Source organism: Narcine bancroftii, chromosome 7 (genome assembly GCF_036971445.1).
Source record: "Narcine bancroftii isolate sNarBan1 chromosome 7, sNarBan1.hap1, whole genome shotgun sequence".
In the NCBI taxonomy this organism is placed as follows: Eukaryota; Metazoa; Chordata; class Chondrichthyes; order Torpediniformes; family Narcinidae; genus Narcine; species Narcine bancroftii.
The window spans coordinates 180,271,966-180,396,026 of record NC_091475.1 but is presented as its reverse complement, the minus strand read 5'-3'; the positions used below and the strand labels follow the sequence as shown (position 1 = coordinate 180,396,026).

Below are 124,061 nucleotides of genomic sequence, written 5' to 3'. Positions count from 1 at the left end.
ACATGTCTGTCCATTGTCTTATGCACTGCCAGACTGAGATCACCTGTAAATTGGAGAAACAACACCTAATCTTCTGTCTGGGCACCCTCCAACCAGATGGCATTAATATCGAGTTCTTTGGCTTTCCTCAGCTCGTTCTCTCTCCCTTTTCCCTCTGCCTTCTTTTGCACAGCCAAAATCAATTCTCCCCTCTCCCCTTATCATATCCAATTACACTATTTGTTGGTCTGAACTCCTCCCCAGCCAGCACTGTCTCTATTGTGAAATTTCCTGTTTTTTGTTCATTTAGATTTCAGATTTATGGTCAGAGTACATACATGCTATCACATACAACCATGAGATTCCTTTTACCTGTTGGCGGGGCAGAATTACCACTAATTGATAGTGCAAAAATAAACTGTGCACAATGTACATGTAAACAAACAAAGAACTATAAACAGATAACAAATGTAAACAAACCGACAGTGCAATACAGAGAAAATAAATGAAAATCAATAAAGTGCACAAGTAAGAGTCCTTAAATGAATCTCTGATTGAATTTGTTGTTGAGGAGTAGCAGCTGTTCCTGAACTTGGGTGTGCGAGTGTTTTGGCACTTATACCTCTTTCCCAATAGCAGCAATGAGAACATAGATTGTGCTGGGTGGTGTAGGTCTTTGATGATTCTTTGCTTATTCCTTGAAGAAAGACTCAGGCCCAAAATATCAGAAATATATCTTTATCACCTATGGACGCTGCAAGACCACTGAGTTCCTCCAGTGTGTTTTTACTAGTTTAAAGATGGTGCACAAAGCAACCATGGTGTGCCATTGCAGAAGGACATAATGCTTAGGAAGGTAGGTAAATGTGGATTAATTTTAGTTTGAGGCACAAAACTAGTGTAGGAACAGATGTTTTCTACCCTACAGCAGAATAATGTTAGGACTTAAAACTTCTCTGCCTGGGCGAACATCACCCCACCAAGAAGCAAATGCCTGGAAGAGAACCTTATAGAGAAGGAAACTATAGTAGCATACCTGCGAGGGACTCAGCAGCTGGCCTCAAGCCAGGCCATGGACTGATGGAGACTGGTTTCCAGGAACCAGGCTAATAGCACTGAGATTTGTGAGGGTGCTGATTGTGAGCATGGTTCCTAAAGAACCTTGGATACTGACATGTTTGCATTATCTGTTTGGAACCAGAGTCCAAAGAAGGTGACTTGTATATTTTGAGCTAGGGTTTACCTCTGGATGGAACAGGTGGCCATGAGATGCAATCAGAAAGAAGGCTCACTGGTGGAGAGCCTTCTGGCTGGTTGCATCGCTGCCAGGTATGAAGGTGCCAACTCTCAGGACAAGATTAAACTCCAGAGGGTTGTTACTCAGCCTGCGACATCACAGGCACCAGACCTCACCCCATCGAGGACATCTAGATGAGGCAGTGCCTTAAAAAAACCAGCCTCTATCCTCAAAGACCCGCAGCACCCAGGCCACGTCCTCTTCACTATTCTACCATCACGAAAAAAGGTACAGGAGCCTAAAGACGAGCACTCAGTGGCACAAGGACAGCTTCTTCCCTGTTGCCATCAGATTCCTGAATAATCAATGAACCCAAGGCACTGCCTTCCTTTTCCTGCTCTATTGTTATTATTTTATTTTTTATAGCGATCCCATAAGATGGGTAATAATATGTATATTTACACTATGATGGTGTGAGAAAACATCGTATTTCATAACTTGTACATGACAATAAATCCTGATTCTGATCCTGATTCTGGAGATTATGGGAGCATTATTATAGGAATGTATACACTGACAATTTGAGTGTGGTGATTTTTCTCAGCAAACCATTTATATTAATGATTTAGAAGAGGGTGTGGTTAACTGGGTAAGCAAATATGTGGATGATACGAAAATAGAGGGAGTGGTGGATAGTGAGGTAGGTTTTCTTGGATTACAGAAGGATTTGGTTTGTTTGGAAGAGTGGGCTGAAAGATGGCAAATGGAATTCAATGTAGACAAGTGTGAGGTGCTGCATTTCGGTAAAAATAACCAGAATAGGACATATGCAGTTAAGGGGAGGGCATTGAGGCACACAGAGGAGCAGAGGGACCTGGGGGTTACTGAAGGTAGATTCCCATGTAGACAGGGTGGTTAAGAAGGCATATGGTATGCTGGCCTTCATAAATCATAGTATAGAGTGTAGGAGCTGGGAAGTGATGCTGCGGCTGTTTAAGGCATTGGTGAGGCCTGGTTTGGAGTACTGTGCTCAGTTCTGGTCTCCAAATTATAGAAAGGATATAGATAGGTGGAGGGGGTGCAGAGAAGGTTTACAAGAATGTTGTCTGGCTTACAGCATCTGGATTACAGGGAGAGATTAAGGAGACTGGGACTTTATTCATTGGAACGTAGATGACTGAGGGGGGACTTGATAGAGATATTTAAAATTATGAAAGGAATAGATAGACTAGACATAAACAGACTCTTTCCCGAGGGCAGGGGAGGTTGGAACAAGAGGGCATGAGTTAAGGGTAAGGGGGAAAAACTTTAGGAGAAATATTAGAGGATGCTTTTTCACTCAGCGAATGGTGGCAGAATGGAATGATCTAACAAAAGAGATAGTTGCGGCAGGGTCCCTTCTGTCATTTAAGAGAAGGTTGGATGAGTACATGGAGGTGAGGGGGGTTGGAGGGTTATGGTCGAGAGCAGCAGGGTTGAGCTAGTGAAGTTGTTCTAGTGAACCGGTGTGGACTCGAAGGGCCAACATGGCCTGTTTCCGTGCCTTAAATGGTTATATATTTCTGGTGCTAAACCATTTCAGAGGGGATGACGATCCATAGTCCCGTTTATAGTTAAAATTAGCGATCTGCAAAGTCAGGTTTCCTCTGCCTTTAAGACACTCCACTTAACTGCATCAAAGGTCCAAAGGTGGATTAGTTGGTCCAACGAGTTCCAGGTTTCCTCTGCCTCGGGTGGTAGTGTCAGAGATGGAGCAAAGTTGCTCCACCTTCTGTGTAAAAGGATTTCTGCTGAAAATGTCTCCAAACAGGAAGGCAAGATAATTGACACATGCCGATTGCCCTGTTGCCCCGCTCCACTGTAACAGAGCGGCTGGTGGAGCTGTCAGTCTGCGCTCCCTCACGCTGCCATGCTCCCTCACGCCGCCTGCTCCCTCACGCCCCCCGCTCCCTCACGCCCCCCGCTCCCTCACGCCCCCCGCTCCCTCACGACCCCCGCTCCCTCACTCTGCCATGCTCCCTCACGCCGCCCGCTCCCTCACGCCGCCCGTTCCCTCACGCCGCCCGCTCCCTCACGCTGCCCGTTCCCTCACGCCGCCCGCTCCCTCACGCTGCCATGCTCCCTCACGCCGCCCGCTCCCTCACGCCCCCCGCTCCCTCGCCCCCCGCTCCCTCACGCCGCCCGCTCCCTCACGCCGCCCGCACCCAGGGTGGTGGGACTGCTGTGTTACCCTTGGAAGCCGGCAGAAAAAGACTGTGCTATCCGCCTTTTCTGTCCTCTGCATAAAAGATAAATTCGCCTTTTTTTTAAAAAGAAACTCGAGCAGGCGAAAACGCGGGTTTTTTGTGCATAAAATCCCTCGTCTCTGAAGGGACTCTCTTTTGCTTTCATGTATTTTTTCTTCTTTGGCTTGGCTTCGCGGACGAAGATTTATGGAGGGGGTAAAAAGTCCACGTCAGCTGCAGGCTCGTTTGTGGCTGACAAGTCCGATGCGGGACAGGCAGACACGATTGCAGCGGTTGCAGGGGAAAATTGGTTGGTTGGGGTTGGGTGTTGGGTTTTTCCTCCTTTGCCTTTTGTCAGTGAGGTAGGCTCTGCGGTCTTCTTCAAGGGAGGTTGCTGCCCGCCAAACTGTGAGGCGCCAAGATGCACGGTTTGAGGCGTTATCAGCCCACTGGCGGTGGTCAATGTGGCAGGCACCAAGAGATTTCTTTAGGCAGTCCTTGTACCTTTTCTTTGGTGCACCTCTGTCACGGTGGCCAGTGGAGAGCTCGCCATATAACAGGATCTTGGGAAGGCGATGGTCCTTCATTCTGGAGACGTGACCCATCCAGCGCAGCTGGATCTTCAGCAGCGTGGACTCGATGCTGTTGACCTCTGCCATCTCGAGTACTTCGACGTTAGGGATGAAAGCGCTCCAATGGATGTTGAGGATGGAGCGGAGACAACGCTGGTGGAAGCGTTCTAGGAGCCGTAGGTGGTGCCGGTAGAGGACCCATGATTCGGAGCCGAACAGGAGTATTTTTTATAGGGCGAATAAAGGAAAAACGTATTGAGTTAATGTTGTGTAAATTCCATCTTCCATGTCCAGGAATGTCTAATACAATTCATGAAGCTACTTTGTGAAGGCCGATACATTGATCTCCCATATGGTCTAGCGGTTAGGATTCCTGGTTTTCACCCAGGCGGCCCGGGTTCGACTCCCGGTATGGGAATTATAACTTTTTTTTTGTTCTTTCCCCCCTCCCCACAGTAGACGTGATAGCAGTCCTTTATTTAATAGACATAAATGCCGGAGAAACAGCAGCGCCCAGTAGTGTTTTTTTGCCGACAGTCACAGCGTCCTCGCTTGACGGCAGCCCTGACTTGCAGTGAAATGTCAATCAACGTTGCGGTCGGCTCATGTTACCAGTGCTCCAGCGTTGAGCTGGGAAGCCGCGTCCACACGATGGTGTTTGCTCATTCTGTGGACTGTGCTCACGTTGGGTTTCCAGTGGAACGGGCCCTGACGTGTATTCGTTTGCTTTATTTGTTGATTCCTTTCTTGTGATTGTGGAGTCTCACTAGACTGGACCTCGTGGGGTCACGGAAAATGTGAGACTGGGATAGATTTCTGGACTTGAGGGTTTTGGGGATGGTGCTGGAATATGGATCTGAACATTAGAACATAATAAATAGGAGAGAGAGCAAGGGGCGGATAGCTTTCTCCAGCTTTTAATTCACGTGTGTTGCTTGTGAGCTGCTAACCAGGGCTGGATTAAGGGCAACTGATGCCCTATCACAGCCCTACAATAGTGTCGTGTTTCCCCTCCCCCCCACCCCCAGACCCTTCCACTGACTAACAATAAGTGCTGAATGTGAAATAATAGATCATATTCCAGCCTTAAATTTAACAGCATGAACATTCACTTTTTATGTAAGCACTCCACCCCCACCAACACCCATCTGACTCCACTATTTATGGATTCCAGTACTCAATGTTTTCTCTATTTCTACCTGTCTCTTCACCTCATGTCTTCTGACCAATCACCTCTAGATCCATCCCTCAGTTTCCCCCCTTCATTTGTGTAATTTTACCTTTGATCTTAGTCTTGATAAAGAGTTCCGATTGAAAGGTTGACTGACCATTTCTACCCATGGATGCTGTCTGACCTGTTGAGTTCCTCCAGTAATTCTTTGCCTGCTCAAGTTTCCATCTGCAGCTTTTGTGTTGCTCGAAGGCTACCATGGATGCTGTCTGACCTGTTGAGTTCCTCCAGCAATTCTCTTTGCCTGCTCAAGTTTCCATCTGCAGCTTTTGTGTTGCTCGAAGGTATAGAGCCCTAAAAGAGAGTCTTCTGTCTTTCACCCAAATGATTGCAAGCTGTCTCTACCTTCCCTGCTGGATACTAAATTGAGTGGAAAGAATTGTGCACAGGATACAGAGTCTGTCCAGAGAGGTGAAGGGGGTGGGCAGATGGAGGACAATATTAGTAAATGTGTGGTGACATGGAAGATCAGATGATTTAAATGGAAAGTGATTGCGGCAGAAGGACTTGGGAGTGTTTGTGCAAGAATTGCAAAAGGTTTGTATTCACTGGAATTTAGAAGAACGAGAGGGGATCTTACAGAAACAAATTTAGGAAAGACAGATAATATGCCTTATATAATAGGTAATATGTTTCCATTGGTGGGGATGACTAGAACTAGGGGACATAGCCTCAAGATTCAGGGTAGTAGATTTAGGACAGCGATGAGGAGGACCTACTTTTCTCAGAGGATGGTGAATCTCTAGAATTTGCTCCCCATTGAAGCAGTGTGGGTGACCTCAGTCAATAGCGGTTAGTGCAACTCCTCTACAGTGCCAGTGATCAGGACTGGATCAGGATTCAAGTCCTGCACTGTGTGTGTAAGGAGTTTGTACGTTCTTCCCGAGTCTGTGTGGGTTTTCTCCGGACTTGTCAGCCACAAACGAGCCTGCAGCTGACGTGGACATTTACCCCCTCCATAAATCTTCGTCCGTGAAGCCAAGCCAAAGAAAGATTTAAGACAAGGTTAGAAATAAATCTTCGTCCGCGAAGCCAAGCCAAAGAAGAAGAAATAAGGGATACAGGGAAAAGGGAGGTGGAGTTGAACCTATCATCAGATTAGTCATGATCTCATTGAATGGCGGATCAGGCTCAAAGGGCCGCATGGCCGACGCCTACTCCTCATTCAGTCCTTTCCCAGCTGAGTGTTGGACCTCGTTTACCCCACAGGGCGAGTTCGAGATGTCATTTATTGCATCGGGAAATAGAAAAGCTGCAGATGCTGGGATTCCGAGAGAACAAAGTAACAGCGCCCGTGCAGAGAAATGGCCAGTCGATTCCCCTTCCAGAGCCAGGTTATTGCATGGATTGGAGGACCATCTTATTGCACCCATGGAAGGTGCCGGTTAGTGTTGTGGAGTGGAGACCAGAATATCAAGCTGCGCAACCAGGGCGTTGACCAATCACAACGTTCTGTTCTAGTCAGTGCTGCCCCAGCCTGCCAATCACTTTTGTCTCTGTGGCGCAATCGGTTAGCGCGTTCGGCTGTTAACCGAAAGGTTGGTGGTTCGAGCCCACCCAGGGACGAAAGAAATTTTTTTTCTTTTCCCCTCCCCCCTCCCAATTAAATTTAAGGTTGGTGCTTCGAGCCCACCCAGGGACGAGAGGAATTCCCCCCCCCCCCCATTGAACTTAGTGCGTGCTGAATTTGGAAGAAAGGTTCATAAATCTTCGACGGTGCAGTGCAGAATATGGCTGTTCTCGTGAGTGTGCGTGACTCTAGAGCAGAGGTGGGTTACAACAACCAAGGGCAGAAAAGATCAGTCAACTTTCCGGGTCGAGGCTCTCTAAAGGTCCCTACCCGAGCAACCTGCTGAAATCCTCCAGCATCTCCATATGTGGTGTTTCTTCGTTACTACATTTGAGATCAGTTGTATCCAAAACAACAATTACTAAGCAATTAATGATCTTTTGATTGACATATTAGGATGAGTCGGGAAAAGCGTTGGACAGCTTCGTTTCCGTAGTGTAGTGGTTATCACGTTCGCCTAACACGCGAAAGGTCCCCGGTTCGAAACCGGGCGGAAACAATTTTCTTTATTAATTCTTTTTTTTTAAATTGACTTTTTGGACCACAACCTTTTTGTAAAGTTATATGCAAACAAGATTCCCCCACCCCCCCTATAAAACAAAGATCAAATTATCTGGAGGGAGTAGAGTACTATTCAAAGATTTGGGAATGGGGTAGCTATATTATACTCTACCAATGACACACATTTCTTGAAATTATAAATCATGCTTTTTAACACTAAATGACCCCTTAAAGCAAGATATTAGACTGCTGGAAATGCTGAAAATGTTGGAACATACTGAGCACATCAGTCAGCATCTGTTGAAAGAGGAAGAGAATTAACATTCTAGGTTCCAACATCCAGTTTCATTTGCTTTCTTTGCCCATCTATTTAATTTTTCACATCCCCTGTAATCAGCTCCATTATTTCTAATATTTATAACCTGTTCAAAGAATAGTAAAAGATCAGGATTAAGCATAGACTTTATGAGGGACCAAAGGGACAATCTGTTCATGGACCAGAGGTCTTAAATAGTTATGACTCATCCATAGTCAATAGGCACTTTCAGGTGGCCAATTGCCCCGCATGTAAAGCCGCATGTTTAGGCAATATGCGGCTGTCTTGAGGCCACCTGAATGTGCAGGAGGTGCTCTGGAGTCAAGCTACGTAACCCCCCTCCCAGAGGGATAATCAGCTCAGCTCAGTGACTCCAGTTTACATTCAAGCTATCCTGCACAAGGACTCCCAGGTCCCAATGCATTTGGGTATTTTAAATTTTATTCCCATTTTAAAAATTCTGCCCTTTTATTTTTTTATACCAAAGTGCATGACCACACACATTCCAACATGATATTGCATTTGCCACTTCTCTGTACATTTTCCTAATTCCTTCTAAGTCCTTCTGCAGCCTCCGTGGTTCCTCTACACTACCTGCTCCTCACCTCCTCCACCCACCTTTGTATCATCTGCAAACGTGGCCACAAAGCCATTCATTCCATAATCCAAATCATTAGGGTGTACATAATAAGAAGCGGCCCCAATGCCAATCTCTGTGGAACATCACCAGCAATTGGCAGCCCATCAAATATGACTCCCTGCTTCCTGCCAATGAGTCAATGGTCTACTCATACTAGTATGCTTCCTGTTGTACCATGGGCTCGTATTCAGCATATGCAGCACCTTGTCAAATGCCTACTGAAAATCAAAGCACACTACATCCACTGCATTTCCCTTGTCATTCCTCAAAGAATTCCAAGAGATGGGTCATGATAGATTTTCCCTTAGGGAAATCACGCTGGTTTTGGCCTTTTCTGTCACATGCCTCCATGTACTCCATAACCTCATCCTTGACAATCGACTCCAACATTTTCCCAACCACTGACATCAGGCTAACCTGTCTATAATTTCCTTTCAGATGCCTTCCTCCCTTCTTTAATAGAGGGGTGACATTTATAATTTTCCATCCTGCGGGACCATACCAGAATCTATTGATTCCTGAAAGTTCATTACCATTGCCACCACAATCTCTACTTCTTTCGGAATCTAAGGGTGTAATCCATCTGTTCGAGAGACATATCCACAAGAGGGACAGGATCAACAGCTCAATTTCCCTGTGTTTCAATGCTTTAGACCAGGGGTGGCCAACCTTTTAATTTTACATTTTTAATTTAGACATACAGCACAGTCACAGGCCATTTCGGCCTATGTGTCTGTGGCACCCAATTAACCTACACTCCTGGTACGTGGCCTGAAACCATGCTGTATGTCTAAATTAAAGATTAAAAGTTAAAAGGTTGGCTACCCCTGCTTTAGACTGAAAACCTGGCTTCATGGTATACCAACAATGTCACAAGACCAAGGAGCTGATTGTAGACTTTTGCAAAGGAAAACTAGAGGTTCAGTGATCATTGGGGGACCTTAGTTTCCTCATTTATTACTGAATGTTTATTTTCTATATTTGCACAGTTTGTTTACATTTCTTTCTTTTGTTCACTTTTGTCTTTTGTATAATTTATTTCATGGGTACAGTTTACAGTTACTGTTAAGTAAAAATTCTGCCTGGCTCGAAGGAAAAAGAATCTCAGGGTTGTATGTGATGTCATGTATGTACTCTGACAATAAATTTAAAATCTGAAAAAGAACTGAACTTTGGAATTGAGAAGGAGATAAAAGATACAGAAGACATCTTATCAGAGCAAGTCACAACTGCACTCAGAGAACCTAATGCAGGGTCTTTAGCGCCTGGGCTAAGCTGACAAGAGACAACAGCCTATGAGTCAGTGAAACCAGCAAGTCTGCTTATTCAAAACAAGCGTGCTGACTTTTTAAGGAAATCCTCCCATTTCCAGACACTGCTGAGTCACTGAGACCTGGCCTGGTGCCCGACAAGAAGGGACAGGTCCCCCCTACTGGCTAAGGATTGTAAGTGCGGGCTTCTCCTTCGCACAAACAGGGGCTCAGTACCACTTTCGGCGATTTGGCCCACTTTATTGTGCAGATGGGTCCGCCACACCCCACCCCCCCCCACAAGAATAGTCAGCACCCCAGGATAGCAGAGACCAAGTGGCCAGCCCCTCGGTTGAACTGCAACCTCCACAGGTTTTAAACAGTCTACAGTGTATGTCCTTCCTACCACCAATGTCCATCGTGAAAACCACACCCTCATGATACAAGACCCTGAAAGGCCCTTCGTAGGGGCACTGTAATGGTAAGGAGTTTCGTGGGTACATGTTCAGGAGGTGAACCGCGCTGTCCAGGTTGTGGCAGTTTCTTGCAGTTAGCAAGTATACGGTTGAGAACATTGAGAGGGTCTGCCCGAGTGTTGGGTGAGTAGAAAAGCATGTCTCCAGGCACAGCCAGTGGGACGCCATACAGGATCTCAGTGGACAAGGCTGGGAAGTCCTCCTTTGGTGCTGTTCGAATCCTTGAATCCCCAACATGACCCAAGATAGTTCATCCATCCAATTTGGTCCTTGCAGCCTGGCCGACTTTAGGTGATGGTAGAAACATTCTACTAATTCATTGGTCCGTGGGTGATAAACAGTCATATGGTGCAATTGGCTGCCACAAAACTCACCCAAGGTCGACCACAGCGATGAGGTGAGCTCTGTACCCCTATCTGAGGTGATGTGTTTGGGCACTCCAAATCGAGACCTAAGTGTTGAGGAAGGCTTAGCACAAGTCTCTGTGTCGCAAACTGGGATGGGAATTGCCTCGGGCTAACGGGAGAGGCGGTCAATAGCTGTCAGCAGGTATTTCATTCCTTGACTGACAGGTAGGGGGCCCATAATATCAACATGAACATGCTCAAACTGCCTCTGTGCAGGGGGAAATGATTGCAGTGGAGCTTTGACATGCCCATGGACTTGGCCTGGTGCCCAATAAGAAGGGACAGGTTCTCTTCCCCCTGGCTAAGGACTGTAAGCATGGGCTTCTCCTTTGCACAAACAGGGGCCCAGTGCCATGTTGTGCCCCTCAGTACTTTTGGCAATTCGTCCCGCTTCGTCGTGCGGAGAGATCCGCCACAGGTCAATTGGTGAGGCAGTGTAGATGGAAATTAGAACCAAGAAGAGTGGAAGGAAATTACATCAGTAGTAGGAAATTATTGGAATGGATACATAGGGACGGGATTTTTGCACATTTGCAAGGTTGAGGTCAGATTGCCAATTCAAGTTTTATTTTGAAGAGGTGACAAAGATGGTCAATGAGGGTTGACCAGAGGATATTGTGTACATGGATCTTAGTAAGATGTTTGACAAGGTCCCTCATGGTAGACTTATTCACAAGGTGCAGACTTATGAGACCCATGGAGATTTGATAGTTTGGATTCAAAATTTGCTGGGCCATACAAGAAAGTGTGGTGGTGCAAGTGAAAACACACAAACCTGGAGAAACTCAGCAGGTCAAGCAGTGTCCTTTATATAACAAAGGTAAAAAGACATCACCCATGTTTCAGGCTTGAGCCCTTCATCAAGATGTGGAAAAATGTCGACAGGCACCATAACAAAAGAATGGGGGGGGGGGGGGAAGGAAGGGTGGTTACAAAGGCCAGGTGGAGAAGGGAGGGGACAGCAGCAATCAAGGGGAGGAGGGATGGCTGGGTGAAGGGAGGAGAACTGGAAAGGGGAAGGAGGGACAGGGAAGAAAAGCTGGTTAGCAGAAACAGGAAAAGTCGATGTTAATGCCAACTGGCTGGAGAGGGCCCAGATAGAAAATCAGGTGTTGTTCTTCCAATTTGCGTGTGTTCTTGGTGGGACAGTACACAAGGCCATGGACAGACATGTGAGCATAGGAGTGTGAGACAGAATTGAAATGGTTGGCTACTGGGAGGTCTCTGTCACTGGCACAGACAGAGCAAAGGTGCACAGCAAAGCGATCACCCAATCTCTCTGATGTACAGGCCACAAAGGGAGCACTGGATGTAGTAAATCAGTCCTGTGGATACGCAAGTGAAGTGTTGCTTCACTTGAAAGGCCTAGTTGGGGCCCCAGACCATAGTGATGGAAGAGGTGTGGGTGCAGGGGAAGGAACCAGGGGAGAAATTGGTGGGGAGGGTATGAGTGCATGAGGCAGTCACTGAGGGAGCAGTCCCTATGGAAGGCAGAGAGGGGAAGATGTGTCTGGTAGAGGTGCAAAGTTGTTATTCAGGCTGGAAGGCTGTAACCAGTGGTATTCCACAGGGATTGGTATTGGGACCCTTGTTGTTTGTGATAGGTCTATACAACTTAGATGAAAAAAAATTGGTGCAATAGACCAGGGGTTGGGGAAAAGAGAAAACTAGTAGCAAGTTTGCAGATAATAGATTGGGGTTGTGAAAAGTGTGGAGCGGGGTGGGCAACCTATGGCCTGCAGGTCGGGATGATCCAAATTTATTCAGCCTGCAACCCAATGTGTTCACCCGATCACCATTACTCCAACATACACCGTTCATAAACATAAACCATCAGCCTTTTGTCATCAGTGGCCCCAGGGACTGTGCGTGTAGATTAAACATCCCGCAGCAAAGAAAATACTTTGTGGTTCTACAAATGCCACCCATCTTTCAGGGTCATGAACCAGGCAGCAAAATGACTGCGTGGAATGTTCACTTAAGTCTCTCCACATCATAAGCAGGAATTGATCATCAATCTCATCACTTTCTGCCCCTGGAAAAATAACTCACCCTGACGCTCACAGGAACATAGTTCGCCCGCAAGATGGACTTGAGATAAGCTGTTCACCAGTGACCAACTGTCCCACTCAGTCCCAGGCCACTCACTCACCAGTGAATGTGGAGCTGGGTGAGCAACAGGGTAAACCTTTCAGAACAAACCCAAAGCACCCCCTTCGCTGAGCCGCCCCCCTCCCTGATCTGCTCAAAAAGGCTCAAAGCCAGATGTCCGTGTGTGGGATGCTGCGATGTTCCCTCATCAGACTCCAGCTGCAAGCAAAACTCATTTAGTACAAAGCAAATTTCGTTCACTTGGAAATGGGAATTACCTCCCATACTCATAGTTCAAAACACACCTTAGAGTGGTGAGAAATTAAAGCGGGAGATCTGGATCAAAGGCAGAAGTTGAGAGGAATACACAAGAGCTTCTGCTGAGAAAGATTCAAGATGCAACATTTGACAAATTTATTTATGTCTGCAGTTTCTTTTTATTTAGACATACACCATGGTAACAGGCCATTCTGGCCCACAAGTCTGTGCCACCCGATTTACCCCAATTAACTGACACACCCAGTACGTTTGGACAGTGAAGGAAACTGAAGCCCAGGGAGAAAACCCATGCAGACATGGGGAGAAAGTACAAATTCCTTACAGACAGTGCAGGATTCGAACCCCTGTCCATTCCCAATCACTTGTGCCATAAAGGTGTTTCGCTAACCGCTATGCCAACCATGCAGCAGAAATAATTGTTACTGATTATTTTAAAACTCTTGAACTATTTGAAGAATTATTTAAAAGCAACCAAGTTTAAATGATAGTTTGCAGCACTCAAAATGCCTGTCTGAAATATTTATATCCAGCATTGGATGATTTTATCCCTCCTGCTAAGCAGTTCATTCTACTGGTGGTTAAGATTGATAGCACAACTCTTTGAGATAATGTCTTGCTATTGACATCAACAGTTATGTCACCCAATATCGAAATGCTTTCAAACAACAAACAAGTTGTTTCCCACTGATTCAGCTACTGTTTTGGGGTTAGTTATTTTGTTTTCATTGTGACCAATTCTTCTCCTTTATGACTTTTATGCTTTTTTATGGTGTAATTTTAATGACTAATTCTTGATGTTTGGTTAATTTCCAGATTTGAAGATGTCTTCCCCGACCTGAAAGGCATCGTCGTAGTTTTTTTTGTAAGGAATATGGCTGATCTCGTTGATTGATCTTTTTCTATGGATTGTTTTTTGATAAATTGTCATCACTTATGTTCATACATTCAAGCAGAGACAATCAAGAATTTAAATTACATAAAATCTGTGCTTTAGTATTTATTTCATTTAAGGCACCATCAAGTAGCCCTCTGTTCAACCACTGACACACCTTCTAGACCATGTAGAGGGTATAAAAAAAATACAACATGTTTTAGATCATATGGAATTTAATACTAGTAAGTGTGAGACAATTAATAGTAGGATCCAAGAATGCCTTGAGGAACAGGAGGATCTTAATGCACAAGGTCCCAAAAGGCAGTAGCACAGGAAGATAAGATGGTGAATGGGATATTCACCCTCATTATCCAGCACAGAGAACAGGGAAATTACAATGGAACTTTATAAAACATTGCTGGGAGTTCAAGTTTCCAGAGTAGGAAGAATATGATTGCACTTGAGACTGCAAAAGAGAATGCTCAAGATGTTGCCTGGGATGGAGTAGTTTGGTTATGGTGAGACTATGTTATTAGGTTTGCCTCCCTTTGAGCACAAGAGGATCTGAGTGGCATAGGTAGGATAGGATAGTAGGAAATATTTACCCATTACAGAGTTCCCTAAATCTAGGGGGCAAAGATTTAAGGCAAGATATGTTGGGAGGATTTTTTCCCCCAATTTAAGAATGTAATTGCAATCTGGAACGCACTACATAACAGGGAGATCGTGACATTATGGAAACAAAATTAATATAGATGGTCGGTGTAGGTGGAGGGAATGGAGGGACTGCTTCTGTGTTAGCCACAGCCTTTGTTTCACCTCATTCTTCTGTGCTCTGCTAGTTTTTCCTGTCAACGTTTGGTTCAAGTTCACATTGGCCAGATCCAAACTCAGCCCTTTAAAATTGGCCTTGCTCTTATTTAAAAAAAAACCCTTCCCTATCTATGTTATGATCATCTCCCAAGAGACTACATCAAAACTTTATGCCACCTATTTCCCTAGAAGCAAATGTTATGAAGTCTACCTTGTTGAACTAGAAAAATGTATTACTCTAGAAAACTATCTTGAACATTTTTTTGAAAATTTGTTAATTTCTGCCCTTGAAGCTTAAAGTCTTAAAGTTCCTTCATGAGAAATTAGCAGAAATGAATCAGAGAGAGAGATGACCAAGTCAAACAATAACTTAAAAAAAAAAATGTATTGTTTCCGGTCCTCTAGCCCCTTCAGCCAGCTGACATTCAATAACCGTATATAACAATTATAGTATGGAAACAGGTCATATTGGCCCTTCTAGTCTGAACCAATTTAAGTGAACTCCATTAGTACCACCTACCTGTTCCCTGCCCATAACCCTCCAACCCTCTCACATCCAAGTACTCATCCAACCTTCTCTTAAATGACAAAATTGACCCTGCTGCAACCACCTCTTCCAGGTCATTCCACTCAACCACCACTCTCTGAGGGAAGAAGCTTCCTCTTAAGTTTTGTCCCCTACCCCTTAACTTATGATCCCTCATTCCGATCCTTCCCTCAAGGGGAAGAGCCTATTCACATCTACTCTATCTATTCCCCTCATAATTTTATATACTTCTAGCAGATCCCCCTCAACCTTCTACACACCAATGAATAAAGACCCAGTCTACTCAATCTTTCTCTGTATTCTAGATACTGCAATCCAGGCAACATTTTAGTAAATCTTCTCTGCACCCTCTCTGCCTTATTGATATCCTTCCTATAATTTGGAGACCTGAATTTCACACAATATTCCAAACTTGTCCTCACCAATGTCTTGAACAGTCTCAACATCACCTCCCAGCTCCTATATTCTATGCTATAATTTATAAAGGCCAGCATACTGAAAGCTTTCTTCACCACCCTATCTACACGAGAATCCACTTTCAAAGAACAATGAACCATTATTCCAAGATCTCTCTGTTCTTCTGCATTCCTCAATGCCCTCTCCTTTCACTACATAGGTCTTATTTTGATTATTCTTCCCAAAATGAAGCACTTCACACTTATCTACATTAAACTCCATCTGCCACCTTTCAGCCCCTCTTCTAAGCAGTCCAAATCCATCTGCAGTCCCATAAAACCATCCTCACTATCCACAACTCCCCCTATTTTTGTATCGTCCGCATATTTACTCACCCAATTTACCACTCCATCATCCAAATCATTAATGTAAATGACAAACAACAAGGGACCCAACATCAATCCCTGAGGGACACCGCTAGTCACTGGCCTCCATCCTGACAGACAAATGTCTGCCATGACTCACTGGTGCCCATCTTCTAGCCACTGTTGAACCCATCTGACTATCTCAACATTAATACCTAGCACCTGAACCTTCCTTACCAACCTTCAATGTGGAACTTTATCAAAGGCCTTACTGAAATCCATATAGACTACATGTACTGCTCTACCCTCATCAACCTTCCCAGTCACTTTCTCAAAAAATTCAACAAGATTTGTCAAACATGACCTTCCCCTCACAAACCCATGTTGGGTGTCCCTGATCAATCCATCCTTCAATACTTATACATATTATCTCTAAGAATACTTTCGATTTACCCACCACTGAGGTCAAACTTACTGGCTGATAATTGCTGGGCCTACACCTGGAGCCCTTTTTAAAAAGGGGAACCACATTTGTAACACGCCAATCCCTCAGCACCACACCTTCCTCCAGTGACTATTGAAAAATCACTGTCAGAGCCTCCACTATTTCCTCCCTGACTTCTCTCAAGGTCCTTGGGAAAATCCTGTCAGGACCTGGAGACTTATCCACCTTTATATTACCTCAGAAGTTCATTCTCCTCATTCCTAATCCCTGTTTTCCATAATTACCCCTTTTGCCACAATTATCCTACACAATTTAGTATTCTTTTCCTTAGTGAATACCGATGAGAATTTATTCAATATCTCCCCCATCTCATTTGTCTCCTCACACATTGGTCCGCTCCGATTGTCTAGTGGACCAAACCTATCCTTCACTCTCTTGCTATTCACATATTTATAAAAACCCTTCGGATTTACTTTCACCCTATTCACTATAGCTACCTCGTACCTTTTCACATTCTTAATTTCCTTAAGCTTCTTCCTACAATCTATGTAACTTTCAAGCATCTTGTCCATACCTTGCTTCCTGTATTTAATGTAGGCCTCCCTTTTATCTCGAACCAACTTCCTAATCTTTCTTGAAAACCACGGCTCTCATGAACATCTGGCCCTGCCTTTTATCCTAACAGGAACATAAAGATTCTGCACCCTCAAAATCTCACCTTTAAATGTACTCCAATTCTCCTCTACCTCCTTCCCAAAAAACAAATCAGCCCAAACTACTCCCTGCAAATCCCTTCTCAAATCTGGCTTTCCCCCACTCAAAAACCTTCATTGGCGGACCAGATCAATCCCTTTCCAAAATTACGTTGGAACTAATGGATCCATGATCACTGGATCTGAAGTGCTCCCCAACACACACCTCCGTCATCTGCCCTATTTCATTCCCCAAAAGTAGGTCCAACACTGCCCCCTCTCTAGTGGGTACCTCTACATATGGCTGCAAAAAAGCTATCCTGAACACATTTTACAAATTCTAAGCCATCCAGCCCTTTCACTGACTGCATCTCCCAATCTATATTAGAAAAATTAAAATCCCCAATTAACACAACTCAGTGCTTATTGCACAACTCAGCTATTTCTTTACATATTTGTTCCTCTAGTTCTCGCTCCCCACTAGGTGGTCTCTAATACACCCCTATAATTGTAACCTCACCCTTTATTTTTTAATTCCACCCATACCACCTCCAATCTATCATGCCTCAGCACTGCTGTAATATTTTTCCTGACAAGTAATGCCACACCACACCCCTCCCCCACCCCTCCAATTCTATCACACCTAAAGCAGCAAAATCTCAGAATATTTAACCACCAGCCACTTCCCTCCTGCAACCACGTCTCACTAATTGCCATCATATCATACTGCCAAGTGCCTATCTACACCTTCAGCTCGTCCACCTTCCTTACAATACTCCTAGCATTGAAGTAAATGCATTTCAGAGACTTCCCACATCTTACCTTCTGCCTATCCCCCTCTTTACTGTCCACACTATGATTTGTTTCCATCATTCCCTCTCCATAATAGCACCAATCCCTTTCCTCCTCATCAACAGCCTTTCCACCCCCAAATTTTGTCTACAAGCCTTTTCTCTTTGCCAACAAAACCTCTCTCTGTTGTCCTCCCTCACATGGACCCCTTCCCCCAACCATATTAGTTTAAAGCCCCCTTAGTAGCCCTAGCAAACATCCCCTCTAGGATCCTGGTCCCTCTGGGATTCAGATGCAACCCATCTGTTTGGTACAGGTTCCACCTACCCCAGAATAGGTCCCAGTAATCCAAGAACTCAAATCTCAGCCCCCTTCTCCACCCCTTTAGCCACACATTCAACCTCCACCTGATTCTATTCTTGCCCTCATTATCACATGGCACAGGAAGTAATCCAGAGATTACTTTGAGGTCGTCCTTCTCAGCTCCCTATATTTTTTAGGACCACTTCCTCCTTCCTCCCAATGTCATTGGTACCAACGTGTACTGCAACCTGTTTCATTACCCTCCCCTTTCAGGATGTCCTGGACATGCAAAGTTACATCCTGGACCCTGGCACCAGGAAGACAAACCACCATCTGGTTTCCTTTGTCCTGTCCACAAAATCCTCTATCAGTCCTCCTGACCATCGAATCCCCTGTAACTATCACCCTCCTCTTCCTTTCCCTACCCTTCTAGGCTACAGAGGCTGACCCTGTGCCAGAGGTACAGCCACCACTGCCTTACCCAGCCTGACTGCCCCCCCCCCCCCCCCCCCATCAGTACTCAAGGAGTACCGATTGTTGAGGACTACAGGCTCAGGAGCTCTCTCTTGAACTTGATCCTTACCCCTCCTAACTGTAATCCACTGACTCTCCTCCCGTGGCCCTTCTGAAACCACCTGACTATAACTCCCATCTATGACAGCCTCACTCTCCCTGACCAGAGTGAGGTCATCGAGTTGCAGCTCTGTTCCCTAACGCAGACCCTGAGATGCTGCAGCTTAGCCCACCAAGTGCAGACATGGATGTCCAGGAGGCTAGAAGACTCCAGGGCCTTCCACATCTGACAGAGAGCAGCAAACTGCTCTCACATTCATACCTTCTCTCTCCCCCTCACCTTACAAAGAGGAAAAAAAATAGTTTGTGATAAATATATCGTTTTACCTTAATCCAGATACGCTCGATCTCAGCCTCTGCTCACCGAAGCCTCTTGAGCCAAAGCCTTGAAGCCCTACTCTTCACTAAGCCATTCACTCACTGGGCTGCTCCTCTCCTTTTCCATACCCTCCTTTTATTGGCCCTTGACCAATTAACCCCATCACTCCCGACTCGCTCCTCCTCTCAATGCTGCCCGAGCTCCAGTCGCTGCCTCCTCCGACCCACCACCCGAACCAGATAGGCCCGAGCCCCGGTAAGCCCTGGAATTTATAGGCTTACCTTAAAGTGTACCAAGTAAATAAGAAGCAGGGTGAACACGATTATGGTCTGAGACTTTATACATGTTGAATAAAGTTTATAGTGCCAGATAGCCCAAAAAAACTGCAATTATCTGAAACATTAGAAATGTTAAGTTAACACAATACACAAAGATATTTAATCTTCATTATTTCACCCCATAACATTCCTTTTGTTCCATTCTTTAGAAATTAATATCAATCCCCTTTGTTTGCAACTCAGAGGCAGATTTACAATTCTAACTGGAAATATACACTTTTGAATAAAGTAAATCCTGAATGACTAATTTTCTTTATTATACACAACAAATTCATTGCTTTATCTGCAGCATGAAGAGCACACCTATAATTCCATAAGATCTTAAACAATCTGCTTATGTAACACAATTTATTTGGAATAATCCAGCGTAAAACTAGTTCTCAAGATGGCAGTGTGCAGAATTGGTGAAGTCCAGAGAGACAGTACATAATCAGACCTGCTAGAAGAATTTAACCATTCAAACAGAATCCATGAAAGGAAAAACAAAACCCTGATGAAAGTGCTTCTAGCATTTGTGTTTTCCAGTTTTAGGTTTTTGAATATGGATCTCACCTAGCCTCACTCCATTTCACATGTGTCAAAGTTCGAATTAATTCACATCTTAACATAACAATTTACAGCACGGAAACAGGCCATTAGGCCCTTCTAGTCCGCACCGAACCAAACACCCCTCTCTAGTCCCACCTCCCTGCACAATGCCCATAACCCTCCATCTTCTTCTCATCCATATACCTGTCCAACCTTTTCTTAAATAATACAATTGACTCCGCCGCCACTATTTCTCCTGGAAGCTCATTCCACACGTCTACCACTCTCTGAGTAAAGAAGCTCCCCCTCATGTTACCTCTAAACCTCTGCCCCTTAATTCTTAACTCATGTCCTCTTGTTTTAATCTTTCCTCCTCTTAACGGAAATAGTCTATCCACATCCACTCTGTCTATCCCTTTCATAATCTTAAATACTTCTATCAAATCCCCTCTCAACCTTCTTCGCTCCAAAGAATAAAGACCTAATCTGTCCAATCTCTCCCTATACTCTAGATGCTTAAACCCAGGTAACATTCTGGTAAACCTTCTCTGCACTCTCTCCACTCTGTTTATATCCTTCCTATAATTAGGCGACCAGAACTGCACACAGAACTCCAAATTAGGCCGCACCAACGTCTTATACAGTCTCAACATCACCTCCCAACTCCTATATTCCATGCAATGATTGATAAAGGCCAGCATACTAAAAGCCTTCTTCACCACCCTATTCACGTGAGTTTCTACCTTCAAGGAACGATGTACCGTTACTCCTAAATCTTTCTGCTCTTCTGTATTCATCAATGCTCTCCCATTTACCACGTATGTCCTGTTCTGATTCTTCTTACCAAAATGAAGCACCTCACACTTATCAGCATTAAATTCCATCTGCCATTTTTCAGCCCACTTTTCTAAGCAGCCCAAATCCCTCTGCAATCCTTGAAAACCTTCTTCATTATCCACTATTCCACCTATCTTAGTATCATCTGCATATTTACTAATCCAATTTACCACCCCATCATCTAGATCATTAATGTATATAACGAACAACAATGGGCCCAATACAGATCCTTGAGGCACACCACTGGTCACCGGCCTCCAACCTGACAGACAATTATCCACTACCACTCTCTGGCCTCTCCCTTTCAGCCAATGTTCAATCCATTTGACTATCTCAAAATTTATACCTAAAGACTGCACCTTCTTAACTAACCTTCCATGTGGTACCTTATCGAAGGCCTTACTGAAGTCCATATAGACAACATCCACCGCGCTACCCACATCCACATTCCTAGTCACCTCTTCAAAAAATTCAATCAGATTGGTCAAACATGACCTTCCTCCCACAAATCCATGTTGAGTGCTCCTGATCAGACCCTGTCTATCCAGATGTTTATAAGTACTATCTCTAAGAATTTTCTCCATTAATTTACCTACCACAGACGTCAAACTTACAGGCCGATAGTTGCCAGGCTTCCTCCTTAAACCCTTTTTAAATAACGGAACCACATGCGCAATGCGCCAATCCTCCGGCATTATCCCCATATCTAATGACATTTGGAAAAATTACCGCCAGAGCCTCTGCTATTTCCTCCTTCACTTCTCTCAATGTCCTGGGGAAGATCCCGTCTGGTCCCGGAGACTTATCCACCTTTATATTCTTCAAAAGCCCTAAAACTACATCTTTTGTCATCTCTATATTCCCCATATTTACCCAATTTGCTTTTTTTTTTAATCTCACATCTCCCAATATCCTTCTCCTTAGTGAATACCGAAGAAAAGAAATTGTTCAATATCTCCCCCATTTCTCTAGGCTCCACACACAGTTTTCCGCTCTGATTCTCTACTTTCTAACATGGTTTCACAGATGGATTCTACACTTTACCTTTGCCACTTTGGGAAGTGGCAATAATTATTTACTGTTATTGGTCTTCTCATGTCCATAATTAATGGGTAATTCTGAAGATAATTTTAAGAGTTTAGAACAGTACATTACAGCAATATGGTTTCTGGCTCACCATGTCTGTAACAAACAATGCCAAATTAAACCAAATCTCTTTTGCCTGCATGATCCATAACCTTTACCTTCCTGCATATTCACATGACTATTTAAAGATCATTTTAAATTCTACTCTAGTATCTGCTTCCATCAGTACCCCTGACAGTGTGTTCCAGACACCTACCACGGTGCAAAACTTTCTCCCGTCTCACCTTAAATGTATTTGTATTTTTTTTTTAAAATGTTGGGATAAAAGACTTTAACCCTATCTATACTCCTTAGTCTTTCACCTTCAATGTCCTAAATTTAAAAGGTTAACTTTGAATACACATTGTTTCATTCTTTTCTACTATTTTAAAATGAAAGGCTTTCAAAAAGCATTGTCATGCAAGTCAGACAAATAATATTAGATTATATTTCAAGAGTTAAAGCAATGGGGATGAGAAGTTTGCTTGGCAGTTTAATTTGGTCACTGTATTTTTTAATAAGGTTAAAACTGTTATGTCTGACTGCCAGAAAAAACTATCAAAAGCAATTTTGGTGGTACTTTGACCTATTTTGAACAAGAACATACAAATATTTTCTGAACCTTAATGTTTGGAGGCCCAGTTAAAGTTGCAATTTCAGCACAAATACAGGTATACACGTTTTAAACGTTTGAACATTAATGTGAGATTTTATTTCAAATATTAAATTTGTTGCCAAATAAAATCTGCAAAGTTAATCAAAATGTACATTCAATTCAAAGAAATTTTTTGCTGATTTTCTACATTGAATCTTCAGAAACTTCCAGCATAAATAAAAAGAAAGCAATGAAAATGGAGATCAGGAACATGAAATGTTGGATAACATAATGCTCAAATTACTCAGCATTTATTCCACAATACTTGGGCAGAACTCTGAAGAAAGATGGTAACCATTTTCATTATATATGCCAACTAAGGAGTTTTCAGCATTTACTGCTTCATTTTTAAAAAAATAAGAAAACTGATTATAATAGAGGCAAGAAAACAACCCATCTTCTTTTTCAATGACATTTCAATTTACATGTCAGTCTAAATTGCATCTAGTTTCTTTCTTTTGATATTTAACAGTTGCCTTATTTTTGACTGGAATAATTTGCTTTTTCGATCAATTCATAAACAATTTTGCAGAGACAGACATTTTCCCCATTATAGCTAAACAGATGAATTTACACAAAATATATGTTTATATTTTAAACTTGAAACCATGTTATACAGTCCTTTCAATGGATTAATACATTAGTACAAGCTGAATGGTTCAAATATACTAAGAACTTAAAAAGGGTATATTGATTTTTTAATTAATCAAGAATATCTGCAGATGTTGGGTTTGAGTGCAATACACAAACATGCTGGAGAAACTCAGCAGGACATGGCAGCATCCATTGGAAGGGTTACAAGCCCAAAATGTTGGCTACTCTTTACTTTCTGTGAATGTTGAGTGACCTGCAAAGTTTCTCCTATGGATATGTATTGCATATTGTTTTAGGTATGGCATGAACTCGGAGGTATTACTCAAAATTTATTGTACCTACTATTGCAAACATAAACATTTGAAAACTATAATCAAGATATATCATTAAAAATAATTTGTTCAGAAATAAAATTGATAAATTGCACTTAAATATTCAAAAAATAAATTTATTCATGTAAATAATAATGAACAGTGTGTCAAAACAGAATGTTTGCTAAAGTATTTTCTTAATTAGTAGTTCAAGTCGATGTCCACACATGTATTGCATTTACAAGCATTAGATGCTGCAAAGTACAGTGAAACGATCATGAAATAGCAGTGCCCGAGAAAGTAAACATACACACATCAAAATTTCCAAAGGATGAAACAACCTTTTTCCCAAGCATGACTGGGCATATATCACTTACGTTACAAAAGCAGCAATAATCTCATTTAAACCACATTTTCTTTCTTAGCAGTTTTCAAAAAGATTTTCATCAAAGTTGGGCAATTCATGTTCTGATAAAGAGTTAAGAGTTGAAATGGACAATAAATCTACCAAAACATCATCATTCTTAATAGGACTCTCAAAAGATGAAGCATGGATATTAGTTAAGCTGATGAATTCATTTTTAGGAGCCTGCTGAATATTGAAAACTGATGTAGGTGATGCAAGGTCATTCTTAGCAGTCACTGAAGATATGCAGTCATCTTTAGTCAGTTTACCATTTGCTACGCTTCCATTTGTTGGCATTTTATAAAGTTTCAAATCATCGTGCTTCATAGAGTCAAATGTAGCGGCTGTGGTTTGAGTGAACAGTTCTGCAAGTAATTCTTCATGGCTTGGGTTACTGTTCAATGAAGTACCAGAGCTGGTACAAACAGATTCATTCTCTTCAACTCCAGACTGACACAAAAGTTCATTCAAAATATCATCGTATACCATGCCTCCATTATTATTTACAAGATTTAATGATTGATCAGGACTGATAGATTCACCACATTGATTAGTCTTCATTAGCTGGTCAAGTGACGCCAATTGATTTTTTTTTGTTTGAAGTTTTTTGAGTAACTTAAGGCGGAGCTTTTGAGCTTTGTAATCGATATTATTCAGTTCTGTTCTATCAACTGGGACTGAACTCAGATGGTTTATATTACAAGTCCCTGTCTCACTCAACAAGGGATTACCAACATTTGATGAATTGGGGAGATATGTTTTATTAAAAGAATAGGAATGCAAAGATACTTTCTTGGATAACAATTCTTTGCCGTTTTCCTTTATATTACTGCGCTGTTGAAGATGGTTATTCTGCACACAGGTGACATTTGGATCCGGAGATACAGACAGATTTTTGATCGTCTTTTGTGCAGATTTTGAAAAGTTTTTGCTTTTGAACCCATCAAAATGCTCCTTTACAGGATGCTTTGACTTCGTCATTCTCAACAAACCACTCCTTTGAGGAATCCCAACTTCATTTATAGTTGTTCTAGGTTCATTGGTGGTCAATATTGAAAGATGACGATTTAACAGATTCTTTCCCCACCCTACAGCGAAGCTTCGTTTAGCAACTGAAGATCGATTAATATCAGCCGATGACTTATTTGCAGCAGGTGTTTTCAAAATCGGAGATGCTGAGATTTTATTGCCATCTCCCTTTTGTATTTGATCAGATTTTGGAGGGGTTTCTGAACATTCAGTTGAGATATTCATTTCTTCGACTTGACATGTAGTCATATTCACTGTTAAATTTTTTACAGTGGATTCCTTTTGTAATATTTTTGACTGATTATCAGGTACACCAATGTCTTTAAGGTGCAAGGATCTGGATGAACTCGATGGCATTTCAGACTGTAACATATGCTTTTGAGCCATATCAGATTTTACGACTGACTGAGGAATTTGATGCCATTGTCCATTGGCATCAGTACACGGATAGACAGAGATATTATGGTCAATAGTCATCTGTGGTGAATTTTGTAACTGCTGAGTATCCGGTATGAGCTCAATATTTTGCAATGGGTTCCCTTCATTGTCCACTTTAATCTCAACAAGATTCAGCGTCATAATTGCATCATCGGGTTCTGAACGTAAATTATCATTCAAGGTTCCCTTTATATTGTTTTCCTTTACACGCTCTACATTTGGTGTGGGAATTTCTTTAATTAAACTGAGTATTGGTTTCTCCCCTGTACTAAACTGAATAGAATTGGACAACAAAGTTCCACTGAGAGGTTGTACATCAGAAGAAGTGCACTCACTATTTATGGATGGAGCATTAGGACAAGTTTCAGATGAAGAATGATCATGTAGAATGACATCCTTGTTCCAAATTGCTTCTTCAAAATTGCTGTTTTCCCATATGATAATATGAGCTTCGTGTGCAGGAACTTCTAATGTTGAATGTCTAACACAACTGGAACCATGCAAATCATCACACTGAAGCCATGAACCTGAAGGATCAGATCGAAATAAAACTTTAAATGCCAAACTAATCTTAGTTTAAAAAATGATTCAACTTCACCAGACCATTGGAAATTAATTGACTAAAATGATTAATACTACCTTTGAAAATGCAATAAATATTAAACCAGACAATATTACTCCACACCTTGAGATAATTTCCATTTATAGGCACTAAAATACAGTTTGCCATCAGGCAAATTTGTGGGAAAATGATCTATATTATGGGAAGACAAAAGAAATTGATGAAGGTAGGGTAGTGGATGTGGTGGATATGGTTATAACAAGTCCCCCTGGTAGGTTCATTCTGGAAGTCAAAGGCATGGGATTCATGGAACTTTGCCTGCTTGGATTTGGAATTGATTTTCCTGCAGGCAGGTATATTCTACCTGAAAATCAGTGACTAGTGGCATTCTACAGGATCGGTTTTGGGACACCTGCTCTTTGTGATTTTTATAAATGATTTGAGCAAGAAGATGGGGGGGGGGGTGTGGTCACTAAGTTTGCAGAGGACACCATGGTTAGAGGAAAATGGTTAATATCGAAGGATGTCAGATTACAATAGGATAAAGACAGAGTGAAGTGATGTGCTGTGCAAGGTCAAGTTTGAAGATAAAGTATGTGGTTAATAATAGCAAGATTCTTAATACCTTCGAGGAACAGGAAATCTTGGAATCTAAGCCCATACACCCCTCAATGTGGCTGTGCAAGTTGACAGTGTTTAACAAGCCTTCATTAGCTTGGAAATTGAGTTCAAAAGCAGTGAGGTAATGTTGTAGCTCTCTAAGACTCCAGTTCGACCACACAGAGAATCTGCGCTCAGTTCTGGTCACCTCATTACAGGAAGGATGCAGATGCTTTAGAGAAGATTAAATTTTTTTAAATTTAGACATACAGCACGGTAACAGGCTATTTTGACCCATGAGTCCTTGCGACCCAATTTACACCCCATTAACCTATACCCCTGGTACATTTTGAATGGTGGGAGAAAACCGGAGTCCCCAGAGAAAACCCACGCAGACATGGGAGAACTTAGACTCCTTACAGGCAGCATGGGATTCGACCCTGGTCCCGACTGCTGGTGCTGTAAAGGCGTTGCACTAACAGTTATGCCAACCGTGCTGAGATTTACCAGGATGCTGCCTGGATTGAAGAACGTATCACATGAAGCAAGGTTGACAAAGCTAGGACTTTCCTTTAGGAGTGACAAAGTATGAGAGGTGACAGATATGTAAACAAGATTATGAGAGGCATCGATAGGGTGGACAACTAGCATCTTTTTCCTGAAGCAACAATAGTAAATATCAGAGGATATCTGTTTTAGATGAATGGAAGAATATTTAGGGGAAATATCAAAGGCAGGGTTTTTTTTTCTCAACATAGAGTGGTGAGTGCCTGGAATGTGTTGCTAAGGTAGAGCAGAGCAGCCGTGTCAAGATGGCACTACTGGAAGCGTCTTTTCCGTCGGTTGGGTCCACATGCGCAAAGAGCTGCGGCATGACATTACCTCCGGTGCGCGGGTGGGACTTAATGGCAGCCTTAAAAAGTTTAAAAAAAACTGGAGTGCAGACACACCAACGGAGTGCTGGTCTCGTTCTTTCAACTCCAAGTAGCTGCCGCTACATTTGGTGACCCCGACGAGTCCAGAAGACTCTGGACTCAACACCATGAACGCTGTAGCAGTCAGTGCAGTCGCCCTCAAACTTCCAACTTTCTGGACGTTTCACCCAAGCACCTGGTTATGGCAAGCTAAAGCACAGTTCCAGATAAAACAAATTACCTCAGACTCCACCAAGTACTACCATGTTGTCAACTCCCTGGACCAAGAAACCACACCAGAGTGGACGACCTCATGCAAAACCCACCATAGGAATGTAAACACGCCGCGTTAAAGGCGCTGTTGATTAGCACCTATGGCCTCTCCAGATGCCAGAGAGCAGCCAGGCTAATGCACCTGGATGGCCTGGGGGACAGAACACCATCCGCCCTGATGGATGAAATACCACAAGCCTTGCCTCATGTTTGAGCGGGCGTTCTGAGAGCGGATGCCAGACGACATCCAGCTGCTGTTAGCGGATGTGGATTTCAGAGATCCCCGCAAGGTCACAGTGGGAGCAGACATTCTATGGTGCACTTAACAAGAAAACAAAACCACCATACATCAGTTGATGCGTCCCCAGACAGAGCAGCAGACCAAACCCCAAATGAGCAGGGAGCAGTTACGGCCCCGCAGACCAACTGAGGCACCCGAGGCGGGCAGAAGCACACAAATGCAAACAGCCCCACGTATTTCTGGGAAATGCCCAGGCCAGCTGCCACTAATGGCTACAGTGGCTGGCCACACCAACAGAATACTGCACGTCACGGACAAAATCACAGGCAGGCGGTTCCTTGTTGACACAGGAGACAAACTAAGCATCAACCTGCCAATACCTTTGGAGACCTGAACGCGCTCCCGCGGACCAACTCTCCGAGCGGCTAACTACACCGCCATTAGGACCTTTGGCAAGCGGTGTGTACCGTTATGCCTTTCAATGGAACTTCACACTTGCCACAGTGGAGAAACCACTCCTCAGCGCAGATTTCCTCCGAGCTCACAGCCTGCTGATAGACCTGAAAGCAAAACGCCTGATGCACACTTAAACGTCCAAATCGTCCAGCTCACAGCAGCCAGTGCGCTGACCCAAAGTGTGGCCACTGTCACCGCCCCCACAGAAAGTACAGGATGAATTCCTGTTCATCCTCAGGCCTCAGTTCTCATCCATCATGCCACGCACGAGGAGCAGCAGTATAGCAAGGGCCGCCCCTCCATGCCAAGGCCAGCAGGCTTCCCCAGACAAGCTGCAACTAGCCAAAGAATTCAAATGGATGGAAAAGCTGGGAATAGTCCAAAGGTCAGACAGCCCATGGGCCTCCCCGCAACACATGGTGCCAAAGGCTTTTTCAGCTGGCATTTGTGCACCCTCGAGCTAAAGTACAGTGCATTCCACTGAAAACTCCTAGCCCTTTACCTCGCTGTCAGACATTTTTGGTATTTCCTGGAGGGCAGGACCTTCAAGTATTTATGGACCACAAGCCCCTCACTTATGCATTTTCCAAGGTCTCCGATCCCCGGTCAGCACACAACAGCACCACTTAGCATACATCTCGGAACTCACCACCACCATTCACCACCTCTCCGATAAGGACAACGTCATTGCAGATGCCCTCTCCAGGCCCACAATTTAGGCATTGTCCACACAGGTTTGAACTACTCTGAGCTGGTGCAAGCGCTTAAGGACAATGATGAGAACCAGGCTTTCAGAACATCAGTCTGCCAGACTGCGACAACACCCTAATGTGTGACACGTCCATCGGCTCACCATGCCTGGTCATCCCATAACACTGGAGTGTTCGCTACTGTTAAGGACACTCCCCTTGGGTATAACGGTGTATGCACCTATTATCTTTCATTATTGTACCATGATTTTCTGCTAATAAAAGCCATGATTATTGTTTGACCTCATCGTCTTTGTCTACTTCATTAACTGGCACTTCAATCCTATACTCAATATTTTGATTTATGAAGGCCAAAATGCCAAAAGCGCTCTTTAAAAACCCATCTACCTTGACATCACTTACAGGGAATTATGTATCTGTATTCCCAGATATGTTAGTGCCCTACCATTTACCATCCATGTCTGCCCTTCCTTGGTTTGTCTTTCCAAAATGCAACACCTTACATTTGTCTTTATTAAATTCCATTTGCCTTTTTTTTTAAAGACCATTTTCCAGTTGGTCTAGACACCTCTGCAAGGTTTGAAAGCCTTTCTCATGTCCACACCACCTCCAATATTTGTGTCATCTGAAAACTTGCCGAATCAAAATATCATCTAAAATTCTAGATCATTCAATGTAGATGACAAACAATGGATTCAACATTGATCCCCAAGGAACACCACTAGTCATAGGCCTCCAACTGCAATGTGGGAGCAATTTTTATATATAGCTTTTGAGATCATTCAACATCTAGACTTAAAAGATGATCAGGTTAACTTTTGATATACAAGAATGTTGCTCAGAATAAAAGCTTACCACAAAAGTGACCCTTTCACCTCAAATTTTCTCTTATTTCACTGAATACAAGCACAAAGAAGGAGAAAATTATATGCTACGAGTATTGCTTACTTTTAAAATTGCCCCTGATATCAATTTAAAAAGCAATTTTAATATTGGGATATATTAAGTGATTAGTCCAGAAGAAACCATACAATTTAAAACTAGATGTTACCTTTAGAATAAAGTTGGGAAAAAGTGGTTGAGGAGGGTTTGCAGGGTATGGGTGAAGGGAGAGGTTTGTGATGAAAGTTAACTCCAGTTTAAATGTTCAGAGCAGTGATTCCACCACAAATATTGAAGTCTGTAGCTACAAACAACCTGCGGAAGGAACTCAGCGAGGATGAGCAGCAATGGGTGACAAAGAATGGTCAATATTTCACATTAGAACCCTTCAAAACTGAAGCCACAAGGCAAGAGAAGTGAGAATGGGCCACAGAAGTCTCATCAAAGAGAATATGATGACACCTTGCTGGAGTTGTCAATCAGGAGAGTGCAGATGCTAGAATCTTGAGCAACAAACCATCTGCTGGATGAACAAGTGAGAGAAAGAGCATGGTCAATGTTGCAAGCCAGAGGGTTCCAACCAAAAATATTAACCCGCTGAGTTCTCTAGATTCCAGCATTAAATCTACACCCATTTTGCACATCAGATGTGTACTTCTCTTTTCTGGGAAGGAGAGTCAGATGTTCATGACTCTTGGGCACTTGCAAAACTTGAGTGAGAAGTCAAATAGTAATCAATAGAATTTTATTGCATTTTTTCATAAATTGCTAATAAATTAGCACTTGCTTGTCAGTCTGCTCATTTCAAAACAAAGATCATCATCAATGATTCTCCAGAAAGCCAATATTCAAAACATTGAAGCCAAACCAGAAAATAAAACATACCATCAGAATTCTGAATCCAAGTGACAAAGTGCTTCATTTTCTCCAAATACTGGATTATGGTGCAAATTTTGTACAAGTTGCCTTGAAAGTCAAATTTGAAGGCATCCAAGTCTAAAGATGGTAGACCATCCACAAAATGTAGCATGTATATTGAAGAAATCCTAGGAGAACAAGTTATAATTAGGTTTCAAAAATGTAAATGCAATATATTTATGAACAAGAGTACCTACCGTTCAAAAAGCATTCTCCTCCTTTGATCTTTATCTTGACATTTGTTGCAGGGTGATTTATGAACAGCATTCAGAGGATGCCAATCTGAACATACTTTTGTAAATGTAGTCAGGGTATTTGAACACCTATGAAGGAAAACCCACCATAAACAAAACATTATAACTTCTATTCAGTACAAATATCTAGTCTCTGTCACCTGAGATTATCCTACTAAGAGACCAATGCTAGAATATGGAGCAAAATACAAGCTGCTGGAAGAACTCACCAGTCAAAGCAGAATCCGTGGAGATTGAGATGGTTAATATTTTGAGTCAAGTTCTTCCAGCAGTTCATCTTTTTAATAAATTCTACAATTTAAAATAAGTCATGTTCCAAAAAGGAAATATTTATACTGTACAATATTGTACAGTATAACCAGTGGTTTTCAAACTTTTTCTTTCCACTCACATCCCATCTTATGTAATCCCTATGTCATTGGTACTCTTAGATTAGTAAGGGATCACTTAAAGTGGGATGTGAGTGGAAAGAAAAAATTTAAAAACCTATTTTAATCATACAAAATTGACTCGTTATGTGTACGGTTTCATAACTCCAAAGGAAATGGGCCAATGACAATTTTTCTCAAGCAAAATATTTCCGTAGCAATATGTAGTCCTTTACTAATCACAGAGCACCTATGGCATAGGGATTGCTTAAAGTGGTGAGTGGAAAGAAAAAGTTCAAAAACCACTAGACTAAACCCTCCCTATCCCGTAATGCTCTATTTTTCTTCCATTCATGTGCCTGTCTCAGAGTCTCTTAAATGCCCTGGGCTGCAAATATTCACTTTGTTCAGATCAGAGGGCATTTTTGCTCAACACATTCTTCCAATCATTACTTTCGTCTTCTATATCTCTACATTAATATTTAATCCATGCCTGTCACTTTGTAAAATACAGAACGTGAATACCAGATTCAAAATTCAATGTCAAGTGGAATACAACAAATTGGATTGGCATGGCAGGTCTTAAACCAAAATAGTCAGTCCTCAGAGGGTATTTGCTATTTTGTTACTGTGCTAGGGGCATTGGCACATTATACTCAATCATTCTATTCTCCCAGTTTTTAGTACTGCCACATCTGTTCTGGCAGAGACTTGCCACACAAATGTCTGAGAACTCCTTCTTAATTGTAACTTTTGCTCTACCATAGCTGACTGAAGTATTGATGTGTCTATCTGCTTCCTACACTTGTATTTTCATCCCTTCACCCAGAGCAAGGCGCTCTTTTTTCACTTCACTAGGCTTCATGCTCAAAAGCTTATCACAAAGAGGCACATCTTCTCTCCTTTCATCATTCTAAAGAGATGATTTTCACCTCAACTTCCCTGTCCTCTCTTTCATCTTTACCTACAGCCACTTTGCTTTCAACAGTATTTTTGAAAATAATCGCAGGAATGACAAGTCTATTCTAATCTCCATTTCCTTTCTGCCTTTCACAAACCTAAATAGTCCTTCCAGGTGAAGCAATGATTCACTGGCATTTCTTTCAATTGAGAATGTTCAATACTCGGTTTTCAACACTTACATTTTTGGATTGATTATGATATTGTTCATTTCATCACAATCCAAAAATGGGACTGCTTCCCAGAACACGAAAAGATGAGATATCGTTCTGATATACAAATAACTAATGTAAACAAAGTCCAATATTTGGTGTTATCTTGCCCCTGTCATTCTGAGGACATTGCTTCTGTCAGAATGTATTAACAGGTATACCCTGCTTTATGAAACTAGAATGTTCCTACGAAACCTTTCATAAGCCAAAATGGCATAAAGTGAAGACCCATTGAAGGTTATTTTCGTAAAAGCGAAAACCCATTCAAATCCTCTCATAAAAGTGAATACAGCTTTCTTCATAAAAGCTAATTTTTGTAATTCAGGTATTCGTAAAGCAGGGTATACCTCCAGTAATTATCTTTTTTGCAATATAATATTGCACAAACAGTAACACAGAAATTGATTATAAACATTTAAAAAATACTTACCTTTTATCGTATTTGTAGCCACACTTATTACATTCAAAACTCCAAATATATGACTGCATGAAGAACTTCTCAATATTGCAGTCCTGCTTTAGAAGAAGTGGAAAAGCAAAGACTGGGCTATCAGGTTTACCTGAAAAAGACATTAAAACAATGTCTTTTTTTGCTCCTCACATGCTATTTCATGAAGTAGCTGTATATTAGGAAAAACAGTTTTAATGTCTTATTTATTTGGAACAGATCAGAAATAGTGCACAGGAGGAAAGAAAAATAATGAAGTTGTCAGACTGATCTTGCAAGTGGTTCAGTATTTAACTATAGACCTGTACAAAATGATGTCCAGAACAAGGCAACAACTGAATAATTAGTCTGCATTATTACAATAGCTAAAATCAGTATGAACATGATTATTAAAAGATGAGATAGAACATTTTCAATTTACTAACAACAGGATTGCTCAGTTAATTTCCACAACAAATGGTCAACAGTTAGATCCAAAATAGAGTAATAGTATTTTTAAAACATCCACTGGACCTTGGTCTCCATACATTTTATAATCAATATCCAGAAATAGTAAATAGTGAAGACTTTTTGCTGGTTACAACAGGAATTCCGTAAAAGTATGAATATCAATAACTAAACAGAAAGAACTTTATCGATGTGACAAAATTAAATCTATGGTCATTTCTTTATCTACATCACTTCTGTAAAAATGAATTTGGGTAAAGGAAAAGAAATGGCTAAATAACGAGAACAAGACACAAATACTTTGAGGTTTTTATACTTGCAACTACATACCCAGGCAGACATTTCTAATTATCCCACTTTAGGTTGCAGGCCTGGATTGAGTTATCTAACTTTGGTCAAAGGAATAATGGGAGCACTGGTAGCATCAGTATTACCACAGCTGAAGTGGACGAAATGACTGGAGTAATTAATTACGAGAAGGTAAACAAGTCTGCAGATGCTGGTGAACTAGTGCAGTGCACAAAAATGCCAGAGGAATGCAGCAAGCCATGCAGTAACCACCAAAAGCATGGGCAGTGGATATTTCAGGCCTGAGCCCTTCAAGTATGCCAAAAATAAGGCAGATGCCCAAATAAGATGGGGGGGGGGAAACAGAATAGCAGGTGAGGGGGGAATAAAAAGAGTTGAGGTGATGGGGAAGGGGGCAGAGGGTGGAGAAAGATGCTCTCTGATAAGAGAAAGGAAGGGAAGGGGCTGGGGAGCTAGAGGAAGGAATTCAAAGGAACAAGTGAAAATGAGAATGGGGAGAGGGCTACTAGAAATTGGAGAAGTCGATATTGATGCCGCTTGGTTGGAAACCACTGAGAGAATACAAGGTATTGTTCCTCCAATTTACAAGTGGACACAAACTAACAGTACACAAGGCTATGGACAGACGTGTCAGGGTGGCAAGTGGTTGGCCACTGGGAGATCCTTACTGTTGCAGCAGAGAGAGTGAAGGTGTGCAATGAAGCAATCCCCCCATCTGTGTCCACTTTCCCCGATGTCAAGGCTGGTGCACTAAGAGTATCAGATACAATAAATGACCCTGACAAAAATCCTTGGGTGCAGCAGTGCTCCGCTTGGAAGGACTGTTTGGGGCCCCCGGAAAGGAGGTAAGGAATGAGCTTAAGGTAGAACATTAAAGCACAGCACAAGCCCTTCAGTCTATAATGTTGCGCTGATCCATGTAAACCAAATCCACAACAATCTAATTAATCTTTCTCAACCTCAGACATCTAGCCCTCTATTTTTCTTACACTCAGGTGCCTCCCTAAGCCTTTTAAATGTCTGTATTGTACCAGTCTCCAGCAAAACCATCAGCAGTGTAGTCCAGGCATGCACTACTGTAAAAACCTACTTCTGTCATCTCTCCCAAATTTTCCTCCACTCACCTCAAACAGACTTTCTCACTCCAAGAAAAAGTGCTGGGTGTCCATCCTATCTATGCCTCTCATTATCTTGTATCTCAATTAAGTCACTGCTCATTCTTCCTTCCTCCAGAGAAAAACCCTAGCTCTGTCAACCTTTCTTCATAAGGCATTCCCCAATAGCACTTCTTGTAGTCATAAATTCCAGGGGGTGATTAGTGGGAAGGGGTAGCAGATGCGGGAGTCATGGAGGGACTATTTCCCACGGAAAGTGGAGAGGGGCCGAGAAGATGGGATAAGATTGCATTGTTGACGGCAGAAAATTATATGTTGGATCCAGCGACTGGTGGGGTGGTCGGTGAAGATGAGGAGAGCCCTTATCTTGTTACATCTGTGGGGGAGGAGGAGCCAGGGCAGAAATACAAGAAATAGAGATTAAGGCAAGGGATGCATTGATAGGAAAAGGGAAGCAATGTTTACATGTCCATTTTGTTAAAGACTGATTTCATTTTTTAACCAAGACACCCACCCTCTGCCCATCTGCCTATCTATTCAGTAGGATACGTTATCCTTGAATGTTTAACTTCCAGCTGTGATCTTCCAGTTCTCAGTTGTGTCCACGTTATCTGCAAATTTCTGAGCTTTAAGCTCATCTACCTTGTTTAGTATACTGAAAGCAACACCTTCAGTCCTGTATTCACCATCCTTCTTTGTCATATTTGACTCAATATTACCAGAGGTTAAATTGTTATCCTTTTCTGAACAGTATTTTTATTCTGGAGACTTCTCCTGTGCTCTCCTTTCTTCATACGTTTTCAATTTATTGAATCCACCAGCTATTTAGGTTAAAGCATCACCCACAGCCCTTGATGCAAGACTCACTAAGATCTTATCCCAGGATGGTTCAGGTGCTGTTCATTGAAACAGCTCCCTCCTTGCCAAGTACTGGTTCCAATGTCCGATCAATTCAAACCCTTATCTCCCACACCATTTTTAGCCATGCATTAAATTTTCTAATCTTATTGACCCTGTGCTAATTTACACATGGGATGCTGCTCCACCCATTTCCAATGTTCCTTTCTCGGCAAGTAGCCTACAAAGTTGAAATTCTCACCAGAGAAACCACTCCACAACATTAAAATGGGATAGTATTAAATTGGGAAAAGACAGAAAGGGAAGACAATCCCAGACAAATATTAGTCTGGCTTGGCTTGGCTGCAGCAACAGTTTCTACTCCTTTGCATGTTTTACATAGTAAAAGGATATTATCCCTGCTACTCAAATTATTTCCAGTGCAGCACCATTTGTAAGCCATCATGTAACAGACTTTCAAAAAAAAACAGAAGGAACTTTTATTAAATTAAATCATAAGAAATAGGAGCACAAGTAAGCTATCTGGCCGATTGAACCTAGATTATTTATTTACCCAATTCACATCGGAGCTTTGGTTGAAGCAACTTGAAGAAGTTCTCCCGGACATTGTTCAGTATTAATTCTATCTGAGCAAGCAACTGAGGAGGGATCTTCTTCAAATCACCATCTGCAAATTTAAAAAATAATGAATTTAAGAAAGAATACACAAATTGATTGATGTCAATTGATCCACCTAAAATTAATAAAATCCATTGTTGAACTAAAAACAAAATAAGCACAATTTCATGGAGTAAAACAAGAAAATCTGAATTTCTTCAGTACTTTAAATAAAAAAAATCCACTCCAATCTATCAAAAGCCTTTTTCACATCCAAGGCAACAGCCACACTTAAATCACCTATTTTCTGGGCCAAATAAATTGTACTAAGCAATCTTGTTACATTGTCTGGTTATTGGCTTTTCATAACAAATCCTGTTTGATCCTTATTTATCAATTTTGACAAAAATTTTGCCAATCGGTTTGCCAAATCTTTGGCAAGGAAATTGGCCTATATGATGACTGTTTCAATGGATCCCTATCTTTTTTGGGACTAATTGTTATTATTGCTGTTGAGAAAGAATCCGGCTAAGATATGTGATCCAACCGTTTGACTCAATACCTCCATAAAGAGAGGCATTAACAAATCCTTAAATTCTTTATAAAATTTCCTGTGGAAAACCATCCTTACCAGGAGATCTATTAACATGTATTAACATGCAATGAATTCAATGTTTTCTCTATCTCTAATTGAGTAAAAGACGTATTTAGTTCCATCTGCTCAACTAAATCCAAATTTGGAGAAACCAATTGGGACAAGTAATCATTTTATTAATATTTCTTTGAGATTGTCAAAATTTTATAAAATGGATTTGAGCCCTATATAATGAACCTAAGTCCAGAGTTGTACCTCCCACATTCCCACTGTCCAGATCTAGCAGACAAGGATGTCCATTATCTCTTCTTTTTGTATTAGCTATAGAACCTTTGGCAGAAATTATTTGACAGGATCCAGGCATAAAATGGTTCAGGGTTGACCAAAATGAATGAGATTAGTTTGTTTGCAGACAATGCATTAATATATCTGACAGAATTGGAAATTTCTTTGTAAAGGTTGCAGTTATAACTGGAAGATTATGGGAGGGTTTTTCGGTATAAAATAAATTGAGATAAGAGTGAGATTATGCCATTAATTGATGGGGATTATACAAATTGTCAAAGAAATATGCAATTTAGATGGCCAAAGAATGGGAGTAAGTATTTGGGGATCAAAACAAATAATGACTTAAAAAATGTATGAAATGAATCACCTCCCCTTGCTTAAAAAAATCGAGGAAGATTTAAATAAATGGATAACTTTTTCAATAACTTTGATCAGGAGTTAACTATTAAAATTAATACAGAATATTTCTGCATATACATCTTTCAGACTCTTCCAATACCATTAACCACAGAAGTTTTTCCAAAATTTGAATAAGTTAGTTAGGAAGTTTCATTGGAAAGGCAAGTTAACCAGAGGCTCCATGGAAAAATTAAATTGGAAATACCATGTTGGGGAGGGGGGCTTTGCAACTCCCAAATTTTAAATATTACTATTGGGCAGCCCAGATGAAATTTGTCACTTCCTTCTTTGACAGAAGAGACAAGCCTTCTTGAGTGGAAATTGAACTGCACAAAGTTGGACAGAGTAGCAGAAGATCTCAATGGAATACTTAATCCATTCCTGGTGGAAAGGAAGCACTTTTAACAAAGTATATTTTGAATATTTGGTACAAATTGTGTAATTTAATGGGATCAAAAGGAAAAATATCTTCAAAAATGCCCATGACTCAGAATAGATTAATTTCTTTAACAATGGTTAATAAAATTCTACATATATGATCCCGTAAAGGAATCAGGTATGTGGAGGATTGTTATCTGCATGGGTAACTAATGTCAATTAAACAGTTAAAAAATAAATATAATATTCTTAATAATACAATCTTCTGCAACTTTCAATGAAGAGCTTTTATCAGAGATGATTTAGGGCCGACCATGATGTGACCAGAGTGCAGTGAAATGGAGATTCTGATTCAAAAAGGGAAGACAAGGAAGTTTACATCTGCAATGTATTCCTTACTTCAATTGGGCCCTCCAAAGATAGAGTTATATAAATCAAAACAAAGATGGGAATCAGACTTAAATATTAGTATTGGTAATGAGAACTGGTCTGATTTATGTCAGGACTGCATGACCAATACAATTAATGCAAGATATAGACTGGTGCAATATAAATCTCCATCCTTTTCCCACTCTGGCATCTATATTTGAGATTCACCATCTTTAGCCCCTTACTATTTCAACAAAAACTAGTGCAAGTTTGAAGATTTCATTATTCCAAATAATATTACAGCCCTTAATTTGAACAAATTCAGTTAGTGACTCTTTTCAATCTGCATCATGTATGGCCAGTTCTGAAATGGTCCTTTAGTATTAACACATCTTTCCCTTAGATGCTACTCTATCTTCTGACAATTTCAGGATTCAAACTTAATCTTTCCAGCAATTGCAATTTTAATCCCTGCAGTTCCAGCAAGGTGTTCCTCGTGACCCAAATCCAAGCCAACAATCTCTTTCCAACAGGCACCAGCACATATTATTCTGCCTCATTGTCCCCATACAATCTCAAATATTCCTTCCATTTTCTCCACAATTCTCATTTGTTCAGAAATTTTCCAAGTTTTGATCAAAGGTAATTGACCAGAAAAAATTATCCTGTTCCTTTCTGCAGATGATGTCTGAATTGCAGAGTATTTCAGCATTTTTAATTTCTTATTTCCTAGTTCTCCTGTCCAAAGGAAAGAAAAATTACAGCAAATTAAACTTAGCTGATTGAGAACCAGAGGAAGACATCTCCGAAGTAATGACATAGAAAATTTTTTAAATCAGAACTGAGCCAGGTAGAACCCAAATAAACTAAGCATGGAATGCAGTAATATCAAGTAGGGTGAAATGAAATATGGTCAACACCAGACTTGTGGTAATTATTGGTTGCTAACCTATTCAGTGAGTTGCAGATAGAGTAGATGAGAAAAAGAGCCATCAGGATGATCCACACAAATTTAGTGAGACCAAATTTGGCAAAGGAAAAAAAATCTATTACAGGCTTGGGACAGGTATGCTGTGTGTGCATTCCCATTGGTACATATTTGAAAATAAAAATTAACTTAAAATCTTCAACATGAGAACTTCAGCAAGGTGAAGGCAGATGGTGCTAAAGGCAGGCGAGAATAGACTCTGTTCAATAAAACCAAAACTCCAAAGCTACAAAAGAGTTGGAACTGAACTCTAGAGACAAAGATTAGATATCCCTGATGAATGAATTGGTTGGGACCAGAGATGTTGAGGGGAAATGGGTTCATAGGAAAACAAACTTTGACATCCTCCTCCACTTTGGCAATGAACAGCACTCAGTCTGGATTGTGATGTTTCCTATGCATGGATTTTCCTTTTTTTGGCTAGATGTTATTGGTTTGGATTTGGTTGGATAAGAACAGTTAAAAAATTTACAAAACCACAAAATTTAGAATCATAGTGTTCACTGAAAAAGCACTGTCAAAGAAAGGTTGCTGAAATGAATAGATACAGGTAGCAAAATCAAAACACATTAACGCATGAAGTGATATGCTGGTCGTAAGATTAAGGAAAAGCAATGTAGTATTCTATTCTAAAATAGGTACATTTACATGTGCGCGTAAATCTTCAAATATGGTAGGATGGTTTGAGAAAACAGTGGCAAAAAGCATATGGAAGTCTCTGATTCCTAAATGGAGTAAGTATCCAGTACTAGTTGCTGCACCTGAGAATAGATATAATGATCTACAGAGATTAACCAAAATTGCTCCAGGAATGAGTACCTGAACCCCCTGTTCCACTGGCATCTTGTCCCAGGAATAAACTGGTTAACGATCCTGTGGAAAAACAAGTAGCACACCAGTGACAAATCACACCGGGGATTGACAGCCTCAATCCCTACTCATATTCCCAGCGTCAGCTGATGCCGGCATGCTGATTAAACCAGTAGAAAAAGAACTTCGATTCATTCCAGTCGAAGGTAGATTCTCCGATCCCTGGGGATGATTGCGTTCAGTGGAAATAGCATAAACAGCTTCCCATCCTGGGATACTGCATGGCCAATTAACTGGGATGTTAGTGGAAAAGGGGCTTGAGGAAAGTGTGGAGAAGCTGAGACTATTTCCTTTGGACTTGAAAGATTAAACTGCAATGTGATGGAATAATGAGCAGCCTAGATCAAACAAGTAGAGAAACTGTTCTCTTTTGGTTCGAAGTTCAGAAACCAAAGAATATAGATTAAAAATAATTGTCAAAAGGGCTTAAAAATTAAAATATTCTGCAAGTTTTTGTCTTGACACAAGGCCATTAAATTTTGTCAAGATCATCTATGGTTTGGCAAATAATTGCTGAAAATCATGTACCAATGTAAGCTTTACTCTACAACATTCTAACTTGAGTTTTTCTGAATTTCTAATACTTCAAAGTGCATTTCATTGGATAGATTTAACATTCTATTGTAGTTCAGGCTTTCGCTTACTATTAATAAATCAAGTATATTCAAAACTTTATTGAAAATTTCTCAACTTCCCAAAAAAGTTTGTTCTAAAGACTTAGGCTTTCTTTGGTATGAGAGGGACAGGTTTTCCTTGGTTATGATTGGTGTTTCAAAGCAAATGGTGAACAAAATACAAGTGGAAATGATTGTGGACTACAGCAGAACACTGAAGTTCATTATCAGTTTTTACCTGTTTTGTAACATTGGCTGTTATAAAGTAGTGCACAAGCCTGATCATATCCAGTGCATAATTTCTTAAAAGGAGATTCCACTTCTGTTTCTAGATTGGTTATGGCATTTCGAATAACTTTCAAGTGGACCAAAACTGTTAATATGCAGTCTAGCCAGCAGAGAGCAGACGCGTTCTTCCACTGAAGAATTTGTTCCATGCACCATTCCTCTTTAGGAACTTCCAATTCAGTATATTCAGCTTCAGTGGATGGCTCCTTCCTTTTGCCACATAATTGACCATTAGCCTCAGAAATTGGTTCTTTTGTGACAACGATATTCCTTGCATCAGTAGAATCAACTGCCTCATGACTGCTTCCATTTTTTGAACAAGAAACAAAATGATCAATTCTCTTTAAGCTAGTATTCTCAATTGCAGCCTCCTTGGATAGATCACTGAAACAATCCCAAGTACCTTTGGTATTACAGTTTAAAATTTTTTGACGTTTTATATTCGGTTTGCATGGTTGAACCAGCAAATTCGATTCAAATATGTTCTTTGATCCATAAATCAACGATAGAGGTTTTGGTGAAATAGACGAAATTATGATTTCATTCAATGGCTTACATCCCAAAGGAAAGAAACACTATGAAGAAAAAAAAACAACTTCATTGCAACAAAAAATGTTAGATCAGTTAATATTGTTATATAGATGTAAAATAATTACTCTATTGATCTACAATTGTAAATAAATGTAATCATAGAAAGGAATTGCAAATGTAGATGCAATTACCAGTACTAAATAATAAATCCGACTTTAATTTGATGGCAAATTAACTTGATATGCAAGATTAATAGCATCTTAACAATATGCAAAAATTTCTAGCTCAACTCCCCACAAAAAATGAAATACAATGATATACAATACCCGTGGATTTTCACAAAGGAAAATAGACTCTTCAAAGCTTATACAATATTTGCATAGAGTTTGTTTTTTCCCTTTTGCTGCACAAACTGGACAATATTCCTGAAGATTGAGTGAAGCACTTTGAGAAAACTGCACATGGAAACAAAAAGTAGTGTCAAGAGAAACTATATTGTTTACAATCAAGTTTTTTGTAGAAAAACTAAAAGTGAAATCTGTCTTATGCCATCAATTCATAACCAAATAGAAACCAATCCATTAAGTATGATATTTTTCATCTTAGGCACACCAACATGAAGCATACAATTGCAATTTTAAGATGTGCAGACAAAAAAAAAATTGGTAATTGCAAGTTTATTTTCATGGTCTGGTTCTCATTGAAAGCAAAACTTAGATGTGCTCTCGAACATTTTTCAATAATTACTCAGAGGATTATTTCCTTTTACCATGTTTTCACATCAGAAAAATCTTTCGCCATAGCACTCTGTGCAAGATTTCCGTGTCACTGAGTTTAGAATGTTCCACTTTTGATCTTTTCCAGAAATAATAAGATTAAAAATAATTTGAAATGGAATAAAATTTAGAACTTTGCACAGTCTAGAGAGGAATAAACAGTTTTACTGACTTTTCCCAAATACCCCACCGTATGGATGGAAGACACAGTTATATCAGTGCCTGGACCACTCAGTGGCAAACCAGTCTTGGTCTTCTGTTTATCCATCATTCTGGGCCAAAGGCTAACCTTTACCATCTCACCGGTGATTTGAAGTACATAATCAGGAACTTCTTAGATAAAGCTGTCAAAATACAAGTCAAAGATATCGTTAGAGTATATTAAAAATTATTTAAATATTTTGACAAATGTAAATGGAACAAACTTAATATATTTTAAAAATGCAAACAGCTGCAACACTGAACACACCGAGTACAAATTAAAAATGAGTAATTTGGTTTGACAATACATTGATTGTAGTAGATGATAGTAATAAATAATCTTTATTCCTGTAATAGTCCTTTAATATTAACCTTCCTTAATTTGTCACTTGATATACAGCATGCCCCCATCTGAACATCATACTTACCATCAATACCAGCCATGAAAAGTTAGGAAAATTAGGAACCCAGATAAATTTGAGAGGCGGCCCATAAATTTTGTAGTGAAAAAACTAGCACCATGTTGAGTAACTAGAGGTCAAGACTTAAACAGTACCAAGAGAGGTTAGGAGCAGAACTACCATACTTTTGCACCATTGCCAAGATCTAGAGTGGGGTGGGCAACCTTTTTTTAAAATCACATTCCACCTTTAGTATTCCCTATGCCATAAGTGCCTCACAACTAGTAATGGATTGCTTAAGGTAGTATGTGAGTGGAAAGAAAAAGTTTGAAAACCACCGTTTTAATCGTACCTCATTGACTCATTATGTGCACGGTTTTATAACTCCAAAGGAAATGGGCTAATGACAAATTTTCTCAACCAAATATTTAGTAACAATTGGGTCAAGAGCAGTGGCTCTCAACCTTCTCTTCCCACACACATACAGTACAACTCTGATTATCTGGAATGGTATAGACCAGGCCTAGTTCAGATAAACTTGTTTTGGAGAATTGGTCATTTTTTTTGTTTTAAAAACAGCCCAGTAGCAACAGTAAATCACTTGTAACAGTGTTTAAACAACAATAAACAACAAGGTAAGGCTTTTTAAGCATTAAGATACTATTTAAATATCACCAAAAAAATGCTGGCCACCCCCAATCACCAACATCTCCCCACTGAAGCCCTGATCGTGCTGGGAGTCTGAGGTCCCCACTGCCACTGGATGCCCAGCGTCCCGGTCAGTTCAGCTCCAAAAATATTTCAGGTAAATGCAGATTTTGGAGAATCCGATTTCAGATAATCAGACTTGTATGGTACCACTAAAAGTAATGCCTTACCAATCACAGATCACTTATGGCATAGGGAATACTTAAGGTGGGGGAAAGATTGCTTACCCTAGATCTAGAGTTCCTCCTAAAAAGCCAATAGAAGTAGATTCCCTGAACAATTTTGAAAAGTTAATTGAGCCAAGGTCAGGACAACAGACAAATTGGTCATCACCTAAACTACAACATGGTATAATTATATGGTTTTCTACAATTTTCATGAAATGAAAATAAATTTCCATTGAACACATTAGACTTAAATTTAAAAATCCAAAATGTTTCTACATTATTTGACAAGTAGAATTTGACACTGAATCATGCAAAAGAAAAAGGGCAACATTATGCAAGGGGGTGCAGATCCAGAATCAAAATTGAGAAAAATTAGAGTTCAATGAAATGTAAAAATATATCCAAATTGAACTCAATGGCACAAATTTCACAAAAAAAATTAGACAAAGTTCTTCAATCCACAGAAATTAGAAATGAAAAAAATAATATGGAGAGTGCAACACCATAAAGAGTCACTTAAAACCTTGCTAAACAAATGGGTAACATTGAATTGTTGATAGAGGAGACTGCAGATGTTGGAATCTGAATCCAAACGCAATCTACTGGAAGAACTCAGCAGGTCAGGCAGCATCAGAGAGAAAACCCCTAATCGTAACTCTCATGAGTTTCAAGATGAAATTCTATCAGAAGTGAGGAAATGAAGTACAGAGGCCTCTGCCTATCATGTTTCACCTATACCTGATCAACTCATTTCTTATGGGGCTCCTGTTCCACCCGTCCTATTTACATTGGCTTCTGCACTTCCTCAATCTTTATAAAGTTTTGGTTCAAAACATTGACTATTCTTTTTTTCCTTAGACAGTCTACTGTTTGAACCACTGAGTTCCTCCAGTAAATTGTGTTTGTATTGTGAACACTGAATTGCTGTTCCTTTAGCCAGTTTGACAACATCAGGCCAAACTTCTTTATCTTAACTAATTTGAAGTACATTGACCTGCTGAGTTTCTCCAGTATTGTGATTCCACGTTAAACCAAAAATGACTTTTTGTAAATTTAGTAAGGCATAACACTTTTTAAAACAGAACAAAATCCCAAATTATGAATAAATCCTCATTTCCTGCAGTCTTAACTAGGATTTTGACTCAAATTGAAATCAGTTGTTCTATCTCAAGCATACTAAATTTTGCAAGTATTTCACTAAAATAATTAAACAATTGCAATTAACATCTTCAAAACTGTTTTAAAAATCACTCACCGCAAGAAATTCAATAATCTGTCATCTGCATCCTAATTTCATTCATCTGCAGTCGTAGTGGTAAATAATGCTCCTACAGTTAGACCAGGTATCAAGTAACAACTAAACAACTCAACTTTAAAAAATAATTGTATGCACTTTGAGAAACAAAAAAAGGTTACATGATACAGAAATACCCAGACAATACTCTAAAAAAATTATATTGCAGGATTTTGCATTCTCAAGCATCCATCTTTTGAAATTCACTCCCTCCCTCACAATTTGCTGCAAAGTATGCCATAAATGAACATATTATTGGAAATTGTACATTGTCATTTTTGTTGATTTTCTTTATAACTTCAATTACTTTTATTTCTAATTAAGTAGAGGGACAAACCATTGAGCCATCTCAAAGAGTTGGCACATTGAATTTTACCCCCAAGGGCCAATAATTTTGAAATTTAAAAAAAACATGCAGGGCTTTTGAACACCCTTACACTAGAAATACAAACTTAATCAATAAAAAAAAAGAAGTTTCTTCAAAGTTCCTTTTAACTGAATTTCCAGAATGAGGTTAACCTTTCCCATTTATTTCAGAGCAAAAATTAGTTGATTGACATGGCTGACAGAATATTTGTCTACTTTACACTTCTAAGGAAATAAACTAACTGAAAACAAGGAATTTCATCCAATTAAACAGGCCATGAGAAAGTAATTATATTTTGTAATTGTATATAATGTTGATATCTTTATAGAATAACCAAAGAAAATCCCTAACAAAATCAACATCAATAACAAAATCCAGAAGTCAGTGATTTTCAAAATACAAGTGATGAAGCTGTGAGTCATGTGAAATTTAACTGAATCTAGACAGAAATTAAACTTTTTAAAATGAAATTTTAAATGCACCTTGCAAATCTATTAGCATTTTGAAATCTGGAGAATTAACCTTTCTGAATGAAAGCCATAGACAGCAAAATCCCCATTAACTGGAATTCAATCAACTGGAAACTAAAACAATTGGCAAAAGAAAAGGAAATAAACAAAAGAGGAAACAATTAAGGCTGGACAGGAGCATTGAGACTTCGTTGGACACGCGCAGGTTTGCCCCGCTGAATGAGCAATGTCCCTCCATCCGCATACATTCTTTTCACTGTTGCCACTTGTGTGGAGGTGAGACGGGCTGTCAGCGTGAGGAAGGTGAGCCGAGAGCTGACTGGGTCACATACGTGGAAGTGAAATGAGTCGTCAGCTTGAGGAAGGCGTGCAGAGTGCCTCTCCGGGCCACTTGCGCGCAAGTGAGTTGGGTTGTCAGTGTGAAGAAGGTGAGCCAAGGGCCTGATTGGGTCACTTGTGTGGAGGTAAGTTGTGTTGCTCTCGTGAATATGGGAGCAAACATTCAACCATCAAAGCACCCGAGTTGTACCTCGCTCGCAGAAGCTGTTTGAATAAAGTTACGTAGGAATGAAAGGGCAGCACCCAGGATGAAGAGCTGACCAATGCTGCTCGCCACAGAGGTGACTCTCCCAAAATGTCTCCCTATCTCAACCTAGTAAGAGTCTTTATTTTTAATAGTATCAAGTATATTAGTAATGGGGAGTGGGAGTTAATTATGACAGCAGCACAATAAGCGCAGCAGCTAGCACAATACTGTATGGTGCCAGAGACCAGGATTTGAATTTAAAATTTGTAAGTTATAGTAATTACTTGATTAAAGTGAACTTAATATAATTAAAGATTACAATATTTAATTTTTCCAAATTACATGTTGCATTGTCTTTTAAACAGTGTATTAGTTATGCATTGGAAGAGTGAATCTCGAACGGAAAATTTACATATTCTGCAATCTCTGTCGGTGCCTGATAATCGAAACTTTACTGTAATTTGTTTTCATTTTTTAAAAGAGTTTCCAAGAATATATCACTTTTAGTCATTGTACTGAGTTTACCAACAACAGGTGAGGTAAAAATAGAAAAACATAGGCCATCCCCAAGAACTCCAGAGCCACTTTGGACATTAAAAGTCTTTATTTCTAAATCTTTCCAACAGAACACATGTAAGCACAGAGAAAGGTTACAGGAGGGAATTCTGGTTTCCCATGCCTGTATGAGTGAATGAATCACCAGTTTCAGATCTCGAGTTTAGAAAGAATCCATAGTTAATTTTTATTTGAAATAAAAACAAGTGATTTAAAAAAACTCACAGGATCTCTCAATTACTGAGGATCCTGAACAGAATTATTCAAAAGCCATAAATAGAAAGTTAAAACCCATTGCACACTACCAAGCAGAAACCTAGCCCAAATACACTTTTGTACTACAAACACTGATGCAGTCATTTGAATGAGGGTTTAATCAAAGGTTTGTGACAAAGCGAGGTTCCCCAGAATAGGTGACAACTCAAAATGTCAACTTACCTGAAGTGTCTGTCTCAAGGCATCTGGAATTAAAGGGACTACCTATGAAAGCCAAGCAACACATTCTAAACTACCAGCCCCACACGGACGTGAATTCAAACACACATTGCATGAAAGTCTGCAGACACCTGATTGCAGTAAAACCACACCAAAATTCTGGAGGAACTCAGCCGGTCTTTTCAACGTCCATAGAAGGCAAAGATATTTCAGACCGGAGCCGTTCTTCAAGGAATATGCCAGAAGCAGGAAATCTCAAAGTCTCAGAATTCAGACAATGCTGGCTGGGAATCTTGACCAACAAAATGTGTTAATTGGATATGATAAGGGATAAGAGATGGGGTAAGAATTTGTGCGAAAGGAGACGGAAGGGAGAGACAGAGCTGGGGGAAGGTGAAGGGGATAGAGGTTGAGGGGGAGAAGATGAGTTTAACCAAAGCCAGGTAAGTGTATTAATGCCATTTGGTTGGAGAATACTCAGTCAGAAGATGAGGTGTTTTACCTCCAATTTGTGGGTGGTCTCAGTCTGGCAGCGCGTGAAACCACGGACAGACACGTCAGCAAGAGAAATGGGATGGGGAATTGAAATGGGTAGGCACTGGGAGATTCATGTCATTGCGACGAACAGAGCCAAGGTTCTCAACAAAGCGATCTCCCAGTCTGTGTCCAGTCTCTCCGCTGTAGAGGAGACCACATCAGGAGCACTAATGGATGACCCCCTGCACTTTAACAACTGAAATGTTGTTTCACTTGGATGGATTGTTTGGGCCCCTGAATGGTGGTGAGGTGCAAGTGGAGAATCTCTTGCAGTCACAGGGAATTGGGTTTTGGAGGGGGGGGGGGGGGGTGGTTGGAAGGAGTGGACAAGGGAGTCATGGAGGGAGCAGTCTCTGTGAAAGACACCCAAGGTGACAATTGGGATCAATTCCTCCGTCTCTATAAGGATTCCATTCTCTCAATTCCTCCAACCCATTCACACCCAAGATCAGAGATGTCCTCCTTCTTCAAACATGGCTTTCCCTTTGTGAAAGACACCCAAGGTGACAATTGGGATCAATTCCTCCGTCTCTATAAGGATTCCATTCTCTCAATTCCTCCAACCCATTCATACCCAAGATCAGAGATGTCCTCCTTCTTCAAACATGGCTTTCCCTTTACAACCATCAACGGAGCTCAACCTGCATATCCTCCATTACTGACATATCTGCACTGGCTCTATCCACCCCCACGTGCAACAAGGACAGGATTCCTCTTGTCTTCACCTACCACCCCACCATCCTCCACATCCAACACACCCTCCTCCGCCACTTACAACTTGATCCCACCACTAGTCATATTCCTCTCTCTCCCCCACTGTCCCCTCAGTGACTTCCTTGTCCACTCCTACCTCCCCACCAACTGACCCCTTGGGACCTACCCCTATGACTGCAGGAGATGATCAACTTGTGCCCACACCACCCCTCTCAGCATTTCGGGGGCAGTCATTTCAAATGAAGCAACATTTCACTTGCAAATCTGCAGGGGTCATCTACTGCATCCGGTGCTCTCATTGTGATCTCCTCTACATCAGAGGAACTGGACACAGACTGGTAGATCACTTTGTTGAGCACCTCAGCTCTGTCCGTTGCAATGGCATTGATCTCCCAGTGGCCATTCATTTCAATTAACTTTAACTTGAATCATTTCCACCAAATGAAAGGAGTAGTCATGGGTACCCACATGGGTTCCAGCTAAACCTGCTTGCTTGAGGGCCTTGTGGAGCAATCCATGCTGCAAGTCTACACAAACAAGATGCCTCAACTCTTACTACAGTATATAGACGACTACATCAGGGCTGTCTAATGTACCTGCGATGAGCTTGTCAACTTCATCCACCCCAATCTCAAACTCACCTAGTCAATCTCTGACAACACTCTCCCCTTCCTGGATCTCTGTCTCCATCTCGGGGGGACAGGCTATCTACTGACATATTATAAACCCACCTACTCCCACAACTACCTTGACTATACTTCCTCAAACCCTGTCCTCTGCAAGGATTCTATCCTCTTCTCTTAATTTCTCCATCTCTGCCTCACCTGTTTCAAAAGATGAGGTCTTCCAGTCTAGATCTTCCAAAACGACTGCCTTCTTCCACCATCACCTCAACTGCATTTCTCGCTCATCTGCCATGGCCCCACTGCCCCCAGATGCAAAACATAATCCCGTGCTGTCGGTAAGGAGTTTGTACATTCTCCCTGTGCCTGCATGGGTTTTCCCACAGGGGCTCCAGTTTCCTCCCACTGTTTGAAACATACCGGGGGTTGTAGGTTAATTGGGCGTCAAGGACTCGTGGGCCAAATGGTCTGTTACCACGCTGTACCTACCATCCCACCAGCCTCCATATCCAAGACATTATGCTCCAGAATTTCTGGCACTTACAACAGGATCCCACTACCCCTCTCTGCCTGCCATAAGGACCACTCCCTTTGTGATGGTCTCATGCCCTTATCCCTCCCCACCAATTGCCCTTCCCCTGTGCCTGCAGGATGTGCCACACCTCCTCCCTCACCACAGTCCGGGGGCCCCAAACAGGCCTTTCAAGTGAAGCAACACTTCACTTGTGTATCCACAGGATTGATTTACTGCATCCGGTGCTCCCTTTGTGGCCTTCTCGACACCGGAGAGGCTGGGCACAGATTGGGAGATCGCTTCTCTGAGCACCTTCCCTCCATCCGCACCAGTGACAAAGACCTCCCAGGAACCAACCATTTAAGTTCTGTGTGACACTCCCATATCTGTCCACAGCCTTAAATACTATCTCACCAAGACCACCTGCAAATTGGAGGAACACCCAATTTTCCATCTGGGCACTCTCCTGCCGGATGGCATTCACGCCAACTTTTCCAGTTTCTGCTCACCTGTTCTTCTCTTCCCTCTTTCCAGTTTTCCTCCCTCTTCCCACTCTATTCACCTCGCCATCCCTCCTCTCCCTGATCATTTGTCCCGTCCCTCCCTTCTCCACCCATCACCTCCAGCCTTGGCGACCACACCTCACCCTCTACTCTTTTGTTCAGACGCCCGCTGACATTTCCCCATTCCTTGACGGAGGGCCCAAGCCTGTAACATCAGTTATGTATTTTTGAGGACACTGTTTGGCCTGCTGAGTTTCTCCAGCATGGTGTTTTCACTTCAACCACAGTGCCTATAGATTTTCATGTTCAACTTTTGCCACCCATTTCGAGTCCCCATCCCCTTGCTGACATGCCTGCCCCTGGTCTCATGCACGGTCAGACTGAGACCACCCTCAATTAGGAGGAACAACGCTTCATCTTCCAATGAGGTCCCCTTCAACCGGGTGGCATTAATAGACGTGTCTGGCTTTCATTAACCTCCCTTCCCCCCGCTGCCTCTCCCTCGAAAGGGCGAATGTGCCTCGTTTAATCCAACATCTTTAAATTTCTGCGATGTCCTGCTTCTGGGTCACTCTGAAGAAACGGCGGCAATCCATCTCCGACGCTAAAAAAGCCCGGCGGACCTCCTCCAGCACGTCGCCCTGTTCAAACACAGATTGCGGCGTCCGCGGCTCGCACTCACCCAGAGTCGGGGCGCCGCCGCCGAGGGAGGGGAGCCGCCGCCGCGGACCTCGTGCCCGATGGTTCACGTGCAACCGGCCATGACCTTCCCCCTGCCGCGAGACGCTGCCGTTATCGCTCACGCGGCTCCAAGCTCACATCCATCACCGCACCGCACGCTTCCGAACCGGCTTCTCGCAGCTTCCACCGCGCCTCAGCCCCGAACTTCCGGTGACTGCATTGCACATCCGGCCTGATCGCGGCACGTGGGAGGGACGTCAGGTTTCCGTCTGCGGGTTGTTGTTGTTGAGGACGACCGTCCGCAAAAGGAACAAAACCCAACCCCCCCAGGGGTCAGGTGAAGGAAGTTGTCGGCTCTCTGTCTCCGAACTCGGAGGAAGCGTTAGGGTCTTTGAGAATCGTTGGAGCCTCCTTTCCATTCGGGAAACTGTGTGAAACGGTGGGAGGACAATGAGCAGGGCAAAATATTCCCAAAATATCTGGGAAGGAAGAGTAAATAGACTCTAGTTTTATCATCACAGTTTTCTGAGTTTGGTAATTTAGATATCCCCTTGGAAAATATCCAGTGAGTAAACTTTCAAATGTGTGCAGCGTGGGTGGGGTGGAAGAGATCATTGCAAAAAAACACACACACATGCTGGAGGAACTCAGCTGGTCTAAACAGCTTCTATAGGAGTCCAAGATATATTGATGATGTTTCAGGTGTGAGCCCTTCTTCAAGGAAAAAATCAGAACTCAAACAATGGGGGGAGGAATCCAGACCAACAAAAGGTATTCATTGGCAATGATTAGGGACGAGGTAGAATCGATCAAGTGTGTGCAAAAGGAGCCAGGGAATGAAGAGATGACGGGAAGAAGAGAGTGGGATTTAACAAAAGCCAGAGGTCGATATCAATGCCATCCGGTTGGAGGGTGCCCGTTTGGAAGATGAGGTGTTGCGCCTCAGCCTTCCCGAACCAAACTTCAGGTTGAGTGGTCCGAAAGGACAGGCAATTTGTTCACATTGAGTCCAAAAGAGGGCATAGTTTAGGAATACAGGGTAGGCCCTTTAGGACGGAGATGAGAAAACATTTTTTTTTACCCAGAGAAGTGTGAATCTGTGGAATGCTCTGCCACAGAGGGTGGTAGAGGCAGATTTGCTGATTATGTTCAAAAGAGAGTTAGATAAGACTCTAGTGGGCAAAGGAGTTAAGGGTTATGGGGATAAGGCTGGAAAGGGGTACTGATAGTAGTGATCAGCCATGATCTGTAAAATGGTGGTGCTGGCTCGACGGGCCGAAGGGCCTACTCCAGCTCCTATTGTCTATTGTCTAAAATATGTTTGGGCCCATTGGGGTCACCAGTGTAGCAACTGTGTCGCAGTGCGAAGTGAAGAATGACAAAATGATCAGACGTAGTCGAGTCGAAGTTCAGTAAAAGTCGTTTACTCAGTCACACACAGCTTTTTATAATCCCATGCGTTCCAAATGATGTCATCGCATTGTGACGTTATGATGCCACTCGGAACCTTCCAAGATGGTTTGATTAAACCTGGTGAGCCACGACAATTTCATATTTTCAGTGGCACAGTTTTGCTTTTTGATTACTTTGTATGATGTGAATTTTTAAAAAAACACAGAAAGAGTGTCTTTTTTTTCCTCTTTTCCTCCAGCATTAAAACTTATTGTGCTTGCGAGATAGATTGGGGGTGTTGATCTTGCATTTTTAGTATCTGCTTACTGTTGGTTTTGGTGAATGTTGTACCTTTTTCTACATTTGTCTCTGGCTAAGAGAATGGCCCATATCCTATTCTTAGACATGTGCTTACACCTTCATCTATTTGGTGTTCATTTGTATACAACTTTTATTTTCTCATTTCATCATGTGCCATTATCAATAATAGCTCAAATATAAGAAAACACTGATCAAAAATAGTTGATTTTCCCCATTGTATGCCTAATGTATGAGCCCAGAGGACCCTAAAACCCAGCAGCAATAGAAATTCACCAAGACAAAATAATTACTTAAACAAAAGTTGCTTTTAATTATCTTTAAGCATGAAAACAGGATCAAACTTTATCTTATTACTATTAACTCAACTTAACCCCCTTCTAATTCTAAGTGCACGTGTATGTAATGTGTATGTAGTTTTAGAAAAGTTCTTTGATTCACAGTCCAATCTCACTTCTCAAGCCTCCAAGTTCATCGGTGTGCAATTCTTGCACACTGCTCAGAATTTAACATTTATGAATTTCACCAGGCTTTGGTGCTTGAAAAGTAAATGGTTACTACTCAGCAAGGTTCTTGTCAGTTTTCAGAGAGAGTGGATAAAAATTCATCAATCTTAGTCAGGTCTTCTGGCAATTCAGATGTATATAAATTTGTATACAACTGTTTAAATGTGTCATTAATTTCTTTTGAATTATATGAGATTGAACTCATTTCAGTTTGAATTGTGTTAATTGTCCTTGAACTTTTTTTCTGTTCTCAGTTGCCAGAACAAGACTTTGTGTGTCTTCTCTTCCAGTTCATAATATCTTTGTTTAGTTCTTAAAATGGATTTTTAAGTGCGTAATGTATTTGAGCTTTTTGTTTAAAAGCAATTGACATAATTCCTTGGAACCAGACTGTTGGAATTTATTTTCCAAATTCAAAATTTCTGTTTCCAGTTCTTCTATTTCTGCCATGTATTTCTTCTTAGTACCTTTTGTATATGAGACTATTTGTTCCCTTAATAAGCTTTTGGCATGTCCCATTATATAAAACTATTGGGAGAGGAGGTACAGTTTGTCTCACAAAATAACTTTATCTGGTCCCCAAGAAACACACAAAACTCTGGTTTTTGAAGAAGGGTGGGGTTCAAATGTCATTTATATGAATTAGTTGGTTTTTCTGGCATCAAGATAGACAGGGTCAAAGGTAAATGATCCAACAGGGTTCTAGATAAGTATTCAGATTCTAATGTTTTATGAATTAACTGTGTTGACAACAGAAAAAGGACAATCCTAGTATGAGAGTTATGGGGCAGGAATAGAAAAACTAGTCCCTGGTTTGCATTTGCCTCCACACATCTGTCAAATTTAAATCTTTCATTAAAACTAAGATTGTTTTGGCTGCTTTTATTTTGGATTCTTTCGAGGCTGACTTATCCAGAACAGGATCCAAGCAAAAATTAAAGTTGCCCCCAACAAGTATGTTTTGTCGTTCCCCTGATACCTTGAGAAAAATATCCTGAATAATGGATTAATCGTCATAGTGAGGTGCATATAAATTTAAAAGTGTCCATGGTTCTGAGTAAATCTGACAATTAACTAATACATATCAGCTTGATGGATCAATAATAGTTTCTCCATCATCACCGGAGTGTTTTTATTTATCAAAATAGCCACACCACACACATCTCCCCCCACCCCCCACCCCCATCTTTGGAATTAAAGGATGATGATACGCATTCTCTTCTCAGTTTCTTATTCTCCTTTGTGGTAAGATGGATTTATTGTATAAAAACAATATTAATTTGCAGTTTTTTCAAGTGTGTCAAGACTCTTTTCCTTTTAACCATTTTGTTTATCCCATTCACATTAAAGCTGACAAATTTCACAATCCTTTTCATCAACAATAAATGTATACATATATCAAAGTATTATGAACTCTTTGTGGAATTTCGTGCAAGAGAAAATGTCTTTTGTAATAAAATAACAAAACCTAAGATAAAGCACTGACATAGTTAACTTCCCCCACCCCCACCAGTGCTGACCATTGAATGTTCAGCACCATCTACCTTATGTGAACTTTGCACTTGTCAGATATACATCTTGCCCAGACTGGGGCTCTATCTGAAAACTTGAATTACCATCCAAAAATGTCTAATTTTAAATGAAACAATGAATTTTGAAAACACTCATTTCAAAAATTGTTACTGCAGAAATTGATTTAAGCTGAAACCTGTCTACCAAATGTAAGCTGAGAATATTGTCATCACTTACGTTATCGAGAACATCTTTAATATAACAAGAGTGACAACAGTTTTAAGCTTATAGCCATGGCAGCTCATAAAAACTATGTCTGGTTTTTATCCACCTGTTTTCATCCATCATAGGTCACATGGTGCAGCGAAGCTAGGAAGATGCTGGCCTGGGGTTCTCCAAACAAATTCATTTTAAAGCTTTTAAAAACACACAAATCCACTTTTAATTTGGTCAGACAGCTGCAGTATGGACTAGAGACAAAAGAATAAACAAGTAGATTCAGCTAGTTCTGAGCAAATTCCGACATCTGCAGAGAAAACTATTCCTGGGGCTGGCTGCCAAGAAGCTCATACAATGGTGGTGACACAGGAACATCTGAGTGGAGGAGGCTCACTTATCCTTCAAGATATAAGAAAAGGTAATCAAACCCTTTACAGTAAACTTGACTTTAAAACTGCAGAAATGAATTAGTCTATTTCTAGATTGAAAACTATGCTCGATAAGATGAGATCCTGTGTAGCCGAGACGGAGGAGCGTGTTGGTGCGGCAGAGGACCAGTTGATAGACCTGAGCGCTTGGTTTATGAAGTTGAGGAAGGAAATTGACTCTTTAATCGAGAAAGTCAACCAACTGGAAAACTACAGTTAACGCAACAACATACTTGTCGTTAATCTTCGGGAAGGCTACAAAGGAAATGACCCTGTGAACTATTTTGCTAACTGGATACCAGCTATCATGGGACAAGAGCATTTTACTGAGCCCGTGATAATCGAGTGAGCACATTGGGCTCTGTACCCTGTCCACCTACAGACTAGAGACTGAGACGTCCTGATACGCCTGCTTAAATATAAAGACTGGGAAAAAATCTTACATATTGCTGCAGGCAGTCCAGAGAATAAGAGACCCTATTGTATATGATGATAAGCCTGTGCTATTTTTTCCTGACTTGAATGCCAGCTTAATGAAATGCAGGAAGGAGTATGACCAAGTTAAGAGGAAACTTTGATCTAAGGATATTCCATTTGCCCTACTCCACCCTATAACACTGAGGATCACACTCCCTGATGGGGGAAGAACATTTTTTAAAACACCTAAGGAAGCAGCAGCATTCCTGTGTGACTTTCCAGGAGCATTATTCCATTTTCAAAGAATTGTACAGCATGGAAACCCATCACCCAGTGCATAGTCCACTACGCCTAAACAATTCAAATGTTCATGTGGACACTTTTTAAATGCTATCAGTGATCTAGTTTCAACAATGGAAGCTGCTAACCAAAGCACTCTTACTTCATCAGATACCTCTTTTAGTACACTGGAATGCAAATGTATTATTTTTCACTGTCATTAATTTCTCCAGCACTTTTTTTTCCCACTGATATTAATTTACTTTTATTCTTTTGGTTTCCTCGCATTTCTTGGAAGTTTTTTCTATTTTCTTTAATGAAGGCAGAATCAAATTAATTGTTTAATTGGTTTGATGTTTCTTTGTTTTTCTTTATAAATTTTTGAGTTTCTAACCATAAGGGGCCAACACTTATCTTCACTAATCCTTTTATATACTTGTCGCATCTAAACAGTCCACACTTGTGTTATTTATAAGTTTATCCCCATTTATCTTTTCCCTCTCTTATTCAAACTCTTGGTCCTTTTTTTGCTGAATTCTGAAATGTTCCTAGAACTCTGGGTTCACTGATTTTAATGCAATTTTACCACTCTTCAAATCCAATACTATCCTAATTTTCTTTTGAGTATTTGTTTCCTTTAGTGTTTTCACCAGACATACATGTATAACTATGCCATGCAATATTAACCTTAAAACGTTCACTTTTAAACAGACCCATTTCTAAGCCATTGAATTCAACCTCCCCTTCCCAATGCTGAGTTTTAGTAGTTCACATTCCAACTTCTCTAGATGAATAAATTGTGCTCATAATTTATCATATCACTGCAGAGAGAATGTAATTTGTCGAACTGAAATTATTTTTTATGTTCACATTTAATTCCTCTTCATTGGTTAGTAAAAGCACATTAGCTTTCCTTTTATTTTCTATTCTTATTATGAAATCTGCACCTATATTGTGACTCCTGGGAAACTTGTCTGTTAAACATTAAATTTGTACCAGCGCAATCTGATTCTCAAAAATAAGACAGACACAGTACAGAATCCACTTCCAGAAAAGTTGCAAGAGACTTGTACCTGGTTACTCAGAGTATTCTTTTCAATGTTTATGTCCCTCTGACTATCTCCAACATGTGGCAGTTGGTGGGGTTAACTTCTTGCAATGTGTCTTGGCAATGCCAGTTATTGACCTCACTTTTCTCAAGCCCTTGCTGTTCCATCTAATGAGTTTCTCTATTCTTGGTTGACATCTGTCAGTAACTTTTTAAATTATCATTAATTGTGAGATTTATGAAAGACAATTTAGAAACCAGTGTGATAGAAATTTTGATGAAATCTGTCCTTTTCCAGTTGGTAAAAATGTAATGATACAGCCGTGGACAATTCTGAAAGTCATCGTTTTTCTGGAATCCTGCAGAATAATGACCAAGATTTTTTTTTCAGATTTGATTAAGAAATCGGCTTTTCTTAGTTCTTCATGAGTTAAATAGTTCTGTGGCATTGTGAAGCACATATATTGACATCAATCTAAATGTGTTATTTTCATCTATCAAGGTTTATTCTTGCTAGAAACCTCTACAGTCATAATTACATATTTACTTACATATTTACATATTTACTTTACTTTCTTTTTAATCACTTTATGCTTTTTTACTGCTCTTGGTCTTCATTTTATCTTTATATCTACTTAACTAATTGCAGAAATAATTGGTTTTGGCTTAGTTGTGTACAGTTTTGAAATCTGTTCTTGCTTGTTCTGCAGCTTCAAATGCTTTATTTTCTAATTATTGCAATAGATTTTAGGATTGTGTTTTCCTCTAATTTTGTTTGAAGTTATTGTTTTTAATTCTATTTCACAATTGAATTTATTTAATTGCATTTTTTATTCATTGCAATGCTCTGTAAAGTTTGATAAATCAACTTTCAGTAACTTTTCAAGTTACTCTAATTCTAAAAGAACAACAAAGTGTTGTGAAAGATGAATATTCTAAACAAATGCAAAATGCTAGAAAGCATATAGTTAATTTGTCCATGTAAACAGACCAAGGGCAAAGTTAATTTTTCAGGTTGGTGACAGTTTCTCAAAATATTATCATTCCTCAGAAATGCTGTTTGCTCATTGTCTAAGACAGAATCAGACTATCTGAAACCTTAACATTCTTCTGACTTGAACTGAGATCCTAATCTGTCATTCTCATCAACAAAAACATTGAATCCTTTCCATGTAACTTTGTCCATCTCCACTTTATCTCATGATATTTGCTGCTGGAGTTCTTGAACATGCCTCGAATCCACCAAAGTCTCATCATGCATTGGGTTCAATGTAGAAATATGGTAAATAGGGGCAGGAATAGGTCTCTCATCCTTTGAGCCTGCTGCACCATTTAATTTGATCGTGGATGATCATCCACTTCATACTCTCCACATTCCTTGATCTGTTTAATATAGTTACCTCCGTAGTGACTTTTGTTGGTGAATTTAATGACTTGGCTTCCATTGCTTTCTTTGAAAGAGAATTCTGCAGGTTCTTCATGCTCTAGGTCAGAGGTTTTCAAACTTTTTTTTCCCCACTCACATACCACCTTAATTAATCCCTATGCGATAGGTGCTCTGTGATTAGTAAGGGATTACTTAAAGTGCTATGTCCAAACATGAGATTCCAAATGTTATACGGCCTGTTCATGGACTATTACCATAATCTCTAGGTTCAGTGTAAATACAGAACTTTGGCACTGTTTTGTTGCACTTCAGAGTGCGCTAATTTGTTTCATTAACAGTAACTTTTAATCTTGTTTAGGGTCAGGGGTTTGGAAAATTTAAATTTATTATGTCCATTTTTTTATTATTATGGCTGTGCAGTGCTTTGTTGATGTATGATTATTCTTGCAGTGCTTTTCTTTGTTGTTTTTTTCTGTAGCACATTCCATAATTGTACTGTACAAACATTATTACTGAAAATCAATAAAAATATTTAAAAAAGCAAAGGTGGTATGTGTTGAGTATTAGCCCGCCCTCTGCTGGACATCATGACGCCCACATCATGATGTCACCCTTCCACATATATATAACCCTGTGTGTCAGTACCCATGTTACATGAGAAAGCATCAGGTCGCTGAGTCTTAATGATGTGAGTGCATACACAACAGTCTGTAAGTGGGGGGAAAAAAGTTGAGAACCACTACTCTAGACCCAATTGTTACTGAAATATTTTGCTTGAGAAAAATTGTCATTGGCTCTTTTCCTTTGGAGTTATGAAACCATGCACATAACGTCAATTAGGTACGATTAAAACAGAGGTTTTCAAACTTTTTCTTTCCACTGATAATCCACTTTAAGTAATCCCTATGCCACAGATGCTCTGTGAGTAGTAAGGGATTACTTAAGGTGGTATGTAAGCAGAAAGAAAATTTTTTTAAACCACTGCTCAAGGTGAAGTAATTTATCCTGATATAGATTCCAACTGGTAGATATCTTGAAGTTGTAACCCCTGGTTCCAGGTTCTCCAGCCACTGGGAACATTATCCTTGTAACTAGTCTGTATAGTCCTGTTCAAATTTTATAGGTTTTTAAATCCCCTCTCATTCATCCATACGCAAATAAATACAGGCATAACCAAACAATCTTTCCCCAACTTGAACTCATTTCAAACGATGCTGTCTGTGTCCTCATGGACATCAAGTCCTGTTCACCCATTGTTTCAGTGTTTATTAATCTATATTGGTTCTCATTGTTATCAAAAAAGACTGCAGGGTGCTGTAAAACTGGAGCAATGTACAAAATGCTGGAGGAACTCAGGTGGTCAAAAAGTATTGATGAAATGCAATACTATAGATATCAAACTTCTTAATAGCTCTGGTCATTCTTATTTCTGTAAACTCTGACAATCCTCCAAGATCTCTGCACCCATCCAGTTCTGATATCCTACTTACTGGATTGGCTTTTGTGCTTTTATATTGCCTCAGTTCTAATTTCCACAATATTTCCAAAAATCCCCTGCATCCTTCTTAATTCTTATTAGTTGGTTTTTTTTTGTATTAACTTTGCATATCATATCAAGCTTAGTTTTAAAATATCTTGCAGTGTTTATTCTATTAAAGATGCTGTAAACTTTCAGAGTGTTTTGCAGAATGTTTTTGCTCCACCCTAAATCTGTGTTTCACCATTATGTTCATACAGGTGTCAAGAAGGAACTGTTGATGTCATAAATCCATGATGTAAATGTGGTATAAAATCCAATGTTATTTATCCATTTATTTCAGGCAGACTATTTAAATAGGATCTCTTTGAGGCAGTATTTCCAACATATTCCTAGTTTTTTTTTTGCAGAGTTTTTATTTAAAGGATAGAGGGTTCATTATTTTTTTCCATTTCTGTTTTATCTTTGTCAAATGTCTGGCAATTCTTTTTTCTTTGCCTTGTACTTGTAATAATTCCCATAATCAGGAAGCTACAGGATAGTATAAAGTCTATTATTTTCAAAACTTTGGTATCCAGTTGAAACTTGTTGAATCTAAATGTGAACCATTCTAAATCTTACAGGGATGGTATTTTCACCATGTTCAGTGGAGAATTCCAGGGTATTATTCCAGCAACAATTAAAGAATGCTATGTGGAGAGGATAAAGATTTGTCATAGGACCTATACAAAGAAAAAGATCATGGCCTTTAATTTTTTGCTGCCTGTTCTTGAGATTATTTTCAACATTTTATAATTCAATTTCAGATTCCGCAGCATTTTGTTTCAATATTTTATTGGTAGGGCTTGCAGGTAAGATAGTGTGTCGTCTTATAATTGGCTCAGAGGAGGAGGCAGATAAAAGATTTGATTGAGGAATACAAAATTATTGGGGTATAGATAGGCTGGAATTGAGGGACACCATAGCAGATGCATTGAATCTAAAATAAGAGGATGTAGGATTAAGGTGGGGGAGAGGGAATCTTAAAGAAGAGGTTTTTTTTTAACCCAGAAAATCATTGGAATTTGAAACATTGTGTTGAAGTGGGTGGCAGCTCAGAAGGTCTGATTCTGTGCTGTTTGACCATCTGACTTTATGGCAGAAACTCCTTTGAAAACAAGAGAAGAATGACTGCAGCAGCTTTTGAGAGCCTTTGCCAGAAGGAACAATACTCTCCAAGTCTGCAAGGCTGGACAGAGATCATGAAGTTGTTAATGGTGATGTGGTCAATGATAGTTATGCATCAAGAATGCTAGATGATTTACATATTCCAAAGCCAGGCCTACAGAGGTCAAGGGAAAGATGGGAGTCAGTCTTGGGTACAACAATTAATGAAGAATGGTGGCAGGACCTGTGTCTGGACAGTGTGACGGGGGTTGTCAATGCCAGATACAGGATGGTGCAGTATAACTTCCTGCATCAGTTGTACCTTAAACGTCAGAAATGACTTGGATCAAAGTCTGAAATGTGTTTTAGATGTGGTGCGGAGATGGGAACTTTCGTCCAGACTACCTGGCTGTGCTCAAAGGCGAGACCTTTTTGGGAAGACCTCGGGGATATTCTAAAAAACGTTACAAGAGTGGATTTTCCACAGGACCCAGGGGGGTATTAGAGTTTAGACAAAGTTCCAAATTTCATTTGTGAAAATCGCTTTGGCGATAGCCAGAAAGTGTATAGCAGTTTCATGGAAGTCTGACTGCCAGCTAAATAACACATGACGGAATATGGAAATTTAGAGTTGCATTCCCCTGTAGAAAATCACATATAACCTACAAAGGAAACATTTCATTGTAGCTAGCTGCTACAAGCTATGGCTCTGCAGAGCCTATAGCATAGGAGAGGTTATAGCTGCAAGCAGGTTAGCTCAGAAAGAACACGCTGTTTCAAGTTCAGTGTAGTTAACACTCTCAGCTTTATTGGGCTCACAGCCCTGCTTTTATTCTCAAGAGGAGGGTGTGGTCAAAACCCTCTCAGCACTGATTGGTGTGTTTCTGATCCACTTTCCCTGATAGGCTAGTTAAGCTCTTTTGGTTGTAGCCAATTGGAAGGCAACGCTGCAGGCCTCATGCAGCCTGCTGGATTGTCGCATTCGTCCTTCATTTTGTGAGGCCCCGTGGGGGAGCTGCGAAGGACCGCCACACGACCCCGCTCCAGAACTGGCGATTGGAATGTTGTTATTCTTGGAAAGCTGACCTCTTTTGTGGGGTTGGGGGGGGGGCGGGGGAAGGGTGGTCGATCAGCTGTGTAATGTCCAAATGGGCTGGTTTCAATCTGTCAGTGGTAAAGGTCTCCTCTCGGTCTCCGATGTCAATTACACAGGTTGAACAATTGTGCCGGACGATGTGGTATGGCCCCTCATAGGGTCTCTGCAACAAGGGTCTGTGTGCTCCACATTTTACGAAAATGTGTGTGAAGTTCTGAAAATCTCTGGAGACAAACATGTGAAGCTAGCCTTGGTGGGCTTTGGGTGGTAAAGGGACCAAGGTTCCCAACTCCTCAAGAAGGTGCGCTATCGCTTCCCTAGGGGGTTCTTTGGTTCCCCTGTAGGTGGCCAGGAATTCGCCCAGGATGACCAGCAGTGCCCCGAATACCATTTCGGTGGATGAGACTTGCAAAGCAGTGCAGTTCGGATACCTAAGAGGACCCATGGTAATTCATCAGCCCATTTGAGCCCAGTGAGTCAGGACATCAGGGCTGCTTTTAGGTGCCTATGGAATCTCTCCACTAGGCTGTTTGCCTGGGGATGGTAGGCTGTGGTGTGCTGCAGCTGTGTACCGAGTGCTGTTGTTAAGGCTGCCCAAAGACTAGAGGAGAACTGGGATCCTCAGTCTGAGGTAAGGTGCTCAGGGACCCCAAAACGTGCCACCCATGTGTTGAGGAATACGCTGGCACATGCTTCAGTGGATATTTCGGGTAGGGGAATGGCTTCCGGCCATCTGGTAGACCTGTCTACCATAATGAATAGGTAACGAGTGCCTTGGGAGACTGGTAAGGGGCCCATTATATAAATGTGAACATGGCTAAACCTGCACCGTGGAAGTTCAAAGATTTAGAGTGGGGCTTCAATGTATGTCTGGACTTTTGAAGTTTGGCACTGTGTGCAAATTCTCGCCCAATCGGTGACCTGTTTACGAAGGCCATGCCAGACGTAACGCTTGGACACCATCTTGACCGTGGTCTTGATGGCAGGATGGGCTAAATTCTGTACGGATTCGAATATCTGCCTCCTCCATGTGGTGGGAATAATGGGATGGGGCTTACCAGTCGAGGTGTTGCAGAGTAAAGTTGTATGTCCTGTAACGAAGGGAACGTCCTCGATGTGGAGGCCAATTATAGCCGTTTTGTAGGCTGCAACGTTATGATCAGAGTACTTGTAATCGATGCCTGGAGTGGTATGGACAGCCAACATGTTTGGGCATGACAACGCACCTGCCACGACATTCAACTTGCCAGCAATATGTTCAATATCTGTGGTAAATTCTGAGACATAAGAAAGGTGACGTCTCCCCCGACCGCCAGTCCCTCGGCTGCCCGGCCGTCTCCCCCAACCACCGGTTCCCTGGCTGCCTGGTCATCTCCCCCAACCACCAGTCCCCTGGCCGCCCAGTCGTCTCCCCCAACCACCGGTCCCCTGACCACCTGGCCGTCTCCCCCGAACGCTGGTCCCCTGGCCGCCTGGATGTCTCCCCTGAACGCTGGTCGCCCAGCCATCTCCCCCGACCGCGATATCCCCGGCCATCTCCCCCAACTGCCGGTCCCTCGGCTGCCTCCCCCAACTGCCGGTTCCCACTTGCCGGATTTTGGAGCTTTCCGGATTTTAGATGTCCGGATAAAGGATCATGTACCTGTATTATAATTTTCCAAGATATCAACCTTCTCCAACAGTTTTTCATTCATAGAAACCAAAACAGTAACAGAGTCCTCATTAACATTCGTTCTTTCCTCAATACATTGAATTTCTTCACGATCATAACCACATAACCATTTACGGATCTTGAATTATTTCTTCCATTTTATCAACTCTTTGTAAAACACTATTTATTGATTTAGTTAAGTCAATTTTAACTTATTTTTATTTTTCCAGTTAAAAATTTAAAATTATTTTCCATTGCATTTGCAAGATTATCAATTTTAGCTTCAATTTTATCCATTTTTTCTTAAAAAAAAACTTTGGCTTGCCTTTAAATTCTTCTGTAGTTGTATCTTCATCTTCACTTGTAAGATCACTAGAATCCTCTTCCATACCAGATAAGTCGTCTTCTTCTTGCAGACCTGGAGCATTGGACTGGCTTTTTAAGAGGGATGAAGATTTTTTCCCTTTAACTTTTTCATCCGCAGTGCACATGCGCAACTCCTCATGCACGTGCAGTGCGGAAGTAGTTTTCAAGTCAGCATCATCTTTGTGGAGAGCCGCAAGGATGGCTCCGTGAGACTGTCCCTCTCCAGGGCTGTCTCCAGTGGGTCGAGGAAGAACTCCGACGTCTGGCTTCGTTGAAAAGGTAGGCCCAGGTTCTTTTCTTCAGTGTTCATTAGCTAATCACACCTAGAAGAATCGAAGTTATCGATGGGGTGGGGGGCATGGCCATGCAGAGGATCTGAGCACAGATGTGTTTTGAAAAAGCTCTCCATAATAAGTATTAAAAAAATAGTTTGAAAGCACAAAAATCAAAATGTCATTGTCAAAACTGCATAAAACTAGTACTGAATGACCAAGACAACCAAAAACAAAAACTGAAGAAGCAACAGCTCAGCCAGAAACATTGAGTGGAGGGGCGTTGGGACTGGCTGAACCTAGCAGAGTGGGGGTGGGGGGGGGGGTCAGCCAAAGATATAACCAATATCCTGAATAAGATGGAAACTTTGTGCACTCATTTTACATGTTGAATCAGTGATAAAAGACATATCGGAAATAATATAGGAAATTAAAGAAATCATGGAAAATTTAACGGAGCGGATGACTCAACTGGAGGTTGAGCTGAACAAAACAAAAGACAGGCTAAAGGGGCTCTAGAAAAAAAAGCTAAAACATGGGACACAGAATGATCATATGGAAAATTTCATCAGATGTAACAATGTAAGAATCATTGGACTGAGAAGGAATTGAGGGAAAAGACCCGGTGAGCTTCTTTGAAGCATGGATCCCACAAATGCTGGGACAAAAGAAGCTAAATGCAAAGCTGCAAATTGAAGGGCTCACTGAAGAATTGGCAAACAGCAATCACAACCAGTCCTGGTAAGACCTGCAATCTTGGGTGCATCATACGAATATTCAAAAAATAACAATGGCCCATTAATTGTGGACAACAAAAAGATCATGTTTTTTTCAGGACTGTAGCCCTTCATTGGTCAAAAAAAGAAAATAATTTGATGAGGTAAAGTGACAACTGTGATCCAAACACTTAAAATATTCAATGATTTACCCATTGAAGCTGAGAGTTGATGTCCTAGAAGGTCATCGACGAATTTTCAAGAATAAAGAAGTGGAAGAGTTTTTATGAAAGTTGTGAAGAGATATGAGCTTCCAGATAAGAAGATCGAAAAGATCATTTTAGAACGGGACTAACTGAAAGATTAATTTTTTTTCTATTTTGTAGTACTGAGCCGTCTTGCTTTGCTGCTAAAAGAAAAATCATTGTAATATACACGGAGAGTTCTGGAAAGAAAGGAAGGTGGTGAAGAAAGTGGCAGGTGTGGATCCCACTTTAAGGGGGAAAATGGTGCTGGGAGAGGTACGGTTTTAAAAGATGGCGCTAAAGGGAGGGGTTCTTCTTCTTTGGAAGATTCCGCAGGTTTTTTTGTGGGCTTCCGGGTTCTAATGTTTACATCACAGCCAGAGCTAGGGATGCTTGTGTGTTTCTTAAAGGGGACATGTGTATATTTCTTAAAAGGGAAACATTTCTTAAAATGGAAATGTTCCAGTATTGTTTAAAAAATTGGAAAGATTTTTTGTTATACAATACTTGTTTGAAGAATGATATGGACAAAACATTAAAGTTTATTAGTCTTAATATTTAAAGGTTAAACAGGATAGTGAAAAGGAAAAGGGTCTTGGCCTACCTAAATAAATGAAAAGCAGATATAATTTTTCTGCAGGAAACACATCTTACCAGACTGGAACATGATACATTAAAAAGAGGATGGGTAAGACCAATAATATTGTCTTCCTTTGGTTCAAAGGCAGGAGTGGTTGCGATTCTAATTAATAAAAATACACCAGTATTAATAGAAGACACATTGATTGACCCAAGCTGGAAGATATGTAATGACACATTGTAAAGTTTATGGAGAAGCATGGACATTTATGAATATTAATGCCTCAAATTTTGATGATGAAGCCTTTATGAAGGATATCTTCTTAAAAGCAGCAAAGGGAAGACAAAATATATTGGTCAGAGGAGATTTTAATTTTTGCTTGGACCCAATATTAGATAAATCTGCAAGAATAGTAACGAGGGGAAAAGCAGCAAAAACCACAATTTTGTATATGAAGGATCTAAATTAGTGGTACTCAACCTTTTTCTTTCCACTCACATACCATTTTAAGTATTCCCTATGCCATAGGTGCTCTGTGATTAGTTTGGGATTGCTTAAGATGGTATATCAGTGGGAAGGAAGGTTGAGAACTACTGCTCTAGACCCAATTATTACTGAAATATTTTACTTGAGAAACATTGTCATTGGCCCATTTCCTTTGGAGTTATGAAACCGTGCGCATAACAAGTCAATTGGGTACGATTAAAACAGTGGTTTTCAAACTTTTTTCTTTCCACCCACATGCCACCTTAAGCAATCCATTACTAATCACAGAGCATGGCATAGGGATTACTTAATGTGAATGAAAGAAAAAGGTTGAGAACAATTGATCTAAATCTTATTGCTATATGGAGGCAATGAAATCCCACACAGAGATTTACATACAAGGAGTGATTTATTTTTAATGTCTGCCCAGTTAAAAAGTAGAGTGATGAAAACAGAAAACAGATCACTCACTGCTAACATTAGTGCAATAATGGAAAAGCAAGAAAATGTATACAGATGATGTCTCAACACCACACTACTTAAAAGAACAGACTTCTGCAAGTTTATATAGAGACTACATAAAAATATTTTGCAAAATAGTTTTTTGATATGGGACTTGCTCAAAGCATATTTGAAGGGACAAATTATATCCTATACAAAGAATATTAAGAGAGAATATATGGCAGAAGTAAACAGTTTGGAGAAAGATATTATAGAATTAGAAAAAAAATCAAAGAACAGGACTATAAGAAGAATATAGACTACTGAAGAATAAAATGTTAAGATATAATACAATACAAAGCAATATTAAAAACTCGAGTACAATATGAGTTAGGTGAATGGTCTTGGCAAATTAAAACAGAGGAGTCATCAAGAATGATAAATGCTATAAAAACAGAGTCCGACACTTTAGCAGATAAACAAAAGGAAATCAACCACATCTTTAGACAATATTACACAAAATTATACAAATCAGAATTACTAGAAGAGAATGAAATGGAAGAATTTTTGTCGAATGTTGAAATTCCAAAACTAGAAGAGAGAGAAAAGATGGAGCTAGACTTTCCATTTTCAAGAGAAGAAATTGAAAAAGCCCTGGGTACTTCACAGGCTAATAAATCACTGGGGGAGAATGGATTCTCACCTGAGTTTTACAGGCAATTCAAATAATTATTAATGCCCCTGTTATTGGATGTTCTGGATCAAGCAGTAAAAAACACAGACCCTCCTGGAATCATTCTCAACCACAGTTATTACAGTGTTACCAAAAAAAGGACCCATTAATAACTTCGTTATATAAACCAATTTCTCTGTAAAATGACCATTATTAGACACTAGCAAAAGTGTTGGCTAATAGATTAGGACGATATCTACCAAAATTGATATATACAGACCCAGTAGGATTTGTCAAAGGAAGACATTTCTCAAATAGTCTTGGAAGATTATTTAATATAATGCATATGGCAAAATTTGAACAGAATCCAAGTATTATACTCTCTTCGGACGTGGAAAAAGCATTCAACCGTTTGGAATGGTCCTTTCTATTTTAAACACTGGAAAAATTTGGCAGAGGGAGAACATTTATAAACTGGATAAAAACTTTATATCTTAAGCCACAAGCTAAAATTATAACAATAATCAGATGTCAGCGGTGTTCCCCTTGAGTAGATAAAGTAGACAGGGAATACCCCAGTCCCCAGCACTTTTTATTTTAGCGATTCAACCACTGGCAGATATGATATGAAGGGATCCGGATATAAAGGACTTCAAAGTTGGACAAGAAAACAAAATTAATCTATTAACCAATGATGTGCTACTATACCTATCAGATCTAGTTAAATCTTTGGTAAGATATCTGGTTATAAAATAAATATGGACAAAAGAGAGATAATGCCATTGACACATTTTGAATATGAAAGATACCAAAAAGGAAGTAAATTTAAATGGAAGATGGATAGAATGAAAAATCTTGGAACAGTAACTGACAACAATTTACAAAATCTGTATAATCCAAATTATGCCCTCTTTTGGGGAAGATTAAAGAAAACCTGCAGAAATTTTGGAGAGACTTACCGATTAATTTAGTGGGAAGGGTTAATTGCATCAAAAATAAAAGTAATGCCAAGACTGCAGTATCTCTTTCAATCGCTGCCTATTTTGTTTCCTAAAAATTTATTTAAATTACTAAACTGTAGCAGCCCGCGCCATGGGCCAACACCAGAAATGGCTGTTGAACGCAACAACCAGCAAGACCTTGCTGAGACGCCCATTTCCATAGGCTGCCGGTGGAACGGTGAAATTAGCCCATCACTGCCGATGGATCTATGGGGCCTAATCAGTGGCTGGCCTGCTCAAGCTGCCCCTGAATCAACTCACTGTTGAATACACTCTACTGTCATCCGTGTCTTCTTTCTTCTGCAAGTTTCAAGCTATAACCGTGAGCTGTAACCTGGCTGTATCAGTAGTGACCCTGCTACAAAACAATCATATTAGACAGATCCTATAAGGTACCAAGAATTGCACTGGAAAAGCTGACATGGGATTATGGACTGGGAGGTCTTAGTCTTCCAGTTTAAAAAAAACAACCTAACTGCACAGGCTAGATTTCTTGCAGCCTTCTTTGTGGAAGTCAGCCCCCCACCCCATGGATTCAGATGGGAACGTACTCAATGGGGGAGGGGGAAGCAAAAGATTTCTCTAGCTTAGATCATTCTTAAGAGAAAGAAGGGGACCAATGTTGACCTCACCTGAAATTAGTGAAACGGAATGAATGGTCTGGGTGGGAAATCCACACAAATTTATAACAAAAATGTACTATGTTCTCCAGAGCAAAAGTGAAAAATCAAGGTTATAGAGATCAAGGGAAAAATGGGAGTTGGACTTGGGTGTAATGATTTCATAGAAGATGGTCAGATTGGTGTAAGGACAATTATAAATGCAAGATATGGATTAGTTAAGTATAATGTTTTTACACTAATTATATCCTACCCCATAGAACTTAAATCAATCAGAAGCAAAAATATCAGAGATATGTTGCAGATGTGGAACTGAGACAGAAACTTTTCAACATGCTATGTGGTCGTGCTTGAAAGTGAAGCCATTTTGGCAAGACATCACAGAAAAATTAACCAGGATAACAGGAGTGGCCTTCACAGGCAACCCGGAGCTACATCTACGAGGTAATTTTATGGAAATAAGTAACAAATTGAATAAATATCAAATCTCATTTATTAAAAATAGCACTGGCTGTAGCAAAAAAATGTATTGTGATCACTTGGAAGTCCGACTCCCCTCTACTTAAAGCATGAGGGACTGTGGAAATATACCTATGGGAAAAAAAATCACATATAACTTAAAAAATAAATAGAACAATTTTGTAAAGACCTGGCAGCCATACCTGGACCATATAGGGGCCCAAATACTGTCATTTAAAAAAAAACTATAAATGTTACTATTATGCATACCCCAAATGTGATTTTCTCAATTGTATTCTATGCATTTAAAAGATATGTAAGCTCTGACAGTATGTGGATCTATATGTATGGAAAGGGGGAGGGAGGGAGGGGCTGTTTTGTTTTTGTTGTTTTTAAGAAAATGTTTATTATAGTATGATAATAAAGATTTTATTATGCATACTTTTGAAAAAGAAATCAAAAAAATTTCAACAGCAAATGAGCTGAGGGAGGGGTAAAGTTAAACAATGTTATATGAGTGGGAAAAAGGAGTCCTTGTTTCAGCTGGGTCAGTCATGGTCTTGAGCATGCAGAAGTTGTCACATTTGTGTGCTCCAAAAAAGGCAGAAATGCATAAGCCTGTCAATGCTATTTCCATGAGGCCAACACCATAAAGAAATGACAAAAGAAGAAAAATAGAAAGGCTTTATAGGTCATCAAATATAAGCATATGGGTGTATTTTCATAGTTTCAAATGTTTTTGGTATTGAAGATTTAAATGTTATTAAATGCCTCATTTTTGAAAATAAAGCATTTAATTTGTTTTGTGCTATTAGTGAAAATTGACACCAATTAGTTGATGTGGACCTCTTGGATAGTTAAAGGAATGCTTATAAAAGATGGGACAGATATTCTATAATTACACATTTAGTAGGATGACTTCTGGCTATCCATCTCAGAGGATGATGATGGTTCCTTTCAGTCAGTTTGTGGGGTTTGATATGAGGATATCCACTCCTCCGAAAGGAATGGATGTGTGAATGGATTTAGGTGAGTAGGGGCTGCACAAGTCCAGACCCACCCTCTCAACATCCCCTCTCCCTCTCGACATCTCCTCCTGGATCCAGCAGCGTGATGAGGTCCAAGACGACTGGGGGGAAGTTCTGTTGCAGTGAAGTGCCAGACCAAGCTTTGATGCAAGGGCTGTCCTTTCTGCACTTCATGGCATGTATTTGCCAGATGGGTGTTGACCCTACAAGAGGATTCGTCTGCCCTTTGACCACCATTAGGTCCTGTGCATCATTAATTTTTTCATAACTCACCCTCAGGAGAACATTTTCTCCTAGTGATGCTCTACCCTGTACAAACACAGCAGACTGTGATTAGCCTCAAGATTAGCACTAGGGAGCACAAAAAGTTTTAGAGGTCTCTTCTTTTCCAACATTCTTTCATGTTTGCTACAGTTTTGAATGTTATGTTTAAGTATGAAGCATCATGGTATCTACTATGGAATCTGCATAAGTCTTCCTTTATGTAATTGCTCAGCAGCTGTGCATTGATAAAATAAAATTCCTCATGAATTGTATTAGTTGTTAAGAAAGTGTGCAGCTGATAATATGTCCACCTAAATGTAAATCAAGTATATGCTCATTTTGTTTACTTTCATTGCAGGGCAAAATAATATACATCTTCCAGCCACAGCAGACCAGACCATGATCTGACATAGCCATTAATGAAGAGACAATTCCATCTTTCAGGTAGAAATCTACTAGGAACTTGTTTGCAGTGGTAACTTAATGCTGGACCAAAATGACCAATAGGTAATATGTTCTTCCATAAGAGCATTTAGAGGTTTGTGACCTCTTGACATGTCCATTTCAGCTTAAGGAAACAGTGGTCCTGTAACGTGAAGGAAACATGACTCTTTTTGTAGATCTCATTAAATTAATAGGACCCAGTGTATGTTTAATCTATTTGTTATTCCCCTGTTGCTTTTTCTGCTGCTTAATTGCAGCTTCTTGTGTTCAGTGAAATGGGCTAATGTATGACTGATGCAATTGTAAAGAAGCATAGTTATGCTTTTTGGCGTGAGAATGAGAGACAGTCACTCTCTAAATGTTACAATTTTAAAGAGCTTAAGATATATTGACACAAGTGAGCTTTATAGCCCACAGCAAATTATCCACCCTTCAAATCATCTATTCATCTGGCTAGGCATTAACTTCACTTCTCACGTCTTCCCTAAATTATCCTAAAGTTTACAAGGAGGTTTCATGTTCTACAATTTTCACTGTGCTTCCACCTGCTCCTGACAAGTTCTCAATGCCATCTGGATAGTTCTCTCTTTTGATCAGGCATGGGGAATGGCGGATTAACCATTAGACTGAGTAGGCTTAAACCTAGGGGTCTGGAAGGGAGGGGTCCTAGCAGGAGTGGGAACATTGGGTTCCCCCCAGGAATGGGTACCTTGAGCTCATGGCAAGAGCAGGGAATGTTGCTCTCCTGGCAGGACTGGGGACCTTGGGCTCCCAGCAGGAGTGGGGACATTATCTCCCAGCAGGAGTTGAGACCTTGGCTCCTGGCAAGAGCTGGGACATTGAGCTCCCACCAGGAGTGGGGACCTCGGGCTCCTAGCAGGAGCAGGGATGTCGAGCTCCTGGCAGGAGCCGGGGCTGTGGCTGTGGGGATCTTGGGCTCCCGGCAAGAGTGGGGACCTTGGGCTCCACAATTCTTTCAACCCCAAAAATTCAATTGACTCCCATGGCGTTTATCGACCCCCTGGCAATTCTTAACCTCTTGAATAGTCCCAGGGGTCGATATCGACCACTTTTTAGACCCTTAATATGTTATTTAATGTATCTTCACTTTATTCTATTCAACGAATGGTGGGGCAGAGGGGCAAGGTTGGGGGTGGGGCGGGGCCTTACTAAAAGATCAGCTTAGGGCCTGGATGGTAGTTAATCTGCCACTGGGCATGGGGTATATATGCATATGTATTACCTGCGGATGTTGCATTTTCTTTCCAAGATATCATGAGAACCTACTCAAAGTGTTTCCTCCAACCTTATAGGTATCTTTTTCCATGATAAGCAGGTCAATAGAATGACATAAAAGCCACAGATCCATAGATAGAAATGGTCAGTCATTTTTTTGGGTTCGATCCTTTTATTGAGACTAAAGTAGGAAGAGGTGATACCAAGTATTTCAAGGGGGAAAAGGGAGATGAGGAAGGTGCAACTGGAGAGGTGGGAGAAGTGGAGAGAGAGGTAGTGGAGAGAACACTGAGGCAGGGGTAAGGGTGAAAGAGAAAAATAAGAGTTGATGTAGGTTAAGAAAATGAAAAGAGTGATAAAAGTGAGTTTTCTGAATTTGGAAAAAATGTACATGCCTCATTGGGTTCAAGAGGGATATGTTGTGTTGTTCCTTAAGTTTACATTTAGCCTCACCCTGATAATGGAGGAGGCCAAGGACAGATATTTCTGCATGGGAATGGTTAGGGAAGTTAAAATGATTATCAACAGGAGAGATTAGCTGTAGAGATAGGGAATTAAAAATCAAGGGGAACAGATAAGAAGTCCTGAGGAAGAGATTAAGAATCCAAAATTGTATGTTGCCTCCCAGTTAGCATGGACTGGGATATCTCAGATCGAGTTCATGGCATTCTCAAGAAGAAGGAAGAGCAGCCAGATATTGTGGTCCGTTCAGGGACAATGAAATGGGTTGGAAGAATGATGTGGTCCTGCAAAGAGAGTTCAGGGATTTAGGTGTGATCTTGAAGGACAGGTCCTCCAGGGTTGTGATCTCTGGACTGGTGCCTATGCCACATGCTAGTGAGGTTAGAAATAGGAGGTTAATGCAACTTAACATGAGGCTAAAGAAATGGTGCAGGTGGGAAGGCTTCAGATTCCCTGGACTCTCTTCCAGGAAAGGTGGGACCTATGCCAGCATAACAGTTTACATTTGAACTGAGGGGGTTAAATATCATCGCAGAATTGTTTGCTAGTTCTACTCTGGGAGGTTTGAACTTGATTTACAGGCAGATGGGAACCAGAGTGCCAGAGCAGATCATAGGGTGGAGGAGGAAAAGATGATGTTAAGACTGCATATAGAAACAGAAATCAAAGGGTTCTGCATAGTGACAATAATGTTCTCAGGTGCATTTATTTCAATGCAAGGAATATTATAGGAAAGGCAGATGAGCTTAGAGCTGGATTGGCACTTTGAATTATGACATTGTGGTCAAGAGAGAAACTTGGTTGCAAGAAGAGCAGGACTGGCAGCTTAATGTTCCAGGGTTCCATTGTTTCAGACACAATAGAGCGGGAGGGATGAAACGGGGAGGAGTGGCATTGTTAGCCAGGGAAAACATCACAGCTGTGCTCAGACAGGTCAGACCAAAGGGCTCGTCTGTTGAGGCAATATGGGTGGAGCTAGGGAATGGGAAAGCGATGACCACATTAATGGGGTTGTATTTTAGAGCATCCAATAGCGAGAATTGGAAAAGCAAATCTGTAAGGAGACAGTACACAGTTGCAGGAAACATAAAGTTGTGATAACTTTCCACATATTGATTGGGACTCCTTGTGGTGAACTGCAGTACATTCATTAATCTGGCCCCTCCCCATTCTGTGACTGTACCTGTGGCTTCTCTCTCTTGACCCTGTATAAAGGCTCCAACTCCATAACCCCTCCCCAGAAAGCCTGGGTCACAGCACAGGATGACCAAATTTATTGTAAATAAAAGCCTATAGTTCTGTGACTCTAGTCTTTTGAGTTATTGATAGCGCATCACATCTATACTGTAAAAGGGCTGGATGGATTTGAGTTTGTCAAATGTATTTTCTAAACCAATATGTCGAGGTACCAACTAGAGAGAATGCAATACTGGATCTCCATTTGGGGAATGAGATAGGACCGGTGACAGAAGTATGTGTCAGGGAACATTTTGGAGCCATTAGTTTCAAGATAATAATGGATAAGGATAAGTATGTCCTCAGGTTGAGATTCTAATTTGGAGAAAGGCTATTTTTAAGGAAATGAGAAAAGAACTAAAAAGCATAGATTGGCCTTGGTTGTTTTCTGTCAATAATGTAAGGCCTTCAAAGTGTAAGGCCTTCAAAGATGAAATTTTGAGAAGACCGTTTGTATATTCCTGTAAGGATTAAAGGCAAAGTTAACAGGCATAAGAAATCTTGAGAGAGGTATTTAGCAGCTATAGGCAACAAGGAGCAAATGAGGTACTTTAGGAGTATAAAAAAATGTAGGAAAAAAAACTTAAGAGGGAAGACAGGAGGGCCAAAATAAGACATGAGGTTGCTTTGGCAGTCAATGTGAAGGAAAATCCTAAGGGCTTCTGCAGTATATTATGGGAAAAGAATAGTAAAGGACAAAATTTTTTTCTCTTGAAAATCAGAGTGGTCGGCTATGTATGGAAGATATAGGAAACTAGCACCGTGTCTATTGAAGTGAGGCATCAAGTAGTAAAGTCATGGAACATATACAGATTAAAGAGGAGAAGGTGCTTGTTGTTTTAAAGTGAATAAAGGTAGATAAATCCCTAATACCTGAAAAGGTATTCCTTTGCACCTTGAGGGAAGCTAATGTAGAAATTGCAGGGGCCCTTACAGATATATTTAAAATGTCCTTCGCCACAGGTGCAATGCTGGAGGATGGGAGGGGAGCTCACATGGTTCCATTGTTATAAAAAAGGGCCTAAAATTAACATGGGAAATTATAGGCTAGTGAACCTGAAATTGGTTGTAAGTAAGTTATTGGAAGATGTTCTCAGAGATTGGATATATAAGTATTTGGATTGTCAAGGACTGAATAGGGACAGTCAATATGGCATTGTCCTTGGTAGGTCTTGTTTATCAAATCCTATTGAGTTTTTTGAGGAGGTTTTCAGGAAAGTTGATGAAGAAAAGGCTGTGTGTATGTGGTCTACATGGACTTTAGTAAGGCCTTTGACAAGGCCCACATGGGAGGTTAATCAAGAAAGTTCAGTCACTGGGTATTCATAGTAAAGTAGTAAATTTGATTCCACGTTGGCTTTATGGGAGAGTGGTAGTGGATGATAGCCTCTCTGACTGGAGGGCTGTAACTAGTGGGATGCCTCAAGTATTGGTGCTGTGTCCATTGTTATTTGCCCTCTATATTAATGATCTGGGTGATAATATGGTAAATTGGATCAACAAGTTTGCAGATGACACAAAGATTGGAGGTGCAGTGAATAACGAGAAAGGCTTTTTAAGCTTGCAGAGGGATCTGGACCAGCTGAAAAGTGGGCTGGAAAATAGCAGATGGAATTTAATGTAATCGAATGTAAAGTGTGAGGTGTAACATTTTGGAAGGACAAACTAAGGTTGGATATAAATGGTAAATGGTAGGGCAGTGAAGAGTGTGATAGAATGGAAAGATCTGGGAATGCAGATACAAAGTTCACTGAAAGTGGCGTTACAGGAAGATATGGTCGTAAAGAGGGTTTTTGGCACGTTGGCATTCATAAATCAAAGAATTGAGTAAAGGAATTGGAATAGTATGATAAAGTTGAATAAGACCAAGTATTGTGTGCAGTTTTGGTCACCCAATTACAGGAAAGATATCAATAAAATTGAAAGAATGCAGAGAAGATTTACTTGGATGTTGTTGGGACTTGAAGAACTGAGTTGCAGGGAAAGGTTAAAAAGGTTAGGGCTTTATTCCTGGAGTGCAGAAGAATGAAGGGAGATTTGACACAAATAATCAAAATTATGATAGGTATAGATAGACTAAATTCAAGTTGGCTTTTCTGCTGAGGTTAGGTGAGATACAAACTTCCCTCTGCAACTGAATCCTTGACTTCCTCATCAGAAGACCACTGACAATCAACATAGGCGGTGGGGGCTTAGCCCTCTGTTCAGGAAAGAGGTATAAGTGTCCAAGCTCGGCATCATGGGTTTCAGGAACAGTTGCTATCCCTCCACCATCAGACTATTTAATAATAAAATCAATCATTGGAGTAAAGAATGAGAGGGGATCTCAGAGAAACATTTTGAATGCTGAAAGGATTGGGCAGAGTAGATGTGAATGTTTCCCTTGGTGGGTGAATCCAGGTCAAGAGGGCACAGTCTAAGAATTAGAAGGTACCCATTTAAAGCAGAGATGAGGAGAAATTTCTTTAGTCAGAAGATTGTGGATTTGTGGAATTCATTACCACATACAGATGTTGAAGCCCGATCATTGGGGGAGTTTAAGGAGGAGATTAGTCAGGGTATCAAGGGATATTGGGAAAAGGCTGTAATTTGGAACCAGGTGAAAGAACAGTTTAGCTCAGGGTGGAGCAGACTCGATGGGTTGAATGGTCTACACTGTTCCTTTATCTTGTGAATCAGGGATTCATTTAAGGACTTGTAGATGTGAGGAGGTGCAGCAAACAAAACACACTGACAGTCGTGAGTGAGCTAAACCAATTGACTTTAATAGAACTCTCGCATGCACTTAAATCCCTTGGAACCCGATGACGCTTGCGACTCCTGAGATCTTTATGACGTCAGCTCATAAGGCTGGAACTGCACCTGGTACATCAGGGCTCTCTGCCTCCTGCCAGTCCTCAGTTCTGTAACCCGGTTCACTTGTAGAGTGGCTGACCCCGCCACAGGATGTTTCCCCAGAACCAGTGTTCAGAGATGACAAGGCATTTGACAGTACCCACTTTGTAATGTTTTAGACGGCAACCCCTCCACTGCGGTCACACTACCACCACTGCTCTAAGTTGATGTGTGCCAGCTTGAGGTGGTCGACTGTGGAAGTTTCTTGCCTGCTCCCAATGTCCAGGCCACATGTTGTGGCATTGTGTTATATGGACCCTTGTATGGGTGCTGAAGCAGAGTTTGGTGCATCCCTCTCCTCACAAAAATGTACTGGCAATCCTTGAGCTCTTTTGGTATATAGGAGGCAGTAAGACTATGTCATAAGGTTGGTATAGGAGCTAACATGCCAACTTTCTCCCGCAGTCACGTCAAGAATGTTGTGGGCGTCTTTCTGTCCCCTGGCACAAACTCGCCCTGGACAGTAAGAGGAGCCCCATACACAAACCCAGTAGAGAACATGACCAGATCCTCCTTTGGTGCCAGGCGTCTGCCTAGTAGCACCCAAGGCAAATTGTTTACCCATTCCGGGCCCTTGAGGTGTGCCATCAGAGCCGTCTTCAAATGGTGATGTAATTTCTCCATAAGGCCATTGGACTATAGATGGTAGGCCGTGGTATGGAGTAACTGGGTGTTGAGGAGCTGGGCTAGTGTCATCCATAATGTTGACGTGAACTGTGCTCCCCTGTCTGAAGTTATGTCAATCAGTAATATGAGGGCCCTGGAGAAGGACGTTGTGGAGATGTCCAAGAGTGGGACAGCCTCCGGCCATTTTGTGAATCTGTCAACCATTGTGAACAGTTACTTGGCACCTCTGGAAGGTGGCAGTGGGCCAACAATGTCTACATGAACATGATCAAAACACCTGTGCGTCGGAAGAAAAGACTAGACAGAGGCTTTCATGTGCCTCTGTATCTTGGAGGCCTGACAGTGCACGCAAGTTCTGGTCCAGTGGCCAACCTGTTTCCGCAGGCCATGCCACATAAACTTGCAATGAGCTGTGTGGTTGCTCAAATGAATGGGTGCACCAGCCCATGAATTGTGTCAAATTCAAGACATCTCCAACCGACAAGTACAATGGGTTGAAGTTGGTCCGTGAATACATTGCAGAGAAGCATAGCTCTGTAAGGTCTGAATCTCATGTCCTCTAACTTGAGCCCTGAAATGGCGGTACTATAGGCCGGTATTTCATTGTCCTGCTGCTGGAGACAAAGGATGGATTGCATGAACGGACATCTAAATAGTGCATCCGCCACAAGCTTGTTCTTGCCCGCAATGTACATAATGGAAATAGTGTACTCCAAGATATAGGAGAGATACCTCTGTTGCCTTGCCGATCATGGGTCCAACACCTTGGCAAAGGTGAACATGAGGGGCTTGTAGTCTGTAAAGATAGTGAAATCTCTTCCTTCCAGGAAATACCAGAAATGGCAAATAGTGAGGCAAAGGGCCAGGAGATCTCAGTCGAATGCACTGTATTTTCATTCGTGGGGCTTTAAGTGTCTGCTGAAAAAGGCAAGTGGTTTCCAAGTTCCATTGACTAGCTGCTCTAGGACACCACCAATGGCCATGTTAGATGCATCGACCGTGAGGGCCGTGGGCATGTTGATTTGGGGACGTACCAGCATGGTCGCATTGGCCAACACTTCTTTGGCCCTTTCAAACACTGCTGTCGACTCCTCATCCCACTTTAAATCTTTGGGCTGTCTGTATAGAAATTCAAAGAGGGGTTGCATAGTTCTAACTGCTGCTAGTAAAAATCAGTGGTAGAAATTTACCTTGCCTATGAATTCCTGTAGACCCTTCTCTGTGGCTGGCCTGGAGAATTTGCATAGGGCCTCCACTTTCAACGGGAGTGGCATTGCTCTGTGTCGGTCGACATGGTGCCTGAAGCAGTTGATAGATGCAAGGCAAACCGGCACTTAGCTGGATTGATAATCAGGCCATACTCGCTGAGCCACTGGCAGAGTTTATGCAGGTGCGTGCTGTGCTCCTGACAAGACTGACTGGCAATGAGAATGTCCAGATATATGAACATGAAATCCAAGCTGCAGCCCACTGAATCTATAAGCCTCTGGAACGTTTGTACCGCGTTCTTAAGTCCAAATGGCATGTGTAGGAATTTGAACGTTCTGAATAGCGTGATGAGTGTCATTTTGGGAACATCGCTGGGGTGCACCTGAATCTGATGGTATCCTCTTACCAGATCAATCTTGGAGAAGATTTTAAAGTCATGAAAGTTAGCGGTAAAATCCTTGATATGAGGAACCGGCTACCTGTCTGCAGTTGTGGCGTCGTTGAGTCGGCAGTAATCTCCCAGGTCTCCATCCCCCAATCGCCTTCGGTACCATGTGTAGGGGGGGTGCTCATGGACTGTCCAAATGATGAACTATCCCCATCTCTTCCATCATCCGGAACATCTCCCTGGCGAGTTGAGGTTTGTCAGGAGGAAGTCTGTGTGCTCGGGCATGTAGCGGTACTCCTTCCATGGGAATATGGTGCTGGATGCTGTGCTTGGGTACAGCTGTAAAGAATTACTTGGGAATTCTGCCAAGATTTTGGCTTATTCGTTCTGAATAAAAGTCACTGAGTCCAGACGGAGTGGCTTAGGGCAAGGTGAACAATTCAAATATTTTGGAATTGACCAATCAATGCCCCTCAAGTCCACCAGGAGGCAGTGAGCTCGAAGGAAGTCCGCGCCCAGCAGTGGTTGCAGAACATTGGCCAACATCAAGGTCCACTTAAAATGACAGTAGCCAAACTCAAGGGGGATGGTCCGCACACCATAAGTTTTAATATTGCTGCTGTTGGCAGCAGTGAGGGAAGGCCAAGACTTTCCAGCATGGGTATCCCAGCTCATAGGAGCCAAAATGCTGACTTCTGCCCTTGTATCAACAAGGAAACGCCAACCAGAATGCCAGTCCCACGAGTAGAGGAGGCTGTCTCGGTAGCCAGCCAATATTGCCATTAGCGACAGCTGGCCCAGATATTTCCTGGGTGCAATCAAAGTGGGCAGCAGCGGCAAGCCGCGGAACCTCACCTCTCTTGGTAGTAGCACCAATGCACCTTTTCTGGTATTTCATCCACTGTAGCTGTCACCACCCTGTTCTCTGGGGCGGGGAACAACTGAATGCCGTGGCATGACACAGCAATCGATGATTGCTCCGGCATGATGTTTGGCGTGCCATAGGACGTCAGCGCGGTCTGACAGCCTATGGGGGTCACCAAAATCGTCATCTGCCAGAAGTAGGTGAATGTCTGGCATTTGCTCCAGGGATATTTATTTGCTTGAACAACAGGCAGGGTTTATGGCCATCCATAAGCGGCAACAGGTCATTCATGAGGGCAGATGGTGTTTGGTCGCTGAAGTCATCCATGCATAGTAGCCACGATGCTTGTTCACAGTGGGAAAGACTGAAAGTACTGATGAGGAGCACTTTAACGGCTTTGTACCTGGCATCAATAGTAGGAAATCGATAATTATTCCAGGCGGTCTCTTGGTCAAGTGAGCTGACCACGTAATAATACTTTGTGATGCCTGCAGCAATCTGCTGACGTGGAATTGGGCCTCAGCCTGCTCGAAATGGACATCAGGCTGTGAGGTCCAAAAGATAGGCAGTTTCAGCGAGTCTGCACTTTGTACATTAGTGTCGTTCATCGTGGGGTTCAAAATTGCCGATTGGGCCCATTGGGGTCACCACTGTAGATGCGAGGATTGCAGAGAACAAAACACACTGACATTCATGAGTGAGCTAAACCAACTGACTTTAATAGAACTCTCATGCACGCTTAAATCCCTTGGAACCCGATGATGCTTGCGACTCCCGGGCCTTTATGACGTCAGCTCAGAGGGCTGGAACTGCACAGGTACATCGGGGTTCTCTGCCCCCTGCCAATCCTCAGCTCCGTAACCCAGTTCGCTGTCAGAGTGGCTTAGCCTGCCACAGACTCTTATTTTTGCACTTTTTTGATTTTGTTTCCTGTGTATTGCATTGTCAGTTTGTTTACATTTTTTATTTGTTTACATGTGCAGGTTGTTACAGCCTTTTTTGCACTACCAATAAGTGGTAATTCTGCCTTGCCTGCTGGTAAAAGAATCTCAGGGTTGTATGTGATGACATGCATGTCCTCCAACAATAAATCTGAAATCTACTCGCTTTGTCTACACCCATGACTGTGGAGATAGGCACAACTTAATGCTGCTTACAGATTTACCAATGACGCTGATCGGCAGAATCACAGACAGCAATGAAGAAGTGTACAGGATTGATAAATAGAGGACAAATAAGAAGTAAAGAGGAAAAAGAATAACACTGGCAGAAATACTTTTTTATTTCAAAGAGCAGATGTATCTTATGCTATACTATTTAATGTTTTGAATTAATTGCTGCTCTTCTGCCTCAGAATAAGTGAAGAGCAGATGCGGTAACACCAATCAAGAACTTCCTGCTCTGAGCACCTCTCCAGATCTTAGCAACAGGATTGTAGAAGATTCAAAAACAAACAAGTAATGAATCTTCACTCATTTAGGGACTTCATTAAAACGTGGCCTCAGTTTCTTCTTCCAAACCACTGGAAACACATATCCAGCAGTTAAAACCAGGCCGAAGGAACCAGTTACATTTTGGTATGGCCTGGATGTGATGATACATTCATATTTAATATAAAAATGGTGGGTTGTATCCATTTTGTTTGTGTTGATGTCTTTTAATTTTTTTTGCCAGCAACGTCTGTGGGAGTTAGAATGAAGAAGAGAATCAAAATTTATTGTCATGAACAAGTTATGAAATTTGGTGTTTTGTGGCAGCTTCAAAGTGCAAATGTTCATATTATAACTATCTTACAGCATTACTATTTAAAAAAAAGTGTACAAAAAGTAAGGTAGTGTCTTTATTTCATTAATTAATCAAAATCTGATGGCAGTGGGGAAGAAGCTGTCCTTGTGCCATTGGGTGCTCCTCTTTAGGCTCCTGTACCTTTTTCCCGAAGGTAGCAGAGTGAAGAGGGCATGGCCTGGGTGGTGGGGGTCTTTGAGGATAAAGGCTGCTTTTTTAAGACACTGCCTCATGTAGATGTCCAAGGACTTGAGCAAAATTTTGTTGACTTGTAGTAAACGCTAAAATTAAGAGATAGAGAATGACAAAATTAAAGTGCACTGAGAAAAATAAAATAAAAAAGAAAGATGACAGGTAAATATTAAAAAGAATTATTGTAGGCTACACATTACTAATAGTTAATTGTCTGAACTCTTAAATTTTAATATATAAATGTAAGTTCTGTCTTTGGATATATGCATCGTTAATTATAATAAATGCTAAAGCTTAAACATAACCCATTATGTGTGCTAAAAAGTACTGTATTAGGATGTTTAATACAATTGTATTTACATGAATATTATGTGATGTGAAAAATGATTAACTTTTTTACTGTTTTCTTGCTTTGTTTTTGAATATATTGTAATATAATTAAGGAAAATACACTGAATTCAAATACTGTCTTCTGTGTGACTGCTGCGGGTTACAGTTCCGTACATGTACAAGGTATCTCTTTGAAGGTTATTAAAGCTACCGATGCAAACAATATCTTTATTATAGGCCAACAATTAAATGTATATTTTTTGTTCAAAATAGGAAATAATTGGAATAATGCTCATTGCCTTTACACATTTGATCACATTGTTATTAAATGAACGGTTTATTTCAATTGTAGGTGTATGCTAGGATGCCCTAAACAGAGTGACACCAATGTTGCCAGGAGTGGGTGTTACCACTTCTCGGGATTTGAGCCATCAATCAACTAATCCAGTCACATGTATGTGAGATGGCTCGCGAGAGTTCCCTTGGGACCATTTTAAATACTATAAATAGTTCTCTAATTTTAAATAAAAGGGTTCGTTCTTTGGATTTGGGAAAACACTTTGTGTCGGTCATTTCTCTCTGGGACTAACGAGGTGGAAGCTTGTATTCTGCACATGGGTGCACAGCACAAACATTCGGCACATTTACAACTTTTGGAGATGAGGTGACAATGTCAGTCACAATGAACAGCTGCAGGCTGTCCTCAAGCAGCAGCAGAAAAACTTTGAAGAAATACAAGCAAGGCCAATTGACCAGCTGGAAGAGAAAATGTCCGTTGGGACTCCAGCCATTGTAGAAGGTGAGCCTGAAGTTAATTCAAATTCAGCAGATGCTTTAATGAGCTCTGTCACCGAGTTCTTATTTGACCCAGAGTTAAGCACATTTGAAACTTGGTTCAAAAAGTATGAAGACTTATTTGCAGTCGACTTCGCCAAGTTCAATGATGTGTGGAAAATTAGACTGTTGTTGCGAAGCTAGGCACTCGAGAACACGAGTGCTACACAAACTTCATTCAGTCAAAACTTTCCCGTGAGTTCAGCTTCAGGGAAACACAATATGTTGGCAGAGATATTCAGTGAGCAAACATCACTGTCCAACATTCGGTATCAGTGCCTCAAAATGACTAAGAAAGTTACTGAAGATTTTGTGGGTATGTGAATCGACAGGGTGAGCGTTTTAAACTCCCTACGCTGACTGACACCCAGTTTAAGTGTCTAGTCTTTGTAGCGGGAATACAATCACACCAAGATGCTGACCTTGGAATGTGTTTGCTAGCGAAGATTGAGCAGGAGTCAGATACAACTCTTCAAAGATTAACAGCTGAATTCCAATGCTTAATTAATCTGAAACATGACTGCAAAATGGTGGAAGTGGCACACCCATCTTCCAGCAGTTTTGTCCAGACAGTCAAGTCAGCAGATCCTGTGACCCACCCAGCCAAACTGATGGAACTGCAATGAGTTGCCCTTCGCTCATGACTGCTCAACAGATGTCAACAGAACGCTGTAGAGCAGGAAGATGGAAAACACCGATAAGTTCGCTTCACCCTCAAAAGTGAAACCTATCACAGTGACTTTCAAGATGGCTAATGCCAAATGCAGGAAATATGTGAAAGTGCACATTAACGGCATTCCAGTAAGGCTCAAATTGATTCAAGGTCAGACATTATCCTAATATCAAAGAAAACGTGGAAACTGATTGGTCAGCCAGAAATGACTCCAATCAAAAACATGGCATGGAACACTTCCGTGGGTGGGGGGGGGGGGGGGGAGGTGGGAAATCAGGAGTTGTTAGGTTCAGTTGACTGTTCCGACAGCTTAAATGGCACAGAAGAAAATGGTAAAGTGTTCTAACCTCGATCTCCTGGGTCTTGACTGGATCAAAAGGTTGAACCTTCTGGACTCTACACTCAACAATATTTGCCACAAGTTACAAATGACACATACCCCACAAGCGGTAAATACCCTACAAAAATTGCTGGTATAGCTAAAGCAACGTCATGCAGTGGTATTTTCCGAAGGCCTTGGATGGTACACTAAAACGAAGGCAAAACTCTATCTTCTGCCAAATGTGAAACTGACTTTCCAGCCAAAACAACCTGTCCCATACGCACACTGCAAGAAATGGAGCATGAATTGGAATGGCTGAAACATGAAGGAGTAATTGAACAGGTCAACTACTTATTGTGGTGGTGAAAAAAAATCTAATGGCTCCATACATCTGTGTGCTGATTTTTCAACTGGTCTGAATGCAGCATTGGACACCCATCAATACCCTCTGCCGTTTCCTGATGACCTCTTTGCTAAGCTAAATGGTGACAAATGCTTTGCGAAGATTGACTTAGCAGAGGTTTATGCACAGGTGGAGGTTGATGATGAATCCCAGGGATTGCTAACCATCACACGCACCATGGACTGTTCAGATACATATGTCTGCCATTTGGAGTGAAGATTACTCCAGCTATCTTTCAACAGATCATGGATACAAGTTGAATGATGTTCCGGGAGTTGCAATGTACCTAGACCTCATCCTGGTAACACGCTCGAGAATTGTTTGATTGTCTTGATTGTGCTTTGTCCCACATTAAAGACTAGGGTTTTCGAGTGTGTCCAGAAAAATGCACATTTTTCATGAAGTCAATGAAATTTCTTGGTTTCATCATTGACGACATGGACGATGGCCAGATCAACAAAACACTGACGCTATCAAGCACATGCCTGCACCCACAGATTTGACCACGCTACGTTCATTCCTGGATCTTATCATCACTACAGTTCACTTCTTCTGGAGATGCATAAACTCCGTGATCCACCCAACAAGCTCTTTACTATGGGTTGCAAATGGAAATGGACACCAAAATGTCAAGAGTCATTCAACTGAGTTAAGTCGATGGTAAACTCGAACCTTCCTTTGCCGCACTACGATCCAAACTTGGAGATTGTTGTAGCTTCAGATGCATCACAGTCTGGGGTGGCTCCAGTCATTTTTCACTTATTCCCAGATGGGACTCAAAAGGCCATAGCACATGCAGCACGCTCTCCAACAGCAGCAGAGCGTAACTATGGACAAATTGAAAAGGAAGCTCTAGGAATAATTTTTGCAGTGAAGAAATTTCATAAAATGCTCTATGGACAGCAATTCACTCTTCTGACAGATTACAAGCTGCTCCCAACAGTACTTGGTTCAAAGAAAGGAATTCCAATTTACACAGCAAACCATCTGCAAAGATGGGCAACTATGCTACTTAGGTATGACTTCAAAATTAAATACCTGCCGACAACAAGTATCGGGCAAGCTGGTGCATTGTCACGAATCATTAGTGAGCAAGAAACAGAGCTGGATAATATTCTTGTTACGGAGCTCTCTGTAGAGGCAGAGGTCAATCAGATTTTCAAAGATGTTATTAACTTACTGCCGGTCACAGCAGAAAGAGTCAGGCAAACAATGAGCAAAAGCAACCTCCTGCAGGAGATAATGCGTTATCATAATTCAGGGTGGCCAAAAACTTGTACAGCCATTCTTCAAAAGATGAGAATCATTGGCGATCACTAATGACTACCCTTTCTTTGCAGAAAGGATTGTGATTCCCAAAGCTCTGCAATGTACAATCCTCAAACAGTTTCACAGTGGACAGCCTAGAACAAATCAAGGGAAACCACTTGCACAAAGCTATGTTTATTAGCCTCTGATGGATGACAAGATTGAATACACAGTCATGTATTCGATGTGCCTTGGCTGTAAAATTCCCTATTAAGATTAATCTACATTCTTGGCCTCAACCAAGCAGGCCAAGGAATCATCTTCATATTGACTATGCAGGACCAATTAATGGGGAGTACTACCTCATCATAGTGGACACATACTCCAAATGGCCCGAGATCATCAAAGAAAGCCAACCAACTGCATCAGCTACAATCATTGAACTTGTCCATATTCATCACTTTGGTGATCCTGTAACATTAGTTTCAGACAATGGGACACAATTCACTGAAGCCAGCTTCAATTTTTTTTGCAAGCAAAACGACCACGCATATTCACTTACCTCCATATCATCCTCAATCCAATGGTCAAGCAGAACGTTTTGTGGCTATGTTCAAACAAGCTCTGAACAAGGCCAAGGGGGAGGGTAAATTACAGGAACACTCCAAACCCTTAAACTGCTGAAAACCTCTTTGGTAGAGAAATATGAGCACCATATGACATCATATTTCCACAAAGACCACAATATGGCCCGAGAGATGATGAGATGGAATAACACTACCAATCGCTGGCATGGATCCAAAGAAAACACATTTCATGATGGTCAATTTTTTTTTGGTGTGGAAATACAGTCAGATTTATGGAAGCTGCTGAGAATCCTAATAAAAATTGGAGAGGTACAAGTTGGACCAGACATGCCAACCAGTTGTAACCTTGCTGAAACAACACCTGCGCAACTCAGCCTGGATGTTTTGTTGGACACATTTTAACTTCAGAAACCATTGAACTACCAATCACACCCATCATATGGAAACGAGCCTATACCCTCTACATCACTGGAACCCTTAAGGAAGTCTCAAAGAGTTTGGAGCCCTTCCAAGAGGATCCCAGACTCCATTCATATGAATAACCAGCTCAAAGGGGCAGGTACCAGGATGCCCTAAACAGAGTGACCCCATCATCACCAGAAGTGGGTGTTACCAGTTCTCAGAATTTGAGCCATCAATCAACTAATCCTCAGGGCCAAGGGCATTGTAAATACTAAAAATAGTTCTCTCTTTTCTTTGGCTTGGCTTCGCGGACGAAGATTTATGGAGGGGGTAAAAAGTCCACGTCAGCTGCAGGCTCGTTTGTGGCTGACCAGTCCGATGCGGGACAGGCAGACACGATTGCAGCGGTTGCAAGGGAAAATTGGTTGGTTGGGGTTGGGTGTTGGGTTTTTCCTCCTTTGCCTTTTGTCAGTGAGGTGGGCTCTGCGGTCTTCTTCAAAGGAGGCTGCTGCCCGCCAAACTGTGAGGCGCCAAGATGCACGGTTTGAGGCGTTATCAGCCCACTGGCGGTGGTCAATGTGGCAGGCACCAAGAGATTTCTTTAGGCAGTCCTTGTACCTTTTCTTTGGTGCACCTCTGTCACAGTGGCCAGTGGAGAGCTCGCCATATAATACGATCTTGGGAAGGCGATGGTCCTCCATTCTGGAGACGTGACCCATCCAGCGCAGCTGGATCTTCAGCAGCGTGGACCCGATGCTGTCGACCTCTGCCATCTCGAGTACCTCGACGTTAGGGGTGTGAGCGCTCCAATGGATGTTGAGGATGGAGCGGAGACAACGCTGGTGGAAGCGTTCTAGGAGCCGTAGGTGGTGCCGGTAGAGGACCCATGATTCGGAGCCGAACAGGAGTGTGGGTATGACAACGGCTCTGTATACGCTTATCTTTGTGAGGTTTTTCAGTTGGTTGTTTTTCCAGACTCTTTTGTGTAGTCTTCCAAAGGCGCTATTTGCCTTGGCGAGTCTGTTGTCTAATTCTCTAATTGTAAATAAAAGGGTTCGTTCTTTGGATTTGGAAAAACAATGGTGTTTGTCATTTCTCTCTGGGTCTAATAAGGTGGAAGCTTGTATTCCACACAAAGTGTGCAAAACACAAACATTTGACACATCTACAACAGTGTACACCAGTTGTTTACAAAATTTTTCCTTCCACTCACATACCACTTTAAGTAATCCCTATGCCATCGGTGCTCTGTGATCAGTAGTAGTTTACTCTGTGAGTAGGGGAAAAATAAAAAGGTGGAAAGCCTTTAGACCCAATTGTTACTGAAATAGTTTGCTTGAGAAAAATTGTCATTGGCCCATTTCCTTTGGCGTTATGAAACTGTGCAGATAATGAGTCAATTCGGTATGATTAAAACAGTGGTTTTCAAACTTTTTTCTTTCCACTCACAGACCACCTATGGTATAGGGAGTATTTAAGGTGGTCTGTGAGAGCAAAAGAAAAAGCTTGAAAATCACTGTTGTGCACGACAGAGTGGCCAAGGAAATAAAAATTTAATCGGTTTTAATCTATTCATGGATTGAACAAAGCAGGGGATATTATCATAAGAACCTAATTTGTATTCGAGATATTTACCAAGTATCCAGTGCACGACAGAAAAATAATATTGTTTTATTTCTCTATGTTAGGAGGTCTTTTTAAAATTGTGCTTTCTCCATCCACCCGATGTGCCTTTCAGAGAAAGACGATGGAGTCTGGAAATGTGAATTGATACAGAAAATGCTGAGACTTGCATGGAAAGAGCGTTTCAGATCCTTGTATGTCTTTACGAGGAAAGAAAAGTACACACACTTCGTGGATTTATTTGCAAGAAAATAAAGGAACATTGACCCAGATCGCTCGGCTTTCCTCAAAACCCTTCCACTATTGTTTGACGTGCTGGATGCACTCCCTGGTCTCTTTTATTGTGCATTTCTGCTTTCTGTGACATCCAAGACTCGCCCTGAAATTAAAGGAGTGTTGGAAAGCATCCGTGAGCTCCGGGCACAGCCCAAATGTCAAAGAGTGTGTGATCGCTGGAGTCAAACCTGTCGAGTGCAGTTTGCACGTCGACCCGCGCTGCACATCGAGTCGATGGGACTCTGTTCGACAATTGCTCAGTGTCTCGTTTTGCAGTCTCTTTGGATTTGGATTTGCGCGCTGTTTCGCCCTCAGCTGTCATTTTCCCCCCGGCGGCCAATCGAAGAAGAGCTGGAGTCAGAACAATGGCGGGGCTCTGACCAACCCAAGAGCGCGATCGCCTTGCCGCGGCCAATGGCCGCGCGGCCGTGGCAAGTGATAGTGCGCAGGCAGTCAGCGCCTTCCCAGCCATTACAGCGAGAGACGGAGTGAGGCGGATTGTTAGCGTGCGGACCAAGTGCCAGGAAAGAGTCGACCCCAGCGGCTCGCTTTTCGGCTCCGAGCGGGCCAAAATTCAGCATATTCTAAACGGGCATGTCTTCCTCTTTAGTTTTATTTTAAAGCTGTGCGTTAGTCTGGGGTTAGAATTAAAGTTAAAAATTCCCCTCAGCCGCGCTGTTTAATATGGCTGACGGCGGCTGAGGAAAAGCCATTATTAAATAGCAGCGCGTCGAGAGCGAGTTGGGTTGAACTTTTCCAAACCGTGTCAGGCGGCGTCGAGGGCCGCTCGCCGTCGGGTTTCGGGGCAGGGTCGGCTGGCCGAGACTCTGGGCTCCCTTCCGGTGCGCTTTGGGTCGGGGTGGCGGGCGGCGCCAGGGGAGAGAGGGGGGCTGGAAGGTGAGCCGGGCTGTTCTGCCCGCGCACTGACGCTGCTATCAAGATGGAGCCATGTCCTGGGAGGGAAGCGGCCATTCGCGGCTCGATTACTCAACTCGACGGACAAAGCCCGCACTCGAACTCTATAGCAGCCGGCGCAAAGACCGCAGGCGAGAAAAACCCGCGGAAAACGGCCGCCTGGCGCCGCGAAACCGGCGGAAGATGGTGGCTGGTGACATTTGAAGGGGACTTTCTCTCATGAAGAAGGATTTTTCAACATGGATGAAGAAATATTGTCGTTGTTGTTTGACCTCATTTTTTGTTCTCAGCCATTGCTCCAGACTTCAGTGCAAGTGCCTCCGCTGGAGCCCGACGATTCTCAAACGGAGCCCAAGCCCGAGGCGCGGGGCATATTAACTTTTAAAAAAAAAATTGTTTGGAGATTTAATTTGTTATTTTGAATTAAAAAAACAACGACGTGGCGGGAAGAGACCGAGAATGCGAAGGGTATTTTTCCTTTCCGATTTCAACTTTTTCAGTCGGTCTGCGGGGGGGGGGATTTTTAGCCCTGTTTTTCCCACTGGTTTTAAAATGGCGCGAAGGATGGAATTAAAAATTGGGGACAAATTGCATCCTCTTTATTTTGTGCCTCTTGAATTTGCACCGTGTTCCCCCCCCCCCCAACTCCTTTCCCCCCCCCAACTCCTTTCCCCCCCCCCCTCCACCCCAATCGCTAAATTGCATGGGCGCGGTTATTTTCCCCTCCCTTGGAAGTGGAATAGAAATTTTGCACTCGTTCGTTTTCGGACATTTCCAGCATTCGGAGCCCTGAAAGGATGACCTGATAAATAGTTCTCGTGCTCGATGCATACAAAGGCCCTGGCGCTTCACAGAAGTCGGATGCGGGCGCAGATGAAAAACAGCAGCAAGACGGCATTAACCATCACAAACTTGGGGTTTTATTTAAAAAAAACACGTTTTTCTACCGCTACTAAATTGCAGGTTCATCGAAATTTCCTTCAATGCATCTCTTCGTGCACCTCGCTGATGTATGTTGCCCAAGATTACATTAATTGTCTTTGCAATTTTCCTTTCAGGAAAAGGCCAAAATGGTCAGGGGAGGGGATCCTAAAAAACCTCGAGGCAAAATGTCCTCGTATGCCTTCTTTGTCCAAACTTGCCGCGAGGAGCACAAGAAGAAACATCCCGATGCGAGTGTCAACTTTTCTGAATTTTCAAAGAAGTGTGCGGAAAGGTGGAAGGTGGGAAGCTTGTTCTTTGAACTTGGTGGCAGCTCAATACCTCTTTATTGGTCTCTTCTGCCTTCAGAATGTGGACATGACTTAAGCTAAATAAAATAGTTGATCACAAAATAATAATGGTCTATCAGAAAAAGACATTTTGAATCATCCAAACCTAGGACGTTTAAAAGAATTTCATCTGAAATACCAATCGGATTTTAAATTTCCTTAATTTGCTCATTACTGTTCAAATAAATTGCATTTTTGTTATTTTAAAGTGAACGACTTAGCCCAGTACCCTAGTTTAGACATTGTCAAAATGATCCTGCAATACCAAGATCCCATCTGGTGCATCCTTCCAAGAGAGAAAGAAATATGTCCCCTTTTCTGTCCTCTTTCTTTGACACTCCAGCTTAGTCCTCTGTCCTATTAGTCTCTGGCACTTTCATCCCCATCGAAATTGGGCACTAAATGAAACCGTATATTTAAGACATTTAACAACCTCTAAAGATGTTGCTTTTTCAAAAAAAAAGTTCCACATCCTGAGTAAGATCCCAAAGGTGAGGTGGTTGAGATTTTGTGACCTATTCACAATGGTGTTTTTGGAGTTTCCACCTTTAATGCCATAATCTCCATTAAATCATATAATCTCAGTTGCACAATTACTGCTGTAGGGTGACAATTCCATCTGAGGAACCCAGAGTTTAAAATTGAGTTGTACAGTGTAAAGCCAAAATGATTCCAGGGTATCCTGGATTACAAAGCCCTGCTGTTTATCTCTAATGTCTTCCATCTTTCCTATGAGAATGTGAGGACTGCTTTCCCATTGAAAGTGAGACTATCTGATCAATCATTTAACTCTGCTGTTTTGTTCTTTCACACAGCCCAATGAATAAAACTTCTAAGATTCAATCCTGTTATAGCGTGCAAATTTGACACTGGCGAGAGGTGGGAAGGAGAGTCTAGACTGGTGAAGGAAAAAATGAGAACAAAATGGCAGTTAACCATAAAAAGTTATATTAAAAAAAAACTGGCATACAAATAAGGATATGGTAAGAGGTGAGGTGGAAGCTTTTAGGGAATGAATTGGCACAGGCTCAATGCAAGACTGAAATACCCAATGAAAACTGAATCAGTGTGATAGAGGTGGATGAAAATTAATAGAATGATTTACTGGATGGTATAGCTTCTGGGGTTAAGAGTGGATATTTTGCTGTGAATGGATCCGAGGTTGGTGTAGACCAAAAGCCAGCACACCCTGTCTTTATGCTGTATAATTCTGAGGACATGCCATAATCTTATAAATAGGGAAGGAGTCAGATGGTTGGAAAGGTGCAAATCTGATCGCCATGTACAGAGGCAACTGGAGGGAAAAAATAAATTCTGGAAGGGTTTGAGTTGTAGGGAGAGTCAACACAGATTTATAAAATACAAATCACAAATGTGACTAACCTAATTAAATTTTTTCGACAGTAGTAATTGCAGGAAATGTAGTGGATCTTGAGGAACTATTTAAATAACAGGAAATTAAGGGTATGTGCAATAGGATTTATATTTTTAATATAAATTGTCTTGATTTATATTTTTAAAGGGTTAAGGTTAGAAACAGGACGTAGTGATAGAATTATGTTATGGAATTTGCAGATTAGTACCAAACTTGGAGGTATAGCAAACAGGATAAATTGACTACAAAAGAAAAAGAGGTAGATATAATTAATGTGGTGTGAGATAATTGATTTTGTCAGAAGGGATGGGGAGAGAATAGATTCAATCATAGTTTTTTTTTTGAAGAATGGGAATATGGAGGGTCTGCATAGTATGATTTTGACAGCACAGGTGATCTTGGATTTCATAAATGGTGATGTTAAAAAAAAATTGGTAAAAATATACTGATTCTTTATAAACCTCTGGCATCTGCTTCCAGTTATGGTTACTAAATGTCAGGATACAGATGTGGTTTGAAAAGGTGTACCAATAGACAGATTTGAAGGATTTTGGTTTATTGATTTGTTTGAAGAAGCTGGAGTTTTCTCCTTGAAGCAAAAGAGATTCAGGAAAGTTTTGCTAGAGATGTACAGAATTATGACATTTTGACGGATAAGGTTGGGTGGAGGAACTGTTTCCATTAGCTGATGGTAAAAGGATCAGGAGATGTAAAGGTTTGATTCAAAGATAGAGGTAAACAGTACCAATGGCTTGGAATGAGGGTGGTGGAAGTGAAGGAGATCAACTATTTCGTGACAAATTGGATGTGAACTTTCAGGTCTATGGGGATATATCAGAGGAATGGGATTGGCTGAATAAGAATGAGTGGAAAACAACAACAACTTTGTGACATGTTCATGACAATACATTCTGATTTTTGACTGCAGAAGCCACTTCCAATTAGATGTTGGGTGCCAAAACAATAGCTTTTGGTCAATACTCCAAATTCTGTTCCTAGCTCATTGACCCTATTTGTCTGAAATTGAACCAAACTGAACTTTTTTTAAATCCTCAAGATGAGCTGTGGATTGTATCTCTGCCATTTCAGTGACTACTATACTGCTGCCTCTGTTCACGTGCTGAAATGTTTGCCCATGCCGTTTAGCACTAGATTTTTACTATTCCTGTGGCTGGAATCTCTTGTTCTCCAATATCTTTGCATTTAAATTTTGTACCAAGTTCACACACCATCCCTCTCTCATTTACCATTGTTACCTCTTGAGCAAAGCCTCAATTTCTGACTCTTTTGGCCCTGTAGATATCTAAGAGAATCACATTCCTCTAAATATGCTACATCCCTGAATATTATTCTATTGTCAGCCATCCCTTCGTTTGTCAGGACTCTTAGCTCTAGAGTTTCCTTCCTAAATGTTTGTTTACCCAGATCTTCCCATTGTTCAGGCCCTTAAAATATAATCCTTTATTTAAGCTTGAATAGATCCTTGTGTAGGTTGGTTTTGCATTTTATCTTCCAACACTTTTGAGGTATCCTGATGCATCAATGGTGCCTTAGAAATACAAGATAAAATTTGACCTGTGGCATCTCTTCTACCTTAAAGTGGGGTTAGTAAAATCGGAATGAGTCGGCAGTGACAATGAGATTAGGGTTGGGTGTTGGAGAGTATTATGTGAGACTGCAGGGGATGGAGAACAAAAGTTTATTAATGTGCAAACCAAAAGTGAAACAACTTTCTTTTTAGATGATGACCAACAAAGAGAAAACGAAATTTGAAGAAAAGGCGAAAGAAGATAAGCTGCGTTGGGAGAAAGAAATGCAGAATTACGTGCCCCCAACAGGTGCCAAGAAAATAAAGAGAAAGAAGGACCCTAATGCACCAAAGAGGCCTCCGTGAGTTTATTAGAAAACAATATTATAACCCAAAGGCAGCAGTGTAGATGTAGGAAGAATTGCTAGAAGAACTCGGCCATTCACTGTTCCCAACTTAATTTTTCTAATGCAGTGTTTGAATACTCCAAAATACAGTTATCTTGATAGTACTCTTCCATTGTCATTATTTTGGTTCCTGTGTGTTTGGGTTGTTGGGGGGGGGGGAGGGGGGGAGAGAAGGGGAAGCAACTTGTCACCTTTCTTCATCAAAAGTTTTAGTGAGTACTTGCTTTTAATTCTAGCTTTTATGTCCATTTGCTCTCATTTTATTTCTATAAAACTAGATAACTTCATAGCAATATTGACAAATTAAATCAATTCAAATGGCCTACTCCTACACCTATGTTTCTATATAAGAAAAAAAGTTAGAACAAAAGAATCTAAAGAAATAGAGCCAGAGGTTTAGGAGGAAATTATAAAACTTAAGGGACCTGGATTGGTGCTTGCAAGAGAAAATTGGGACTTGGTGAAATTTTAAAAGGTGTCAATTTTAAAGTTGGTGTGGAGTAGATTTTTGGATTAAAATAATATAGAATTTAGGTTGACCTGTGGAGGGATGTTAGATGAGGCTGTTCAAATATACCCTTTTTAGAGGTGACAGATATGGGTGAGCTCACTTCCAAATGTAATTAATTAACTACAATTAATTTCAGATCTGCTTTCTTTGTCTTCTGCGCTGACCGGCGTCCAAAAATTAAAGAGGAAAATCCTGGTTCATCAATTGGAGACACAGCTAAGAAGCTGGGAGAGCTTTGGAATGCAACATCTGCAAGTGATAAGATTCCATATGAAAAGAGGGCAGCAAAGCTCAAGGAAAGATATGAACAGGTATTGTTTGACTAAAAGCTACAGGATTTATTGGGTTTTTCTCTCTTCTGCAGCTTGTAAATGAAGGTTACTGTGACTTGTGATGTTTTTTTTTAAAAAAAACCTACAGTATACCATATAATTGACCTTTTTGTACAAATAATGAATTGGTGAGTATTTTGAGGATGAGATAATGGGTGAGAACTTGATTGTTGAAAGTGGTGCTGATTGGAAAAACAAACCTTTCATGTCACAAAAACCAACAAGTCAGTGATTAATAAAATATAGTTTGGCCAAAAGTGGGTTACTTTGGTACCTTCTCTAATGGAATGCTGGATTTTAATTTTGAGATTCTGGGTGATAACTGATTTCCATGATTTTTGATAACCTTTTCATCTCTGCCCTCAAAATCACTAGAATTTTTTTCTGATGTAGCAGAAATATTTCCCCTCAAACATTTGGGTCTAAATGACTGGTATTAACTTTTAAACTTTTGACTAACTTTATAATTTCAGGCCTTCAAGGCTTACATGGGCTCACCATCAAGAATCCTTTGAAGGATCAAAGTCAGCAAGTGTTCTGACTGCAAAATCTCATTTTGCATTTTTCCACTTGTCAAACAAAATAAATAATATTGTATGGGAGTAAAGATTTGATAATTAAAAATGAATACTAAATTGACATCACTCAAGTTTGTAAATCCTAGCTAATTTCCTGAGTATTGTTCAGTTAATCTTGCCCAATCGTGTGAACTCCTGTTTGTTGAGCATAAAACATTTGTGTTTTAGGATCTTGCAGCATATCGTGCTAAAACAAAGACCGATACTTCAAAAAAGGCTGTAGCTGCCAAAGTTGAAAAGAAAAAGAAAGTAGTGGAAGAGGAGGAGGAGGACGACGACGATGATGATGAAGACGACGATGATGAAGAGGAAGATGAGGAAGAGGATGATGAGGATTGAATACATCCTGCTTCCAGCAACACTTCTTAGCTATAGAGTATTTGCCCCTGCTCTGTACACACTGCTTCTTTTTAAAAATATATAAGGCTATGTATATGAGAATTTGATTTTAAACTGTACAGTTTATTTTTGTTTTGTATAGTTAACACACTACGAAAGTGTCTCTGGGTGGCCCATTGTCTCTGTTCTTAGTGGTGTTTTGTTTGACACTTACCTTGGCTGGTACAGTGAGGGGATATAACTTGGCTTGGTGGGCAATTTCATGTTGGTTACAATGCACCAAATGGGTTTGGGGAAGGGGTGTTAATTTGCTATTGAGTTTGAAGTTTTTGGTGCATCCAACATTGTGCAAGAAATTGCTACTCTGTAATTGCCTGAAGTTGCAGCTTTTTTGACCTTTTGAAATGCTTATAAAATAAACTTTTTATTAATGCTCTTCAATTGTTTTTCTGTGATTATTTGCTCAACTCCTTATCCTGATTATTGCTCTGATAATTGTTTATCTGATCACATTGGCATCAGTGCCTGATGTTTAACTTTGTGCAAATAGTTAAAGGCTGGATGATGTGGATGTTTAACCTGCAATTTTTGAGTCGCTCAAATGATAACTAATACAAACACTTTGGGTGTTATTCAGGCTGTTTGCTGACCAGTGATGGACACATCTGGATTGATGACAGTCTTTTATCTTTATCCATATATTTGCTATTCAAAAATATGCTTGTTTCTTCTTCATATTGCAACCAACTGTCAGCAAACCAGCTAAATTGAATATTAAGTGAAAGCACTGATGCTTTCAACTACTTGTTCAAGATTTACAAGGTGAAATAAGGTCCTGGAAGAGATTTTGTAAACTTTACTTGATCAAGTGAGGTTTTTCAAATCGATTCTAATTCCCTGTTGGTGTTGTGGGAAATCTTGTGTACTTGACACAAAATTTAAATAAGATGAAAGCTAATATTCATTCAAAGTTATAAACTCACTAGAAAACTTGTCATCTCTAGAGGTTTCAGATTTTCTGTAGATGTCATTGGAAGATTGATGCTACAGGGAAATGGGTAAGTTATGATGTTCAATGACTTAAAACTGGTTATAGTTTAAAAATTCTAATGTACATTATTTTCTTGATTGTTAATATTCTTTTCAACTTGACTCCAAATCATTTGGATTTCTTTCCTGATGTATCAGAAATTTTTTTCTTTCCCACCCCTCAAACTTTGGGTTAACAATAACTGGGTAAATTTTTAAACCTATTAACTATAATTTCAGGCCTTCAAGGCATACATGGGCTCACTACCAAGAATTATTAAAGGATCATAAAATACAAGGTGATACCTGTATTCTGACTGCAGCATAGTTAGCACAATGCTGTGGCTGCACTAGTGATCAGGACCAGGGTTTGACTCCTGTGCTGTCTAAGTTTGTATGTTCTCCCTGTGTCTTAAAGGTTTTCCTGGGGTCTCTGGTTTCCTCCCACCATTCAAACGTTACTGGGGTTGTAGGTCAATTGGTGGGCTGAAAAGGTCTGTTACTGTGTTCTAGATCAATAATTTTTTAAAAATCATTGCAGCCTCTACAAACAAAGTGATGTACGTAATATTGTATGGGAGTATTTAAAAATATTAAATTGACTGGATCAATCAAGTTTGTAAATCATTTGTTGGAGATGTGCATGGCACTAGAAATATGAACTCTGAGCACATTTTCAGTCTGGATAAAGAGGCTGCAGGAATGGATGATTGAAAATGTTACACTCCATTCAAAAAGTAAGAAAATGTCTGTTCATTTGATGGGGAAAATCAAGGAAAATTGTTGGTCAACATTTTTACTTGGAGATGTATAGCATACAAAAAACTGAAGTTGGACCATAACCTCCCTACTTTTGCACTTAGTTCCTTGATAAATGAAGGCAATATTCGGTGCATTCCTAACAATGTTGCCTGCTTGGATTGCCATCTTCAAGGATGTATATGTATTTGAGCTCCCTCTTCCCTTGTGGCAGCACAACACCACGTGGGGGTAGCCATGGGAAGATGGCGCCATCAGGGGTTCTTTCCAACTCAAACCTCCTGCTCAGTGTGTGCCTCGGGCAGCAATTATGATGTCACTACGCATGTGGTGACTGAGCCATCGCTGCCCTTAAAGGGGCACGTACTAAATTCAAATAAAAGTTGTTAATGACCCTCAAGGTGGTGGCTGTGCTTTCTTGAGCTGTGCATAGTGCCACACCCTAAAGCTTTCCAAGAATCTACCATTGAAGTTGAACCTCCTTACCCTCATTAATGCTCCCAAACTGCATAACCTCACTTTGGTCTGAATTGATCTCTATTTGCAATTTTCAATCCTTTTTACCAAAATATGGATATTTCTTTGCAGCCAAAGTCTGCCTTCCATGTACCTCAGCCAATTTTAATGTCATCCACAAACTTGCACCTCCACATCCAAGTCATTTGTGTTTATTACATATTATACAAGGGCCTCAGCACTGATCTTTGTAGGTTTAAAAAAAAATGAATAAGGGATAAAAATATACAAACTGGGGAAGATTTTGAGGATTGACAGAGTGGATGGTGAGAGTAGATTATCTCCCCTCATTTTAACATTTAAAGCTAGAAATGTGATTTCACAAAGGGTTGTCCATTTCAGATGGAGGTGAGGTTATTTTTTTCCTCAGTGTATCATGAACCTGCAGGGTCCAGAGATTTGGAGGCAGATGAAAATCAGAAACCATTAATATTTCAGGTCAAAACCTGTTTTTGGAATTGAGGATAAGAGTACTGGTAAATGTGTTTGTTTTAGGAACAAGGAAAAATGGATAGGACAAAGGGAATAGTGGTCAGTGGAATGCTACTCACAGCACCAGTGACCAGGGTTCAAATTTGGTGCTAGGTGTAAGGAGTTTATACATTTTCTCCTTGAGCATGTGGGTTTACTCCCACCCTCCAAAAACATGGGGTTTGTAGATTGGTGTATTTGGGCTGGAAGGGCCTGTTGCCAGCTGTATGTCATTAAAAAAAAAAATCTCATGGATTAAAGGCAGGATTGCTATGGCAGTAAGTTGTAGAGGTTGATGGATTATTGGGGACAGAAATGTGCAATTAAAGCAAAAAAAACTGTTCCCTGATGGAACTCAATAGAAAACCAGATGATTGTACTGATTGCTGTTCTCGATACAAGGAAGAGATTAATTGTCCTCAAAATATAAGTTATTCAACTTTTAGGTTAAGGTTTAAACCAGTGGTTCTCAACCTTTTTCTACTCATGAACCACTTTAAGTAATCCCTATGACATTGTGTTCTATGATTAGTAAGTGATTACTGAAGGTGGTACGTGAATGAGAAGGAAAGGTTGAGAACCACTGCTGTAGACCCAATTGTTACTGAAATATTTTGCTTGAGGAAAAATTGTCCTTTGGAGTTATGAAATCATGTGCATAAGGAGGTACAATTAAACCAGTGGTTTTCAACCTTTTTCTTTCCACATACACCTGAAGCAATCTCTTACTAATAACAGAGCATCTATGGCATAGTGATATGCAAGTGGAAAGAAGAAGGTTGAGAACCACTGGTTTAAATGCAGGGAAGAAACGGCAATGAAAATAAAATAAGCTGCTGGAAATCTGAAATAAAAACAGTAAAACAAAATTGAGCACCATCTATAGAAAGAGAAACGGAGTTAACATTTCAGATCAGAAGTCTTTTGGGATATTGTAATTATTGGTATCGGATGTGCTTACTATTTGAAAATCTGTCTTGTAATTATTTGCAGAATTAAATTATATGATTTGTCCTGTTGATGAATTGATTATATACTTTCAGTCTAAATGTTTGAAGCGCTGTTAATGCATTATATGTTTAATAATTTTATTAAGTCAGTATGCTAAATAGAAACTTTTGGTATGTGTATGAAGGTAAAAATTCAATCATGTAATTTTAATTATGATGACTGACAAAGATCAAGTTGATTCTTAAACGTTGATTAGTTTGATTCATGGATTTTGTTTCATTCGTCTAAAAGACCTCTTTAGGTGACATTGCAAGTTTCCTTTGTTTTTAATCAGTATTGGCAATCATGGATAAACAGCATCTCCAAGTGTTTAATTACAACAAAAACAAATTAAATATACCTTTTTTTTTCTTTGGCTTGGCTTCGCGGACGAAGATTTATGGAGGGGGTAAAAGTCCACGTCAGCTGCAGGCTCGTTTGTGGCTGACAAGTCCGATGCCGGACAGGCAGACACGGTTGCTGCGGCTGCAGGGGAAAATTGGTTGGTTGGGGTTGGGTCAAATCACTGAACCATCTTGGGGGATGGTAAGACAGGCCCAAAAGGTACATTTCAAGGAGCATCTTAAGAAAAGATAGGTAGCAAAGCAATGACAGTTGAGGCCATGGTCACTAGTGATGTGGGGATTACATCAAGTGCTCAGAATAGCACTGGAGGATTTTAGAACTGGATTATCAAATTAAGAATAGGGGAACAAAGCCATGGATGTGACATGAAAATTAGAAATAGCCAGGAGTAAATGCAGAGTTAACAGTTGAATGGCAAAGTGGATTTAGACAGAATTTGCAGTCTTTCTGATTTATGGAGGGGACTGATAGGGGGAATGCTGGAAAAATCACGTTTATATTTAAACATGAAATACTTCATTGCTTTTTAAGAGTATGTCTAAGTTTGCTTCATTATTTCACTGTGCCTCAAAATTACTTTGCAAATCCTCATTTCCCCCATTTCATTCATGTTCAAAGTTCCAACAATTCCAGTCTTGAATATACCTGAACATTCACAGCCCTTTAAGGCACAGAATTCCAAATATTACAACCCATTCTTAAAAAAAAATTACCTCCGTTCTGACTGGCAAATTCAACAAGATGGTTCAGCTAGAGTTACTGAGCATCCATTTTGAGAATTTTGGACACTAAGGTCATCTAAGTGCCATCATGTACCAGTCTTCTTCAATCTCTCTCCATGAGGCAAAACCTCATCCCAGGAATTAATCAGTGGACAGAGGTTGTACTTAGTTTCATATTGCACCCTCCCCACCCCACTTCCCCTGGAAAACTGAAATTGTGCAGTGTACTTGAAGTGTGGTGATGCTATCAGCAACACTCCCTTACTTTTGTCTTTTTCCAGTGAAGGCTAACCTTCCATTTTCCTTCCTAACTGCTTACTGTTGTCTCAAATTTCTTCCCTGTGTTCATAAACCTGTACAGCAAGACTGCTCTATACACCAACATTAATTTTTTAATAGTTAAATGGTGTATTAACAACAACCTCTCACTTAAGGTCAGCAAAACCAAGGAGCTGACTATAGACTTTAGGAAGGGAAAACCAGAGATGTACAATTCAGTGATCATAGGGGATCATTTTTTTTTTGGAGAGCAGCATGATTCCCCTGTAGTTTGAGCAGTCTGATTTCTCGCCTTTGTTTTTGTACAGGGTGATGATGATGGCATCACGAAGGTCCTGAGGCAGCTTTCCTTGGTCCCAGCAGAGCTTGAAAAACTCATGCAGTTTGGCATGCAGAGTTTTGCCGCCAGCCTTCCAGACCTCTTGGGGGGGATTCCATCCATACCTGCTGCTTTGCCACTTTTCAGTTGTTCAATTGCCTTATATGTCTCTTCCCGGGTGAGGACCTCATCCAGCTCTAGCCTTAGGGGCTGTTGAGGGAGCTGGAGCAGGGCGGATTCTTGGACTGAGCGGTTGGCACTGAAAAGAGATTGGAAGTGTTCTGACCATCGGTTGAGAATGGAGATCTTGTCGCTGAGGAGGACTTTGCCATCTGAGCTGCGCAGCGGGCTTTGGACCTGGGGTGAGGGGCCGTACACAGCCTTTAGAGCTTCATAAAAACCCCTGAAGTCGCCAATGTCCGCGCTGAGCTGGGTTCGTTTGGCGAGGCTAGTCCACCACTCATTTTCGATCTCCCGGAGTTTGCGCTGAAGATAGCTGCATGCGCGATGGAAGGCTTGTTTCTTCTCTGGCCAGGACGGCTTTGCAAGGTGAGCCTGGTGGGCAGCTCGCTTCTTTGCCAGCAGCTCCGGGATTTCCTGGTTGCTTTCGTCGAACCAGTACCTCTTCAGTGGATTGCAGAATGGTAGTCTTCAGCTGATCCCAGAGGGTTTCAGGGGACGAGTCTGTGAGGCGGATTGCATCCTCGAACTTTGCTTTGAGGTTTGCCTGGAAGTTTCCTCTCACTTCGTCTGTAAATTTAAATTTAAATTCAAGGGAGCCACTATCTGGGAGAACCTTTCCTTGATCCAATGTACTGATGTCATTATGAGGAAAGCACATCTGTGTTATGAACACGCATGTGTGTGATGCCAGATAATAGCTTTGTATTGTGGGACACAACCATTTTAGATTAAATAAAGGACACAGGATTAATCATATCTCATGTGAGTGTATTCTACAGTGGGAGCAATATACAACAAATTGGCAATGAGGATAAAAATGTTATCCTACACTCCAAATGTTGGAGGGGGGAGAGCAGAAGATTTTAAACTACAATGACCTTGAGCTGCCAAAGCTCATTCACAGTGAAACAAAGTAGAGGCCAAAAATGGCAGAAGGATGTTCTGAAGAGTACAAGAAATCAGAAATCTGGGTAGAGTATGTTGAAAAAATCAATTTGTTCTGTACTGCCCAGGGTATAAGATACAGAGGACAATTTTTTAAAAATAAATAACTTTATTTATTCGTTCAACAAGGTTATTACATACAGTAAAAAAAAGAACATATTATGAACAATAAAAAATTTTTATATATAAAAAAGAGAGAAAAAAAAGAAAGAAGAACCCCCACCTCCCCCCCTCAGCCAGTTCTCTTTAGGAGAGCCAAAGAGAAAAAAACCTGAAATATATTTACTAAAATCTAATCAAGGTAAATTTAAATGTAAATATTCTGAATATAAAGACCACTTATTAAGAAAAAAAGAATAATTATCATGTAAAACATACGTGATTTTTTTCCATTACCAAACAAGTTTTCATCTCATTATGCCATCTATTAATATTAATCACATTAGCATTTTTCAATGTACTTGCTATACATTTTTTTGCTACAGATAAAGCTAAATATACAAAATCAATCTGAAATTTGTCTAATCCCAAATCTTTCAAAGGCTTCAACTCATCCAACAAAGATATTGTCGGGTCCAGAGGTATTTTGATGTTTTACAAATGTTCCAAAAACAATTGAATTGCTTTCCAAAAAGATTGTATATGTACACCTAACTAAACAGCATGAAAAAAAGTTCCAACCGAATTACCACATCTAAAACAAGAGTCTGATTCACTAAAACCATATTTAAAAAAAACTTTTCAGGTGTTAAGTACAATTGATGTAAAAAGTTGTAATTAACCATTTATCAACCTCGTAACACGATCATGACAAATATCCAACCAGTCATCCTCAGAAAAAGTAAGGTTAATATCCTTTACCCATTTAATCTTAGATCTATCCCATCCCTTTTTTTCCATACTTTCCTGTAATATTTGGTACATCAATGAAATATATCCCATCTTTGGTACAATCACAAGAAAAGATTTAAATTTAGTCAATTTAGGTAAAATCATATCTCTACCAAATATTTGTTTTACTAGGGATCGAAGTTGATAATAAACGAATAAAGAATTCTCATTAATACCAAAATCTTCCCTCATTTGATTAAAGGATAAAAATTGACCTTCTTTAAAACAATCCCCCAAGTTTTTTATATCTTTAGATTTCCAATGTAATAAACATTGATTATACATTGAAAAAGGAATAAGTTGATTATTATATAACGGTGTTAAAGTCAATAATTTACCCTTAGAACCTATCGTTCTATTTTTCCTCATCCATAACTTCATTAAATGTTTTAGTGTAGGCACATTATATTGTTGTAATAAATTTAAATTCCACCGAAACAAAAATTGATGTATTTTAAATTCAAAAATATTCGCCATCTCAATTTTAGCCCAACTAGGGGGCCGTTCCAAATCCATTAATGAACTAATAAATTTAAATTGAGGTGCCTCATAATAATTTTGAAAATGTGGTAAACGTAATCCCCCTAATGGATATTTCCAAGTTAACTTATTCAAAGCTACTCTCGGAAATTTACCCTTCCATAAAAATTCCCTAACCATTTTATTTAAATCTTGAAAAAAATTCTTATTAAGTAAATATGGAATTGACTGAAACAAATATTGTATACGTGGAAAGATATTCATTTTAATTGTTTTTATTCTTCCAATTAAATTTATAGGAAGATCCTTCTACTTAATCAAATCAGCTTTGATCTTTTTCATTAACGGTACATAATTTAATTTATATAAAGATTGATAATCAACAACCACATTTATACCCAAATATTTAATTTGATCAGTCCACTTCAAATTAATAATATTCTTATAAACTGAATAATCTCCTTCACCTACCGGTAAAATTTCACTTTTAAACAGAGGGCAATTTAAGGAAACAGACAACATTTCTAAGCAAGGTGAGAAGCAAGACATATAGCCTGATTAAAATCTAGCGATGCCTACAAGCCCAGATTCTATGTTGTATACTGCTTTGTGTGCCCTCGTGGGAGGAAATCTGTCCCCAAGACCAATAGTGATAGAAGAAAGATACCAGTTTTGGACTAGAGAGCAGAAATCAGGCAAAACCATGAACCAATATCTAGCTGAATTGCATAGGTTATCGAAAACTTGAAATTCTGGAATATTCTTAATTGAATATACAACAGTCTGCACATCTACTTCCTCAGGAGTTTGCAGGGGTTTGGTTTGACTTTGGAAACCTTGGCAAACTTCCGCAGATGTATAGTGGAAAGTGTTTATCACAGCCTGGTATGGGGGCACTAATATCTTTGAGCAGAAAGCCCTGCAAAAGGTAGTGGACACAGCACAGTACAGGCCAATGGAACAGAGTCCATGGTCAGATCAGCCAATGTCATTGAATGGCGGAGTTGGCTTGATGGGCCAGATGCTCCTGTTCCTTATTAGCCAGTGACTGTAATCAATCCCTTTCAAAGTCTCATGAATCTGCATTTCATTATTGCTACAACTTCCTGGGCTGTAATAAAGATCTCAATAGACTGAGCAAGACAACTTCGAATGTGTAATAATGGAATCTCTGGACAGCCCAATGAAGAGTTAGAATGGCTGGCAGGAGAAAAAATTTGGTAGCTAGGGGAAACTTCTTGAGTGATAAAATAAGGTGTTCCTCAAGATACCAAACTTTACTTCTCGCAGTGTGATCTGTCTCCAGAATCCCACAAATACTCAACAGACTTCAGTGCAAGTCATAATCACTGAAATTCCTGCAGTTCTGATCAGCTTCTTGACTGAAGCAATTGGGAACTGAACCCCTTGCTGTGATCAGGAATGAAACAATTCTGGTAACCAAGGAATGAAACATAGAACTACCATTCAATTAGCAGGAGGAAAACAACTTTCTAAGCAGCTACAATGACAACAGAGTTTATAACTACCAGCTCAAGATTATAAATTTTACATATTGTATCCCATAACTACGTATTTTCTGTCTCTGAATGGGTCAAACATAGCCCAGAGTTAAATATTTGGCATGAAGGGAGAAATAGTTCCAATTCATGGGGCACTGGGAGCACATCCAGAGAATGAAGCAGAAGCTCTTTTGGAGTGGCCTTCACTGAATTAAGTTGTCATTGGGGTCAAATAATTAGGCTGCAGCTAATGCTTTAAACCAAATCCAAGCCTTTTCAAAAATTATAACATCCCAACTGACTTTGGCGAATCTCTGGTCTTTGACTTTGTTTCCTACAGATTATAAAGACAGCAGGATTGTGCTTAGGCAGAGGGAGAGAGAAATAGGAAACCTCAAAATAGAAAAGAAGCATTTGGGGTTTTAATTTAAATGTTATTTCCAACATTGAAGAAGCTGATTCTGGCCATCGTGACTCATGCACCCCAAATACACCCAATTAACCTATAACCTTTGGAGGGCAGAAGGAAACCGGAGCACCTGGGAAAACCCACACAGGTCACAGGGAGAATAAACAAACTCCTCCCAGATAGTACTGGATTTGAACCTAAGTTGCTGGCGCTGCAATAACGTCTACTATCAGTTACCCAAGTGTGCCAACCCCCTCCCAAAAAAAACCTTGTCAGAAGCCCGACAGTTTGAAAAATTTCAGAATCCAGCAAGAAAGATAAGGAAAGGAAAATTAGAATACAGAAGTGTAAAAATAATTTGTGACAGATATGTATAAAGGTAAAGATTAGCAAATGTTAATGCGAGTGCCTCACATATATATTTTTAAAAAATATATATGGGAGTGTAAGGACATGGAAGAGAAATTATACCAATAATTGTGTCTGTCTTTTCCGGGAAAAGTGAACAATTTAGCATAAAGAAGAGCTAAAAGATATTAACCTTGCTTAAGATTGACAAGGTTAATATTTGACAAAGATCTTGGGGAAATTAATAGGTCATAAAGCCCTAGACCGAATGACATGAATCCCAAGATTTTGAAAAAGGTGACTGTGTAAAAGATGAACCCTCTGGTTGTCACATTTCCATAGATTCTAGATTGATTCCTACAGATTAAAGGTAGCAAGAGTAACCCCTCTATGTAAGAATGGATGGAGAAAATCACAAACCAGTTAATCAGAAAAAATTAAAATAAAATTATAAAAGAAGGTATACTAATAGGTAACAGGCCCTTTTGGCCCACGAGACCGTGCTGCCAAATTTACATCCAATAGGCAGATACAGCATGGATTTATTAAAGGGAAAATCAGGTTTGATAAATCTGTTGGAATTTTTTGAGGTTGTAATTAGCAATATAGATAAGGAGGAATCAGGGAATTCAAGAACATAAACAGAAATAGGCTATTTCAATCCTTGTGCCTATTCTGCTATTTAGTGAGATCATGGATTATCTTTTACTTCAATGACACCATCCTGCAGCAATGTTATATCCTTTGATTGCATACAATATTATTGCACAGTACAGTTCCTTCAGCCCATGATGTTGTGACAACCTCTATAAACCTACTCAGGAAAGAAAACCTTCCCTAATTCATAATCCTCCATTTTTTTCTTTTATCCACGCGCCTATCTAAGGACTTTTAAATGTCCCTATTATATCAGCCTCCACTACCACTCCTGGCAATACATTTCAGAGATCCACCACTACTCTGTTTAAAAAAAAATGACTCCTGATACCTTCCCTAAACTTTCCTCCTCTCTCTCTGTACAGATGTCCTCTGGTATTTGCTATTCTCGCCCTGGAAAAAGATGCTGTCTTCTCCTATCTCTGCCTCTCATAATCATGTAGATCTCTATTAAGTCACCTCTCATTCTTCTTCGCTCCAAAGGGAAAAGGTCTAGCTCTGTTAACCTTCTCTAATCCACAGCCAAGTCACATTCTCCAATTCAGTCAACATCCTGATCTATCTCCTTTGCACCCTCTCCATATCTTCCACATCCTTCCTATAATGAGGCAACCAGAACTGAACTCAATATTCTAAATGTGGTCTAACCAGACCTTTATAGAGCAGCAACATTACCTCTCGACTCCTGAACTCAATCCCTCAACTAATGAAGGCCAGCATGCCATAAGGCTTCTTAACTATCCTATCAACCTGTATGGTGACCTTAAGAGATTTATGGAATTGGACTCCAAGGTCCCTCTGTTCTTCCACACTGTTAAGAATCCTACCATTAACCATTAACTCTGCCTTCACATTTGACCTTCTAAAATGCATCGCCTCATACTTAACCTGATTGAACTCTATCTGCCACTTTTCTGACCAACTCTGCATCCTGCCTATATTCTGTTGTAACCTATGACTACTTTCTACACTATCCACAATATTTCCAACCTTCATGTAATCTGCAACATTACTGACCCAACCCTTTATTTCTTTACCCAGATAATTTTTAAACAAGAGGACCACATTTTCCATTCTTCAATCCTCCAGTACCTCCCCTGTGGCCAGAGAGGATGCAAAGATCATTGCCAACACTCCAGCAATCTCTTCCCTTGCCCCTTGTAATAACCTGGAGTATATCTTGTCTGGTCCCAGGTTCTTATTGATTATAATGATTTTCAGAAGATCCAGCATTTCCTCTTTCATAACCTCAACATGCTCCAGTACATATGCTTATTCTATTCTGACCTTACCTTATCCAAGGTCCTTCTCTCTGGTCATTCTTATGTGTTCTTCCTGTCTTTTATTTCCTAAATCTTGTGTATGCTTTCTTCTACCTCTTCACTAGCTGTCGTACCGGTCTTGGACAAATCTATCTCTGTGCAGTGGTCCCTAAACAACCTCCACATTTCTTCTGTGCTTTTCCTCAGTGATATCTGTTCCCAATTTATTCTCTCTAGTTCCTGCCTAATGTCATAATTAGCTCTTCTCCAATTCAACACATTACCATTTGTCTGCTCTTATTCTTATCCATAGCTATGCTAATAGTAAGGGAGTTTAAAAAAATAATTTAGACATACAGCACGGTAACAGGCCCTTTTGGCCCACGAGTCCGTGCTGCCAAATTTACATCCAATTAATCTACACCCCCAGTATGTTTCGAACGGTGGGAGGAAACTGGAGCCTCTGGAGAAAACCAATGCAGACACGGAGAATGCTGACAAACAGCATGGGATTCAAACCCCGGTTCCGATCGCTACTATTGTAAAAGCATTGTGCTAACTCACTTTCACTGAAACGCTCCCCCACTGAGATGTCTGTCACCTGACCAGGTTCATTACCCAGTACTAGATCAACTATGGACTTTCCTTTAGTCAGCTGGTCCACAGTCTGTGTCAGGACACACCTGACAAATTCTACCCCATCAATCTCTTGCAGCAAGGAGGTGCCAATATTTCCCGTGACAATAGCCCAGTTATTTCTGCACTGTTCCAAAATTCTACCTACTTATCTGCTTCTCAGTGCCTCTGGGGCTATTTGGGGGTCTATAGACTACTTCCAATATAGTGATTGCTCCCGTCCTATTTCTGACTTCCACCCACATTGACAGCCCTCTACAGCTCCTCCATTTCTGCAGCTGTGATATTATTCCCTTACCAGAAATACTACTCCTTCCTCCTCTTTTACCTCCCATCCTACTCTTTTAAAACATCTTTTCCTGTCCTAGCATCAGCCAAGTCTCTTTAATGGCCACAACATCATAATTACACATTCTTATTTGTACTCTAATTTAATCTCCCTTATTCCTAATACTTCATGCATTGAAATAAACACATTCCAACCCCTCCAACTGACTGCATTTATGCTCCCTTCACTGCATGTCCTTCCCCACAAACTCACAACACTATTCATTAACCTTACCACCATCTGCTCTTTTTTCTGCCCTCAGATTCTGGTTCCCATCCCCTTGTCAAACTAGCTTAACCCATCCTAACAACTCTTGCAAACCTGTCTGCCAGATTATTGGTCCCCCTCCGATTCAAATGCAACCCATCCTTTTTGTACAGGTCATACCTTCCCCAGAAGAAATCCCAAAGATCAATAAATCTAAATCCCTGCCCCCTGCACCCATTCTTCAGCCATGCATTCAGCTGGCATAACTTCCTATTCCTGCCCTCACAGGCATGTGGTGCAAGCAGTAATCTGAGGTTACCACCCTTGAGGTCCTGCTTTTTAGCTTCCTTCCTAATTCCCTATATTCCCTCTTCAGGACTTCATCCCTTTTCCTATCTATCTCACTGGTAGTATTGTGGACCACAACACTCTCCTGCTTGAGAATGCTGTGGATTTGATCTGACCCTGGCATATACCATCTGGGAGTCACAGAACCTCCTATCTGTTTCCCTATCAAATTCCCAATCCCTATAGCTCTCCTCTTCTCTCCCCTTCACTTCTGAGCCAAAGAGCCAGAGACCGGACCACTATAACCTATCCCTCGTAGATTGTCCCTCTCCAACAGGATCCAAAACTATATATATATATAAAAAAAAGACTTCCAAAACAATAAACTTCTTGTTGAGAAGAACGGCTCTGGCAGCCTATTCTCCTTCCCTCTCCTAACCGTCACTCAGTTACCTGCCTCTTGCCTCTTGGGTGTGACTGTCTCCTGATAGCTTCTGTCTATCACCCTCTCTGTCTCCCAAATGATCTGGATTTCATTCATCTCCAGCACCAGTTCCCAAACTCAGTCTGTAAGGATCTACAGATGGATGCAGCTCTTGCAGGTATAGTCATCCAGGACACATGTTCTAGATTTACCATATCTTTCAATTGGAGCACACCACTGTCCTAGCTGCCATCTCCACTACCTATTCTGGGTTATGAAATTACCTTACCTGTACCTATAGCACGTCCTCAGTCTCTGCTTGCTGAAGCCTCTTGAACCAAAGCCTTTACCTCGCCACTCTTGGACTGGGCCACAACGAGCCTATAGCTGCTCCACTTGAGCTTCCCTTTTTATTTGCTGCTGGCTCTATCTGTATCACAAACTCCAACAAATTGCCGATATTCTTTCTCTACTTCAATTTAAACTCCCCTGAAGCTGCCAACATTTACCAGTCCTTAAATGTTTAAAAATCTTATGTCTTTCTAAATTTAATAAACAGAGATTCATTTCTTCTCTAAACCCAGTGGGCTTAAACCTTCCTCACAGAAGCATACCCCAACCCCACGGTCATCATCTCACAATCAATTTGGTGAAACCTTACCATCTGCAACAATTATATCCCTTCTTAGCTTGGGTAACCTGTACATCATATTTCCTGTTGTGCATTTAAAGGGAATCCACTATAATTGCATCAGGACATCTTTGTATTCATATCATTCTCCTAATGAATCCTTCACCACAGCCCACGCTGCCATCGAGCTTTGTATCATCAGTACACTTCAATAAAGGTCATTGGATTCCTGTATCCAAACCATTGGTACAGATTGTGACCAATTAAGAAATGAATACGAATATTGTATTTGTATGAACCTCCCAACATGAAATTAATCAATTTCTGCTTTCTGTTTATTTCCTCTATCCATGATGGTATATTACCATCAAAACCACTATTCACTCTGATTTTCTTTATTAATTTCTTGTGGTTTCACATGGTGTCACATTTTGAAGGCGCCCAAAAAGTTAAAATGTATCAACATCAACTATTTTGTCCTTATTTTTTTCTACCATAAAAACTTTGACAGTTTTGACAAACGTGATTTCCTATTTTTCAATTGATGTTGAATCTGCAAAATCTGATCATTATTTTCAAGGTGCACCATGATTACTTCCTTAGTACTTCTGCTCTTTCCTCAAATATTTCTGTCACAGTCATTATTAGTCTATATTTCCTTGTTTTCTTTCTTCTTCCATTCCTAAATAGTGGAGTCACATTTGCTATTTTCCGTAAAGCAATGCTGTTACAGAGCCAGCGCCCGGAGTTAAAATCTAGCACTGTCTGTAAGGAGTTTGCACATTCTCCCTGTGTCTTCATGGGGTTTCTTACGGGTGCTTGGTTTCCTCCCACCATTCAAATTTCTTAGTTGTAGGTCGGTTGGGTGGCATGGGCTCAAGGGCCGAAAATCCCTGTTACCATTCTGTATGTTTAAATTAAAATTCTAGAATCTGTGGAATGAGGACGATAAGAACTTCATTATCCATATCAGCCCCATTCATTTTTTTTAAGCTTCATTTGTTTTAGCTCCTCATTTCCGTGGTCCCGTTCTTCCTCCTATTTCAAGGAAATGTTCTCCATGAAGAGAAACACAAAATAGTTCTTAAATTTCACTCCATTTTCCTTAGTGCATGTCCTAAGGGAAGGCTTGTGTAATCAGCAGATGTCACACAATTGGCTGCAGGAACTTCCATTCCCCTCCTCATTAGAGTGCTGTTTCTCTTACCACAAGTATCCCATTGAACCAAATAAGATGAGTGGCAATTGGAACAAATGATATTTTGTCTCCACTTGGAGGCAGCAGCAAAATGCAGCTTGCACAAAGCACCTGTCATAACACAGCTATCATCCATCAAATCAAACTATTCACTTGCCACAGGAGGCATGAAAGCCACCAACAAGATAGTGGGTAAACAGCTAATCTGAGTCCTAACTATAAAGGACACCTGACATCTGTGGCAAAGCCTAAATGACATAATCCCTCCATGTCCCCTGATGATGCTATGCTGTCTGAATTTCAGTTATGATGTGTGGACTGCCTTCAGGAGAGTGAATCCAAGGAAAGCACCCAGTCTGGACAGAGTACCTGGCCATATATTAAAAATCTGTGCTGACCAACTTACCAATGTATTCACGGATAACTTTAACATCTCACTCCAGCAGGTGTCAATCATACTTGTACCAAAGAAGAGTGTAGTAACCTGCCTTAATGACTATCGACCAGTAGCACTTGCATCATAAATGATGAAGTGTTTTGAAAGGCTGGTGCTGAAGCATATCAATTCCTGCCTGAGCAGTGACATGGATCCGTTCCTGTTTGTCTATCGTAGCAACAAATCTATGGTGGATGCCATCTCACTGGCTCTACACAAAGCCCTGGAACACCTGGTCAGTAAAGATGCATACATCAGGATGTTCTTTATTCAGATTTATTGTTAAGGCACATACATGACATCACATGCAACCTTGAGATTCCTTTATTCTGTGGGCGCAGCAGAATTACCACTAATTGGTAGTGCAAAAAATAAACTGTACACAGCGCAAACATGTAAACAAATAAAAGAACAGTAAACACATAACAAATGTAAACAAACTGACTGATCAATAATGTGTACAAGAAATAGTCCTTAAATGAGTCTCTGATTGAGTTTATCTTGAGGAATCAGATTTCAGATGTGATATCGTATGTACTCTTGACAATAAATTTGAAATTTGTATCTGAAATAAGACTTAATTCTCTAGAATCTAGACTCTCTCTTTGGCATATTTGAACCTTGTGGAAAAAAAATCCAAAAAATCCTGGAATAGGCTAACGTAAATTTCAGTGCTGATAATTAATTGAGTTACTTTTCATGCCAGGTTTTCAAAAGACTGACGGTTAAACTTGTCTTCAATTTCTTCTAAGTATCTTTGTTTCTTCAGTGCCAGTCCTTAGACAGTGTCCCTTGTTACCATCGAATGTATTTTTGTAAATCTTGAACTGTTTATGGAATTTCTTATATATTGTATAACCGTGCATCTTGGCGCCTCACAGTTCGGCAAGCTGCAACCTCCTTTGAAGAAGACCGCAGAGCCCACCTCACTGACAAAAGACAAAAGAGGAAAAACCCAACACCCAACCCCAACCAACCAATTTTCCCTTGCAACCGCTGCAACTGTGTCTGCCTGTTCCACATCGGACTTGTCAGTCACCAAAGAGCCTGCAGCAGACGTGGACATACCCCTCCATAAATCTTCGTCCGCGAAGCCAAGCCAAAGAAGAAAGAAAGAAGAAGTATTACATTATAATTCAGAGTCAGAGGTTGGAGAGATGCAGCAAAGAACCCACCCATTTACACTGACTCTACAGTTATTCCATTTTATTCTCTCCACATTTTCATAGATGTTTTCCATAGATCAGGGATAGCCAAACTTGCTCAATGTAAGAGCCACATATGATAAACTTCAGATATTCAAAAGCCACAAGACATGAAAAAATATCATATACACCTTTTTACTCTTACATGCACACTTTGTTACAAAAAAAAATAAATATTAAGAAATACATGTTGGTAATAATATTTATTCATGTATGTAGTTTTTAAACTGATAATTTGTATTAATTTCAATCATCAGAAAGGGCCAACCAATTTGAGGAACAAAAAAGATTCAGCACGTAGGGACAGGTAGGGCAGGATTTTTAGATATCATACATTTTGTTCATCTAGTCATAAACAGTGGGAATGGCAGCCAAGGCAAGGGAATGCTCCTCTTACAGAATGTGGGTCATCAGGGAAGCCAGCAGTATCTCTGAAAATTTCATCTGTGAGAAGTGCTTCCAGCTTCCGCCAAGCTGAGTTAAGGAAATGGAGCTGGAGTTGAATGAACTCTGGATCATTCAGGAGGCAGAGAAATGATATTATAATGGAGTTACAGGGACACTATCACTCCTAGGAGGCAGGAGGAAGATAGATGGGTGACAGTCAGGTGAGGGAAAGGAAACAGACAGGCAGGCAGTGCAGGGCACCCCTGTGGCCATTCCCCCTCAATAACAAGTATACCATTTTGGATACAGTTGGGGGGGGGGGCGGAAATGACCTACCAAGGACAAGCCACAGAGATCAGTTGTCTGGTATGGAGACTGGTCCTGTGGCTATGAAGGGAAGGAAGGAGAAGAGGTGAGCTGTAATGATAGAGGATTCCATAGTTAGGGGGACAGATAAGAGGTTTTGTGGAAGAGATTGAAAATCCCGAATGGTATGTTGCCTCCCTGGTGCCAGGGACCAAGTTATCTCAGATCGAGTTCACGGCATTTTCAGGAGGGAGGGTAAGCAGCCAGATGCTGTGGTTGATGTAGGGACTAATGATGTGGGTAAGAAAGGTGAGGAGGTCCTGCAAGGAGAGTTCAGGAAGTTAGGCGCTAGGTTAAAGGACAGGACCTCCAGAGTAGTGATCTCAGGATTGCTACCAGTGCCATTTGCTAGTGAGGTTAGAAATAGGATAATAATGTAGCTTAACACATGGCTAAAGACATGATGTAGGAAGGAGAGCTTCAGAATTTCTAGATCATTGGGCTCTCTTCCAGAGAGGGTGGGATGTGTTCTAATGGGACAGTTTGCATCTGAACTGGAAGGGGATTAATATCCTTGTGGGAAGTTTGCTAGTGCTGCTCTGGTGAATTTAAACTAGATTTGCAGGGGGAATGGAAACAGAGTGCCAGAACAGATAGAGGAGTGGAGGAGGGAAGAGATAATGTGAGAATTGCATGCACTGTTAGAAGTCAATGGGTTGCACATGGTGGAAATGTTTTCAGGTGCATCTATTTCAAAGCAAGGAGTATTGTAAGAAGGGCAGATGAACTTAGAGCATGGATTGGCACATGGAATTATAACATTGTGGCCATTAGTGAAAATTGGTTGCAGGAGGGGCAGGACTGGCAGCTCAATGTTCCGGGCTTCTGTTGCTTTTGACTCAATAGAACTGGGGGGATGAAAGGGGGAGGAGTGGCATTGCTCATCAGGGAAAATATCACAGCTGTTTTCAGGCAGGACAGTCTGGAGGGCTTGTCTACTGAGGCCAAATGGGTAGAGCTGAGGAACATGAAACGTATGACCACATAATACTCAACAAGAATTGGAGGAGCAAATCAGTAGTGAGATAGGAGACAGCTGCAGGAAATATAAGGTTGTGATAGTAGGAGATTTTAACTTTCCACATATTGACTGTGACTCCCATATTGTAAGAGGACTGGATGACTTGGAATTTGTAAAATGTGTTCAGGAAAGCTTTAAAAATCAATATATAGAGATATCAACTAGAGAGGGTGCAATACTGGATCTCCTATTAGGGAACAAGACAGGACAGGTGACAGAAGTATGTGTAGGAGAACATTTTGGTTCCAATGATCATAATGCCATTAGTTTCGTTAATTATGGAGAAGGATCGATCTGGGCCTCGAGTTGATATACTAAATTGGAGAAAGGCCAATTTTGAGGAAATGAAAAAGGATCTAGAATGCATGGATTGGGATAAATTGTTTTCAGGCAAGGATGTGTGAAGAAGGGGGAGGAAAAATAGTGGCAGTAGAGGCATTCTGAGATTGGAGAGCTCCCCATTAAAAAGATTATCAAAGAGAGGTTAAGATGTAGAAGCCCCCTTTAAGAATCCACAGAAGAGTGATAGGATAGTTTAGAAACCAGAGAAATGATAAAGAAATGGGAAAAAGGCAAAAGTAGCAAGAGGAGAGAGTGAAAAGAGCTTACCTCATGGCAGAGAACGCAAAGTCAAGGAATGGCCTATCCAGAGGCTGAGGATGGCGATGGCTGTAATGTCAGCACCCAACCTTCCATTTGGGAGGAGAATGCATGGGAGGATATGATTGAGAGCAGCCTGGGAGATGCCAGCCTAGGAAGACACCCAGTGAAGACAATGATCGAGGAGCCAGGAGTGCTGTCAGGTGCGGGAGTTTTGACAGCACAGAAAGGGAGAGGTCAGGTCAGGATGGAGAGGATGGCAACAGGGGTAGTGGTGATGTTGGTGAGGATGGGGAAGGGGACCCAGATCAAGTAGGAGAGGGTGTCGATACTGGCAATGGCAGGAGAGGTGGAGACTCAAAGGTAGAGGAGCCAGGCTGATGTCAGGATGATGGTGACAACAGCAGTTGAGGGAAACCTGGAGGTACGAGGCTGGAGGAGTTGGTCTGAGGTAGAGACCACGCTGACGTCAGTGGCAGCGGAGAGAAGGAGTCCATAGATTGGAAAGAGAGGTACCAAGGAAAGCGAGAACTTACCTGGTAGATCGTTCCAACTGACAGGCTTGAGGAGGTCGGGTCCAGAGCATCAGAGGGAGTCCAAGGAGTCGAGCATGGTGGACTCAGGGGCAACATGGCCAGAGGGAGACGTGTGGCAGGGTGGTCTAGAGTCGGAGAGTGAGCTGGAGGAGGAGGAAGATGAAGAAGAAGAGTGAGGGGAAGGAAGAAATACAACATATTGTGATGGAGGACTGACAAAAGAGGCAGACGGCTTGATGTCTTTTGCCTGGGAAGTACTAGAGGCCATTGGACAAATAAAAAAGACTTTGAGGACACTGATGGCAGGGCAAGGGGCAATTGAAGAAAGGTAAAGCAGCAATGGAAAAGGTAATGGAAAAAGAGGAGAGAATTGAAAGGGTAGAGGAAAGATTAGATAGGGGAGAATGAAATGGTTGCATGGAAAGGAATAAGTAAAAATGTGGGAGAGAATAGATATGTGAGAAAATATTAATAGGAGAATACATTTAATATTGTGGGGCTAAAGGAGGGTAAGGAGGGGAGAAACACAGTGGAGTTCCTACAAAAATGGATACTGGACATACTGGGGAGGGAAAAAAATAGGAAACAATTTGGAAATAGAATGGGCCCACTGGTCTATTGCCCCATGCCCAGGCCCACATCAACGGCCACATTCTATCCTGGTGAGACTCCTGCACTATCAGGATAGAGAGAGGATTTTGTAGGTGGTGGCAGTGGGGGTAAAAGCAAGAGAGGGGGTCACGGTGGAATACGAGGGGGGAGGTCTTATTCTATCCAGACATAAGTGCGGTGTTGCTGAAATGCAGGAAGGAGTTTGATCTAGTAAAGATGGCGGCAGAGGAAAAGTTAAAACTGTACCCTGCATGTGCAAGAAGTCAAGCAGGAACAGGAGAAAAAAAAAACTGGGATGAAAGCACTGAGTCTCTTAAAGGGGCAGTCAGGCTTCTCGGCTTCTGAACAAGAAGGTGACACTTCTCTGGTCAAGGATAGTGAAGAAGAAATGTCAAGTTCAGAAGAGGAATGATTTAGAGGCAAGAAAAAGATTTTTATGAGAGAAATGAGTAAAACTGAAACTAAAATAGATGGACTTTCTGAAGCTTTGCAGAATAATTTTAAACTGTTAACTGCAGAACTGAAACAAGTTTGACAAAAGCGATAAATAACTTCACAGAGAATTGATAAATTGGAAAATAAAATTCAGGGTAGAAGAAGTACAACGTATTGAAGAGAGGTTTAATGTGAATGAAGATACGACGACTATTCATGACTATGAATGAAAAACTGTTGGAAAAAGTTGATATACTGGAAAATTATAACAGAAGAAATAACGTTAAAATTCTGGGATTGTCATAAGGTAAAGAAGGACAAGATGAGATTTGTTTTTTTCAAGAATGGATACCGAAGATATTTGGAGAAGAACATTTTGAGGATAAGATTTTAATTGAGAGAGCTCAAAGAGCTCCAAGACCTAAACCAGGTCCAAGCCAGAGCCCCCAGTTCTATCATGGTTAGATTTTTGAACTACCAGGTGTAATGGAGGATTTAGACCAGCTTATGCAAGAAGGGATGCAGTTGCATCAGAAGACATCATCTAAATTCCACCATGAGGCCCAGGATGCATATGAATTAGTAGACACATCTAAATTCCACCATGGGGCCCAGGGATGCAGTTGCCTTTTGCTGGTCGCAGACAGTCAGGAGACCTTGAAGATAATGAAATCATTTATTCAAAGAGATAAGCTATGAGTAAACAATTTTTTGGGTAATATAAGCCATGGTCCCATGTCAAAGTGGAGATTCTCTGAGGGGAAGAAGAATTTCAAGAGTCCAGCTAACGTCCCGGTTGAGGGAGGTGGAGAAGCTGCTACCGGCGCACCAAAAACCTACTAAAAGTGTGTGGTCATTGCCTCGGCAGTTGGGATCAGTCCAGGCGTTGATAAGTATAATTGGGAAGGGCTTGCACATTGTAGTTTGAAATCAGTTTTTGAATTTGTAATAAACATTTGTATAAACTGAACTGCTCTGTAACACTGTGACCAATCTAAAAAGAACAAAGTGAGAGGTACAAGTTTACCCAGGACACCAGGATAGAGTGAGGCTTCTTGATTTAGCGATGAGAAGAGCAGAGAACATGGATCTTTGTGTTATGAAGGGGATAAGAGTTTTTTAAAATCCAGATTTGAGTCAAAATTTATTGAAAAGGAGAGAATTTCATCCAGTTAAAAGAATTCAAAAGAATAAAGGTTATAGATTTCTTTTATGGTATCCAGCTACTTTGAAAATATTTGTACCAGATCAACAGAATTTGTTCTTTACAAATTATTTACAAGCCGAAGAGAATGCTGAGGATTTGCCTAAAATTCAAGTAACAGAAGGTACTGATTTGTTGCGATGAACTTGATGTATAAAGAGACGGAGTGTTATCCCCTTTTCCTTTTTTTGATGGGTGAAGAATTCATATATTGCATGGAATTTTTGGTTAGATAAAAAGGTTTTTTTTCCCTGCGAGGGTCGGGGGATGTGTTTGCTGATTTCTCCGCTACAAGTGTTTTCATGGTTTGTCCAAGACCCATGGAATGGAGATGGTAGTGCTAGTTCTTCTAGCACCTGGGGAGGGATTTTTGTTTTATTTTTCTTTTCCCTTTCATTCTTTTCATTAATTAATTATGATGTAATCATTCTGAAGAATTTTGATGTTTTTGGATTGAAGATGATGGCACTCAGGACCAAATTTATTTGTGGGAATTCTTCCTGGTTAAGAGTGGTGGAAAGGAACTTTGTAAAATTTATAAGTAAGGAAAATGAATAAAGCAATTAAGATTATGAGTTTTAATATTAATGGGATTAATGAGACAATAAATAAAAAGAAAATTTTGACTTATATTAAGAAATTGGGAACTGAAAAAGAACATTTAAAATTAAAAAGAGATTGGGTAGATCAGGTAGTTTTTTCTTCATTCAATTCTAAATCTAGAGGAATGGTAATTTTATTTAAGAAAAAATTACCAGTTGAAATTCAAAATGTGGTCACAGATTCAGCTGGTAGATATATAATGGTAAATTGTCAAATATTTTCAGAGGAATGAACTCTTAAATATATATGCACCAAATATAGTTGATGGTAAATTTATACAAGATACTTCTTTGAATTTAGCAGATGTTCATGAAAATATTTTAGTAGGGGGAGATTTTAATTTTTGTTTATTTTTTTTATTGGATATATCATCAAGAACAATAGTTAAATCTAAAGTAGCTAAAACATTGTTGTATTTAATGTAGGATTTAAACTTAATTGATATGTGAAGAAGGATACATCCTAAAGATAGAGACTATTCTTTTTATTCTAATCAATCTGATATATATTCTAGAATTGATTTGTTTTTGCTCTTGGCTCAAAATCAATCAAGAGTTTTGAATATTGAGTATAAAACAAGAATATTATCTGATCATTCATCATTGTTGATTGAAGTGGAATTTGCTGAAAAATAACATTCAGTAAGGTTATGGTCCCAGAGGACACCACAACCCTGCACCACTAGAAATTGACCAAGACAAATGGTTACTTAAACAAGTCATTTTAAATTTTCTTTAAACATAATTTTTTTAAAACTTATCACTATTAACTTCACCATCCTAACTTAACCCCCTCCTAATTCTAAGTGCGCATGTATGTAATGTGTATAAGTTCAGAAAAGTAACTTGATTCACAGTCCAATCTCACTTCTCACTCCTCCAAGTTCACCAGTATCAAGCAAATCTTGTACTGTGCACAGAATTTAACATATATGAATTTTCACCAAGCTCTGGTGCTTAAATGGTTACTACTCAGGAAGGTTCTTCTTGGTTTTAGAGAGAGATTCATTGCTCATTGGACACACACAAACTGATTTACTTCCATCAGCCACTTCAGTGTCTTGCCAAAGAAGCTTGCCCCATCAGGGTTTTCTAATTGATAACTTATTCTTCTGCAGGTCACCACAGAGTTCCTTTTGTTTCCCTTATTTCAGGTGAAACACTCTAGCCAGCCATTTCCTTTTGTATGGACCAGAAGGAATTTCAACAGGCTGAACTCAGAACTCATAATCCATCTTCAAAATGGGGATTCAACAAGCTGCCAGCTTGCCATGACTGCAGAAACCAGCTCTTCCTCTCTCTCTCTCTCTCTTAGAGAAAGCCCGTTTGGTCTCCCCTCTCTCCCTGCTTGCAAACAACATGACCTTCTTAGAACAGCAAACTGCATCCAGACAGATTTCAGCATCAGACCCAAATTTCTGAGTTCATTCATCTGTTGCTTTCAAAACAATAATCTATTTACACCTGCTTTTGGAATTCTTTAGCGAAGCAGTCTCCTTGTTTTATTGTCTTTGCAAAGGCTCTCGGTGCCTGCATGTCTCACTTTCAGCAAAGCGCTTGTATTTTAAATGAGATCCATTTTATGATATGTTTTTTGTTTGTGACCTACACTATCCCCACAATCTATCTCTATATATATACAAGATAAAATATGATATAATCTGCCACAGTATATAGATGGAGATTAACTTCTTTATTATTGAGAAGGTAAGATTTTTGTTCTTTTATAAGACAACATATAGAATTGTTCTGTAATATAAATTTACATTCAATAGAAGATAAGTTTATTATTTGGGATGCATTAAAAGCTTATTTACGAGGACAAATTATAAGTTATACTTCAAAATTAAAAGAAGGAATATATGAAAGATATAAATAAATTAGAAAATGAAATATCAGTGTTAGAAAAAGAAATTCAAAAATTACCTTCAGAGAATAAATATAGAAATTTAACTAATAAGAAATTACAATATAATACAATGACATATAAAACAGAGAAAATGATATTGCGGTCTAAACAGAAATATTTTGAATTAGGAGAACAACCTCATAAAATTTTAGCTTGGCAATTAAAAGTGGAACAGACCAAAAACAATCAACAGAATAATAATGAAGTGACATTTAAGCTACAAATAAATGAAAGTTTTAAGGAATTTTAAGAAAAATTATATACATATGAATCATTACATGATGTAATTATAGATGATTATTTGTCACAAATGATATCACTAATATTAACTGAGATGGGTAAAGATGATTTAGTTTTTATTTTACTGAGCAAGAAGCCTAAAATGCACTTAATTGTTCACAAAATAATAAATCTCCAGGGGAAGATGGGTCTTCAGTTGTATTTTATAAAGAATTGAAAGATTTGATGAAGCTAAAAGAACAAGCTTTTAAATCTCATAATCTTCCAGAATCTTTTTCAACAGGAATAATTATGGTTATCCCTAAAAAAGATAGAGATCCACTAAAACCAGCTTAATATAGATCGATATCATCATTAAATGTTGATTATAAAATTATAGCAAAAGTGTTAGCAAATAGAATTAATGACTATCTTCCTGAATTGATAAATATGGATCAAACATGTTTTGTTAAAAATAGACAAACTTCACAAAATTTTGTAAGGTTGTTAAGTATAATTCATTTAACACAAAAGAAAAAAGGATTTAAGTATAGCCATGGTTTTAGTTGCAGAAAAAGCCTTTGATAGATTAGAATGGGATTTTTTATTTAAAGTTTTGAGTAAATTTGGTTTTGGATGGAATTTTGTAAATTGGATTAAAGCTTTATATAAAATCCTAAGGAGAAAGTAATAACTAATGAACAGGTATCTCAATAATTTTGTTTAACTAAATCGATTAGACAGGGATGTTCTTTATCACCTGCTTTGTTTTCTTTAGCTATAGAACCCCTTGCACAAAAGATTCATTCTGATCAACAGTTGAAAGGGTTTGATTAGTTTATTTGCAGATGATGTGTTAGTGTATTTAACTCAACCACAATTATCATTACCTAGACTTTATAAGCAGTTGATAGAATATGGAAAAGTTTCAGGAAATAAAATAAATTGGGACAAAAGTGAAGTAATGGAATTAGTGCAGTTGCATTATTCATAATGTTGAAAAGATATTCAATTTAAATGGTCAGATAATATTAAATATTTAAGTATACATACTGATAATGATTTTAAAAATTTATACAAATTAAATTATATTCCATTATTAAAGAAAATAGGTGAAGATTTATAGAAGTGGGTAAATTTACCTATTACTTTAATTGTTAGAGTTAATTGTATGAAGAGGAATATCTTTCCAAGAATTAAATATTTATTTCAGACCATACCTATTTCCATACCTCAAATTTTTTTCAAGATTTAAATAAACAAATTTGGAAATTTCTTTGGAAATGGAAAATGGCAGGAAAATCTTTCAAAAAATTAACATGGAAATATGAATTAGGAGGATTACAACTTCCTAATTTTGAGAATTATATTAAAAAGCAAAATTAAAAGTTCTTGTTTCTTTTTCTGGGAAAATTAAACCATCATGGGTTGAAATTGAAGTAAATAAGTTTCAAGAAACTATATCTGAAGAATTTATTTATAAATGGGAACCAAGGTTGATGACAATTGATAGACATGCTCCAATATTGAAACATTTGCTTAATATTTGGAATAAAATTAAATTAGAAATTGAAGGAAATCTTTTGTCATTAAAATGCCATTGATTAATCTTCTTTTAATTTTTTCAAAAGATAATCTTTTTTTGAATATTTGGAATAATAAAGGAATTTCTAAATTAGGAGATTGTTATGAAAATGGTAGGCTGATGACATTTGATCAATTGAAAATTAAGTATGATATTCCTCACAATACATTTTTTTGTTAATTTTAATTAATATCTTATTTAAGAGAGAAATTAGGATCTGATGTTTTAAAAGATCTTACAGATTTAGAACAGTTAATTGTTGATGGAATGGTTAAAATTTTATTTCAATAGCATATATGATGTTACAAAAGAAAGCTCCTAAATTAGGCTTGTTTAAGTCAAAGGAAAGATGGGAACAAGATCTAAGAATATCAATAGATCAGCAGGTTTGGCAAGATTTATGTAAAGAAGTTATGTCCAATAAAATTAATGTAAGATATAGACTACTTCATTATAATTTTTTACATCAATTATATATTGCACCTCAGAAACTGAATAAATGGAAATCAGATACATCAGATCAATGTTTTAGATGTGGAAAGGATGTTGAAACTTTTTTTCTTCTACATGTTCTTGTTCAAAGGTTAAACCTTTTTGGACTTCTATTAGTAAGTTCTTACAATGAATTATGGGTGTTGTTTTTCTTGAATTATTGTTGATGGGAAATTATGAGAATATAACTCTTAAATTTATCTTTATCAAATTTTCAATTGA

The 124,061-nt window shown here is 40.4% G+C and overlaps 2 protein-coding genes, 1 long non-coding RNA gene and 3 other non-coding genes across 15 annotated transcripts; 5 read left to right on the top strand and 1 right to left on the bottom strand.

Moving 5' to 3' along the window:
* Positions 1–4,359: 4,359 nt before the first annotated feature.
* Positions 4,360–4,431, top strand: trnae-uuc (transfer RNA glutamic acid (anticodon UUC)). The gene has a single exon. It is a non-coding gene; the product is annotated as a tRNA-Glu (tRNA).
* Positions 4,432–6,736: 2,305 nt separating this feature from the next.
* On the top strand, positions 6,737–6,810 carry trnan-guu (transfer RNA asparagine (anticodon GUU)). Its single transcript has one exon. It is a non-coding gene; the product is annotated as a tRNA-Asn (tRNA).
* A 430-nt stretch (positions 6,811–7,240) lies between these two features.
* Positions 7,241–7,313, top strand: trnav-aac (transfer RNA valine (anticodon AAC)). Its single transcript has one exon. It is a non-coding gene; the product is annotated as a tRNA-Val (tRNA).
* Positions 7,314–23,402: 16,089 nt separating this feature from the next.
* On the bottom strand, positions 23,403–51,275 carry uspl1 (ubiquitin specific peptidase like 1). 8 transcript variants are annotated; one of them, XM_069891560.1, is made up of 12 exons: positions 51,072–51,275; positions 47,502–47,543; positions 45,107–45,179; positions 42,547–42,718; positions 41,925–42,053; positions 41,018–41,642; positions 40,115–40,168; positions 36,235–36,348; positions 32,935–33,064; positions 30,908–31,033; positions 30,678–30,838; positions 23,403–25,681 (listed from the first exon to the last, which is right to left on the bottom strand). In XM_069891560.1, the coding sequence occupies exons 4-12, from the start codon at positions 42,670–42,672 to the stop codon at positions 23,703–23,705; spliced, it is 3,444 nt and encodes a 1,147-aa protein (XP_069747661.1). In that variant the 5' UTR covers positions 42,673–42,718; positions 45,107–45,179; positions 47,502–47,543; positions 51,072–51,275; the 3' UTR covers positions 23,403–23,702. The 8 variants fall into 8 exon arrangements, with proteins under 8 accessions (XP_069747661.1, XP_069747668.1, XP_069747664.1 ...); XM_069891567.1 differs by having other exon boundaries at positions 42,565–42,718; XM_069891563.1 differs by having other exon boundaries at positions 45,107–45,152.
* A 46-nt stretch (positions 51,276–51,321) lies between these two features.
* LOC138739465 (uncharacterized) lies at positions 51,322–82,700 on the top strand. 3 transcript variants are annotated; one of them, XR_011342274.1, is made up of 5 exons: positions 64,409–64,591; positions 65,687–65,780; positions 69,607–69,790; positions 71,456–71,541; positions 81,814–82,700. It is a non-coding gene; the product is annotated as an uncharacterized lncRNA (long non-coding RNA). The 3 variants fall into 3 exon arrangements; XR_011342273.1 differs by having other exon boundaries at positions 81,443–82,700; XR_011342275.1 differs by lacking the exons at positions 64,409–64,591; positions 65,687–65,780 and adding an exon at positions 51,322–51,407 and having other exon boundaries at positions 81,443–82,700.
* A 6,888-nt stretch (positions 82,701–89,588) lies between these two features.
* LOC138739463 (high mobility group protein B1-like) lies at positions 89,589–96,826 on the top strand. The gene is made up of 5 exons (XM_069891559.1): positions 89,589–89,726; positions 91,108–91,272; positions 94,437–94,585; positions 95,278–95,452; positions 96,220–96,826. Exons 2-5 carry the CDS (start codon positions 91,120–91,122, stop codon positions 96,388–96,390), a joined length of 648 nt encoding a protein of 215 aa, XP_069747660.1. The 5' UTR covers positions 89,589–89,726; positions 91,108–91,119; the 3' UTR covers positions 96,391–96,826.
* Positions 96,827–124,061: the final 27,235 nt, after the last annotated feature.

Excerpts from the sequence above, each read along its gene's own strand:
- uspl1 (XM_069891560.1), bottom strand. The coding sequence starts at position 42,672 with ATGGTAAAGGTTAGCCTTTGGCCCAGAATGATGGATAAACAGAAGACC. Across the intron at positions 42,054-42,546 it reads CGGTGGGGTATTTGGGAAAA|TTTTCTCAAAGTGCTTCACT; the intron begins GTCAGTAAAACT and ends TTCCATGTGCAG. Across the intron at positions 33,065-36,234 it reads AAAGCTCCGATGTGAATTGG|GTAAACCTGATAGCCCAGTC; the intron begins GTAAATAAATAA and ends TGTCTTTTTCAG.
- LOC138739463 (XM_069891559.1), top strand. The coding sequence starts at position 91,120 with ATGGTCAGGGGAGGGGATCCTAAAAAACCTCGAGGCAAAATGTCCTCG. Across the intron at positions 91,273-94,436 it reads AGTGTGCGGAAAGGTGGAAG|ATGATGACCAACAAAGAGAA; the intron begins GTGGGAAGCTTG and ends CTTTCTTTTTAG. Across the intron at positions 95,453-96,219 it reads TCAAGGAAAGATATGAACAG|GATCTTGCAGCATATCGTGC; the intron begins GTATTGTTTGAC and ends TTTGTGTTTTAG.